Below are 120,823 nucleotides of genomic sequence, written 5' to 3' on the forward strand. Positions count from 1 at the left end.
GACAATCGCGTCAGTTCGGGACAGAGGCCGTGCCGTGGATGGGGGCCTTGGGTCATCATCAGCTGTGACTGCTGGAGAACTGCCGGAGAATTGTGCCTCCTTTACTGAGATGGTCTTTGTAAAAAATAATAATGAACTGTGAACTGTGCTGTCAGCAGTAGATGGACTTGTAAAGGGAGATACTAATCAGAACGGTGGTGAATGAATGACATTTCTGATGACAACAGGGTTTTTGACTTCTCAAGCAGAGGAGCACCTTTCTGCAGAGTTATATTTCCTTTTGATTTCCCTTTTCGTTTATGGTTTTCTTTTCTTACATGCTTTAGGCACCATTTTCAAAGAAACTGCACAATCCAGTCCCCTTACTCCTCCACCGTGCCCTCTATTCTCCTGCGTCTCGCCAACCCAGTTATTTGATGGTTTGAAAAGTTGTTCTCAGACAACTATACGGGGAAAAAATGTTTATAAAGATATTAAAATCTATATCTTCTTATGTTACCCATGTTTGAAGGCATTTCTTTCTTTTGCAGCGACTTGGCATAGATGATGGAGTGAGGGGTGAAGGAAGAGGAAAAAAGCTAAGGCTTCAGCCTCTCTCTCTGTCTTATTAATTTAGAATAAGAATCCACACCGTCAGCAAGTTTCCCTTTTTTCCTCTCTCTGTTATTTTCCCTCAGTCTATGCTCTACTTTACAATCTGTCTCTCCAGATCAGTCACTGCCGGCTATAGTAGAGCCTACCCACAAATCACCCTGGTATCTGTGTAGCACAAGGATTCACTTTTTTACACACACACACACACACATAGAGAAAACTCTTAAATACACAGAGCTCTATCCCACTACCACCCACGAAAAACTGGCAAATGCTATTAATTCAGCAGATTACTGCAATTTCACTTCTCAGGAGACACTCAGCCGTTCTGATGTATGTGTGTGTAGGCATGTGTGCTCATTCTCCAACATACATAAAGCCTCACATACACACAGCTACCATAAATCATCTCTGCAGCACCAGGGCTATTTATGAGCATGTCATTGTAAACCTGTAGATATTCAAGGTTATCATTACGATTATTAATGGAGCTTTACAGTACAAATTCAATTTCCTCTTCTCCTCTCCTTCCCTGACGGGATGGGAATTGATCCCTGCGTTAATATGTAATTTTGTCCTGCAAATCTATGGGAAAGGTTCATTTTCTGCATGGAGGAGGATGGACTCAGAATTGTCTACGAATTGATGCTGAGGCCCAAATATGAGAGGCATCTGTGGATGCCTCACTACACATTTTTGCCAAGATGCAGAGAATTATTTTTTTTTTTAATCTTGATTTGCTGCCTTTATTAATGATTATAGATTCACTCATTAGAACTCACTCATTCACTAATGTTTAGGAGGCTAAAGATTAATTTAATTGCTTTCCAAGTAAAAACACGTATCTCCGTTTTTGTTTGATTTTTAATTTTCACACTGTGTGAAAATTCCATGGAACAATAGAAATTCTCCTAAATTATTGGATTAAGATTTTTTTTCTGTAAAGTTACTACTTTCCGGTAAAAGTTACTATTTTGGAAGATGCCTGTTTTTATTTGGACAGTGGCGACTTGCTGCTTTGTAAGAGTGGCAAATTTTATCATTGACAGTGAATTTGACTTTTTTCACAAGTGGTAACATTTTCACAAGTGGTGTTACACCCCTAATAACGGGCTCCTGGTGTAGGGTGGATGTAAGTGAACCGTAACAAATGTGCAGTAGGAAAAGAGAAGCCAGCGAAGCAGTGACCAATTTTTAACAATTTATTACAAATATATTTACCTTTAATACAAAAGATCATACAACAATAACACATTACTTAATTATAGGTAGATAAACTTTAGCAGGGAGGAATGTGGACAGTACCAAAAAAAACAAGTCTAACACCTAAGCTTCTCATTATAGCCGTATAGACTATAAACTATATTCTATAAAAACAATGATAATAATAAAAAAATAAAATAAAATAAAATACAGGGGGTGGTACATGCCCTCTACCCTGGTGTGTCTAGTGTCTATACAAGAAAGAAACTACCTGTGTACCATGTAAGTGCACACACATCTAGCTTGTTCTCACCCTCCTAGGGAGACAGACACAAACTGACAGGATTTGGACAAGGTTTCTGACAAACATAGCAACATCAAAAACCCCAAAACCAAACCAATTAAAAAAAAAAAAAAAAAATATATATATATATATATATATATATATATATATATATATATATATATATATATATATATATATTTATTTATTTTTAATTGGTTATAACAAAACACCAAAACAAAACATACAATTAGATTAAGTCGAAACACAGTGTCCAAACAATTGAGAGTGAGCCGAAAAAATGTCTGCCTTGCTAACTTCCTGGTGCAGCTTGGCTTGTTGGGACTGGCTGGAGCTGGAAATGTTATCAGGTCAATGAAGAGTTACAGTCAACACTACCCGCGTGAGTGTGTGAGAGAGAGACATATAGAACCAGGAAAGAAAACAAGACACCAAACACATGCACAAAATTGTTACATGTAACAAGTGGTTATTTGAAAGTGAATGTAGCCTACACTGTAGGCTGTAGAAAAATAAGCATATGTCATACTTTTCTTTTACTATTTAAACATTTATATATATATAGGCCCTGGGAGATTTCACAGCACACAGTTTACAACAGCATACTGACTTGTCTGTGTTTGGGTGAGTAAGATGGCCTTCCCTCTCTCAGCACAGAGCTAGTAGAAACACTGTGGTGTTTTAAATTGATACAGATAATTACAAGGCTGCTTTTATAATTAGAGGTAACTTAACTTTACACAATATGTTGACACAACAAGAATGTGTTTTTCACTCTATCAGCTTATCATTAGCAGCTCATTTAACTCAACGTTTAATTTAGTCCAGAATCATTCTTTCAAGCCATGGTCACAGTGTGTTTAGAACCTACCTGAAAACAAAGGGCACAAGGCAGGAACACGTGGACAGGGAGGCTGCACAGCAGAGACGCTACTTACAGAGAAATACATTTAGCTGTTGACATTATTCAGTTACAAAAAAAAAAAAAGAAAGAAAGAAAGACTGTGCAGTGTGTTCCAGAAAAGGACTGCAATGCAATTAAAAATTCAATTCATTTTCCAGCCTCTAGAGGGGACCTGTAGGAGGTTTTTGGAAAGGGAAAGAGTGGATCAAACTTTCCTCTTTGCACTAGATTTCCTCTTTGGAATGTGTTTAAACGCAAGGGAAGACAAACTGGCTTTGACGGCAGGAAGTCAACTCGATTTAAGTGTTCTACATCATTTCAGGGGAAATTACTCATGGTGTCTTGATGAGATGTGTGTGTGTGGGGGGGGTGTTCTAATAATACATTGGAAGCATCTTGCTGAACAGAAGGAGGAGAGTGGGAACAATGCGATTTGTTGATGTGAATGAAAACATTCGGAGCGCTTTCCACTGAGATGTGAGTGGCACGCACTGCTAATGCTGCTGAAAGCTGTGGGCTAAACTGCTATTGTGTCAGCGTCGTCTGCTCCAGACAATACAAAACAAACCAAACAAACAAAATAACCCCAGATCTCCTGAAGGAGCTGTGCCTCTATTTCCATGTATTAGTGGTATTTCTTCTTAAGGAAGCGGTTGCATCATTGACCGCTAAAAATAAACCTGGGCACAGGCCCCTGTTCCACTTAACACATGTAAATGAAGAATTAGGAGGTGTGTGAGAACGAGAGGCCACAGAGAGAATGAGAGCAGTGGGCAAGAGAGGTAGAGATGGAGCTGGGAGAAAACGAGAGTAAAAGGGCAGACAAAGAACAGATGGTGGGCCGAGAGGAGGTGCAAAGTGGCTACAAGGTGCTTCCTGGAGCCAAGACAGAACCAGGAATTAAAAACACTATGAAATATTATATAATGGGTTTTCGAGTTGGTGTATGTTTGCAACATAGAGTTTTATTGTACAGATCCCTATTAATGCAGGTGTAATAAAGTGAAGGTGAGACACAGGGTAGTGTAAGATAGTTATCATATTTTTGGGCACTAAACGCAGATATAACAAGAAGACAAACAACTACAGCAGCATAAGAATAAGAATGAAACAAATAGGGATGGGGAAAGAAAGGGATGGGGAGGAAGACGAGAGAGAGAGAGAGAGAGAGAGAGAGAGAATACACGTGAATACATGCCTTGCCCACTGTGTCATTCTAGGTAAAAGCAACAGCAGCATGAAGCACTAAATGCAAATGTGTGAGTTTGGGAGCGAATGCCGGTGACTGTAAGGCAGCGGAATGCCCTTCAAACATTCAACGCACATGGAGATTTCGGAGAAGGCAGAGGCTGCTGGGCATAATTTACATCCTCTCACTGTTCTGTGAGTTTGATGTTTAATTAAATGCAAGCATTTAGGAAATTAAAAGAGAGAGAGAGAGAGAGAGAGAGAGAGAGAGAGAGAGAGAGAGAGAGGAGGACAGACAGAGATAAGTGTGTGGGCGTGAAAAGGAGAGAGTGACAGCATGAGAGAAAGAGAGATGGTAACAGAGGGAGAACAAAGAAAGAAGTATGTGTGGATGTAAGTGAGTGAGTGAGATGTGTGTGAGAGACAAATGTAGGGAGGATGGGGAGTAAACAAGGGAGAAATCACAAGAGGAATGTGTGTGTGTGTGTGTGAGAGAGAGAGAGAGAGAGAGAGAGAGAGAGAGAAAGATTAGGCAGTAGTATGAAAATGAAAGGTGTGGGGGGAGCAGACAAGGCAAACTTGATAATTAACAGCATAAAGAATAAATGACAAATGCCATAGCACCTGGCTGTTATGCAAGCTCTTTCCCTCCCTCTGTCTCTCGCTCTCATGCTACTTCCCTGAGTCCCTCGCTCCCCAATCAATCACAAACTAATATCACCTCCCTATATAGAAGTCCTTCCCTCTGCCTCTCTGCAGTGCTTTTTATTCTGTTTATTTATTTAGGCTTGAAAATCCCATCAGACCTCTCTGAAGACCCTGCTCCCCTCAGCTAAAACGGCTGCATATAAAACAGTGGGGGCTAGGTTCTATCTCCCGCACCCAGTGCACCGCTTGACCAGGGGAGCCTGTAAAACTTCAACTGCCCTAGTAAAACAGTGAATTATGGCACTGCCATGAGGAGAGGAAAAAATAGAATCCTTCCTCCAAACTCCTTGATTTTATCTGACGTAGTTTATAAGCAGCTGGGCCGTATCTTCCTCTGAGTTACGGCCCAGGCCTCCACTGCCCTAGTTGTGGCATTGTGGACTGTGATGTTTCCATTGAAAAATATGATTTCCCATAACAGATTTAAATGTACCATTACTGTATAGATAAATGACTTTCCAGTTGGTTGTTAAGTTTGCTACATATGCTGTACTTTTATTATTATAGCTTTTTTGATTTATTAACCTACTGTCGTCATGTTTGTTCAGCCTCATTTTGCTATTTTCAATGTTTAATTCCTCTTTAGTTTGAAGTAAAAGCTTCTGAGGCTGCAGTTAGTCCAAACTAGCTTCTACGTCTTCTGCTTTAGTCAACATTTATGTGCTGGCATTTTCAATTTTCTTTGAAATGGCTCAAAGGCAAGTTACAGATTTGTTTACCTAGTAAGATTTAATCATAGCAGGGTTAGCTCATGACTTTTAATCGCACTAAGGCATCTCACGGACCACCCACGCTGTGCTTGGACACCAAATCCATGAAAGCATTGACAGTCCCTCAGGAAAGACAGTAGCAATGTGGAAGCACTAAGGCAAATGGGGTGGGGAAGATATTCCTGATTAGTTTGATTGTATTTGAATCATATTTTAACACTATATTTGCCATGCTTGTGGTCATTACCCACGTTAAATTGGACTAGCATTGTAAACTGCAATGTGTTTCATTTTGAGTTAGTAATCCTAAAATGTAAGTTTAATTACTTTAACAGCCAGCCACATCCACAAAGCTCTACAGCATTCTAAAATATTTTCATGTGGCATATGTGTATTCAGGTAGGCTCTGGACCCACCGCAACCCTGAACTGGATAAGCGGTTACAGACAATGAATGAATGAATGAATGAATATGTGTATTGACTGGGTATAGTCATTTCTAAATGAGTATGATTAATTAAAATCTGATTTAGTCTTTAATTTTTATAATACATAGAATAAAAAGAATAAATGACAAAAAACAGGAGCATGGAAAACTGATCCCTTTATTGAAGGAAGGTCTGAATAGCACTAATATTTAATTCATGAACAAATGACTCGGTGGAATCGATTAAAAAAATGTTTGAATCAAAATTTTCAGTGGCTTTTTTTGTCTTTTGAGTAGACTTCTGTCCTATGCTAATTAATTCTTATAAAATATGAATAACAGAATTATTCATAAACACAATTTAACAAGAAAAAATGAAACATGACATATTTTGAATTACCTCTTCAAATTATCATATATTTTCTCCCTGTGAATTTAAATCTATGGTCTACATTTTAGGCTCTGAGGGAAAAACATAATATTATTTATTATGCAAAGCCTGATATTTTGCATGAAACATATTAGATGTCACATTGTATACTATTTTTGAAACTCAGAACATTATGTACAAGTCTAAATAACTCTTAAGGACTTGTAATGAGGAGGATATATAATATGGACATGTATTAAACTACATCTCCATTCCTTTCTAGTCAGTGACAAGATTTTATAAGATAAAATTAATAATAAGAATAATTTAAAAAGCTAATAAATACATAAACATACAAAGTGAGAGAGAGAGAGAGAGAGAGAGAGAGAGAGAGAGAGAAAGAGAGATAGACTGAACTACACCAGCACAATGAGAAAGTAACAATAGAATCCTTCCCCCAAACTCCTTGACTTTTATTTGACATAGTTTATTACCGGCAGGGTTGTGTCTTCCTCAGAGTTATGGCCCAGGCCTCCTCTGCTTCAGTGAAAGCGTCAGCTGTGGTAAAGTGCGGGGTGATGTTTCCATCGTGCTGTGATTTCCTGCTGAAGTTTATTATGGTTTTACGGTAAGGTAGCTGCCTCTCGAAAGGCAACAGGCTTCTGTCAAGTTCCTCAGCTGATCAATGGCAGCAATTAACAGAGCAGATCAATTGTGGTGGAGAGCAAGCCTCGAGCAGCTCGGCCTGTAGTCCCCATCAGTCCTCCACAAATCCCACGCTGAGACAAGCCCCCGAGCACAGCCCCTAATGGCACCTACATACTCACACACAAACACATACTCTCTTTTCCGATTAATCATAGGCACCCTGTTTCTGACACAATACGCACTCCAAAAAATGCACAGCACTTCCTGCCTTTATTTCTGCTCAGTACAAAACCTGTGGCCATCTGCAGCCTCAGACACTTTCTCTGTTTCACACATTCACACTCATCTTTCCCCCACTTTTTCCTGTCTCACACATACTTCACACACGAATGCAGATACAGTGGGTTGTTTTTTACCAGGATGTTGATTCATGGGGTAGTCTCGTTGTTTTCTGTAATAGTTATGTGTTTTATTGTGTAAATTATAGCATCATTTCTCTTAACTTTGCAGTTATAGTCCATCATAGCGCCCTTTCCACAAACTCTGTGTGCACTTCAGCATTCACCCTGCCCTCCCGAAATGAGTTCTGATGACTGTAGGTCAAACTGTCCCAGCATTTCACATCAGTTTAGCCTGTCACACACAGACACCCGACAGTCCCCTCCTGGAAGGCGGGAATGTCAGTGTTGTGTTGCTCCTCAGACATGAAGCACAAAGTTAGTGGAAGACTAGACTATAGTAGACAGGAAGGATCTTGGGAGAGTGCTGTAACTCTTACCTGACAGGACGGGCGATAAACATCAAGGTACTTAGATACTTAATGAAGTATTACAGATGAATCCAGCTACCCACCTGTCAAAACAAATTTCACATACATTTATAGTCACAGTCAACATCCGATTCTCTTCAGATAAGGAACTATGCAGGACAAGGAACAAACTCCAGCAGCACTGCTGTATCTGATCCAAGTGTTCCAGCACAACACACACTAACCCAGCATAAACACGTCAGTGTGACTACAGCACTGACAATTATCAACCTCCAAATACAAACCGGATTCCAAAAAAGTTGGGACACTAAACAAATTGTGAATAAAAACTGAATGCAATGATGTGGAGATGGCAAATGTCAATATTTTATTCGTAATAGAACATAGATGACAGATCAAAAGTTTAATCTGAGTAAATGTAACATTTTAAAGGAAAAATATGTTGATTCAAAATCTCAGTGTCAACAAATCCCAAAAATGTTGGGATAAATAGCAATAAATGGCTGGACAAAGGAAATTGAGCATATAATGTACAGCTGGAAGACCAATTAACACTAATTAGGTCAATTGACAACATGATTGGGTATAAAAAGAGCTTCTCAGAGTGTCAGTGTCTCTCTGAAGCCAAGATGGTAAGAGGATCACCAATTCCACCATTGTTGCGCAGAAAGATAGTGCAGCAATACCAGAATCGTGTTACCCAGCGTAAAATAGCGAAGACTTTTAAGTTATCATCATCAGCCTTGCATAACATCATCAAAAGATTCAGAGAATCTGGAACAATTGCTGTGTGTGAGGGTCAAGGCCATAAAACTCTGGATAATACTGGATGCTCGTGATCTCCGGGCCCTTAAACATCACTGCACCTCAAACAGGAATGCCACTGTCAAGGAAATAACAGAATGGGCTCAGGAATACTTCCAGAAAGCATTGTCAGTGAACACAATCCACCGTGCCATCCGTCGTTGCCAGCTGAAACTCTACAGTGCAAAGAGGAAGCCATTTCTAAGCAAGCTCCACAAGCTCAGACGTTTGCACTGGGCCAGGGGTCTTTTAAAATGGAGTGTGGCAAAAAGGAAGACTGTTCTGTGGTCAGATGAGTCACGATTTGAAGTTCTATATGGAACACTGGGACGCCATGTCATCCGGACCAGAGAGGACAAGGATAACCCAAGTTGTTATCAACGCTCCGTTCAGAAGCCTGCATCACTGATGGTATGGGCTTGCATGAGTGCTTGTGGCATGGGCAGCTTGCGTGTCTGGAAAGGCACCATTAATGCAGAGAACTATCTTCAGGTTCTAGAACAACATATGCTCCCATCTAGACGTCATCTCTTTCAGGGAAGACCCTGCATTTTTCAACAAGATAATGCCAGACCACATTCTGCAGCAATCACAACATCATGGCTATGTAGGAGAAGGATCCGGGTACTGAAATGGCCAGCCTGCAGTCCAGATCTTTTCCCTATAGAGAACATTTAGCGCATCATAAAGAGGAAGGTGCGACAAAGAAGGCCCAAGACGATTGAACAGTTAGAGGCCTGTATTAGACATGAATGGGAGAGCATTCCTATTTCTAAACTTGAGAAACTGGTCTCCTCTGTCCCCAGACGTCTGTTGAGTGTTGTAAGAAGAAGGGGGGATGCCACACAGTGGTAAAAAATGGCCTTGTCCCAACTTTTTTGGGATTTGTTGACGCCATGAAATTTTGAATCAACATATTTTTCCCTTAAAATGATACATTCTCTCAGTTTAAACATTTGATCTGTGATTTGTGTTCTATTCTGAATAAAATATTAGATGTTGGCACCTCCACATCATTGCATTCAGTTTTTATTCACAATTTGCTTAGTGTCCCAACTTTTTTGGAATCCGGTTTGTATTATCTGCCATGTACAAGCTCTTAATCACTGATGATCAGGGTGAAAAGGGCTAACAAAGTGCACAGATCAACAGATGAACTACTGTCTGTTATTTTAGAGCTATGAAATGCAGCTATGTGGTTATAGGCAGAGTTTGAAGGCACAATACCAAGACCCTGTATGTCTGTGACAGTGTCACTACCAGTTATTCCACCTATGTGGCCAGTGGAGGCTATTTTAAAGTTATATCTGATTGGTGAATGTATTTACATAGATGAATCAACTGAAATGCAATTTGAATTTGACATGTACAACTAAACATATTCTCATATTATGAATTTTCAAAATTTACCACTTAAAACCATGAAGAAATTAAGCCCTTTAAACAATTAAAACCAGTACTGTAGCTCTTGACAAACTAGAGTAAACCTTTTTCTCTCTCCACCTACTGAACATTTGTAAAAGTGACAGGTTCACAGATGGTAGAGGTTACACACCTGAAGAAAACACAGAAGTCTTATCTTTAGTGCACTTAACAACAGATTGCCGAGTTCACATCCCATTCTACTGGCACATCGTAATTAAGTCAATTCCAGAGTTACACTACATTAGCTCCTAATCTGTGCCATTATGACAATAATAGTGTTAGAGAAAAGGACATTACAGTATCATAAACCCATAATAGAACCTGTCCAGTCAATTCAGAACCGCTAAGTCTGATACAGACTCCTCAGTCTTCCATGTCTCCAGGGCCAAGTAACCAAACTCTACAATGAAGAGCCAATTAAACTGGAGCTGGAGGACATGCTGGGGATCACAGCGAGGCTAAGGCATGCAGGTGCTGAATGAGGACCCTCTATTTCTGCTGATTGCTGAAGACTACAGCAGACAGAGAGGCAGGTGTAGTTGGGTAATCAGAGATGTGTCCTCTTACTTTACAAAATACAACCTACTGTGACCTGATCAAGATAATGGGGCAGACAATGTGGTTTGTCAACCCTAGTGGAGGCTAATTTAAAACCAAGAGCATGACGTTTACTGAAGGTAGCACCAAAAACCATGGTACAGTCTTGAATATCAGAAGATGGATTCCTATTTTGGATCCTCAAATTACAGCAGGGGGCTACATCCCAAGAAAAAAGAATGAATCTGTTGATTATCTATGGATCAACTGGACCATTCTGTAAGTGTGTTAGTTCAGATGCCACATCTGATCTGGAGCCAAAAAGGGGAAAGGTGACATGCTGTAGAAATTCCTGTAACATTACCATGGGTCTTTTACATAAGGGGTTTGCAAGTACAAGTGGATGGTGCAGTGCAGGGTTTGTAATAGTTTTTGAGATGTAACCACAACAGCACCAGTTGTATGCCTCTGGAGCTTGTTGCATCACTTATCACTCCATGCTTCCGACTCCAAAACGCCACAGGAAGCGCACAGGGAGCACAGTAGCGTTTTTATTAGCATACAGCCCGGGCCGTCTCCCTGTGGAGAGGGATGCTACCTCTACTCCCCTACAGCTCTTCCTCGATTGCAGCGCTGCATAAAGTTTTATCTTCTACAACAAAAGAAGTGCACGCATGGAGAGCCCCCCCATCTTTTTCTCTCACTCTGTCTTTCGCTCTCTCTCTCTCCGCCTCTTCACTCTCCCTCACTGTGGGTAACTGCGGCACTTCTGAGGCCAAGTTCAACCCCTCCTTTTCCATTTCACTCTCTCTCCTTCACTCTCGCTCTCCCTCCACCTCCATTTCTGCCTGCAGCAGCAGCCTCTCCATAAATAAACAGACTGAACGTCTCTCTCTCTCTCTCTCTCTCTCTCTCTCTCTCTCTCTCTCTCTCTCTCTCTCTCTCTCCATAAACACACTCATACACACTGTCTGCCAGGCATTCTTTATGATGTGCCTCATTGTGCTACACAATAAGAATTCACATTATAAATTAGGAGGTGAAATATGTTTTTTGGCCTCACAAACAGAATGCTATAGTCTGCTTCTGTTGTGCTGTTAGAGTCACTCTCTCAATAGGGGAAGAGAAAGGAATATAACTGAATGCCCTAGCACACACATGCACCTATACAATGAAACAATTTTGGGGAGGGGACACAAACAGACCTCTATTTCCTTAGTTAATTAAACACAAACATAAACCCAATGCAAGGATATCAGGTCATATTTAAATTAATATTAATAATAATTTGAGCCAAGTCCCATTTCTATGACTCTCTAACACATTACCTTATTGTTTCTACACTTATCGCACCCTGTGGACATCTTCTAGTGTCCACTGATGAAGGACACAGAGGACAACCAACACAAACTGGGCATCAACAAATGAGCCACAGGCTTTGATCTTTTAAAAAGTTGGCCAATAAGATAGGTGTCTGACAGTGAGTGGACATGGCGTCTAAAAACTCCAGCAGTGCTGCTGTGTTTGATCCACTCATCCCAGCACAACACACACACAAACACACTAACTCTGTGGGTGTCCTGTGAGGGTCCTGACCACTAAAGAGGAGGGAGAAAGGGGTTTAATGCTCCTTCGCGTTATGCAGCAGTTTCCACCCTTGCCTTTTACACACCAAGGACTCCCTTGACTCCCTGATTCTTCTGATGATATGATGAACTGTAGACTGAAACAGAACTAAGTGCTTTGCAGTCATGAATTGAAACATGTTCTTTTTGAACTGGCTGACAATCAAAGTGATGTTTGCAAAGCCTGAGTGAAGTGAGTTTGGTGAGTGCTTCTTTTAAATCTTTTAGATTCAACTGTTTATTGTGTAATGCTTCAGGAAAGTGACATGGATTTTTTTTTCTTTCCTTTGAAGTGTGTTGAACTGTGTTTCAGGCGTCAGATTCTAAATCTATAATTATAAAACACAAGTTGTTTTTGGTATTCTTTTCCTGTTCAAGAGTTTGAGCAGTTTACAATATATTTTACAAACTTTTCTCAAATGGGGACTGTATGTGGTCAGTAGAGCTGATCAAAACCTGATCCAATGGACAACGAGTGAAGAAACAAGGAGGTCATTGTAATGTTATGGTTGATCAGCGCATAGAGAAGACTTTTTAATCCCTAACCCTACAATGTACCTCAATCTCATAGACCGAATACGGTTAAACCCCTTAAGTGTTACTTTGTCTTTAAATATGTGTCTTACAACATGCAGTTTTTGTCCACCTAAGGTAGGTCTACCAAAAGAAAATGTCTGAAGACAAGCACACACACACAGCACCGAGGCCTGATATATCCAAACAGAACCTCTTGTACCAACAGCCTGAGTACAATCCAGCAGTGTTTACAGACAGCAAACCCAGGCGAATAACCTACAATGAGCATGTCTCTCTGGCCCTAATTCCTTCCCCCAGCCTCCCAGCCCCTCACACAGCAGCTGACAGCCCAGCTCCAACACAAAGCAAATGTCAATCGGAAAAAAATTAGGGCTCTTCAAATAATAGGTGCTGGATAAATCACCCCTAATAGCCGAATTCATCAGCACAGAGAATAAAGCAGATGCCTATATTGTTGATGGCAATGTCCTTTTTATTTTCACAGCAGACCGACCACTCACATGAAATAAATGTCCTGAGTGTGCTCAAAATTGCACATTGTCAAAACAGCAGCAGAACAAGCAGGAGTTATAGGAGGCCGTGGTCTTGGAACATGGAGGCTTGTTCTCTCCCCACAACCTTTTTTTTTTTACCTCCGCACCCCTGCTGTCTATTACATACCAGGATAAAAAATCAATCTGGAAAATAAACACGGTAAAGATGACACAGCGTGCCATTTAAACAATTTCCTTCCACTTGGATCAGCCCACCACAAGCAAACGGCAAAACAAACATCGCAGCGTTAACTCCAGCAATCAGGGTGTCAACCATATATCTCAAACAAAGAATTCAAAGCAAAAAATCCCGACTGTCACACGCTACAACACGCCTCTGCCAGCTCAGGCGTAAGATATTAATAGTAGTTGTCATGATATGAGTGTAATATAATGATACTACAGCGTAATGATATTCCACTGCAGATTTCCATTAAAGGGGAGTTTAGACAAAACAGAATGTGCTATGCAGCCTGTGTTTACTTTAATTAACAAGATGTCACTGAAAATGGATAATGCCGCTTAAAGAGTCGATGAGGGCAAATTGGAAAAAACAAAGTGCTTAGTAAACATCTTATGACAGGCTGAAATGTAAAAATAGCCAAAGTACAGATGAAGAGTTTGGAAAGCGCTGCGAGTTAACACCTCCATTTATCATTCAGTCTTTTGGACAAGCGTATCAAGCACATGGCACAGCGTAGGCTCAGGTGAGTTGCTCAGGCCCCATTACAGGACTGATGGAGGAGAAAGTGCTGTTTCTCCACTCTCTCACTGCTCCATCTCTGGGGGGCTGTTCCAGGGTTTGGCTGCAGCTGCTGCTGCTGCATTAACACTCACATCTGCATCGATTATATGCCAGCGTCTAGAATGTGTTGCAAGTGGCATACGGTATGTAGGGACAGAGTAACCAAATCTGGCCATAAACTGTACGTAATACAGGCCCACTCTTGCCTACTTAATACTAGAGTTCTTAAAACACTGCCAAACGTTGACTGCCACTCTTCCAAAATTTCTTCTGAAATCAATGTTGATGCTAGAGAGGCTGTCTTCTTGTTGCTGTCACTCCTCTTCAGAAGGCTCTAAAATAATTTATGGACTAGCGTTAAAGAAGGTTTTTGTGGCTTATGAAGAAAGTTGAGCAAAGCCCCTCCAAATGAGCTAATGCTGTATAAACATTAGCATGGACCATAACAACGTTAGATGGTAAAGACAATTTATATCAAATCGTTCAGCAAAGTTTAGCTAAACAAAATTAATGATACATGTAATGTACAGACTGGGATAATCTGCTAAATTGAGCAAGCTAACAGCAGCTGAGATAAGTAAAGCTAACTTTGTTAACTGATCTTAAATGTATTCTAACTTTTTATCATTAGACATAAAATTAAAATGTGCTTTAGTAAATGTAGTAAACCAAATAAAGTTTATGTTAGCTTACTGCCAGCATAATAATATGCTAGTTAATTGTTTTAGCACTGATTTGTGAATGTGGTTGTCCAAATCCAAAGCTTGGTTGTGTGTGGTTATTTAATCCATTTCACATATTTTGTCCAACTAGTTCTGATTTTTATAATGAAGGTTTATTTGAAATGAGTAGTTTTTAAAGCAGGCTGTGATTGGCTAAGTTACGTGTAATTTGTCATTTGAATACCACTCTGTGCTAAAAATATACATATATATATATATATATATATATATATATATATATATATATATGTATTTTAAAAATCTCAACTTCTCACCAACTTCCCGTGGTGGCAAATAAAGTGAATGTCCCACATAACGATATAATGAATGAAAACATGGCACAGAAGCATTTAAGCCTTCCTTTGTTGAAGCTGTAATAGTTCTATATATAATCACTGTTTTTCCTAAAGGACAATTCTCTTTTATATTGTAGCTTTTCTAGACGTGACCCAATCTATAGCTAAATGATGGGCCTTTGCCTAGCAGTTATTATCTTTGCTTTTCTGTCTCAGTATTTCAGCAGCTGCAGTCAAAAGTGTTAGAGGGGAAGTCTGATCAGTTTGTCAGAATGATCAAAACATGGCAAACTCAATACATATTTAAGCAGTGGCGGTTTGTTTACCGAGAGCAAAAATAAATACTGCATAATTCTTGTCCCCCACTCATGTATCTGGTTTCAATTAGTGAAATATCGTTACTGCGCCTCCTAGCCTTTAATTTCTTCCAGTCAGCAAGCTTTAATGAATTAAAACTCGCAGTATTGCCTTGGTCTCTCACACACACACACACGCTTGACTCTGTACCACCAATAAAAAAAAACCCTGCCTCTTTAATAAATGACTTGACCCAAACTCTTTATGAAAATGATTACTCTAGTCCTATAATCTATTAAGTTGTGCTACCTAATTACCTGCTTATATATGCTAATTATATTATTGGACAGCTAAGCATTGGGCTATGGAACAGTGGAACTGTGTTCTCAGTCATGATTGCCATCCAATTCTATTGAGATGAATCAGCACAGGATTTACAACCCTACCTAAATCTAGGGCTGGACGATGTGGTCAAAACTGATATCACAATATATTTCTAAATTTAAGTCGATACAATATAATTCCGATATCGATATAAAAAACATAAAAGCCAAAATGAACAAGAAAACACATGACATCACAGATAAACCTAAACCACTCAGCTTTGTCAATATTAATATTTTTAACTTGAAAATGTAGGACAGTTAACTGAACCCGCAATGAACGTCAGTCAGTGTCAAGCGCTGTAAATAATCTGTTGAACTATTGAAAATGGGTTCAAAAATCATATTGGTGTTGAACATTTTTATATTGTGATATATTTATTGATATTGAATTATTGTCCAGCCGTATCTACATTCCTATGATCCTGAGCTAATCATCCAACACTAGTACCTGAATCATCAGCATTACTGATGATTTTGAAGCATGCAATCATATCTTCACAACCATGTTCCAACATCTAGTGTAAAACCTTCCCAGAAGAACAGAGGCGGGTACTGCAGGTTAAATGAGGTTTCTTCAAATGTCCTCATCCATCCTCCCCTGGCTGTGAGCAGTAGGGCAATGGAGCTCTAGAGTGCTCCCCACTGTCCATTACACTGCATGTTAGAGCCTGAGAACAATATGAGGGAGAGAGAGGGAGAAAGAGAGAGAGAGAGTTGTATATGTTGTATACATATCGGAAGCTGCACTACAAGATAACACCTGTTTTCACTGAGTAAGCAACGCCAAGACATAACACACAACCCCAGAAACAACACTGTGGTCATTTCAGCACCTCACAACTGCACCAATGCCTTTTCTTTCTGTGGTTTCCTGATGAAGTCGTAGCTAAAGAAATATAATTCTATTATATTTATTCTTTCATCTTCTGTAACTGCTTCATCCTGATCACCATCACAGTGATTCTGGAGCCTACCCAGGATGTCCAAGACAGGAATACACCCTGGACAGAGCATCACACACTCACACCTGTGGGCAAGTTCACACAGCCAACACACTTCCCAGCAAACCACAGCACCTGGAGGAAACCCATGCAGACACAGGGAGGACACACAAAGTCCTGGGCGAGGCCCTGCAGCTGTGTGGCTGTGACAATACCTACAGCGCCACCATGCTGCCCTAACCCAAATTACTCGGAATAAAATCGCTTTCCATAAATGCCTCACCATTTTGAAGGCATGAGGCTTTGTTATGACAGCAGCGATATGTTGCTTGTTGCAGTGTGTGACAGTACAAATGTAAATACTGTCATGTCAAATCAAATGCTGAATTGAACCGACAGAGCGAGACAGAGATTAGACTCTAATGCATTAACTTCCGTATGAACAGCATGCCCCGGGGAGCGTACCACAGGTTTTGAAGGTTTAACTACACTATACAGTCACCTGATCATCACCTGAGGATTAGATGGCACTCAGCCACATGAGCATTAGTGAGGGCATGTGCTGATGTTGGAGGATTAGTTCTGGATCACAAACACCACTCCAACTCACCCTAAAGCTATCGATGGTCTCTCCAATTCCAATAATCCACAGCCCAGTGCTGGGACTTTTATATTCTCCTTGAACGTGGTAAACTTAGGCTTATATGCAGCTGCTCTAGAGCCTGCCATTTCATTCCAGGCACAATTATACAGCTGTACTATAGAATATGCTGTAAGGGCTTTCTGGAAATGATCCCCAGCTCTGGTCCTAAAGAAAATAAACTAACCCCTTCCCAGAAAGTATCTTTCAATTTATCAGCTTAATTAAAAAACAATTCGAGCTAAATCTGGTTGTTTATTGGTGATATTAAAAAAAACATTGCAATGTTGGACAGCGGGATCTCCACAAACAGGATGGGAACATATGAACTAGAGCACACATCTTCCAGAAAGAAAAAAAAAAGAAAATGCTCAGAGTCACAGTACTGGAGCAAGAGGGGTGAAGAGACATGAGTGATGAAAAAGAAAGAGGTTAAAAAAAAGAGCCCATGCAGAAAATTGTGTGGAAGAAAGGTGCTAAGCAATAGGCTACTAGACAATGAAGTATGACAGAGATATGAGGGATGGGGAGATTAAACTGAGAGATCGGAGTGGAGAAGGAGAGAGAGGAATCCGAGAGATGTCTTGGAGGGCTTATTTTTAATCTGGGAATAAAACGGCTTCAGCGCAGCTCCCATCTGCTGTAATGACTCAGAGGAAAGGTTGGGAAAGGAAATATAAAAATAAGTCTAAAGTCATGTCACTCGCTTTTTCTTTGCCACTCCCCAGCAGCACACGAGGCTCTATGTCATAACCCCACAGCAATGGCAGCCTCCAGGAACATACAGCAGAGAGTGCCACTCTCTCACAGGAGAGTACATCGCTTTGTTACACACACACATACTGTACTGGACAGCTAAAAATACAGCAGCAAAGAGTGTCAGAATCTATGCTTTCTCCAGCTCCCACAGATTTGGGGCTCTGGGGGGATGAACCCCATTCAGTCCGACTCTTTTTTCTCTCATACAATGTCTGAAGAACAAAGAGTGAACACAAGACATTTCAGAGAGGAATACACAAGCCTGTCTTCCTGAAATCCACATTACATGCACTACTGTCAGACACCACACCTCATTCATTTAATTCCCAGTTAATTATGCGGTATTCATTTTTTAAGTAGATACATAAAGAGTGAAAATCTACCGTATAAAAAAACACTATCAAAAGCCTAAAGGACTGGATTCCTAACAGCTCTGTCAAATATAATTTATGCTTTGGTCCTGACACAATGATTTCATGGGGGGTCTCTCTGGTCAGTTTGTTTAAACATTAAAATCAATATCTTATAACCATAAATAATTGAAGACTAAAACAATAACCCGATTTCCCCGTGAGGCCATTATCTATTACTTCGTTAGTTATTTAAACTAAATGTATTTTATTCATTAAACCAAACAGGTGTGATTTAAATCATTTAAAGACCTTAAAATGCAGGCTGTATGTAGTGAATTGTTATGCACATTCCTCATTTTTTTTTGTTTTAATGCAAAAACAAGACCTGAAATTTGATAGGAGTCCAGGGATGTTGGGAAAATAACTGAAACAAAACAAAAACCACACACACACATCTGATATTAATGTACTACATAAGCCTGTAAATACAACGCTATCAATTATTCACCAATCACATAAAAACCCGTAGGATCTGAGGCCTTAATCTGCTATAAATCAAGGAGAAACTGATGGAAGTAAGTGATCCAAGACTTTTCTCTGCTCCATTAGCACCTAAATAAGTGCTTTGTGGCTGAGAGGGAGGGGACATGCAGCTCTCCATCGTCCAGCTGGCCACAGAAAGGACAAATGGAGTGAGGAGAAGCTGACACGGAGCCTTAGGACTCCAGCGTTTCGCCCGTGTCCTTCTGCCTCCGCCTGCGTCTGCCCTCCGTAGCCCCGGCCCAGTCAATTAAATTCAGGCTTGTCAGATCAAACAGACTTCCATTTACTTTTGCACACATAACAACCCCCAGAAGAATGCGGCAGACTGTTGACTTTTCTCGGATCAGGAGAAGAAAGCTGACATTTGAGGACAAGGCCCACAGATCCAGTGACGCATGCGCTGCCCAGTCCAGCCCTCGCCGCCGCTCCTGTTCAATTAGAAGAGTGCTCACTGAAGGTGTTTGATGTGCTTTTAGAGGCTGAGAATAAGGCCAACAATTCCATCTCCACTTAACAGAAGCACAGGCATGTAGTTATACTGCCCCCCCCACACACACACACACATAGAGGAGAGAGAGAGAGAGAGAGAGAGAGAGAGAGAAAGTGAGAGAGAGAGTGAGAGAGAGACAGACAGAGAGAGAGACAGAGAGAGAGAGAGAGAGAGAGAGAGACAGACAGAGAGAGAGAGAGAGAGAGAGAGAAAGTGAGAGAGAGAGTGAGAGAGAGACAGACAGAGAGAGAGAGAGAGAGAGAGAGAGAAAGAGACTAAAGGCTTGTCCTGCTTGAATACTTGATTTATGTTTTTCCTCAGTCTTCTACTTTTCCTCACTCTCTTGTCTCTTACCATATCCTGGGCTATCCTTGGTGCTGCCACCTTATTATTTCAAATTCAGAGAAGATAATTAGAAAATCTCTCATACCAGGCATTTACCAGGCATTAGCTGTCACAATTGAACATCCTAATACCAGCCTTTTGTTGTTATTTATCTTTTTACACCCCAGCTCATTCATGACAATACGCCAGTGATAATGGTCTAAAATTCCTTTCAATTAAGTCTCGCGTAAGGTAATGTCATAAGACACTGCTTGTTTTTGTACTGCAGATGAGTTAATGTCACTGGACAGCTCAACACATTTGGAGGACAATATTAACAGCCCAATATTTTTTATATAAGAAAACATTAGAAAAGAAATACATCTCTCAGTCACCCCTCTTAAAAAGTCATTCAGTAACATTGCTGCTAAGATATAAATTTGAAAGTTTAAAAAAAAACTTGTAGTTTCCATTTCTGAGAAATGAGGCTACATTGGCACAGTGAGAATACATGGCAGAAAACTGGTTTGAGATCTTGATTGTGGGGAGTTATGGTTGTCTTTTTTATATTAATCCCCAGAGCTCACTTCAGTTTTGTATGGAATATTGAATTTCTGTATTAAAAAAAAACAATGAAGTGGAAATTGAATTTCCATGGTAAAAGCCTCTGTGAACGTTGCTTTATATCCTAGAATACTTAAACTAAGAGGCTCTGGTATAAAGTAACAATGTCTTAGAAAGTTAGCTTTAGCTCAGGCTGAGAGGCAAGGAGAATCCAAGCCCAACAACACTTTAGTGAATTACTGCATAATGGTTAGGACAAGCAGAAAATGAAAAAGCATGCTGGAGGAGATTGTGTGAAAATCAACAATTCCCACTTGATATGAACAATTCAAACACTCTTTGCATTCTTATAACCAACTGAGAATAGGACAGAGTAGGAGGGGGGGCAATCATCTTCAACAGAGGTTGTCCTTAAAGCTAGATTAAGACTCAGAAAGAGGCCATGATTTGTTTGCTTCCTGATACTTAAATGAAATTCATCATCTCTGCACTTTCCTTGGCATCAGGATTAGAAATTCTTCACGTGGCTCTACGGCTGGAGCTGCAGGCTTCTCTCCCCATCCCCCCATCCCCCAGTTAATCAAGTTAAGTCTGCACAATCCAATAATATTAAAGCTCTGGCAAATTCCAACAGAATGAAAACAATGGCCAGATTCTGTAGGAATTCACCATGACAAAGCGCTGACAAAGCCCTGCTTTCAAATCATAGTCTGTACTGCTTAAGTCAGTGTGTCTTTGACTGTTCTGTTTGGCATTTCCTAGGACCCGGAGTTGCCCATCACTAAAAGAGTCTGATTTTAATATGGCGACAAAAGTGAGCATTTCTATTATCTGTCACTATTCAAGGTTCTCCCCGGAAAGTAGACATTTAAAGCCATGATTGGTAAAAAGCGGCGAAATTGATGGCAGCTCTCCCAGCGCCAGACGATCACACAAAAGAGTTCTTCCATTACGGAGGCTTTTGTCAAACGGCACGCCATATCAAAATCTAATTAGGAACTTCATAACTTTGTGATCTGAAATTATACTAATACTGTGGCAGCATTTATTACACAATATCCTAATTAGCATCAAAAGTGATAAAGGCACACATAATGACTCCCATTACACAGATGAGAAGAGGGAATTTAGGTTCCTTTCAGTTGCCCATTTTAATGAGAGGAGTCGCAGCCTTGATGATGACTGAGGATGAGCTTGGCCCAATTAACTCAGGATCGTATGCAGAAATGCACCAAAACAGACGCTGGTCATTTCTGCCTCAGAGGAAAACAATGGGAAGAATGTACACCGCATCCTGGTGTCGAATAAAAGGCAGCACGGGCAGTGCCACAGACACCTATCTCCTTCCTAGAAGAAGGCCTTGAATAAATAAGAGGCATCTCCATGCGTGGGGTATGTGAGGGTCTTCTTTGACCCTGTCAGACGAGACGATGACGAGCGCACCAGACACCAGGAGATGTCTCATTTCAGGGAAACGATAATCAAATTGTTGACAGGGATCAGGTCAAGCGTCTCTCTTGCTTTCCCGCTCCCTACTCAGTGTAGCATTCTGTCAACATGTCAAAGCAAGACGCGCTAAACGTGTCAGAGGGGCCGACGTTTACATGGGACCTCCCGACCACAAAGGTGAAAGGTTGCTGAGATGTCAACGACCATCTCCCTTTATCCTCAGAGACGGCTCATCAGCGCAGACACAGGCAGGTCACCCAGGGGTCTGTGATGTGACCAAAATGGGACACAATCAGATGAAATGCCATGGCCAATGACTCTCGCCCATCTCTTCAGGGTGAGGGGCAGCAGGTTTTAACAGGGGGTGTCAGAGAGCAACACCTCTGACGTTGAAAAGCACTAGGAACATTATCAACAACACCCTGACACAGAAGGACCTTCTAAAATGAGAGTGGATTAAATGTGACTCAGAAAGAGTGCAGAACACTCACCTGTCAGACTTCACCGAGGATCTGGAAGCCTGTGACCTTGCGAGTTGCTCCAGTAGGATTCCACCAACCATGAGAAGAAGATACTAACATCATGTGGACCTTGAAAGCCAGACAGCATCCCCATAGGCAGAAGTGCCAGTTGCAGTATCTCATGTTTCCTTGTTTTTAAAGAGCTAGCATTTCCTGGACCTTGTGAGCTCCTCCAGGAGGGTGATGTCAGCATAGAGAGAGGTGTCTGTTTATCCCTAGGTCCCTAAGGAAGATCCTACCCCCTATTATAATGAGGAGGTATAAGTTCAAGTTCTAGTATACCCTGGACCCTTTCATCCCCTCTAGGAGGATGATGATAGGAGTCTAAGATGAAGCCTGGTTCACAGCTTCTTCTCATTGATTATACAGGTGCTGGTCATAAAATTAGATTAATTTATTTATAAAAAATGTTGATTTATTTTTGTAATTCCATTCAAAAAACTGAAATGTATATTAAACTCCATTACACACAGACTGATATATTTCAAGTGTTTTTTTTCTTTTAATTTGATGATTATAACTGACAACTAATGAAAACCCCAAATTAATTAATTAATTCATTCATTCATGTCTGTAACCCTTATCCAGTTCAGGGTCGCGGTGGGTCCAGAGCCTACCTGGAATCATTGGGCACAAGGCAGGAATACACCCTGGAGGGGGCATCAGTCCTTCACAGGGCAAAACACACACGCACATTCACAACTACAAACACTTTTTTTTGAGCCACCAATCCACCTACCAACGTGTGTTTTTGGACTGTGTGAGGAAACCCACACAGACACAGGGAGAACACACCACACTCCTCACAGACAGTCACCCGGAGGAAACCCACACAGACACAGGGAGAACACACCACACTCCTCACAGACAGTCACCCGGAGGAAACCCACACAGATACAGAGAGAACACACCACACTCCTCACAGACAGTCACCCGGAGAAAACCCACACAGACACGGAGAGAACACACCACACTCCTCACAGACAGTCACCCGGAGGAAACCCACACAGACACGCGGAGAACACACCACACTCCTCACAGACAGTCACCCGGAGGAAACCCACGCGGACACAGGGAGAACACACCACACTCCTCACAGACATTCACCCGGAGGAAACCCACACAGACACAGGGAGAACACACCACACTCCTCACAGACAGTCACCCGGAGTGGGACTCGAACCCACAATTTTGATTTTGACCTTCTAAGCTGGATGACATCAGAATGTAAAGATATCTTTGCATCATATTGTTTTAAAGATGCCAACTTCTCCTGAACCCTGTAGGTCCTCCAGGAGTATAACATCACACTGGAAAAGTGATGCTCACTGCTTCTCCTTGTTTTAAAAGTTCTAGGATCTTTTTGTGCTTCTTCAGAAGAAGGTCAAAGTGGGAAGAAGTATATCCCTTCATTTTTAAATGTTCTAGGATGTATTGGCTTTCCTGAGCACCTCCAGGAGAATGTCAGAGTGGGAAGAAATTTATCTCCTTGTTTTAAACGTTTCAGGATCTCTTGGTTTTTCTGAGCTGCCCCAGGAGAATGTCAGACTGGGTAAAACTATGTCTCCATGTTTTAAATGTTCTAGGATCTTTTGGCCTTTTTTGTGCTCTTCTGGGAAAATGTCAGGGTGGGAAGAAATATATCTTCTCATTTTAAAGGTTCTGGGACCTCTTGGCCTTATTTGTGCTCTTCCAGGAGTGTGTCAGAGTGGGAAAAACTATATCTCCTTGTTTTGAAGGGTTTTTTTTTTTTTTTGAGCTCTTCCAGGAAAATGTTGGGGTGGGAAGAAATATATCTTCTCGTCTTAAAGGTTCTGGGACCTCTTGGCCTTTTTTGAGCCCTTCCAGGAGAGTATCAGAGGGGGAGGAACTGTATATCCTCGTTTCAAAGGTGCTAGCATCTCCAAGAACTTGTGAGCTCTGAGCTCCTCCAGCAGTGATAACAGCATGAAAAGAATTGCAGTTCACAGTTTTGCTTCTTTTCACAGGAGTGAGTTACTCTTGGATCTTCTGCTCCTCTGAGCTGGCATCAGCCCTCTTTTTTTTTGTTGAGATAAATTTTGTTCAACTCACTCACAGGAGTCACTTGATTCTTTTGTATGTCTGATCGCTTTCTGATCACATCCCACTTCGTTCAGCTCAAGTCGTGAACTTGTGATGCACTCCGACGTCTTAAGCAGAAACAACAAAGGCATCTGGGATTGAGGCTCCTCTGTGCTCAATGGCTCTTCTCCATTCTCTACTCTTATTTCATGCGCTCCTGACTTCATGAGCACAGGGATTAAGCTTGGCGTGCCAAGGGGCTGAGGGATTAATGAGAATAAATAAACACACACGACCATTGACTTTCTGTTCTAATATAACACCAACAATGAGGAGATGATAACGGAGTGTCAGAAAGTCCACACTGCTGCAGCAATCGTGGATTTAACACTCAATGACTCGAAGAAAGATGCAAAGACATGAATTATAAACATATCTTGGTATGCCTGCAAGAGGTCCTTTGGCTTCAGGCTGCTGGTCCCTTGATAGCATTGTATAATCAGCGGTCTCAGTCTCTTTCTTTCTCTCTCTCTCTCTCCACTACATCTGCTGCTTGATTGAGTCCATAGCCAGGCAAAAATGGCAGGAATACATGCACACTCATACCCTCAATTGCACTGCCGCTTATAAGAAAATCAGCCAGTCAATACTGGCAGTAAACAGGCACATAGAGCCCTGACAGGCCATTTCTAATTCAGGCCATAAATGTCTGCGGTTAATGAGAGGGCATTTACAACTATGGTCCAAGCGCAGAACAGCGCTAGTGACAAGCTGCTGCCAATAGACACAACCCGAGCTACATCAACACATTGATCAGACCAAGTGGCTGAGGCGCTGCACTCGCTCCCTAACGACTCCTGCACTGGGTTAAATATACATCAACCCAGCGGAATGCGGGCCACAGTGGAAGCGGAGTTGAACGAGGATGATAGCTATCTGGTAGCACGACCGAGAAGCTAACAGGTAGAGTGAAGAAAATAGACTATTGTAGCAGACAGTTATGGGCCATTTAAGAAACGGATTCGCTGGAAACAAGAGGTTGCGGTGTTAGGAGATTAATTTGATGTCTTGTCAGATTGTGCGCCCGGATTCTCTGACCTAGAAGCAGAACCTCAGAGCAAACAGTGCTATGTGATTATCTGCAAACAGCCCATTACTCTCACTATCTGACCCCATCCTTGCTCTGCTTCACAATTCTTTTATCTATCCCGCACCATCTCCAGCTCCTAGTTCTGGCCAGCCGAGCTTTCAGTCTCCATCGCAGCCCAATCATACTGTCTTTACTTAGGCCACAGTCCATTGAAAAGCCATCTAAAGCCATAATCAATTACAGCTGAATCAATAACACTCAGCTGGGGAGAGCAAAGGGCGAGAGAGTGTTCATTGAGTTGTCAATCACATACTTACTCTTATCACCCACTTTATTCTGTCCTGCTGTTAGAGCCTCAGCATTACTTCCGTTTTATTTTTATTTTTTTGATTGGGGATGGGGGACACTTGAATGATCCTCATATCTACAGAAATAAAGTATACAAGACTACACTGAACGATCACTGTATCAGAAACACCCAGCTTGTATCTACACTTCATTTTATCAGCTCCACTGACCATATCACAACACTTTTTATTTCTACAATTACAGACTGTATTGCATCTGTTTCTCTGCATACTTTCCTATCCATATTTCACCTTACTCTTCAATGATCAAGACCCTTACAGAACCACCACAGTGCAGGTATGATTTGGGTGGTGGATCAATCTCAGCGCTGCAGTGACTGATGTGGTGGTGTGTTGCTGTGTGTTGTGCTGGTATGAGTGGATCAGACACAGCAGTGCTGCTAGAGTTTGTAAACCCCTCAGTGTCATTGCTGGACTAAGAATAGTCCACCATCCAAAAATAACTAACCAACAGCTAGTGTCCACTGATAAAGAACTAGAGGACGACCAACACACACTGTGCAGCAACAGATGAGCTACTGTCTCTGACTTTACATCTACAAGGTGCATCAATAAGGTAGGTGTGGATAACAGAGTGGACAGTGTTTAGAAACCCTAGCACCACTGCTGTGTCTGATCTACTCATACCAGCACAACACATCCTAACACAACATGTCATACTCATGTGAAATGAGTATTAGAAAGTATGCAGGTGAATGAAACAGGTTGACTACGCTTTGTAATTGAAGAATTTCAAAGTGCCACTGTATGGTCAGAGGAGCTGAAAAATAAAAAATGAATGTAGATTGAAGGTAGATAGATTCAGAAAAGTTAAAAGCAGTTGATTTATTAGCAAGGAATATAGGTCGTTCAGTTTACGCATGCATATAGTGAATCCTCAGGTTAATTATTAATGTATAACATAACGAGCAGAAGCTAATACAGTATCTGTACAAACAGGTGAAATCAGGAGAAATGTTATAGCCATAAACAGGACATATTTTTATCTCGAGTCATATACACCAGCCTGATAACAAAGATGTCAAGCTTATCCATCAGCACACTCCATCACACAAACTGTAATTGAAGACTGTTCCATTGGAATGTAGGATTTATTGCCGTGTGTATGTTTACGAACCTGAGCTTCAAAGAAATGACAAATGATGAGAGGGTGAAAAGTGATTTATGGCCCAAAGCACAAGCTCAGAAAGAGATTTCAGCACACAATAAGATAATTGCCTACTGTCTTTCAGGTTACTGGGTGGCAGACTGCACTTGGTGTGTTAATACAGTCAGCAAGAAGCAACTAAAAAAATGTGTTTTCTTTGTTGCTTGAGCTCTTCATTCAAGCACCAACTGTCAGCTTTTATTTATGGACTTTTATTACCCATAAAATAAGAACCACCTACAAAATGTAGCACCTACGATGACACTGGTGCGACTGTCATAAAGTCGATGCTTTCTGATATGCATGAGGACTCCAGTGATCGTTTATTGCAAGTATTTCAGAAACATTACCTCAGTTGGCCACAACTTTAAGCCCAAATCCAAGTCTGGTGAGCTGGAAGAGATGTGTGTGGTGTATGTTCCTACTGGACTCAGTGTGGACTTAAAGCTATCCTACATATAGAGATATGTGTTAAATAAATAAATAAATAAATAAGTAAAAATGATATATATCTAAATCTTTTGCTCCAAAGAACCCTGTTTGGGACCATTCCTGAATATTTGTGTTGTACAGAACAGAACAGAACAGATCAGGGGAGTGCAAGATGTCTAAGCATTGCCCTATGCCTAATAAGCTGTCGTCCATATCTGAGGGACTCAGAATGGCCCCGCCAGACCTGCGGCCCACAGCTGCGTGAAGATCTGAGGAGCTGGAAAAGAAGCCAGTGCTGGGAGGCTTGAAAGGCGCAAGGTTTAGAATGCCACTCACCCGCCGTTCTGAGCATCTTTGAAGCCGCGAGTTGGGCCTGCCATCTCACTGCCCACAGCGCAGCTCACTGCCTACGCTCAAACCCAACGCTCACCGTATCAAACGGGACACATGTCCTGCACATTCAAAAAGGCCTGACACATATCAGAGCGGGCGACACAGCCTGATAACTGGACAAGCTGAGCAGACGCCCCTAAAAACCCTGCATTAATGATGTCAGAATCCAAGCAGAGGACGCTACAGGTCACCCACCATCCAATTTAGGAAAGATCTGAGGCGTTAACTGGCTAACGCCACCAATATATCGCAGGGGGGGTTTTTAGCTGGAGAGGATAGGACTTGCCTACTCATTGTCTTATCTGCTTCTTTGCAGACCGCTATGCGTGGCTCAAAACTCCCCCGAAGCATACTTAAGGCATCAGTTTCCTTTCTGGTAATTATATCTTTTTTTTTTTTTTAGATGTGCCACAGCACCACCTTCATTTTTCTTTCCTCGATGCTTGCCGCAAAAGACCTCCCTCCTGTTTCTCCTACAAGGCAGCAGTCTGCCGGCTCATTTCACAAACATTGCCCATGCTGTTCTGTAAATAATGCTCCACATTAAGCGAAATATCAATGCCAAAATGAACAGCATTTGGTTGAACACATTTACAATAGTAATTAAAAAGGACGTATAGGACTGCCTCTTGGCTCACTGCAACAATAAACACCATTGTTTGGAACGTTTAATGGACCACGGACAAGCTGAAAGCAAGAAAGAACATCCATGGTGAGATAAAAGCAATGCTTGAGACCTTGCAGGAGATTGTATTGAACCCAAGAACATTTGTTATCACCTGTGTACCATGAGTGGCTACAGAGATTCTATAGGATGTGACTGGGTTTCGATGGCACACTCTAGAGTGTCAGCATCTCTACAGTTATTCTGTTGTACAGCATAATGTGTTCTTCAAGTAGTTTACCTTGTCTATAACAGGGGACATATCTTTGCCTCTATTTCAGGTGAACCACAGCAAACTAAATGAGTCAGCTGCTCTTGAAGTAAGTGTGGGGGTGGACACAGTGTCTGTGTGGGACGCAGACTGTGGAAAGTGGAAACAATTACTCTGGGAAAGCTATATAGCAGTTATAGCACTGGGAGAATCAATGTGGGACACCTGTCCAAAGAGCCATGGAAAAAATATCACTCCAGGTCTGATAGTCTGGTCTGGAACAGACTTCCATAAGCCAGGCACCACCAGCTGGTGGTTTTCATATATTAATGGAGCCAAGAAGTCCCTACTTTGATATGGAGGAGCCATTCCAATGACATGGAAAAGGACATCTACAAACCACATTTCTGGAATGGAATTCTGAAATGATTCAGACCAGGGGTAATTAACTAAATTTCATTAAGGTCCAGTTAGAGAAAGTTTTCCCAAACCAAGGTCTGGAACATAATGTATGACTCGCATAATGATTAGTGCCATATCAGGTACGTTAAAAATGCCTTATAATAATAGCATAATTTTATGTAGTTTACAGCTGAATGTCAAATCTAATTATACTTTCAATAATTTTCAATATATTTCAACAAAATTTATTAATAATTTTAAATAGCAAATACTCTAAATAAAATGTGCTTTTCTTGTTTTAAGTAAAATTTACAAATAAAACAAAGATTTTGGAAAAATTTTTGCTTTTCCATAGCCAGCAACATGATTGGAAATTATTGCTGAAGGGCGGTGCGTTATTCATTAACAACAAGCTGATTGGCTTTTACGCTGAAGGACAGGACCTTATCCATCAACAGCATCCATGTTCAGGACTATGACCTTGACCACAGTCTGTAGACCCACCAAGATCTTGAGCAGGATGAAGCCTTTAGTGAAGATAATTGAATAAACAAAATGTAGAATCCAATGCCTTTAACCCTCACCACAATTTGGGTGAAAGAAGGCCAACAAAGCATGCAGAAAAACTCAGATTACAGTCTTCAATTGTAGATCTACCAAGTGCAAGTTACATGGTAAGAAAAAATGGACAATGCGTGTAGGAAGTGGTAATTGTAATGCCTTGGCTGATTAGTGTACATATTATGGATAAAGAAGTATCAATGTGGGCAGTGTGTCTGAGGATAATGCAAATTTAGAACCATAGTCAGACTGATCATTAGAGACTTTCTGCAATTTTATCAGCAGCTGTCGAAGTCTGCTTCTCTTCAAGGGCAGGACGGGCCAAATCCCACCTACCAGAGATAATGTGTCAGAACATATTTGCACAGAACAACAGAGCCATGGGGAGAGACTGAGCACAGAACACAGACATCACTGTGTCAGACTTGTGCAAGTCAAAACACAGGACAGAAACTCAGACCAAAATTCCAAATGTGCACTCTGCAAACTCTACGCTCATTCTTTACACTCCCTGGCTCTAAAGCAGACACTGAACACAGAGTCTCTGATCCGTTTCTATATCCCAGGACCCTTCTGAGCCTCTTGCCAAGAAATACATTGGAAAAAGCCTCCAAAAATATACAGGCCTGCATGCTTAAAAGAAAAAAAAAGTGCAGCGTGAGAGGGGTGTTAGCTGCAGAACTGGCCCTGGACTGACGTGAAGGGAGGCTTTCCCTGCTCAGCAGTTGCTGGCAGTTCATCGCCCCAAAGGTCTCAAGGCCCAGACCCAGGCCTGCTTCACCAGACAATTAAACTGCAGCACGCTGCGGACAGAGGCAGCGAGAGGAGGGCAGCAGCATCAGCACAAGAGCAGTGCACTGTTACGTAACCAAACAGCCTGTGGAGGGAGCTGGCCGGAGGGACCTGTTAAAAAGCACTGTTTATAGAAGGCAAGAAGACAAAGATGGTGCAATCGATGCAGCAGAGCAGGAGGGAGCCAGGAAAGACGAGCATGGATGCTGAAAATAGACTCCACCCATGAAACTGCACCTCCAAGGGGTTTCAACTTCAGTTGAAAAAAGGAGGGGTCACCATCTCTTCAGTGTTCTTCTGATGCTTATCAGATCTTCCTCAAAAATTCATCAACGTAAGATAAAGACTAAGCTGGTGGACTGAAGCTGTGCTTTCTGTAACTTTGTCAATGATTTTAACACTGTGTTTCTGTCAGTTGCTCAGCCAACTTCACTAGCGATTTACCGGTGGAAAGAATCCTTCCATTCAACAAATCAAGCCATCCAATTAAAGTAACGCACAGACAAGGTCAACTACTGCTCCAGCAAAATACAAAGAAACACCTCAAATCCTCCACGGACATCTAGGGGAGATCCTCAAAAGAGGAGCATGCAACTTCAAAGTATTGTTTTAAAGAGAATGTTATCAGAGGTAGTATTGTCAGGGATGTGACAGACCTTTGATGTTCTTTCTTTGTATTATGTTCCTTTTATGATGTACGCTGCATCCAGAAAATCCCAAACCCTTCGCTCTATCCCTTTTGCCATTTCCCTTTCCTTGTCTCTTTCACACAAAACAAACCTGAAAGAGAATTAAATTTAGTACATTGAGTTGCATTGTTGCCAAGAAAACTGCAGAATTAAATACATGTTTTTTCCTCATCAATAGGCCTCTCAACTGTGCAACATTTATCAAGCATGTTTCTGCCCAGAACATTTTTGGTGCTCAGACACAGTTGATTAATCTTAAGTGGGCCTCTCCTGCCAACAGCTTCACAGAATTGAATAACTTTGTTTTTCCTGGCGGAGAGAATCTAATTCTAGAGTATTTAACACCGGCATGGGTGAAAGTTGGTCTACATTTACCTGATAGTCACTGGTGTGATGTCAGCACGAAGGGAAACACCCCTGATGAATGAAGGTATTATTTATTTAAATCGGTTGCAAGAAACAGAGGACATTGTTCACTGGGATATGAATTATTTGGCCTGATGGATATAGAAGAAGCACAAGAAATAATACAAACCCAGTGCTGCAGAAATGTATTATTTATTGGCATGAAGGGAAACATCTCCATTATCCATTCCTTAACAATAGCAAACAAACACTCCACCTACAAACTAATCCAATTACAGAGTCAAATAGAAGTGAACTCACAAAGGCATTTGTACCTCCAAATTCAATTTTGAGCACTTTTCTGCAAATACACAGCTCCGTTTCCTTTTTACCACTACAATTATGAATACCTGCGCATTCTGCACCTGCCAACTACATGATTGTCACGGCAATTTTCTGGGTCTAATTTGAGGGGCCGGGCCACAGGGGCTGAGCTACTGACATTCTTTCAGACTCGACACAAGGAGAATAGCGAGGTAGAAGGCAGTCGGTGTTGTAGATGGAGCTGAGTCCCTGCTCAGGCGGTGTGCTGCTCTGATTAGAGCTTATTGATGCCCTGCAGAGAGATCCAGTGTGAGAGGCTCATAATCTCTCTCTCTCTCACTCTCTCTCTCTCTATCTCAGGTGTCCATGTCTACTAGCAAGCCCAAGAATTTTTAAAAGAGATACATGTGCCGTGCTCCCTTCCATCCATTACAATTACAGCCACACTCCTGAGGTCTTCTTGGCCCATCTGTCTCCATAGCACTGACAATGCCAGGGCACCACATAAGTCATCATCAGGTGTGCATGAGAACTCTGTGAAAGCAACAACAGCACCACAAACACAAGCGACCCAACCGCTACACGTGACAAGAGACCAGCTAAGGTCGTTCGGCCCAGTGACACGTCCATGAATATTGGTGATGCTCCAGGGTTTCGAGATTCAGTAGCAATAATTACTGCAACAACTGAAGAGACTGCGGATTTAAATAATTCAGGAGGGCTTTAGAAGAGCAAACACACTGAAGCACATGGCCTGATCTTGCAGGCAATTGCCCATTTTTCATAACAAATCCAACAGAAACACTGCAGTATCTTCCAGATGTGAGTAAATCTGTTATCCAAACAATTTGTGTTGTACAGTGCTGCTCCGTCCATGCACACTGCCTGAAGGTCTAGGGGCGCATTACATACCATCCTGTTCTCCTCAACCATGTCACAGTGAGCTAAAGCACACATGCCTGCAAGAGAATCTGAGCCTCTCCCCAGAGCCAAATCACCGTCTGAGGACTTAATCAGGTTAGAAGGCCAAGCTTCAGGGAAGCAAGCAGGAAAACCAGCAGCATCATTACTGCACACAGTCGCCTTTATTGGCAGCTCTGAAAGCTGCCAAGAGGCTCTCTGTCGAGCGGCTAATAGAAGAGAGAGCAACTCTCTCTGAGGCAAGCATCTGAAATAATCCTTCCTCTTCTCTGCAATCCCTTCCCACTCCTGTTTATTCCTGAGTTCTTATCACGGCAGGGATTCGTTACACACATTTCAGAGGGTTTAGATATCGTTAACTCCATTTGACAACTCTTTATCAGGGAGTGTCCATCAGGGAAGAAAAAAGCCCTAGATAAAGGGCCCGGAAATGGCATGTCACAGCCAGTTTCCAAATAAAAAATGCAAGATATTGAAGCCTAAACCCTATCTCCATACTCTGTGGATGATAATCTTGTTCACCAAGCAGTGGTGCAGTGGGTAATTTCCATTTAAGAATGTGTTGTGACAAGAATTAAAACCAAGTCTCACTTCTCCACTCACCCAACAAGGAAATCCTCACATTATTGACAAGTCATCAAGCCAAACTTTTAATTATTCCCAGAGATACCCAGAGGCAGAAAACTGCGGGCCTAGTCCAGAGACAAGCGCGCCATCCTCCATTCCATAAACAGACTTGCCCTAAGGCTTAAACAAATACAGTTCGCATCACTCATTTGTGTCTCTGCCTCAAAGAGAACAAGAACAAGCGGCGCATCAGAGTGAAGGAACAACACGGCAAAACTGCAGCCTCTCAAGACTAAGCTCTTCGCCAGGCTCCTCAAAATGTCTAACGGAACTTAAAGGCCATTCCCATAGCAACGTGACTGGCAGTAGGAGCTTAAAGTTCCTGAAAAAGCATCACAGGACACAACAAGACGATCAACACACAATATCTATTTAAAAACAACAATCATTCCACACTAGAAATAAAATTCAGCTGATATATTGAAGGGTTTAAGTCTCACATATATGTAGAGACAGAGGAAGATTAAAAAGGCGTTCGTCTATGAGTGAGGGAATTAAAGGACATCTGTTCAGAAGAGCTGTGCACTTCAGAGAAGCCTGTTTGTATTTTTTATTTTTTTAAGGAGTGCGTGTGTTTGTGTGTTTAATGCAGGGTGGGAGTCTTAACATGGTTTTAGGGAAAATCTCAAACATAACAAGGAACCACAAATACCAGTTTGACATATCGGAAGAGGGCCTCCAGAGAAAGCTACACGCATAAGGTTTGGGACGGCACAAGGACACTGGCATCATAGCAGTATAGACACATCTGTTCATTATGAAATGCAAAGTGGTATCAGGAAGGTGTTTTAAGAAGATTTGGAGATTTCTAACTTTGCTGCAACCCAGAAGAGAACTCTGAAATTGCGTTGGGTTGTTATGCTAATAATAATAATGCATAGTATTTCATTTCCAGAAGTTGCCAATAGAAACAAATTTTATTTATGATAATCAAGGAGGATCTAGACTTTATATATATATATACACACATGTATAATATTGGTATATCAACATGGGCTGACAAATCAGCATCAGTCAATCTCTCGGCCAAAAGAAATCAAGGACATAAACAGAAAGCAGTAAGTTATGACATACTGAGAGAGTTCATTAAAACACACAATACCAGGTCCAACAAAAAAAATTTATTAGTTCAGGAAAGATAACACAAAAATAATATCTACATAAATAGAGTGCTGTCTCTGAGAGGTCCAACTGGCTTTAAATTTGTGTGCAGGACGGTGTGGGTGTGAGCGTATACGCGCACGAGCGCGCGTGTGTGTGTGTGTGAGGGGGGAGCTTATCAGTGCTGCACAGGTCCATGCAAGGCATGCTCAGAGACAGAAGCCTACTGACTAGGCTGCTGAACCAAAATGCTAGCAAAGGCCAGCCAATTCCCTGCTGCCACCGCCAACTTCAAGACAGACAAGGCTGTGTAGACTGACCTGTATATGCCTTGCAGCTTCCTCAAACTCTTTCATTTCCTCAAAAGTCCCTGCACAACCCATTATCCATCAACAAAATGTCCACACCTCCTAATAAACCACCACTGTTTCTTCTAATCATATACAGATTAATGACTGAGACTGCACATTCTAAACCACACTGCACTCCTCAGTCCAACATAAGCATCTGTGAGTGATTAAATGAAAAGAACACTTTAGTAAAGCTGACTTTCCAAGGATTTTTTTTTTGAAGACCAAGTGCCCCAAAAAAAAAAAAAAAAAAAAAAATCTAAATAAAACAAAAAGACACAAACATCTCTGAACACCACACTTGTAAGCTTCAGGTCAAAAGATGAAGTGCTGTTCTAGGAGTGAGACAGCATTATGCGAAGTGGCAGTACTCTACTGCGCTGCAATCTTTCTGATGTTCATGATCAGCCTCTTGCTGTACTCTTTATGGTCCACAGGTTTAGCCTCCATCACGGTCACCTTAATGCGAGACTCATCCTAAACAAAGAAAACAAAAGTTTATCACTGGATGTTTCAGGACCTGGAACAATGCTCACAAATTATTATTATTATTTAAATGGTGGTATTCTCATGGTCTAAACCTGGCTGTAGACAACACTGACTCTCAACCTAACCCTAAACACAGATTACATTCACCAACCAGCCAAAAAATTTAAACGGCCTCTACAATGTTTCTACATTCATTACCTCAACCTACCCTGTGTGTTTACAGACCATAGCCTGAGTGTTCCTTTGTATATTTGGGTCCTTTTACATTGTCCTTCAATGTTCAGGACACCAGAAGGACCAGCACAAATAAGACATTATCTGGGTGGTGGATCATTCTTGTACTGCAGTGATGTGGTGGTGGTGGATGTCACTGCATTGCAAGGTACAAGGGGATCAACAGCTACCGTCTATGAGCTACTCTGTTGCTGCACAGTTCATGTTAATCATGCTCCTTCTGCATGGATATTTTTGGCTGCTGGATATCTGTGGAGACCAAGTGGTGATGCTGACCATTGAAGAACAGGTAAAGGAGGACTAAAATTATGCAGAGCAACAGATGGGCTACAGCGTATAATTGTAGAAAAACGAAGGGCGCCAATATGGAGTGTGGAGCTGTTAAAATGGACAGTGAGAGTGTACATACAGGAGGCAAACAACCTTCCCAAAGCTATTTACTCTAAAACCTATTTACTCTCTTGCCTGCAAACATTGAAGTTACTGCATGCATCAAGCACTCTTTTACCCAGTCACCTCCTTTTTCAATCTCGTTTAAAATCAGGCTTCATCCTTAGTCACTTCATTCTGTAAATGTAGCCCAAATCAAGAACTGTCACTGCGTATTCCTGAACACATCTTTTAAAACCTATTTGAAAAACATAAGCTACGGGCGTTTGAACGAAAACACTGCCAATTTTATAAAATGCTATTTTCAGTGTTGAATAACAAGTCACCTTCAAGACGTGTTGTGAAAGGTTTGTGGCCTGATTCCATTATTGTGTAATTTAACAATCTCTTCCTAACTACACTATGAATGGGAACGTGAATACTGATGTGCCACTAAAGATGAGTGCAAATTTCCCTCAAGGATAATATAAACCTTATTAAACAGAGCCTGCTTACTGCCTTGCCATACAGCTGAACTGGAAAAAAACAGCATTATTCCACACTGAGGAACTATACATTTTTGACTTGATATTATGCTCTACATAAGTAGATACACATTGAAACAAGAGTGCCCTGGGTTGCAAATGTCTTCATCTATGCCAGGAATAGTAGGCCATGCTCAAAAATCTTTGATGTCCTGGGGCAGATTAGTTTGAATTGCTGTATCAAGGCGGCTCTGGAGACTCAAACTAATGCCCCAGTAATTCCACTGTGAATAGAGAACACATCACTGCCATAGCACAATCAGTGCACACCCAGAGATGGATGCAAAAACAGTGACAAAACTGATTTTTTTCCCCCCAAAGCACAAGTAAATATATATTTTTTTGTTCAATTCTAAGTCGAAAGTTATGCTTTGTTCAAATTTTGCAATTTCTTTCAGTTGTTTGGGACTTGAAAGAAGTGACAAATAAGCTGCAACGCAATCTCACAAGACAAGTGCAGGAAAATAAAAAATACAAATTTTAAAAAGTGGAGAGACTTTGCAGAATAATGAAGAACTCTACAACTTCAGTCCTCTGCTTAAGTGATATGACCCAGAAAAAAAAAGAGAGAAGACCCAATTAAGGATATACTCACATTGTAGGTCTCCAACTTCACTCGATTGCGGAAGACAAAAGTATTGAAGTTGGCTAGCTGAAAGACCTCGTCAAAGGCAGCCTCATTCTATGAAAGAATATGAAAGACAAGAAATCCAATTTGGTTTTAGCCTGGTCTGAAACAACTAATATGGTTAATGTCTCCAAACAAGGCCCAGAACAAAAACATCTGGTTTGTCTCTCCACACCACAGACAGAATACAAATTTAGCCACAATGTACAAGTACATGAGGGTTCTGTTGCAGTGTCCAATCCCTAAGGCCACACTTTCATGTACCAAAGAGAGAGAATTAGTAACAGAGTGAAGGGGGGGTTGGAGGGGCAACAGCACTCACAGAGTCCTTGAGTTGTCCAATGTAATCAGATTTCTGGCCCAGGATGGTCTCAGCACTGTCTTGAAAGCATGTCACCCACTGGTTGTCACCAAAATCTGCAACGTTTGCCTAGAAAGTGAGAGGGCATGACAAATGAATCAAAACACAGCAACAAAAAAGGTCCAGTTCAATTTTCAATGATCTGATGGACTGTTCCAAGTCACCACCTCTGAATATAGGTATTGTTTAAGTAATAATAAAAAAAAAGCAGATTTGGCAGAAAGGCTCATGCAAAGCACACAGTGCCAAGACACATTTGTGTTGTGCTTGGTGCAAACATATGTTATGGAGAACCTCGATGTGCTGAATGGTGAGGAACAAAAAACAAAAGGGAAAATCGGCTTATTTCACACGTCTGGCTGCAAAAGCGGTGCCTGCTGACTAAATGAGTTTTAATATTTTAATGCTCCTATATTTAAAATGATTTCACAGACTAGTGGTATGGAACAGGGGAAAACGATGCCCTCATGTGTGGGTATTTTTTGTGCATTTCTGCAAAATAAGCAGTGGCATGGAGGAAAACTCCAATTAACCAAAAACTATTTAAACTGAATAAGAATTTAAAAAAAGCAAAAATTAAATGGCTCCAAAATAGCCACTAAATATTTTGAGCATGTGGCAAGCATGCAAAAGGAATAATAATTTATTTCCGAAATGACTACGTCAGGGCCAAATGGATAACAGAAGCAATACCAGAAGGAACAGAAGGATCGAGTTCATAGGAGAGAGAGAACTGAGCAGAGAGGGATGAAGGATAAAAGTACACAGCAGAGCATAACCAAGAAGAGTTGCAACTCATTCTAAGGACGCTTTAGGAGAAGAGGGAGACAAGAACAACTAAAATATATTGTTTAAAAATGTCAACAAAAACAGATGAGTGATGGAATGCAAGGGAGCACAAATGAGGGGGTAAAAGAAAGGGACAAAAAAGGAAACTGAGGTAGACTCACAGAGAGCATAAGACGGTATTTGAAGTCTGGAAATTCTTTGTCACACTTCTCACAGCGGTACATTCCGTTATGCTGGTCCACCACCTTCTTGTTGCAGTCTTTGCTAGGACAGGCCTGGTACAGACAATTCTCTTTCCTCATGTACACAATGGTCGCAATGCAAGAGAAGTAGTCAGCCTAGAAAGAAAGAGAGAGCAACGTATGTATGTAGGTATATCACAGTAATGCACAACTCCAAGAGTGAAATCAAGTCAAACAAAGCACAAGACATCCTTATTACTATGCAGCATCAAAAGACTGCGCTCTTATTTACATAAAATTGAGCTGACTATTAAACATCTAATCAAATATGAAAAACAGGTAACATACACACTTTAAAAAAAAAAAAAAAAAAAAAAACTTTGTAATTAGTTAGTGGTTTTGGAAAAAATAAAGCCACATGTTTAAAGTGGGACTCACAAGAGAATAACTCAACACAAGAGGAACAAAGGCCATGAAGGAGTACAGCCAGCTCAGGCTATCATGCTGTTTTAAACAGCACTTATAACAATGTGCCCACTCAGCAAGCATCAGAAGAGGAAAAGTCTATTCTATAGTGAGAGAGGTGGGCAACTAGATCAGCACTGACCACTGTTCAGAAAAACAAGTAGCTCAGTCCTCCAAAGAGAAGCAAAAAAAACAAGATCTATACACTTCAAATGAATTTTTATTCAGCCAGGGAACACGTTATACTTTATTCACTCCTCAAACGGATTACAGCGCTCTACTTCATAATCAGGAGGTCAACTCACACAGTGTAAAATCACTTCTCTGAGAGAAAAGATAGGGACAAAATAAATAAATAAATAAAAATGTACATTTCACCTTTCAGAATGCTGCATTCTGCAATAAACCGGACTTTCATCCCTGTTTAGACAACAATCTACACAGAGGCCTCTAGCAATGTCTTAACCCTGAGTTTTCTGAGGAAATGAGCAAAGAAAACGAAAACAAAAGCATCTATAATTGATTTCTCTCATAACAGGTTTACTGCTGACCATTCTGTTGCTATGCTTTGGGAATTTGACCCCAATTAACTTCTAGAAGGGTTGGAATTGATATTCTGTGTCACTTCAAATAAATGTAAAGCCTCCAATGAGTGGTGAGTGACAATGGCAAAAGGCAAAAGGGGAGAATGCTTGCTACTCAATAAACAGAACCTCCCTGTAAATTACTGTCATTTCATTTGGAAAAATCTCCCTGAACATTTCAGACTTTCCAAAAAGCAGTAATTAATCAAGTGAATGCCTGTATAATTATCTTTTCATTCACATTACAGCAAAATGAGGAAAGAGGAAGGAAAGCAGGAGAAATACATTACTGGTTGTTATGATGTCTGCTTATAAAAGCCAACTCGGTACCATTTCTGATACTCATGTTACCTTATGACAGAAGTATAGGAGGGGAGTACTACATTACCATTAAAGGGGCAAACTCAGTGCTGGCTAAGTGCATTGTGACAGTGGGAGACTAACAGAAGAACTCTGTGATAAGCACAATTAATTACAGTACACAAGCTGAGCATTTTTAAAGGCTTGATATTTATCCCAACTGAGAAACCCAAGGAAATCTGTTTTTGAATGTGTGATGGAATGAGTTACTGTGAGTTAGAAATGAACATAAAAGGTAGGTAAGTGGTGGGGGCCAGTTCAGCTTTGTGTTCTCTGTCACAGCCTGACCCTAGCTAAACAGGGGTGAACAATATTGACTGCTAATATATTATTTGCTGGTAGATTAAAATAAATGACATTTTCTTCTAAATTAATGGTATTTAATCAGGTGTCAGCCTCAATAAGGTGTTCAATACTGATTCTCTCGTAGTAACATATGTCCCATATTAGTGCACTCTTAAATTCAAAGGGGTTAATTTGAATATCAAATGCCATGCCAGCACTCGGGCCTATATGAAATGAAGATCTAGTAAAAACCCCTGTAGGAAACATTCACAGCAGAGAGAGGACACAAACAAAGCTGTGTGCACATTCAGCTTTGTGATGCAGAAATACTACACAGAATTATTTGCCCAGTAAACACATTCAAGTGCTTTTTTCCTCCATTAAATGCACAAGTCCACAGTCAGAAGGGCTCCTAATCTGTTTGTAAATTATTCGCAGAAAAGGTCTTAAAGAGTGGTTGTGTTTACATGTAGAAAGTTTCCACCATCCAACTGAATTTGATCAGACTGGAATTAAAACTGAGCTGTTTACACTACCCCTGGCAAAAATGGTGTAATCTGTAAATTTGGAAGATGTTTATGCACATTATCCATTTTGCAGCAAATAAACAAATTGCAGATATGACAAAATTAATACGTTCATTAAAAGAATTAAAATATAAAAAAGCTGAAATTTCTGTCTTTATGAAAATTAATACACATTAACTTAAGCCAAGTCCCAACTTTCTCAAATAGTGTTTTGATATTCATTTTGCAAGATGGAGTCCTATAGCACGTCAATGGTAAAAAATAAGAAAAATATCAAATATGAAAACAGTTTTACAAAAGAACCCCTGTAACAAAAGCGCTGCTGTTTCCAAACCTCTGCTCTAAGAGAATCAATCATTTTGCAAGAAGAGTATGCTCACTCTAATGAAAACATGTTTACATGAACATGAGTAATCAGACTTAAAATTACTCTCATGAGTAGAGCACCACTTGGGTAACATACTACTGCTCATCCACGTTCTGACTGGACTCAAATGACACTGTCATTGTAACGTCTGCATTGTCCTGAAACATTCATCACTATGTCATTTGGATGCCAGTGCTACTATTGAAGACATTAAGCCTCTTAATGAAAGCACACGGTACAGGGGGGAGAGAGTAGTACTTTGTGAATTCACAGATACTGAGCAAAGGCAAAATATTCATTTGACAAGGCAGCCATTTATAGTTTAACTGATTTAAACATTCTGGTCCCCATTCATTAATGCAATCAGATTCAGGTGTTTACATGGCTTTAATTCTACTATATAAATGGTGTATTTACAGGATTACCCACCTCACTCAAACAAACAAATTGTATCAATTGAAGCAGCCTATTCTGAGTGAGGCACATATATAGATGTATTCCATCCAAACTGATCTATTATTCAGATTATTTACTGATTATCTAGCTGCAGGTAAATAGAGGACATCTGACAATTGTCTCTGAAAGCATATGCCATACTTCCTTTGAGACACCTTACTTTGCATTTTCTGATGGTCAGGAGGCCTGAAGGTTTGTGTGTGGGAGATGTGTAAATCTGTCACAGACCAGATTCTTAAGAATGATCTAACAAGAATTTCACCTTCAGCTTGTCAATGTAACTTTAAATGTGTTCAGAAAGCCCTGAAAGATGCACAAGAATAAACAGCACCCAGTTTAGTTGTAACTTTTAAAGCAGAATTTCATTACTTTCCCTCTGCCTGTGTCTCACTGTAATATTAAAAAGCTTTATTCTGTTGTTTATTCTGTATGTACCCCAGTGCAGATACTCTAAAATATCTGTTCTGTACCTGATGATTCTGTATTCTTTAACATCTCCGAGCATTCTTTATTCTGCCTACATATTCACATCTTTTGTTCATAAATATTAACGTCTTATGTTCAAGCAATGGCACAAGCCACAATAAAGCATCAAAACACATCTCTCATCAACTGAAAAAAACAGGGAAATGATGCAATGATGCATAAGATCAGATCATAACATCAGAACCTGTCACAAAAGTGGGAGCTTGTGCAACCCTCCTAGAGCAACCTGCATTTACCAGAACTTTTCCCCAAAATGTGGTAGTTCAGGTGGGGATTGGAGTCCAAACTAATCCAGAACTGCCACTACTGGAGGGTCAATATTCTAGACCCCTATTGGAGTACTGCTGTTGAAACCGAACTTACAAACTGACTGTGGAATTTGTACTGTGAAATGGAAATTAAGGAATGATTTTACTTGTACTGTTTAGAGGTTGAAACCTCCAGTACGCTACCCACAACATGTGACAAAATACTTGAAAAGCAAATACTGTACTGCAAAACCACAAAGGCTAGTAGATCACATAAAAGCATACTTGAAGTAGAAAAATGTCTGGCTGATCTGGAAGCAAATTAATGAAATAAAATAAATAAATAAACACCAATAAGAACAGCAGTGTGGGAGTACACATGCAACCACACAAGGACAATAAACAGTGTCCTTCTGATGTAATGAAAACTAAGCCCATGTCTGAAGTTAAATGTGACATTTAAGCTTTAAGCTGCTCTTGTCTATTTCATCATGTCTGGGTTAGATCACTGGTCAGTTCAAATAAATGTCTGCAACAAATGCAAGTCTTCAACCGCAGCATGTTTACCGCTACAGTGTGAAAGCTCTGTTTGTAGACAAGTATTAAAAATAAAAAAATGAATATTATGAGGATAATTTGTGATGTGCAATAGCAAAGCTCAATACAGAGATGCGAAATGTCTAGGGGTGGAAATTACCAGGTTTTATGAATTTTTCCTTAAAAATAAAAAAATAAAAAAGACCACACCTGGTGCTTATAAAAAATCCTTTAAAAACTCATTATTTAATGGAAATTTTAAACCATGAAAATAAAGACTGTCAAAATATTATATACAGAACCATATCATGAACATTATTTACCATGAGATTTCTGCTGTGTTCATGTGTTCAAAGAACCAAAGTCAAATCATCCTGCCCCCTGTATCTCAATTTTAATTTACTACATCATTTGAACACAGCTGCAGCCCCTGACATTGTGCAAAATGTCATGATAAATGGTCCAATAGAAATGCTCCAATATTAATTGGAATAAAATCTTTTTACATTGACTTCCACTGAAATTTAAGAATTGTTTTCCTTCTCCTATAAAGTTGCTATTTTGAAGATACGTGTTTTTGATGGGACAGCGACGATTGTTGCTGGGAGAATAAGTAAAACCAAAAATATTTTAGTTACAAATTTAGTAAAGATGTGTTGCCATGATTTTATGCTGTGCTCTCATTGCCATGGCTACAAATCCAGTAGACAAGAGCAGATTTATTACGCAGCTTATCTGAAGCATAATCTCTTAATTATCAAGCTCAATAAATTGAGACCCACTAATCTGTCCTCTCCATCTCAGCGATAAATGTGAGTAATTCTTAAGTGTATACCTTGGGAAGGCCAGGTGGCAAGGGCATTACTGTCTCTGATTAATGAGCAGAAATAGATCCGACTGCAGCTCAGTGTCACCTCATTTTGAATACAATTCCAAAAATTCCTGGCATAGTGAAGCTGTTTTCTCCCAGTATATGCAGGTGACCTTCCAGCATTACTAGCAACAGTGGACAAATATAAAAGTGTGTGGATATGTTACCTTTCACTTTACAATTCCCAAATAACCATATTTTTAAGCAGGCAACAAAAACGTATTACTAATCAAAGTGAAGCCCAACTGCTTTGTGTACCCTACAGTGTAACAGAATCAGCACTTTGAACTTCTGCATTGAATAATCAACTAGATACTAAAAATGTAATCTGAATTCATGAAACTTAAACAGATATTTAAATATGTTTACTTATCTTTGTGAAGAGGCTGATAATTCAAATGGGCCATTGTCACAAAGTGTGCTTTACAGAACGATGCAACAATATTTATTGGAAAGTTTAAACGACCAATGTCTTTCAAATAAAGATTGTTTTAATCTTTTCTTAAACTTTTTAATGGCAATCTGGATAGCATTGCTGACAATCAGTGCAGCAGACAAATGCTATATTCAGCTTATGAATGCCTACTTTAATTTTGTGTTCAATATGTGCACTTTAAATCGAGGCAGACTGAAGCTTTCAATCCTTGTTAGAAATGAAATTTAACTGATAAAGTTTACCTTGTCTCCATGGCCCAAGTGCTCATTTTTGACATCTGCAAGTGTCTTCCAGTTGGTGGTAGAGTTGCCTCCACCTCCCCTCATCTCAGTCATGGATTGACCGTCAAGAGCATGGCCCTCTTTATCATACCTGTAAACAAAGAAATACATTCCAGTTTGTGGTCAAAAAGGCCAATTTCCATTGGCTTATCTATTTACGGATGAACATATGGCATCTTAACTGTGCAACTAGGGAGACAAAAAAAGTCTGGTGAACAGCTCTAGCTGGGAAGAAAGCTAAAAACAGCAGCAGTGATGCTACTTGTGAAATGAATCAACAGCACAGGGACAGTTGAGTGAGATGGGGTCAGGGTTGTGATGGTGAAATCAGAAACCCATTTTCACTGAGCGCTTAGAGTGCTCCACAGTGGCTATGAGGAAGAAGGGAGAGAGGGAGGGAAATTGTGAGGGAGAGGGAGAAACAAAGCCCATTCAGTCTGGAACGGAGTGTGAGAGATCGATACAGAATTCTAATCTATAAGCTGGAGGGCTGGGGTGCTATGGGTGAGATGAGGTGGTAAATACAGGGGTTCAAGGCTTGTTCTGGGAGGCATGACTAATTGAAAATATCCCCATTAACGAGGAAGCGTGTGGCCCTGGCATCCGGGGTCCTGCCAATTTTAGCTCTCTGAAAAATGGGTTTAATTCTCCAGTATGGCACATGGTCCCTCGGCTCTACTCTTTCTTCTGCTGTGTTATACAAGCTTGCTGGTGTATGAGTAATGGACTAAATATAGTGTATATAATGAAATGAAAATTAATCAGAAGTAGGTTGATTAAAAGAGCACTATTTGTCACTTGTAATAAGGGAAAAACGAAATTCAGGAAGTGATGTTTATAAATGCTTTCAAGGAAGGATTTTAGAGTACAATTACCCATTATGAATAAGCCATAAATACAAATTATTATACTGTATATACTTTAAAAAAATCTATTCTTAACACCCCAAAGAGAGGGGAAAAATACAAAAGATGTCTCTTTGATTAGTTAAAATTACAGTAAACAATGAAACTGCTAAACTCCACATATGAAAGAGATGACTGAGCTGTATACAAAGAAGAATAAGCAGAGCCATGGCACAAAAAGGATGGTAGGAGGACAGTGCAGGGACAAATTGAAGCTGGCATGTGCTTTCGAGGGTTGAACTGACAGGCAAGGGCTCAGTGCAGCATGTCTGAAGTGAGCTGAACAGACTGGAGAAGACAACAAGTGGGAAAGAGAGATTGGGCATTGAACAGACTGTCACATGTCAAAGGAAAACATACAACAAAGGACAGAAATAGTGCAATGACAGAGCACATTACAGAACCAAAGGCAGGAGGGGAGAAAACCCACAGCACAACCATGATGAGAAAGCATTAGAAAAGTAGGCCAAATGACACACCCACCATGAGAGGCATCATTTCACTGAGTATCCAAATTCTAGATATAAGTACGGGCGCAAAGCAGAGCAACGTTGAGTTGTTACTCTTAGAAATAAGAGGTGTTTCACTATTTAAATATATAATTAAAAAATTTTTAATTAAGACAGTGGGAGACACTCGAAAGCATTCTTCATTCAGCAATGATTTTAGTGCCTGCATGCACCTGGGAGAAGGGTAGATATTAGTGTATAAAGGTTTACTCATTTTATTAAGAGCTTGTTCTTGAAAATGCCAAGCTGTCAAAGCATGTCTATGATCATTTTATGGGTATGAGGTGATAAAAGGCTTTGAATAAATACATTGTGAATCCTAGGTGAAAATACCAGAATAAATATATAAACCAACGTCCCTGCTAGAGTGTTGTGACTCTAAATCTAAGCTCAGGTTTGATTAGGCATTGTGAGATATACAGAATTGGAGAGATTGATAACGTACATATGCATAGAAACACAGCAGAGAAACAGACAGAACAACTGATGAAAGAACATGTAGTACAGAATGCGTGACTGGCACAACTAGAAGGTTGAAAAGCAAGTCCACCGAACCTCTGATGCCATCTAATGGACAATTAGGGTCGCACATTAATAACATGTTATTCAACATTTTCAGGTTAATGCCCGAAAATGTCAGACCAATTCCAAACATTTGCAACCATTACAGACATTGTTCAATACCTTTCAGTGCTTCAGTATACAAGGAGAGAGCTAGAGTTTAAGCAGCAAACCGTGTAACATGCGTAACATAAGGCAAGCCATTTTCTACCTTGACTAAGAGAGCTGAAGTAAACAAAATAAAAGGAAAATTGTAATCAATTTGACGAAATGAATCCATTCTGTTGAATTATTGAATACTTTAAAGCACAGACATTAGTGACACCATGCAATGTTCGGAGCAAGCCAAGTTATGTGTGAACCCTATTTCTTTTAAAGAGATGGCCTGAAACCATATTTTGAGTGTTCTCATAGCATTACATCAGATTAACTGAGGATATTTTACAGTACAAAAAGCTAAAAAGCCACAAACCTGTACAAACACCTATAAATATGATTAATGACTGATAAAAAGGTAATAAAAATAAAGCTCAGACTTTTATATTAGCACTGAGCAAAACTTGACTGCTACAGCTCATCCTCACAGCATGGACCAACAAGGCCCCCAGAGTTTTTCCTCATCAGGTAATTTCCCCAAGTCTCCTAATTAACTGATCAATGCACACTTTTATTAAGGAGATATACTTTTAAACAAAAACGGAATAAACCGTTAAAACTGGTATTGCTGAATACCTATAACTGGCAATCAGCAAATTGTGAAGAGCTATAGTGGAAGTTCCAGCAGTGCAGAACAGGTCAAAGCACAGAATAAAGAGAGGGAGGGCGGGGGAGATGAGTGGGGGGGTGGGGGAATAAATAAATAAATAAAATAAAAAAGGGAGCCAGCGATCCAGTAAGAAGCCAGTAAGAGTCGCCCATGCTGAGGTTAAGACACCATCAGTTACTCCAGCACTACTAATTGATGGGGGTCTAAAGTAGACCTCAGAGTATTTGGGAGAAAGGCCACCCAGCCATGCACTCAGCAACTGGCCAACATTTAATAGCTCATTATCCCTGCCACCTCATGTGAATAGAGGACAGCTGAAAGGAGGGGTGCTCTTCTCTACCAAAGTGGAACGTAAACCAGGCCCAGCCCTTAAGCTCCAACATGATCTAATTAATAACTCTGACCACTCATAGTTCCTAATATAGATTTACACTAAAGGGATTTTGGCCAGATTTTAATCCTGAGGTAGTCCTCTGGTTGACAAATCAAAAATCAAAATCAGTTGAATTTAGTTTTATCACTGAGTATAGAAACAATGAGACCACTTTAAATTGACGTTGATTAGCTGTAACGTTTAGAGAAACTGAGCGCATGTCATTACCAACATATGTCCTAAATGTGTCACACATCAGTGGTGGCTATTCAGTAGTTTAGTAATCAATAAAACTGGAACATTTGTGACAACTCCCCCCCAACCCCCACCCATCTCAATTCCCAGTTATTTATTGCACATTGTTTTGATTCACACATGATTAAATAGCCCCTGGAAAAACAAATACAGTGAAAGAAATAGTGATGCAGTAAAGAAAACAAAATAACAGGATCGGATTTCTATTGAGGTGTTCCAAATGCACTAATTAAAATTGATTTCTCATCAAATAAGTTGATTCCAGTTTATTTCCTTAATGAACCAGGAAAATAATTTACATTACAATGAACAATAACCAGGAAATCCACTTGTTATAATAAAGATGTGTGGCAGGCTGCAGATTCTCCACAAAGGCAAACTATCACTTAAATGTTATGTTTATCACTAAAAGAGGAAACATACATCTACACACAAAAAAAAAAAAAAAAAAAAAAAAAAGAGAAGAGAATGTATGCAATTTTAGATACAAACTGCATACACAGACTAAATGTAATGTTTGCTGTCAGAAATCGCATGCATATGAATTTAAAGATTTTGTGCAACTAAGCTGAACAGTTCAGGAAATAATGTTCTGTTATTACTATATAATAGGCCATTTGTATGTCTTTTAAATGTTTCAAAAATTGGAGAGTTGGTTGATAGTATGAAACAAACTCCACATTTGGTTTTGATTACACTCATTTGATTTCACTTGATTAATCATGAAAATAACTGCAACATTTGGCATCATTTTCACCAAGGCAGGACAATATACAAAACAGCAGACAGGTTTCTACTGCAATAACATACTCTGCAATATATTAAAAAAATAAAAAGGCAATATGTTAAAGGGTTCATTTTCATATTTCACCATACCAAAAACAAAGCTGTTGTCAAGAAAAAAAAAAAAAAAAAAAAGAAAAAAAAAAAGCTTATACCTTTTTTTTTTCCCAGAGGGGTGGATATTAAGAACCAGTGATTCAGCTTTAATTATTAGAAGTTATATAAACGGTTATATCCCTACTTTCAACTGCTTACATCATACAGCTACATAGCCAAGTGAAGCATCCTCGCAGCTTTGTGAGCAGACTCGACATCCCTGTAAGATGAAATACCAAGCATTCGCAGCCTACATAAACAAGCTGTTTGTTTATTTCTGGGTATGGTAAACACTATGTACCATAATTTGGGTAATAAATAACTGAATTGGCAGGAGAAAGCATGGGAAAAGGGATGAAAGCATGAGTCATAACTGCTTTTCAATTCCCTTGCAGAAACAGCCAATAAAGATGTCTTTAAGGAATAAGTAGGCCCCTGCGCTCATATGATAGAGGCAGTCAAACATGTGGCAGCAAACTAAAAGAGTCAGCTAGTGAATGTGTAATGGGAAAACGTCAAAATGTATAAGTGTACACTGCTGTTCTTGAGAGGCAAATGCTATTGACATGCAAGTCACAAGGGAAACGGCAAGTCTTAGTGTGGGATTAACAATGATTTGCTTTCTTATATCGGCAGTGATTGAGAAGCCCAGTGCATCCTCAGAGATGAAGCTAATCTTGATTTTAAAGTCATACGCATGCTCTCGCTTGCCATTTTCTGGCGCATGTTTTTTTGTGTGTGTCTTTTGTTTACATGTCCCAAGTGGCACAATTAAAAATAAATAAAGGTCCCTAGCATCTGAGGAACGTTTAGATCTCACATGTGCATCATATATGAGATCCACCAATAATTTAGACAATACAAAATCTAGCTTCAGTATAGAAACGAAACAAATAAACACAATCATTACAATTCTTAACTGTCATTTTAGTACAACAAGACAAAATATTAATTCTCAAACATCAAACAGATTGCTGTAAACTATAATATTAGAAAGTCATGTTTCTTTCAATTTACAAATACTCTTAGTCTGGATGAAGGAGGGGGGTGAAAATATAAATAAATAAAATTCAGGAACAATTACAAAATAAAACACCTTTACTCACCAGCCACGCAGCTTGTATGCCTCTGGTATGTCAGGATTAATCATCAGCGTACTGCTGTAGAGTGAAGAGAGTGAGCGTCCTCCAAAGTCAGAAAGCCTGGCACCCTTTAAGGCCAAAACTGGCTGGCCACTTCCATCAAACTTCTCTGCCTAAATAAACAGAGAAGAAGAGAGACCAGATCTTGCAACATTCACATTCTACTTTTGGATCAGAATCGAATTTTACATACAGTAAAATGAAGTCAGAAGGTGAATGAAGTCAGAGCCAACTCATTATTTATACTCCTTCAAAAAATGCCCATTAATATCAAGCTGTTTATTATTCAGCATAAAAAAAATAAAGACACTAACAGGAAACTACACAAACGCATCAAACGTATTTAGTGTATTCACCCATTGCTTTTACTGCAGTCTCCATATAAATGGGAGTTGAATATTTTCAAATATATCTGCATGGATTTTTTCTACATCCCTATCATTATCCACAAAATCCTAGCAATGGTTGTTGAGTGCCCTGTTAAAACACACCCACTAAACTTGGCAATCAACAGATGAATCATTAGATGAGCCAAGTATGTCTGGGCATAAAAATCACCACATCTTTCTGGATAGTGGCCCCCCCAGGCCTGGAGTTGTGCACCCCTAAGCTAAGTGCATATTCAGTAAAAATGTTTTGGTCTGATTTTTCTATGAAATGTATTCATATTTTAATTGTATTTTAATTAGCCAACTAGTTTTCTCTATTACATCCCCTAAAGGCAAAATTCCCCTACAAAAAAAAAAAAAACATTAATGCTGAGGGGCATGTCAAAATCAGAGGCTCAAGTAACCACTGTGCACTAAAGCAGAAAAAAAAAAAAAACAACACCATGAGGGGAAAAATAAAAAAAATGAAAAGCCCTGCCTGCCTCACCCATCTTTCCAAGTTTCAAAAGAAACACTGCTTGCCTATTATCAGCAGAGGTAACATTAGCAAATGTATTTTAAAAAGACAATGCCATTAGGGGAACTAAAGATATTGCGCTGAATATAATAATGTCATAAAGAGTAAATCTCTTATAAGAGCAACAGTGCAGCTCATCTCCAATTATAATATAAAACAGTTTTCCCTAGTTATTAAAACCAAATTAAAGTGTGAACTGAACAAAGCCTAATAATAGTAGTTTTTACCTCTGCTCCCCAAAGGGTGACCTGGATAACTTTGCCCGACATGTCCATTAGCTGGATGTTCCTCTTGGACACTTCACGACTGGTCTTAGTAGTGATACGTGTCACATCTTCCACACTCTTACATACTCCAATCACATCTGAATATGTAAAAAAATAATAATAATAATAATAAAATACTGATTGCAAAGATATATGCGTCACATTAGTTTGCTATTCTTCATGCAGGCTTGAAGTACATATGATTTACCATTTGACTACTTGCCACTTTAGTAATCCTTTAGATGACTTTATGGCACATCTACCTGTCTGCATCAGCATAGCATTGGACATTGTCACTCAATCTGAGTGTAATCCAATAACACGTCACAGCTTCATTGCAGCAAGCTCCCACACTCCTCTGCTGCCATCATAATCCGCTTATCTAATACCGTTATGACTCACTGGAGCACCATTAAGAATATTTCACAAATCACTGCCAACACCTGACTCAAAGCCTGCAAGAGAAACATTCTTCTGCACCCTACCACACCTGCTTCCATTACCGTAATTATACAACATCGTAATGTACTTATTACATCTTTATTCCAGCAGTAATGGCATCCTCCCCCTTTGCTCTCCAAAACAGATACAAAATCAATTTGCAGCACAGGTTATTACTGTCATCAATGTTATTAATATTCCATTTATCAACATTATTATAACTACCGCAACCTCCTGGGCCACCGACACATCCATCTTGAGGATACACAGACTTGCCCCAGCCGTTACGCTGATGCTAATTATAAAAATGTTTGTTATTAATGATGGCTACTGAATGGCCTGAGGACTCACCCACGATAGCATCTTTCTCCCGAGCCTCCAGGTCAGCAATAGAGACAAAGTCACACTGCACCATGGGAACATCCTGGCTGTCTTCACAGGGGATGATGGTAGACTCACCATTCAGGGTCATCTCATAGTCATTCTTCAAAGAGGTATACTGTTTGTTGGCAATCTTCAGGCCGCCCTTAGAGATGTAATAGACCTGCCATGTAGCAAAGAGCAAAAATTTAAATCTTAGAGGTGATTGTAAGAGACTCGTTTCAGTTACACATTGCAGTTGCACAAATAAATAAATATATATATATATATATATCATGCATTGTATAGAGATTAACTGATCATGAAATCAATTTCTTCTGTTTGTTATGAGAGTGGTGGCTCAGAAAACTTTTAGTTTAATGTGGATTCATGTATAATTTAGACCTAGCAAAATTTCGATATATACTCCAAGGAAAATAAATATGCTTGGATATTATGTGCACCTCATTAGCAATTTATTGTCATCTACAAACATCTCTGACAAAAACCCCACATGACCACTGTAAAATGAAGTATAACTTACCTTCCCCTGTTCAATTAGGGAGTAAAATTTGTCCACCTCTTGATTAAATCCAGTAACTCTAATCTCTCCCTGCAAATATCGAACAACCAAAGAGCAGAAAAGCATTAATATTCTTTAAACTTTCAATTGATTCATAGTCATATTCCAAAGTTTCCAAGTTTTTCCTTACACTCTCGTCGACAATCTCCATGGAAAACAGCTTTCCCTCTCCTCGTGAGTTGCTCCAAGTACGAATGGTGCTCTTGTTGGTGACACGTGCTCGAATAGTCCATCTAAGATTAATCAATTAATAAACCGCAGTACACATATTTGTAAGGAAACAGAAAGTAAAAGGAACGGTTTATCAAAGATACACAAACTTACTTTGACTGGTATGGGTTAAGGCTGGCAATAGGTACAACTTTCGATGTGCCTGATGGTGTGCTGGGTGCATTCATGGGCTTTTTTCCAAAGTCACGACTGGGGCCTCTGTTCATAGGGCCTAATGAGAACAGAGCCAAAAGAAAAATCACTGAAGTGTGCAAAGAGCTAAACCTGGATGAGACAGCCAGAGTTAATTATCTATCTACTACACTGGTACAGAGATCAAAAGTGTAAAAACAATGCCAACATGACAGGCTGAAAACACAAAAAACCCTAATCTTATTTGCACAAATTATTAAGATAACAATGGAAGCTCTCAATTTGATGAGATATTGTCAGAAAAAATGGGCATCACTTACACTTAGTACTTTATCATTACGGTCTTTTCTTATCTACAAGCAAGAGGGTGCCAGGCTTAATTGTGAGATGTTAAATATCTGTTCAGTCAGCTAACATACCAGAAAGAAAATTATACTGCATCCCATATACCTGAGGTTAATGAGCTCTCAAAACCCAGAAAACAATGTCATACTGTCAAAAAATAAATAAATTTTAAAAATCCACAACAGCCCTTTAAAGCTATGTCCAATTAAAATGTTCTGAGCATAGGGAACATATGCATTATAGCATTACATTTTGTATGTGGAACTCTGCGCACAATTCTACCTCCTGCTGGAAAATTATGGGATGCAAAGTGTTCTACATTATTCAACCATACTTTATACATATTGCACTTACATAAACTAAAATACTAATATGATTTTATAAATAATGTGTAATGTTAAAATCAGAGTTAATTATGAATTTTACTTCAGGAACTTAATATTTTAGTACAACACTATTTTAATGTAAATCTTCTAAACAGCCGTCTATGAAGTAATACCTTTGGCCAGCTCTTTACCATCACTTCCATTCTGAGGCTGCAGTGGACGTGAAGCAGGAACAGGAGCTGCAGGCGGTGGAGCCTTAGACTGACCTGTAAGACCAATAGAGGGCAAAATAACATTAATAACAAAGCTAACCTTGGAGTAATACTCATTAAAAGTTTTACATTAGAAGTAAAGCTGGGCAAAATAGCTGAGAATATCACAATTATTCATTATTTTCAATTGAATAATTTGTAATAAAGAACAGGAGAAAAGCTGAATTTAAACTATATTGTTTAAATGGCAAATAGCTCATTTTAACACAAAAAATATAGTAGGTAACAAAAAGCAAAAGCTAATTTAGTAAATAAAATGTAAAAAAAGTGGTGTGCAATGTAAATGTTCTTTAACATAACATAACATAAAACGGCAAAGTAAATTTTTGGTCAATCACCCTAGCATCTGTAAGATGCAACAAGCATTGTAAACACTTCAAAAGCTCAGAAAAAAATAAATAAAGTAATACCAACTTTGATGTACTGTGTTAGCTATAACATGCAACCAATAAAAATAAACCTGTTAAATGACTGACTGTTTGGGTCACTTGTAGCACAAACCATTATCGAGGGATCTAATAAGCTGTTAAAGAGCCAGGGCTGGAAAGCATTTGGGCTTTCTTCACAAAACCAAACCTTGTGCTTTTATTATGAGTTTTCCTAGCAGTTAGCATTGAAATGAAACTATTCCAAGTTTTATCTAAGATTTTTCTTAGCATTGGTGATGACGTGTCTATCGTGATACATATTGCTACTCTATTATTGCCCAGGCCTAACAAGAACGTGTGTTTTATCTCTAAACTTATAATGATTTTGTGGTTAAATAATTTAAGCACGGCCGGGCACATACCTTCCACATAAGGAGTAGGGTCTCCTATTTTTCCTCCCACCTCATCAGCAGGCTTCACCACCTCCATATCCAGTATGATAACCACAGGCCTGTGTTATACAAGTATTTATTTACATATAAAAAAAAAAAAAAAAAAAAAAAAAAAAAGTTAACAACAGCATGCAACTGGAACCGCAAAGCCTTCAATTTTTAAACAGGGCCTCAGACAATTTCTGAATGACGCCCTCCTCATTTCAAATGTTAATTTTTACAATGATACTACATCGCCTCACAGAATGGTAGCTTTGAAAGAAGAAGCAAGAACTTACCGTCCATCCTTGAGGACATTGGTTACACTGCGCTTCACCATACACACACAGTTTGGGGCTACCTGATTTTTTTCAGCCAGGTAGTTCAGCTGTGTGGAGAGCATGAAGGCTGCAAACAAAAGAGGGAATTCAATTCAGCAGTTGAAACATACTATGTAAGGATAAACACACTCAGAACCATTTCCGAAAGTATAGGTACTATTCTTAGCTAATATCTAAAGCCTGGTTATGCCTTAGAGAAGTAATTAAGATGCACAACAGCGCCTCTTAATGTGCAAAAAACACCCTGTAACTTATTCATGAGTTGCATACCAAACATTTACATCCCACTAAATTACAGGCAGGAAAGGGGTGTATTCAGGGTTATATCCCCCTCCCCTCCTCCTTGCTCTTTGATCGCTTTAAACCCAAACTTAATCTACCTCCTATTGCGTTGCCCTTAGCACCATAGTGCACAAAAAAAAAGTTGCTGTGTACAAGTATTACTACTGCTCTGCCTCTTATTTATTCCAGTCTTTTTTATATGTACAGAGAGATGTCTTAATAGTTTTAAGGTCTTACTGTCAAAGATACTAAAAAAGGGGGATATGAGAAGGGCCTAGGAAAAACATAAATACCAATACAGAATATATAGAATATGTCTATGTTGCATAACTTACAAGACATGGTATGAAGGCCGTCACTCATCATGAGTCGAAAACGAACTGGTCCACTGCCTCCATCAATCTTTCGAATATTCTGAAGATGACAGGCAAATTTAGCATCAGGCACTTGAAATAATTCTCCAAAATTAGAACCTCTCATCTCTGAACATTCAGTGCAATTATGCCTAGATAAATAAAATTATTTGTGTGTGTGTGTGTGTGTGTGTGTATATATATATATATTGTTTTTTTTTTTTTTTAAATAAACATTTGAGAACACTCAGTCAAAGTGGTATAGAATAAGACAGAGACCACACAAGAGTTTTCATTATTACACATCTTTACAATAAACAACTCTTGTTTAATATGCTATTTTCATGCTTAAAAGGTGTTATACTGGATGCAATTTTATTTATTTTTAATAGTTTTATAATATGCGCCATAATGGGGTTTTGTGTTTAGAGTCCCCATTTCAGCATGTGCCATTGTCATATAGTTAAAGTGCCTCAGTGATCAAATGTATCAGTTGATGTATCAACTGTATTAAAATGTATCAATTCCCTGTCCTTGTAAACCTAACTTCAATCAACATGGTCGCTTGGCTTTTTGTTTTCAGCAGCTGGTCACCACAGCAAAATGAATGCAGCAGAAACACTAACATCATTGAGCTTGAGATCCAAAAAGTGATGAGAGTCAGAGAAAAAAACATTCTCATTTTTGCCATATTTCATCAGTGCACTAATTATCAGTGCTCATTGTGTTAGTTCTGCTCTGTTTAACCTAGATTTTATTAAACTCCTGTAAAGCATTGTGATAGAAGAGATTCAGACAAGGACACGGCAGTTTCTGCACATGAAGTCAGAAACAGGACAAAATTATAACTACTAATTTATCCCAATTTTTTGACTCAGATAGATCACAAAATCTCCCTCTTGGATTATTTTCCAGTTTGTGGTATAACAACCACACCAGATATCGAAATTAATGCATAGATGTATTAATGTTGTGTTTTTTATAAATCAAATCAATTGTACACAAAAGCTGCAAAAAAACTGAAAATATATAAATGGGTTTCATAAATGACATGCTTGAAATTCCTTAAACAAACAAACAAACCCCTCAGGAAGACAAGTAGGACGAGATACTTACAACCAATTGTAGAACTGGGTTTGAAACTTCACTACCTTTGGTCAGGGCCTGAAATAAAAGAGCATAATATGAAAAATTTTCAATGTGATTTTTACCTTTTATAACTACACTCAAGACAGTAAATATATAGCACATCAAAGCCAACACAAATAACAATGCAATCAAAACAATCTTCTGAAAAGGGTCTGATTGTGGTAAATAACAACAAGAAAAAAAACTTCTGATACTCAAATACATGGCTTAAAAAAATAGGCTGTATTATTTTCAACAATCGGTTTGCTCATTTCCGAGTAAACATAGTCAATGGAATGAATCCTTCAGAAGCCCTCAGTAGCCACTGTCACCACTCACAGTGAAACCTCGTGACAAAGGTTGAGTGCAAAATGCTTGAACAGACTACCAAGCACCTAACACTACAAATTCAGAAGTGGGTCTTTTTTTTTTTAATGATACCTGAAACAATATTTGAACAATACATTTTATATTTTGTAATTATGATAAGCAAATGTCGGTGTTCAAACAATGAATCAAAAGAACTCCACTGCCCAAAATAGCATCTCTATAATATGCACATCACAATGCACATTCACACAAACACATTCACATATCTGCTATAACAAAAGGCACTCAGGAGACTACTGTGGGTGAACATGTACTCCCTTATATTCTTAAATCCTACACCATGAAATTTGTAGTTTTCCCTACTCTACACACCTGTTGGCATCCACAAGCAAAATATTGTTGTGCGTCCAAACCCACAAGATGTGCAGTACTTCTCAACCAATAAACTTAAGGTCCAAGTAATGCCTGTTCAATAGGAAAAGTGCTGCGATATTCATACTCAATTACCCTTGACTCTGGGCTTGGACCATCTGGTTAACTGCTTTGTAATGTACCTACATCCCTGGTGCTCACAGCACTGCTTCACCAGATATGGACAACGCTGCTCTCCCGTTTCGTAACCATAGAAAACAACCTGCAATTTCTGTGCTCTCTGGACCAAAATTTTTCAATCTCTCCCATGATATGACTCAAGTCATCAGCGACATGCACTCACACTTTAAAGCTGTAACACTGATACCGAGCAAGTCACTAACCTCGCAACTGGCAAGTTCAAGACATGCTAAGAGAAGTCAATAACAATTCTGTTCTGCATTCATTTTAATCGTTTCTGCAATGGGAATTGCAATTTGCTATGGATATAAATGTTCCTTCGTATTATGCCGCTTCTTATTTAACTCGAATTACCCATTCCACCTTAAAATGTGGTGTAGATGCATTCTGGCGCCCTGTGGCTCAGGTTTCTATTTAAGGTGGAATGGGAAAATGCAAAAAGAAGCAGTTCATTGAAATGTTCATTTTGTGTTTATGCTGTAGTTTACCGAGGGAATGTTAAAATTTAACTACCGTCATCGAACTAATGTTAACTTAACGTTATTCCCTGGCCTCCCTCTCGGCCTCGAGACAAACACCTCTGAAACTCCACATATAACGATTTAATAAACACAGCTACACACCTCTATGGCACCCTCTGACAGCTTGACGGTCATGTCTGTGTGAAGTGTCAGTGTCGAGAGATTAACTTTAGGTAGAAAGTGTTTTCTCTGCTTTCAGCTGCGCTCCGAAGCTCTTGTGTTTGTGTCGAGGTGAGAGTCGTGGCGCCAACTTTCAGCAGAGGCAGAAGCGCGCGCTGATTTCACTGACATCACTTCCGTCACTGCCTGGTGATATCAAGGGTCTGTCTCAAATCACTCACTGCTCCCTATGTAGGGTAGTGTAGTGCATCATGAAAATACAGCTGCTACACTACGTGTAACTAAATGTCAGATCGCTGAATGCCAGTTATAGATTTTCTTAACGTAAAGGAGCCAGTTGGCAGTCAATGAGCTCTTCAATCTGCATAGTGTCCTACTCCTACAAATTATGAATACTTTAGTAGAAGCGTTAATACATTGCAGTCTTCATTAATTTGTATTTTGTAATGATCAGTCGAATACGGGAGTCAAGCCAGCCTCCACTTGGAAAAGCTTGGTCAGAATAGCCCCCTCATTGTTTTGGTAGAACTGCGTATTTTGAACGTTATGTTAAGAGAGTGTAGGGGAACGGATTTCAAAAGAAAAGTCAAAAGTCCCTGACGGGAAATGAATGTAATGATGATGAATAAGTAAATATATAAATAAATAAATAATACATTAGTGGATGTAATGAAGATATCAGCTCATGTCAGTTCAACATAAAATATCTTTAAGTGATCACATTTCTGTCATTTTTATTCTAAATATTATTAAAATAAATCTTCTAGTTTGCACACACAATTTTCACGTCATAATGATGTACACCACCAGATTATGTCACTCAGTATCATGTCATTCTGATGTGTCATTTCAAAATAAAGGCACTTTGTGTTGTCCCATCCCTTTAACTTTAATTCCATATTTAATAGTACACTACCTGATTATGTCACTCACTTAATATCATTTATATTTACCACATTTAGCAGATGCTCTTATCCAGAGCGACTCACAAAAGTGCTTAGTGTTCTAACAGAATGTTTAACCTAGTTAGTAAAAATAGGTTTGAGTGCTGTATAAATGCAATGAGATTTGGAATTCCCAGAGGCTCCACTTTTGGACATTTATTATTCATATTATACATGCTGCCACTGGGCAGAGTTATTAGCAGGCATGGCATTACCTTCCACAGTTACGCAGATGACACACAATTATACATATCAGCCAAACCAGATGACAAACCAACACTAAAGAAAATGGAGGACTGTGTTAAAGAAGTGAAGCATTGGATGTCATACAATTTCCTTCTGCTAAACAGCGACAAAACCGAGGTTCTCCTTCTAGGTCCAAAACTGTAAATAAGGTATCAGACTTAATACATAATTTTGACTTCTCTGTTCTCCCTAGCTCATCAGCTAAAAATCTGGGTGTTATAATTGATTCAGATCTATTATTTGATCAGCATATAGGTAACATCACAAAAACAACTTTCCTACATCTTCTTAACCTCACTAAGTTAATTCCTTATCCCTCCCAGATGCCGAAAAATTAGTTCACGCTTTTATTACATCAAGAATAGATTATTGCAATGCACTTTTATCAGGATGCTCCAGCAGAAACTTGAGTAAACTCCAGCTAATTAAAAATGCTGCAGCCAGAGTCCTCACTAAAACTAGAAAATTTGATCATATCAGCCCAGCCTTATCAGCCCTTCACTGGCTTCCAGTTAAATTCTGTATTGATTACAAAATTCTTTTACTCACGTATAAATCCCTACACGGTCTCGCACCTGAATACCTGCGAGACCTCATCACGCACTATGAACCACCAAGATTACTCAGATCTCAGGGCGCCGGCCTCTTACTAGTACCCAGAATTCATAAGCCCCTCAGTTCTGGAACAATCTTCTAGCTAGTGTTCGGGACACAGACACAGTCACTATGTATAGGTATAGGCTCAAAACACACTTGTTCAGTTTAGCCTTTGGCAACTAACCTCTGTCTAGTTTAAGGTTGTTGTTTCAGGAACTCATGGACATGGGGAATCAGGGTAAACGCGAATGATGTGCTCACAATTTCTCTTGTTTGGAGCGGAAGGATGTCTTTGCCTGAGCTCCTTCTGGCTTCCCTCCTCCCAGTCTGTTACAGTCAGATCCATCACTACACTAATGAAAATATTCACATGTTCTTTTTCTCTATTGCACTCAACCAAACTAACTGCTTCCCTTTACTGTTTTCTGAGAAAATGGTGGCCCACTGATGGAAGATTGTTTGCTGGATTCTCCTGTGGCCCACACCAGTCCAGACCAGACCAGCTGCTCACCTCCATCTACTGCTGCCAGCCTCTGACCACTCACCATGATCCACTACACTGAAGTAGAAATGGACTCAGATTAGCAACACTGACTGATTCTTCTAATCTGGTGCACATTATGCCCCAAGATTGATGTCACTATTATGATTATTATTATTATTATTATTGTACTGCAGCATAATGACACTTAATTGATCATTTAAAATTCAACCTATAGTTTGATCAGAGGAGGATGGATCCCCTTGGTTAGTCTTTCTTCCTCCAGCCTCAAGGGAGTTTTTCCTTGCCACTGTTGCCTTCGGCTTGCTCGTATTGGGCTTTGATTTAAATGTTCTCTTCTGATACTAACTATATGAAGCTGCTTTGTGGCAATGTCAGTTGTAAAAGGTGCTATATAAATAAATTTGATTTGATTTGATTTGATTTGATTTGAAGAGTCTTGATGTTATTTATTCCATGTGTCTTGGCGGATGGCGGGTCAAGTCGAGCTGTACTTGAAGCTCGAAGGGCTTGAGGGGCAACCCAACTCTTGACCAAAGCCATAAGGTAGAGAGGAGCTGGCCAGGGTTGTTCCGACATGCATCCTCGGCAGTAAGTCAAGCTTGTTCAATGTGGCCATTGGACTCGGTCAGGGCTGTGCCTTGTCTCCACTCCTGCTCCTAATATTCATAGAAAGGGTGGCGAAGTGTAGCTTGGGCCAGGAAGGCTTCCGTCGAGAGGCTCAGGAGGTGGCATCTCTGCTGTTTTTGGATGATGTTGTTCTTCCGGGTTTTACTTGAGCAGTTTGCAGCCGAGTGTGAAGCGGTCAGTATGCGGATCAGCACCTCCAAGTCTGAGGCCATGGTTATCTCCGGGAAACAGATGGCATGCTCCCTTCAGGTAGAGGGTGAGAACATACCCCAAGTGGAGGAGTTCAAGTATCTCAGGTTCTTGTTCACGGTTGATGGGAAGAAGGATCATGAGTTTGACTGTAGGTTAGGTGCAGCGTCTGTAATGCAGTAATGCAGTCACTGTACCGGACCGTCATGGTGAAGAGAGAGCTGAGACATAAAGCAAAGCTCTCAATTTACTGGTCAGTCTACGTACCCACTCTAACCTATGGTCATGAGCTCTGGGTACTGACCGAAAGAAGGAGAATGTGGATATAAGCAGTGGGTGAGAATCCCATTGATTAGAGAGGAGCTCAGAGTAGAGTCGCTGCTACTTCACGTTGAGAGGAGTCAGTTGAGGTGGTTCGGGCATCTGGTAAGGATGCCTCCTTGATGCCTACCACTGGACGTATACCAGGAATGTCCAACTTGAAGGAGGCCCCGGGGTACACCCAGGACACGCTGGAGGGATTATATCTCCCAGCTGGCCTGAGAATGCCTGGGGATCCCTCAGGAGGAGCTGGTGGAAGTTGTGGGCTTCTTTGCTCACCCTGTTGCCACCACGACCCTGAAAGGGACAAGTGGAAAAGATGATGATGATTATGATGATATTTAATACTGCAAAACAAATCTGCACTTTATTTACAAACATCATTTGATCTTACAGTAATACATTTTACATATGCGCACATGCACACACAATGTACTGAATCATATCCATAACCATTTCATTTAATACATTTCTGAGACTGTGCAGAACTTGAAAAATCACTGGAATTTTCGTTGAAGATGAAGGCCAGTTTTTCTTCAGCTTACTACTACAGATACAGCAACTTAACTTTCTGCAGCAAAAAGAGGAGGATATTAGCCTGTATACACAGTTATAGATGAAACATTGTGTTATTTTAAATACAGAAAACAATGACACACAAATATTGAAAACATTTAACACAATTGTCTTATTTAAAGCAATATTATGTAGCGTTTTACCTAAACAATAACAGCTTCAAAATTGTGATGTTACACCGATGGGTAATAAAGAGAAGTGCTTATTGAAAAATATCAAGTGTAAAGAGGAGTGATGAATGTGGGAGAGTATATTTTGAGGAAAGAATGTATCTACACATTCATGCTTAAAACAATGACAGAATATGTTGATTGTCGGAGTCTGCAGGTATTTCATCGTTTTAAAACAGTAAAGTACAGAGAGAATTTGTGTTTGTGTAAAGTTACTCACTCTTTAATGATGAAATCTATACTGTCTCTCCGCTGCTGAGCTGCAACGAGGTGTACGCATGCGCAGTCCAAAATGCCTTGGGCAATGAGTTGTCACTCAAAAACTAATTAGCCAATGGGAAGGCACCCCTGAGAAGACCCGCCCACGCGAGAGCTTTGTGCCAAAGCTGCTCTCAAAACTCAGGGATCAAGTACAAAACTCACAGAGAGCTTCCCCACAGAACTCGTGCAGGTGGCGCACAAAACTCAGGGAGCACGTGCAGAACTCAGAGCTCACGCACTAAAGCCACGGAGCACAAATGTCAGACCTGGATATTTTGTTTGCAAATTATAAGATTTCTGTTTGAGATCATTTTTTGTGCGATTCTTTTTGGCACAAATCTGATTCCATAATCCTAAAGGTTCTAAAAACCTGCGCGAGCCTATGCTATACTTCACGAGCCTACTTTTTTTTTTAAGCGCATCCAGGACTTTCCGCAAGACTATTCTTAATTCTCCTAGCAACCGCAGTGTTCCAAATGGTGACGCGAGCATGCTGTTTATTTCTTTTAGCGCGTGCTGATGGTTCCACAAAGCTGCGTGAGTCAATTCTTAATTCTCGTAGCATCCGCCGCGTTCCAAATCTTTAACCAGCTCTCTGACTGGTCCTGACACTTTGGCCTTTACACATTTGTTTGAATAATGTGAACTAATTGTCACATTATCTTCCATTTCCGTGAACATTTTGCTTTTAATAAAACAAGCTATAAAATTAAGCTGACACTGACATGCACTGCGCTTGATTCATATGAAATATGGAAATAATAATAGGAAATTAAATAGTACTCATATGAAACTGGTAATGTAAGCCTGTTAGAACAGTGTTTCTCAACCCTGATCCTGGAGACACCCTGACCTGCACACTTTAGTGGTTTCCCTGTTGTAAAACATGAAGTGTGAATATTTCAGAATAATAACACTGTTTATTCAAATTCATTTAAGTTTTAATAAATATATTAAATTAAATGAGAAGCTGGTGGAAGCTGTGGGGCAGGGTCACCAATCCTATCCACAAAAGGCTGGTGTGGCTGCATTCCAATAAAGGAGAAGCAAACCTGATTCTACTTGTTTAAAAGGAACACAATGTAAGATTTAGGCTTTTTGCTTCTGGGGCTCCCCCTAGTGTAATTCAAATTTATAGTACAATACTAAAATTACATAGCACAGTGTATGCATTGCTGAGTTACAGGGATGGGAAAAACACAAAGGGCTTTTATTATGAAATGACATGATCTTAAATGAGTGACATAATCAGGTGGTGTACTTTCGTTATGAAGTGAAATTGTTGAGTACAAACTGCCGGTTTCCTTTAAATAATTATCTAAATTTGGAATAAAAATATAGAGATAGGAAAACAAAAATGGCCTTTATTTGGAAAAGGCACACAAGAATGATGGGATTTTAAGTGAGTGACATAATCAGGTGGTGTTCTATTATTATGAAGTGAAAATTGTGTGTGCAAAATGGAGTATTTCTCTTAACATTTAGAATGTGAGTGAATAGGTTTTGATTCCCATGGAGTGGTATAATCCTTATACACATGATATTTTGTGTTGCCTAAGCATGTGCAGAACAATGGGAGGAACCCTGAGCACCAAGAGGAAACTGGCACAAACACAGGGAGAACAAATTAAACCCCATATAGGCAGGCAGGGTGTGTACAGTACAGAGATATGTGGCCATGATGCTATGAAGATATTATTTTAAAACCCAATATTCTTTTTTCCTCTATAGAAAGACATTGGATTTCCAGGACTTTCTCTATTTGAAAGAACTTTATTTTATTATTTTTTTGGACACTTTTACATCATGTTTGAATTAGGATATGGGGCTGTTCATCTTCCAAATAATATCACTGTAGACTTCTGCTTCTTTGAAAGAAATGTAGGAAGGCATACATTTTTTAAAGACATTTCTTTAATAATCATGCTTTTGAAATAGCACTGAAATGTATTCAAAGTTGATTGCTGATAATATGAGCTTGATCTTCAGCTAAAAGTTCATTTGTAATTGGTATGGACTGTGAAAAGAATAATTTTGATACAAATTCTGGTATTTTATATTTGACCAATGTCCATTATTTTACACAATATAATGTGGCTGGATTCGTTGCAGGCCTTCATTTGCATTTGTCTGCCCTGTACAGCTGAAGATCAACTGTAGTTTCATATGGAAGAACCCTTATTTATTTTGGTGGAAGGCCAGAAGATGGTGCATCATCTTTGTCAGAAATCATCCCTGTCTTATCTGAATCATCTGGGCTTGAAATAACAGCAGATCCACTGGGGTTAGGGTTGGAAATGACCCCCAAGAAAAGTGGCGTCTGAGAAGAATCATCCATGAGAGCCAAGAAAAAAGGCTGGTTGACTGTAAATGAAGGGTTGGAGCGGGAGATTATGACACTAGTCGCAGCAGCGGCTTCTGCCCCTTCCTCATTTATCTCCATACTGGATTTGTGCTGCACACTGGAGACAACTAAGGGACCCTCAGAGATACCAGCCAGATTGGGATTAATGAACAGTTCACCTAGACCTGCATAGAGTGAAAACCAAGGTGCAGTTAAAAAGAATAATTTACTGACAATTTAAAGTTACACAGTTTTCTACTTCCCTTAAATGTAGTCAGCTGAGCAAGACATACCTGAAGAATATTTTTTTGGTTTTGTACCAGAGGGATACAGCTACAGGTGGGCAATGTGATATGCTGTTGTTAATCATACACTGTCAGAAATTTTGTCACTGTGGTGGTACCCTCAAGGGTACATATTTGTATCTTTAATTAGGGAACATAATTGTACCATATTTTATTATAATTGTAGATTTTTAAAATTGTGTTGATTTCCTAAGCTCAGTTTCATCTTCAGGACTTTTATTATGTTTTTTTTCATTTGACATAGTTCTAAAATGATAGAATACAAACATGTATCTCTCCTTCTGGAGAAGAGAATGTAATGTATCTTTAAGGAACAAAACTGGACTTTTAAACCTTTAAAAGGTACATTTACACCGTTTGTACCTTTAGTGACCAATATTGTACCTCTACTGTACCTTTTTTTTCTGAGATTGTAATATGTAGAAAAATGCACATTAAGAGCATGCTGTGAATATACTGAGTGCTAAATATTGACCAACTGCATATTTTATTACTAGCAAATTTATGGAATCATCACACTTGAAGGTTGCCCAGCTAGATTTAACAAGTCAAATTAAATTATTAAAATGACTGGCAATTTGCTTTTAAAGGAACACTATGTAGTATTTTTACCTTAGAATTTTTCTTAGAAATTTTTATGATCCTCCACTGACCTGTAATAGGGAGAAGAGGGCCCCTGTTGGTACTATTCTGGGCTTGGCACTGCAGAAACTGCACTATGTACATTTTGGAGGATGGTAGGAAAGCACCACCACCTCTCTCTGATTTCAGGACAGTGCTGTAAAAGTGAATTACACTCTGCAACTGTTGGAGGAGCCCAGCAGGAAAAATCTTACGTAGTGTTCCTTTAAGTGGATTGAAAAATTATGGAATGTATGACTCTTTTATTTAGCTGATTTCTTACAATTCTGTCAAAGAGTGACTTCTGTTGCCATCCATTTGCTTTTCTGTTTTTTATGCATTTTCTATATTCAAAGCCTATTGTTTATTTTTTTGGCAAACAATAGGCTTTGCACCACATTTTCTGGAAACAACAAAGATCTTTTGCCACAATTTGTGTTAGATTTCCATTCATTTTCATTGTTTGAACTGGCGGCTCTCTTTTTGAGGACATATTTTCACTTTCAATTAGAGACATCCTACAGATGTTCCTTTTAACTGCAGACTTGTTTGCATTTTCAGACTTATGGAGGTAGTTCTTTTAAAAAATTAAAATTACAGGATAATTGCCTGATATATTCTTCTGCATAATCTGGAAAAAATATGGCACTAATTTGGTAAAATAATAATGAACTATAATAATTTGAGGAAGCATATGCCTATACCCGCAAATTAATTCATCCTAATTTTCTGTTGTATTCTGTAGAAATTGATTTAAAAATTAAATAAAATCCAAGGAGCTTTCTTACCCATGCTTGTCAGGGCCTCGTCAAGTTCTTGACTAAAATCTATTTTGAACTTGGGGAGTTTGACCTGCATACTTCTCTCCCGTGGGAAGCGACTATAAAGGTCTGAGATGTTAAGTTTGGCTGAGATGGCTGTAACATTGACGTATCCAGACATGGGCATTACTATTACCAGACTCATATTCCCTCGGAATGGAAAACGTGCAACCTGCAAAACAGTGTGAGCAAAGGACAAAGCACAAAATTAACCAAGTTCTGTATTTAGATTCAATTAGAAAAAATATATATATTTTAATAAGTAAGGAAAAAGTCTGTTAATAATGCCAATATAAATACTGTATTTCTACACTGCAAAAATTGAAATAGTTTAATATCTAGTGAGCAAATCCAATATTTATGTTTCTGAGACTGCTGTAAGATCATTACTTCAACTTATTTCTAGTAACAGGAATATTAAAAATAATATTTTTAAACAATATATGAATGAATGAGTCTGTTCGTTTTTACATATTCTAGCAACAATCTTGGAATGAGAATTAGAAGATATTTAGATTAGACTTAAAATAATTTTTACTTGCAATGTTGGTGTGACCATCACAGTGTTTGTAGATGAGTCTCTAGCACATATTCTAAACTAAAAAATGAGCATGAATGGCACCTGGGCATCAAGTTCATTATGAGAGAAAATGCTGAGTGGGTATTTTGGGCCGAGCATCATGTCAACATTGACCACTAGACTGTCCTCAATATAGAAGGGTTCACTGGAGGTAAAGCGAGAGTCAAAGCGTGTGAGCCACTCCCCTGAAGAAAAGGAAAATGGGAAATAAACAGTTCTTAAGACATTTACTGATACAATCTACTAAATGATATGTACGTATTATAGGACTGTGACGTCAATAAGACATTTTTACAAGTTGCTTGTAATGGTATACATCTGTTTCATATGTTTCTACGCTTGTAGGAACTTAATTGATCAATTTCTCTGAAATCAAGGGTACTAATTGTGTGGTTGTCCTCACATTGATGCAGTAACAGTTTCTACACCTTGCACATATAGGAAATTATCTGTTGTGGATGATTTGATGTGTACTATAAAAGCCACTCTGACTCACCTCAAAGGTACTGGATAGAGCTTTTGGACAACTGCGTCAACAAACAGGGTCCCGTTATAGTAGCTGAAATAACTGTTTAGAAATGGTGTCTGCAAACTTTTGGACATAGAATGTCTACCCAGTCTTGTTCAGATTTACATGTTAATTTTTACTGTTTAATAGGAGTCACTCCATTTCCCTTTGTAGTGTTCCTATCTGCAGGAACAGAACATAAGTCATCCATTTATGCCAGCTTTTCACAAGACTGCTCCCCAGTGGAGACTTATGTCCTTATTTCATGTCATGCCCTCTAACTGGGATTTTTGAAAGTGGAGGATTAGCTCTGATTAATACTTCCAAAGAAGCACACATCTCTGCCAGGCATATTGGCACCCTTAGAACAGATCATCAAACTATGTGAAAAATTGCTGATTACCAGCTTAAACATACTTAAAATATGGCAGAAATGTTACAGAAAATAAATATACATCAAATGTTTTTACTGTGATTGTCAAAGGAGTATTAACTGGATGGAGCATAAACCAAAGGGTACATACAAGACTAACTGGCAAGCAAAAAAGACAAGGCAGTTTGGACAGCCTACCCAGAATTACTGGGTGCAAGGCAGGGACACACCCTGGAGGGGGCGCCAGTCTCTCACAGGGCTATAATGTAAATTGTAAACACATGATAATCTTTTGTTGTAATAAAAAATTAAAAACCTACTCAAAGTCTGTGATGAAAATATAACTACAACTTCTTTAAGACTTACAGCAGTGTAATGTTTCAAAGCACATGTCCAGGGCAAAGCAAAGATAGCTCTTGTCACAAAATCGAGGCAAAAAAAAATATTCTGGGTTCCAAGCACACGGGTAGTTTTCACACAGAGCCTGTAACTAAAAGCTGCAATCATTTTATGGTAAAAGTATTGATCTTAGGAATAGAGTCACAAATGTTCCAGTACCACTGTGATGAGTTGGAGTGGGGTTTTTGATCAACAATTAATCATCGGATTACGAAAATAGTACAAGCTGTTACTGCAGCAAAGAGGGTCAAAATCCCAATTAATACCCTTCATTGTTGTAGAAAATTTCAATGAGCAGGTGTCAACAAACATTACCCATAGAGATTAGAAAGCTTATTATAATACGATCTAATTCTAGGCTTTGTTATTTTACAGACATGCAGTGTCTACCTGCAGCTTTACTGAGTTGTAGTTGGCTAAAACAAATGTCTTGTAATAGCTTTAAGCGCTATCTAACATAGTATGGAGTTGCTTTCTACAAAGAGCTGCTGAAGTGGATTACCTTTATAGTGCACAGCATTGATTAGCATCATGAGGATGTTGGAGGGGAGACTGGAGAGGAAATCTGTGACTTGACCATTTGTGGACTTCTCAACCCACTCATTGATCTCTTCCAGCTCTGACAGAATCGCAGGCTCCGAATCATAGATTTTCATGGACTCTTGCATAAACTCCTGCTTTGGCTGAAATCCTAGGGAAGAACATGTTCACATATTTTTCAGATTTTCCCATCAACGGCTCATATCAGAAATAAAGAGGAGGAAAGCTATTTGAAATGAATACAACACATTATTATGATGTCACTATTGAACTTCAAACATTATGCTCTGTACAGTACACAGTACATACACTGCCAGTGTGTTGGCAGATACAAACGGCTTAGATTTGAGTCTCCAATCCACCTATCAATGTGTGTTTTTAAACCGTGAGACAAAGCAGAGCACCCAATATGGGACAACACACAAAACTCCTCTCAGATTAATATTTATCACTGGTAAATCACTATAATCATATTACAAAATAATTTAACTATTACTAGATCTACAGTGATGTCCATTCATCTGAAGCTTGGAGTCCAAGAAAGCACAGCTGGCCTCCCTCTGTTTTCATCACTCAACATGATGCCAACAAGGGAGTCTGTTAATTAACATAACAGAACTGGCATTGTGTGTTCTCCTCCAAGTTTCTTGAGCTGTCTAATATCATCGTGTTAGCAGTGGTTCTCTGGCTTCACATCTCAGGGAAAGCCTGTACTAGCTTTCATCTTCCCAGCTTGGCAAAATGTGAAATAGTGGGAGATAGCTAGGATCTGGCAATGACTAGATTGGAGAGAAAACTGTCAATAAATGTGTACAAATATAAAAAATATTTTTATATAATTAGGGTAAACCCTATTCTAACTCTATTGTGATATATATTAAATATACCTGTGAGTCCTTTTTTTTTCCACATGCCAATGTGTAGTATTTCTGCAGCTGTTATCTCACATGTGGGTGACTTTCTGTACTCACCAGAGCCAAGGTATATGCGGCTGGCAATCCTCAGGGCATTTTTGCGGACGTGATGCAGGAGGTCTTTCAGGGCTTTGTGGTAACAAGGTACTGTATCAGCATGTAGCCGCTGGAGGAGGAGCTCCTCTGTCTCATTCTTTGCTCCTGATATTCACACACACAGTAATCTCTATCATCTTCATTGTCATCATTTACTGATGCTGTTATGCTTGTACTTATCTCTCTTTAGTCAGTGGAAGTTTTTGTATTTCTGATATGGATATATGGGTTTTAAAATGTGTTACTCAATACAGTCTCAAAAAATCGCTGAACTCCAGTATTTCACCAGTAAATCATTATAAACAAACAGGGGGGTTTCAAAGACAAGAGTTAAGCTTAGTCCTATACTACATTTTTCTTCAATGGACATTCTTCTTTCAAAATGCTGTGAAGACCAGAACTACGCTTAACTCCTGGATGTTCTGTGCTAAACCCCTTTTTTAAACATGTCTGCTCCCACATGTGAGGCACACTCAGTGGAGTATAAAGTGATTCATCCAAAGCCTTAAAACAATTTGATTCTTCCTTTTATGCAATTTGACATGACCAAAAAATGAGTACATAGTAAGTAAATAAATAAATAAATAAATAAAAGGTTTATAAACACGTTTTGTTGGCACAAATTATTTACTGCCCCTTTAAATAAGTATCATTCTGTAATGTATCATTTACCAAGAACATACCCAGAGCCAGCTGAGAGAGAGCTAAGGACACACTGAGAGGTGAGATAATGACATTGGGTTGCTCCGAGTTTGCTTTCAGGTTCTCTAGCAGCTGCAGACCAAACTTCATAATCCCAGTGCCTACTGCCTGCCTGATCTCTGGAGTACGTGAATGCTTTCCGCAGAGCCCATCCAAGTCTTCTTCTGAGGAGTTCTCGCCAATCTCAGTGGTAGGGGTAGAGGTCGCTGTGTGAGAAATGGCTGGCTGACAACCATGTAAGGAACATAGTGAGTGAAGTGTCATAAATCAGATTATACGCCTTTGAAGATTATATCAGGAAAGAATGTGAGTTCTTACCGATATCGGTTTGCTGGGCATCAAGGGTATGAGGGGGATAATTTCATCCTCTTTAACTGCTACATCTTCCTGCTGAAAAAGTATAATCACAGATATTCAGTTTCAACAAGGAAAAGGAATTACAAATTCCAGTAAGTCACACCAATGTGTGAAGTGCAAATATAGGAAGCATATTTTACAGTTTTAAAAAAGTACTTTACTAACCCAACACATTTTTGTAATTATGAAATCTTTGCCTGTAAAAACATTCCCCACCACGTTGCGATGCAGTTGTAAGGCTAGAATTGTTTTAATGTTCAAATTAATTAATTAATTTAAAAACAAAAAAAAACACACCTAGCCCTTTATGGGCAAAGACGAATCAACATTTGCCATTTTGACACAAAAAAAAGTGTAAACAAATAATGCAATGACATTTCTCAACATCAAAGTTGCCAGTACAAACTTGTTGTCATGGCCTGGACAAATTGCATCTTTCAAATTGTTTTCAAATTGTTAACACTCCCAACATAAATAAAAAAAATTATAGCAACATGTTCTAAATGAAACAGTACAGTCCAGAGCTGTCTAATATTGAAAAGGTGTGGCATAAGCACACATTCTTACAATGAGGACATGATGTTTGGGCAGCAGGAGACTTGCAATATTAGCAAAAAACATGGTTTTCAATCCTCAATCCTCCAATGATTAATATACATACTATTAAAAGGGCAGGCAACATTACAAAGAGAAACCTAAACATGTTCCTGTCCAAATGTTTTTGGTATGTGAAACAGACATCAGATATAGATTATCAGTTTAAATCAGGGCAAAAATTAATTACTAAGTGCTTACTTTTTTATTAAAGTAATTTCACCCAATACCAAATGCTTTTTAGCATAGTAGTAAACAAGGTGCCTTACCATCCAGCCTTGTTTGCAGTAACAGAGCAAGAGGAGTGCGAATAATCTTAAATCCATCTTCTTACAGCCAATCTAAAAGACAACCTTTGCAGTTATTCACCATTTCCATAATTCTGGCAATTGCTATATGCACTTTGTACTACAGCTGAATAAAGCATTCAAAAATAGCAGTTGCCAAAGGGCTTTAAACCTATTTCCTTAGACATGTAATTATAACATTACATGTCAGAATCCCCAGCTTTGTCATTTCCCACAGATTGAAGAAGCTTTAAAAGATAACATGAAATAACAGAGGCATGGTGCAGAACACACAGCCACATGAGATGAAAAGAAGCATAAGAAGGACCTTTTTACCTTAGGGCAGTTAGTTTAAGAAATTCAGGTGATGTCAGGTCAAAGGATTTGAGAATAATTGTTGCTGTAGTCTCTCTCTTATCTTGCAATCCCTTGATCTAGCTGGCAGTGTGTGAAGAGTAGGTAAAAGTTAAAATAATCTAAAATAAGAACTCAGTTCTTACTGCGATGCATAACTTGGGAAATCTGTCTTCCAATGTCTATATGGGACATTACACCCAGTAGCTTGGTTGTAGAGAAACTGTTGATTCCTTTTAGGGCGATACAATCAATATAGGGTCAAAAGCCTTAATCTATTAAACAGCTTCTGTGGTAGAAGAAAACACACAGGCCAAATGACACAACAAAAAAGAATTTATCAAATCGGGTATAGAAATATTAGTAATAGAGCTTGTTTCACACCACTCCACAGAACACCTCATGAGCTACGGCACATTCAGTAAACCGAGCTTTTGACCACCTTTAAAACACATCAACTCAGTACTTACTAAACCCACTTATTTATAAATGTTCATGACCAAGTTGCACACAAACATTTTAACAAACTCTGTGGGGTCAACATATTTTATTAAGACCTGTATATAACACATAATCTATCTAAACTATCAAAAGTTGTCAACTAAAGATGTTCAGAAAGAAGTACAATAAGTACAAATGGAGAAAAAATAGAGGAACCTACCTTGAAAAATTTAGTGGTGGCCCTGCTATTGTGTCTTAAATTGAGAGAAAAGACACAGCAAATGGGCAATGAGAAAACCGTCCCCTGTTAAAATTTGGCAGACACTGAGCTTGGCGGTTACAGTTCAACTTTCATTGATCTGTGCTTCATATAACTCTCTACCTGTAATAAATGTAAATATTGGGTCAGATCTTAAGGACACAAACATGAAGGGGTATGAAGGAGAGAGCTGAGACATGCAAAAGTGTGATTTTGTCAAAAGGAAGGAATCATGATTTGGTTTAATGTGATGTTGTGAGTAAAGCAAACAGAGTAACTGAAAGCGATCTTTGCAGTTACTGGACAAAAGAGGAAGGCATTTACGAGAAGTACTTCAGTCAGTTGAAGCAGAGATGGTGAAACCACATAGCTAGTGTGTCTATTTGCAGATTTTATATGAATGCAGCTGGAGATGAATAAGCACTGGCCTGCAGAAATAGGCTCTAAATTCAGAACAGCTGAGAAGCGATAAGAGGCAAACACTCAGTGAGGACTTTGCCCGATTGGACCAGTAATTCAAGTGGCTGGCATGGCTCTACCTCTAAATGAACAAAGCAGATAAACTGATTATCTCACTCCTATTCACATGGGTTTCCTAATGCTTCCTTCACAGTGCAGTCAATCTCATACTCTTTCCCAACAACAACACAACTGACTCAACACAAAAAGATAGCAACAAGTAACATTTTTGATCAGTTTTACTTCAAATCACTGAAAATGTCCACGTTTGACAGTAAGAATAGAACATGAAATAAGAAATCACATCCCGGAAAGAAAAATGGCTATAATTGACATAAAATTTCAGTGTTGGAGTGGCTATAACAGAGAGATTTAGAAACAACTTGGTTAATTATTTAGAGATGTGTACATAGTCAACTAAATTAGATTCAAAACTCATGGAATTAGCTCATATTTATTTGCGACTAAAGAAGTTTATTTGCAGATTGGACTCATGGCTAGGCCAACTTGCAGCTACATTTGCAAAAGATGTGAAGAAATATTTTGTGATTAAATGCAATTTCTGTCAATGGATGCAGTGAATCCGAAATCAGAAACTAATTTTAGTTTCATTTCCAAACCATAATCTTGACACAAATGTTAACCAAAAACAACATCAGGAGAGCTTCTTTCACCTCTACCTCTGTCTTGTTACAGCTATTGTTGGTTGTACTGTACTGTTTTGTACTTGGTCATATTAAATCAGTCTTGGTGACGTTGTAAATAAGATGGCATTCTTGGAGTCTGTTACATTGGTTAGTTTCTTTGTTATAGAAGTATATATCATGAATATAAAAGTATGACTACAGATATACATAAGAGGTTAAAGTATCATTATTACAGGGAGATTATTTCTGAAAAACAATGTATCATATATTAACTCACTGTTACAATAAAATGTAAATCCCATTTGACCTGGGACCCTTGACCTATTATTTAAACCCTGCTCATAGGACCAAATGGCTGGGAACTTCCTCATTTTACATGGTGCTCTTACGTAGAAACACATTTCTCATATTCAAAGAGGTCCAACACAAAAGAAAACATCCAAAAGCACCTTGTAGTCCACTGCATATTCAGTAATTCTATATTGAATCAATATGCAGTGACCCAGGAGCCAAACATACTCACATTTCTTATCATTAAGGTCCACTTGCTTGCTCATGAGTTATTTGTGATTTAGAAAAATATGAAAATGTATATTAAAATAAAAAACAATGAGGGCATATGGCAAACAAATAACACTTAAAACAAACATCCATGAATACTGCATAGTTTTTGAGTGCATCTGGTGTATGGTGACAGCATTGATAAGGTCTCATCTGTGATCATCACAGTTTTTTTGTTTTTTTTTTGGTATTTTTATGTTTTGTTTTTTTTTTTTGTTTTGTTTTTTTTTTTTGTGAAATCGTACATCTATTTGGAAAGTGTAAACACTACACCAGAACCACGCTTGGCTCAACATTCCTGAGCAGTTCTTCTTATCCACTTGTCTAAAGAAAGCATTCCTTTGTTCGGGATAAGAATTTACATCCTTGATTTTCTTTACAGAAACAACTAGTGCAGTCATGAGTTCTATAGGTAACTTGTAAAAACTGTAAAAGTTATAAACTGTTCTATGAAGCTGATTCTTCAGTTCTGATGTCTATTTATCTGCAATACTATGCTAAATGTTACTAAAGTGTGAGGCACTAAGTCCTCCTTAAATTACTTGGAGTAACCTAAGCTTCCACTAAATTGCTGGAAGGAACATATTGACTTATTCTCGTCTTGTTTTTCCTAAGTAAGAGACAGCGTTTGTTTCATTCTGAGGAGAAGGAGGAGTCAGAGGTGGCACATATATTTCTAAGAGACACTCAATATCAGAACTGCTTGTGCTGGTCTTGGTCACTGGCTTAAGCCAGGAGCCTGATGGCACCATTCTCCGAGCCCAACAGAAGGAGTCGCTTGGTGGGCAACACAGCCAGGCTGGTAAGGGTCCCGCGGAAGTTCTCCGAGCTGAGCTTGGTGCTGCTCACTGGGCTGGCAGAGATGTCCAACATGGAGTACACCCCTATCTTGTTGGCTACAGTGCCTGCAACAATCTCTGCACCATAGAGGTCGAAGGCATGAATTGGATCAGAAGGAGTTCTGTACTGGTGAAGAGGCTTGTGCTCCAGGTCTTTCCAAACAGTCAGCGTGTGATCAGTAGATGAACTAATCAGCAGATTCCCTTCTGCTGCCTAGATACACACACAAACACAAGAAGTCAATTTTCTAGACAAATTGGCCATTAAGTACTATTGCTTAAATTATATAAACATTCACACAATACATGTAACATCATATATTTCTATTGCTCACTTTTTATTATTGTGCACCCTACTGCAGTTCTAACACTTCTATCATTCCAGTCTTAAAACCAACAAATCCTCCCAACAAATGCTGTACCCACATATGTGAGTGACATTATGGACCTCAAAAGAGACTCTACTGCTTACACAAGTAACTACTTAAACATATTTTGTACATTTTTGGTGTGTACCAAAATTGCTCACATAACCTACAAAAGGATAAGTGAATTTGTGAGAAAACACAGCATTCAAAATCGATTAAAGATAAAACAGACCACCGCATTTTCTCACTTTTGCATAAACAGTACATAGTGTTTTCCTCTTTGAGAGAAAGGAGAAAATCAAGGTCCACTCTTGCATCAAATCTGAAAAATTCCAGAGGGGTTTAAATCTATCTTTCCACTGACTGAAAGTATATGTAGTTGTCTGATGATTTTTAAAAAAATGGATATCAATTCTCCTGAAAAGTGTGGAAAATGTAATAAATGCTAAAAATATCAATATTAAATGCATATATTCATATTATAATTTTGTTGTTGATGCTTCCCTGTACATTTTGAACATGTCCTCCTATTGTTCAAATGCTTACATTTGAATAAGTGTCGCTGGAAATAATATTGTTTGCATTACTATATTAATTTTATACAGGTTACAAGAACAGTATGAAGTATTAAAAAGAACAACAGCTTTTGAATACTATCAATAACTTAAAGTGTAGTAAGCCTGACTTGATCAGCATTGCTCATAAAAGCTTTCCTAATGAGTAACTCATGTTCATATTTGCCCAAACGTGGGGCTGCAACAGAATCCAAAGACAGAATCCTTGACCCTGATAATCGAGGTTAAATAAAGTTTGTTTTGCTGTAGTCTCTTGTTGACTGCTTCAGAACAAATTGACAGGGTACAGCTACTCATGCATTAGAAAGCTCAGCACTACACAACAAACTCAATCTGAAAAGGTGGGTCTAATTTATTAAGTTTCAACTCACCAAGTTCCTCCCACTGAACAAAGGTGAGGAGAGAATCAACATACAATGACAAAGAATCATTCAAAGCTTAAATGCTTTGTTTACATTATATTACAAATGGCTTGTTTACGTTACATGTTTGTAAACAATGACATTCAAATCTCATATACAAAGAATTCTCTAAAGCAGAATCCATTCATAAAAAAATATTTTATAAAATGTAATCTTAAAGAGCCTATGGAACTTGTAAACAGTGTGGTCTTTACAAAACCAGTGTTTCAAAATACATTACAAAATATGCAGTTAATGCTGTGCAATATATGTGCTTTTGACTTCCTGTTACTCACTCTTTAAAGGCATCCAACTTCTGTTAAGCACTCCAGTCTAAAATGTAATTTTGCTAACGGGAAGTCACAAGCGATGTGCACGAGTATACTTGACTCACTTTGAGTATACATGACCTGATGTTCTGAACTGACTCATGATATGTGTTGCCCTCATTAGGAAACGTTCAAAGGCTTACAGCAGCAGTTTCCATGCCTTGTCACAAAACACCTTGTTCTCCTTGTTTTAATACACCTAAAACAACTCAATTGTGGGTTTTTTTTAGCTGATTAGTTGTATTAGGTGTATTTAATTACTCTCACATGCATTTTTAACATTTGTGGTCATATGACAAATGGATAAAGAAGCAAATCATACTATGAAAACAAAGATATCAAGAAATTAAAGAAGCAAAAATGACAACAAATTTGCTTTTACAGTTGTAAGACAAAAAATAAGGTACTTATTTAAGGTACTCCTGCTCATGTATCCTGCATTTTGCTGATTGTCATAACTGTCCCACATTTAAGAATTAATCCTAGAGTCAGTAGGGATCAATACTAATTCAATAACCACATATAACAATATAAAATCTTTAAACAATTATATGATTTTTAAAACATTTTCAATATTTCAATATTTTTTTTTACATATCTGTCAGTGACAGACAACCATTACATGATGCTGCCTTCAGTTCATTACACTCAACTTTAAAGTTAGTTTAAGAATAATAATACTGAGGTTTATGTTTGCTGGAGATGTCATGTTTCTTGTTGGTTCTTGCCAGTTTTTCTGGGGTTTTTATATTGCCCCATCGAGGAAATAATTCTGATCAACCGAAATTAAGAATTATATTTGGATAAAGGTTTTGGCCATATCATCCAGCCCTCAGCTTATAATGAATACAATCTGCTTGCAGTAGTCCAGCCAAAGGTCCTCTTGAACATACATTGTGAGACCAGCCCCAGGACTAGGGTTGGGGAAAACAAACTTATAACATAGACAAACCTTCCCTGATCCACACAAGTGCACAAACACTTTTTATCTTTCCAGATAGTCATCTCGTTTGACAGTAATTTTTTTTCCTGTGAAGTCAGGTTTTCACATCTATAATGTGTGAAGTATATTCATACCCACCTTCATCTGCAATATGTCTCCTTCATGAGCAGGCCAGCCTCGCAGAACCAGTCCAGTTCGAGCATCCAACAGCACTATGAAGCCAGAGGAGAATCCAGCTGCCACCGTACGTCCACCAGGACTCACAGCCAAACAACGGATCAGTCCCGCACTCATAGTGTTATAGGCAAGGCGGAATTCATGCTAAAAGCAGAGGAACCACGTAGTGAGCCTCTATAATAACCATCAGCATTAAAGTGCAGAGAAGTACACACTGTGTGCTACATTACTAAACCAAGCTCAGTAAAAATCATTTCTGTTGGGTGACCTCAGGATAAGGAGACGAGGTGGTCAAGTATACCTGTAAACCAGGCTTGCGTGGGTCAATGAAGCGTAGAACAGAGTCAGCACTGGCAAACACTACACTGCAGTGAGGGGCTGGCATAGTGGTGACAGCAGTGATAGGGTTCTTTCCATCCAGTGCTTCATAAGAACGAATCTGCTTGCCTTCATACAAAGAAAGACAATTTAGTAAATGATAAATCTGCCAGAGTAAAGGTATAAAACACATATAAATTTAAAAGTGAGATATATTCTGCTAAACAATGCACAATATTATCATTTTGTGATTTTCCAGTTATCGTCTTAAGACCAAGGGTGTATTGGTGAACTGGGTTTAAATGTTTTACGATGCATTTCAGCTGTTACAGCCTTATAGTGCACTATTAATTTTTTTTTTTTTTTTGGTAGACACTCTGGCAACATTATGAAATATATATTCCAGCAGATAACAGCATTAAGAGCCTGCACTGAGATTCTCTCACCAGTAAATTGGTCCCAGAGGTGCACAGTGCCATCACAGCTCACCACTTCCTGTAAAGCTTCCAGCTGTGCAACAGAAAATACAGATTTGCGATGGTCTGTGTACATCAGTCGGGGCTCCACCTCACGAGTGCCATCACCATAATTATACAGCGGCCACAGTTTTACCGTTTTGTCTTTACTCCCAGACAGAAAGTAATCTTCGCCTGCTAGAGGTGCCAGACACTTAACCGTGCCTGAGTGGCCAATGAAGCTCTGCAGGCGGATCTGGTGGAAATGGAAGTGCGAGTCCTGCTGGTTGAGGCCAATCTCATACTGCCAGTATGCAAGCCAGTTCCCCTGCAGAGAGCGGCTAGTCCGTGGAAGCTCCTGCTTCAGTGCACTGTCCTCTGGGGTGTGGCCCAGCACCCATGAGGATGAGGAAAGGGAAAGTATTGGGCCTGCTGTTGTGGTGATGGCGGCTTGCGTAGCATAGCTGATGTGAGGCCGTACCCAGGTATCCAGAGAAGACAGATTTGGACTCCCCCCTGTTTCAGTGTCTCGTGGTACTTGGATCCGGTTTCCCACCAAGTGGCTGCCAAAGGTTCCTGACTCAGGCACAGAGTCTCCTCCAAGAGGAGTGGAGGTAGAGGAGGGGGCAGGGAAAGGGCTGCGAACCATTTGGTTGCTCAAACTTGGGGAAAGCCCCATGGAAGAGGCAGTAAATTCTGCTCTTTGAGCACTACCTAGGTTGGACTCTGGGCTTCCTGGACTTGCTCTAACATGGTAAGACTGAGCCAGACCCCAGACTAATTCATGGTTTGGTACCAGTTTGCGAATACCTGTATCACCTGAGCAAAAAGCAGAAAACAAGGATTAGTATTTGTGCAAATAATGTAGTTAAATAAGCAATCCACATTATTGTTGTTTTACATAATTAATTTATAATAAACTGTTATTTCTATTACAGTAGGTAGGTTTATCATTCAAGTTAAGAAATGTAAGAATGACGGTGCAATATGCACTAGGTTCTAATACACTAGCCAAAAAAAATAAAAAGAAAGAAAAAGTAAGCTTGTAAAATAACCATGCCTTTGTCTACCTACCAATAATACAACTGAAAGGGATATAGGAAGCATATGCCATCTCAGGGTTGAACACAGCCTGAAGTTCTTCCAGAACTCCAAGCTCACATGAGACATCTAATCCTTCTGGCGTGCAGACATCAATGTATGTGTATTCCCCAACCTCTCTTCTGGGAGCGCTATCCATCTACACAGCAAAATAAATGAATAATAATTAATGTAGCAAAACTAAATATACTACTAAATATACAAAATATACAGTCATTAATCAAACATAACAAAGTGGATAAATATAACTGTGTTAGAGTGCCAGCTGTTAATGATCAATATCATTGTTAATACAAGTCCATGAATCTACCTGGTTCTGCAGACTGTGTAGTAAGGAGTAGACCTGGAAGAACTGGCAGAGGGTTTCTGCCATGTGCTGCTGCACCATCTCCCTGCCAATGCGCAGACAGATCAGTGCCATGAGGCTCAGTGTCTTCAGACACAGTGCAGAACGGGTCTGCACACCACTGGGAAAGCTGTATGCAAAAAATAGTAGAGCTAATATTATAATATTTAAAGCTTATTTCAAAAATTCTCTAATTCAAAAAACTCTGTTTGGATAAAGGTCATGAGGAAATAGGAAGAGGCTTATCAAAGGGGTTCTAATGTACTAGACTTAACCCCATTTTTGGAGAGGTGAGCAGTTCAAGCAGTGGCAGAAGCACATCTTGATTGATTTTCATAAGCATGTCCATTAAAGTAGTGTCTGACAGGAAGACTATAATCTTCTGAGTCAGCACCACTGCTCCCAGAAGGCCTGCCTCCTTACGAGTGTTCAGTCGGCAAGAGGATGGGGGAGATACCTGGAGAGAAGTGAAAAAAATCTTTATTAACAGTGGCAAACTGTATTGAATTGGCTATTGTATTGGCTAGTAACAATATAAGTAATGGACAACAGCAGTGTGGTAAATGCAAAAGGTATTCATGTTTATGAAATTTTTACTAATGCAATGTACTGTAATTTCGCTACATTTGATCAGAAAAAAATCTGTATTATTTGCACAATAAAGCCTCATGCTTATAATTGTCTACAAAGGATTATCTTCTGGTCTCATAACAGATTTACTTATTTATTTAATTTTCTGGCACTGCCTCATGGGAAACACTTTGGTCCAGGTTTTGTCAATAGATAATTATCAAGACCCATGCAACACAAACTCACAATGTTTACTACATTATAAACACATATAATTTATACTGTCCTATTCTCTACATCACTATTAACAATATTTAGAATTAGGGTGAATCCCATTTCACTCCTTGCCGGTACCACTTAATCATACCAGTGTTGCCTAGTCTCAGTTCTTGTTGGGAATTGAACCCACAAATGTCAGTATATTCTCCTTTAAAACTACAACAATTGTATTAGTTACATGCAGTTAATGCAGTTTTAATGTACTGTGACTCTTTTCTTCATAACAAGCATAAAACTTCATTAGTAGTACGCATGTCTCAGTAGGCAGCTAGTTCATTTCCAGCTCCACCTTAATGGTGAATTAATTACATTCAGCACATGAGGCTACTGCAACATTTTAGGTGAAACAGGAAGGTTAGAAAAAAGCTGTGGAATAGGAAGCTGAATTTAGCTTCATCTCACAAAAGTGCTAGGAGTGCATGATAATATTTGATTGTGGAAAATACACCCCTTCTGGTGGCATATGCTTTAAATATACCTAAAGTTCACCAGCACCAGAGCTTGGCTAGTAACCTGCGAATGACACACTGCTCTTTATAGGGTTGTCCTATTTCATCTTCTCAGGAGATGATTTTAACTGCTACACCGTGTAACTCTGTTACAAGGATGACACTCAAAAACAAGAAGTACCAGTAAAAATAAGAGCTGTGATTCACTTTTAAATTTAGAACAGCAGCAGCTGGGCTAACTAGACAGTCTGGGTTGTAACATAATGTAAAGCTATGAGGCTTTCATCATTTTGTGTTTTTGTGCCTTTTCATTTATTTAATTTCTTATTTTCCCTATCCAAGTGTCATGACCCAGGGTTTAAATAACCCTGCTTAGGCAATGAGAGAACAGAAAAATATGCAGCTATCTGCAACAAAGATAAAAAAAAAAAAGCCACATGAGGTATTTTAAAATCGAGCATTCATGTTTCTGCTGACAGAAAACAATCAAGCATTAAACCAATAGTTAACTACCTGATCCCATCACTTCAGATGGAGTTTATGCACTAGATAGCTTTTAGCCATATGTATACACTGACTTCACTGTTTGGCTTACAATGTTATAAGCCAACAAAGTGTTTAAACATCTGTAAATATATGATATGTACAGATTATAAAATGTGTTTCCAGCATCTGTGTACTAGTTACCTTTTATAACTTTACCATTTTCTTATTATTAATATATGAGTAGAATTCATGGCTGTGCTATAGAGTATTTAAACAGAATAGAAATCCTACCAGGTAGCCAATGTAAGGCAGGTACTGATAGGTCAAAACAGGCTCTCCATACAGATGAGCTATGTAAATGAGACAATCAAGGACAGGCTTTGCAGTCTGGTCACCAAGAATGGGTTTCCTCTCATACACACTTCCAACACTGTCAAGGCTACTCTCCTCATTTGCAGATGACACAAACTGGTGTGTTTCAGTGCCTTTAAGAAGAAAGAAAAAATGTAAGGCATAACAGAAATGAGGTAGATTAACAAAATATTTCATTATCACTGATGAAAAATCAGAAGTTCCATAAGTCATAAATGGCAGCTGTAGCAAACTGTTGTGTAGTATATACATCAATAGTACATGAAATGTTGTTCTTACCTATATAACAAGATGTAAGCAGACGCAACAGATTCCGGGCCACATATCGAGAGGTAACTGTGGGCCCCAATTTAGCAACCAGCCATCGTACAGTCTTACAGACAGTATCTGCAGCAACATACATTAAAATTATTTGTACCATAGTAATGATGACTGTGCAATAACAATATTTAAAAAACATTTATTGCAAAACTTTCCCTTACCCAAAAGTATCTTGTGTTCTTTCTCCTCAGAATCCTCTGAAGGGTCAAGGGCATCATCTTCTACAATACTCTTCTCTGCTTCCCCCTGTACAATTCCATTCATAAAATCCCCGTCTTGAGTACCCACGGTGACGTCAGACTCATCCGTGCAGCCCGACAGTGTCAGTTCAAGACCAGGTACCTTCTGTACTGTGCCTTCTTTGTCCTCCACCGTCTCATCTTCATCCTCCAATTCTCCTCCATCCTCTCCATCACTGGCTTGCTTTAGGTCCTGACTGCTGTCAGCCGACTTTAAACTTGCTCGATCCTTGGTAGAGTCTCCATCTCCAATAGATACCTCACTGGCACTACTCTTGTCGCTTAGTTTTCCAACACTGAGTGATTCTTGGTCTTGGTCTTTGTTTGTGGAGTTCTGATTTTGCTGTTTAATAGAACCCCCAGCTCCAGGCACAGATGAGCCATTATTGACATAAAAACCATTCTGGAAATCCTCTCCCTCAGCAAGAAAGACTTGGTCATTAAGACTGATGCCTGATGAGAAATCACCAACTCCACCCACACTTGCACCACCTCCACTGCCTCCACCCACTTTTCCGGCTGAGGCAGCTGATGGTGGCCTGCCATCTTCACACTCCTCTTCTTCTTCTCCTCCCAAGCCCCCCACAGCACCCCTTAAAACTTTGAGTCCATCCCATTCGCTGCCTGCACCAGTATTGCAACTTTCAAATCCAGTGATAACCTGCAGGACATGAGGTAGGAGGCTGGAGAGGAAAACTTGTAAGCCCATTCGCACAATGAGCTGTAGTACAAAACAGTCAGTGTAGAGGTAGAAACGGCCACGAAGGCATCGGGGGTTCTCATATACACCTATCAGTGGCTTAATTAAGTACTTTGAGGCATTGCGGGGCCCAAGAACTCTAGAGACCGGCTCAAATAAATACCAGGCAGCATATACAGCAGTAGATTCCTCTGTCATTAAAGCCAGCACAAAGGGTAAGAGAATCTCCAGTCCCTCTGCAGTGACATCACCTTGAAGGAGAGTTTGCAGTTGCTGCCACAAGTTGAAAACAATATCCCGGCCTTGAATGCTATTAATGGAGTCCATCTTGGAAAGGTAAGAGAAGATAAATTGATGCAATGTTGGAAAATATTCTGGAAATGGTAATGGTGAGAGCACTGGACTAAGCAACTGCCAAGGGCTTGGTGGAGGAAGACCCTCATATAGTGGGTCAAATTTGAAAAGAAATGGTCTACCAGTAGAATGTAAGTTCAGCAAAGACTCAGACGTGTGTTGGCGAATATGCAAAAGTCTCTCAAGTGCATGATGAAGTGGTAGAGGGACATCCCGGAGATTAGCAGAGCAAAGCTTCATTACTGCTTGATAACGAGCCCTCAGCGGCATCCCTGGCTTTACACCACGTAGTTTTGAAGAACAAAATATTTCTGCAATAAAGACACCCAAGGCTTGCATGTCTCTGTGAAAAAGGTCTGTAAAGGACAGGGGAGCTTTTGATACACTGCTTGACCCTTTCCTATCCACATTAATTTTATTTTGAATTTGAGAATGCAACCCTTTAACCAAGAAGTTATTGAGCTTCTCCAACTCTTCCAAAGGCTGTAATGGTTTGAATCCTTCAGGCAAAGTAACTTTGTAATCATCTACATTAGAAGCAGTGACACCTTCCTGTTTCTTAATTGTGGAGGGCCCTCTTTGTAAAAGTGTACCCCTGATGCCTGGTCCCAAAGCATTTGTGGCATTGACTGGTGTTTCTCCTGGAAAAGAAGTATGAGAAGGAGATGCTGCCAAAGCTGTGTGCTCTCCAGTTATTCTTCCTCCAGCAGGCACTGGGATAGCAGGGGTGGAAGAGGCTGAAGCACTTAAAGAATCAAGTGCCTCTGTTCCTTGCTCAAGATCTTCATCCCTATCAACCACTGTCCAACCACTAGATTCACATCCTGTTGCTTCTGGGACCATTCCATCTACGCCATCCATTGTTGCTTCAAGTGGTGGGATTTGCCAAGCTGATACACTTACTGGACCAAGGTGGGGAGGTTCTGCTGGTGAATACTGATAAGGAGCCAGACGTGGTGGGTGAGGCTGATCAAATAACTGAACAACTCCATAGCTAGTTAGATGGGTGTGGTTATCCACTAAGTGTAAGCATACATTCTTAGCTTTTACAGCTTCTTTACCTGACAGCTTGTAGCCAAATGTCAAGTCAATCCAGTGGTGTAGTTGCTGAGATACTTCACGGCTCTCTAATAGGCGCCTGTGCATTGCAATAAATTCCTCATAAGAGTTGCACCATGGAGGTACATCCAGATCTGGCATATCTGGATGAATAGAACGAAATATGGAAGGATCTGTGTAGAATTCTGGTATACATTCATCGGGAGTCCAACTCTGTATACGTTCCATGCTAGCAGGGTATTCATTGGGCTCCCATTGGGAACGAACGTGGCTACAAAGTGTAGATTTGGGTGTTCGTCTAGCTTTGTAGACATAGTAGGTTATGTCTGACAGAACATCTGAGATATGATGGGGTACATGGAGATGATCTGAGTGTCCTGAACCACTTGTCCCTACTGATGCAAAATCAGTAGAAAAAACACCTCCACCACTGTTGGCTACTGCTGCTGCAAGGGCTTCTTTGGTCATTTCATAGGTAAAATCCAGTTGTTTGTCACCCTTATTCAGACGAAATTTTGACCTCCTGAGGTCACGAAATCTTCCATATGGCACAGTGAAATCTACTACCCAAGGTAGAACTGGGTGATAGTTGGGGTCACCCTCACGCCTTCCAGCTAGCCGGTTCAATTCCATCAAATAAAAATAGTTGCTGACTCTACCATGAACCCAGTCTAAGACCAAAGAACTGAGCTCATTCAGGCAATCTTGGCAGTGTTGTTCATTGGTGTCACTTCTCATGCTTGCAGTGCTTTTCGCTTTAATACTTTTTGGAACTTGTCTTCCTGTTGGACATTCCAGTGTGCTACTGTCCTCTCCTAGTTCTTCATAATGTGCTAAAGAAATCTTGAGTCTACTGCAGAGTTGTTCATCAACAGCTATGTCCTGCAAAGAGAGCTCTCCACATGAGAGTCCTGATGCATGGCATTCACGCATTGCTATGAGCACTTGGTACAAAATAAACAGCACTTTAGCATTGCTGTTGGAAAGCTTGGCTGGACTGTAGGTCACAATGTCATGAAGGGAGTATTGTGTATATGGGAAAATGATGTATAACGCCTCCCCAGACTCAAGCAAGCATTCAGCTTGGAGCACATTTGGACACAAACTGTCTGTGTTTTGCTTAAGAACTGAGGCGCTGGAGGGTAATGGACAATCTCTCTCTTTGTCTCTTGAAGGAGAGAGGGATGGTGACACTCTGTCAGTGGGGAGAAATGAACAGCCAAATAGTTTTTGCAAAGCTTGCCGAACTGCATCAATGGCCAGAACCTGTGTTAGCTCTGTAGATCCCGCATACGGCTGTACATGGTTTATATATGCCTCCCGCCACAGATTTCTAAGATAAAGAAATTAATAATAAATAAAAATAATGTTTATACATTGTACATTGTAAATACATTGTAAATTTTACATTTGTTGCCATCAATCAAAAGGTTTTCACTGCTAGCAATATTTGACATAAAAATGCCCCATTATTCACAGTACTTTGGAACAATAAAGAAAGACAATATGAGCCAATACACATCACCTTACTAGGAAGTAAAGCTTATAAAATGTCTTGGAGTTAACAAAATAAAAAAATAAATAATAAAATAATTTAAATATAATAAATACATTTAAAAAATAATAATAAATGGCCAAAAACTGATGTGACATTATTTTTACATTGATGTTTTTATACAATCTACAGGACTCTTAAAAATCTGTGATGGCTGTCACGGAAATCAACTTTTGACAGGTAATTTGACATGGCCAAATGACACATATTCACTTAAATAGAAGAGGACAGCTCAATAATTAATTTAATCAACATACCTGATATTGCACTGTGACACCTCTTGCATCTGTCTCATAAAAGACTCTTGAGAGTACCCCTCCAAATGGCAGCCTGGCTCTTTAGCAAGCTTGTATCCCAGCTTACTTTTCCTTAGTCCTTGTATGCATACACGAGTCCAGCCAGGTGGGATTTTTACCTGCGAGCGCTGGAGAAAAGTGCGAACATCTCCATCACCCACACTCTCATAACGAGCAAAGGGTGTGACTCTCCTTTCTCTCAGCCCCATCACCCAGCGTGTTGGAACCAGGGCCACTAGTTCATGAGGTTGTGGCCCAGGACCAATGTGCCGCTGGTCAACCCCAAGGTCCCTCTCAAAAGCTGAGGCCAGCCACTCCATTATAACCTAATAAGGTTTAACCAGTGCAATTTACAATCTTCGTGTGTAACCTTTATTCTGGTCCTCTAGAAGAGGGCCATTCAGGCCTTCCTATTCCCCACATGTGAAGCCCAGAATAGGATGGATTAGTTGTTTCTGTGAGTGATTAATTTCTCTGGAAAGAAACAAAGTAAATGAGATCAACCTTCAAGAATTACTTGAGTAACCAAAAAAAAAAAAAAAAAAAATCACAGATATTATACAACTAACCTGGGCTAGCCAAATGGAAAAACAAAATACAATGATAAATATTTGTGAGTAAGTCTCAGCAGGGCCACATAAATAACATATACAAGCAAAAACTGTAAATAAAACTTTTATTAAAAGTTTTAAAAACATGTACATGCAATGCACTAAAATAAAACTTAATATATTCTTTTCCTAAATAACTACAGCTACTCTCTGATATTTAAGTACTGACTTTATCTAAGATATGCTTAGAAATAACATTTTTGACATAAAATCAAACTATGTTATATTGCCATAATTAGACTTTGGACAAGATAAAAGCAAAAGATATAACATTCCCCTGCAACACAGGATGTCAACCATCTTAAACAACTTTAAAAGTAGAGCTGGATAATATGTCATATGTATATAATGATTCTCAGACATGACATTACAAATAATATTCAGAACTGTACAGCAAGTACAGCCAAAACTATGGGTACAAAGATCTTTCTTCAAAGCATGCACTGAATTAAATTAATTTTAATAGGACATGCTCTACTAAACATGGAATAAACAGCAGGCCAGTGCTCGTGATATAAACCATAGCTTCAGAAAAGCACAGTGAGGTAATTTATCACGATAACAATATCATCATTTTGCCCACCTCTACTTCAAAGATAGATTAGACTTCACCACTTTAAAAACTAATATCATGTCATGTAACACTAGCGAAACTGCAAGATAAACTGCGACAAACGTGGCTAGTTATTTACGTAAAATATGAAGTTCAGTAAGTGGCTGCAGATGAACCAAAGCACTAGAATAAAAGCTTGTGTTGTTTCTTGAGCTAACTGGCTAGCTGCCCTTACCTCAGCACTGTGCTCAGCTGCTCACACACTGTTGTTGTGTGTAACATCTGCTGTCATAGTGTCGGGTTCCATGTTTTTTTGGGCAGAAAATGTGCCTTAATCACTTGAGACGGGTCTGTAAAGAACCTCTGTGAAATTCACAAGGAAATCTCTACCAGAGCACTTTAGTTCCTGGCCACTCGACAGTATTCTGCTGCCTCTGAAATGATAGAAGCCATGATGTTGATGTCGGAGAAACACGTGACTCTTCTCGCTAGCGCCGCGGCTGTAGATATCATGGCTATACGTATTGACTTCCCTTAGCTGCTCCTTACCCGCTCAGTCCGTCCGTGTGTTCTACAGATCAGCGCCTGACTAAAACTGACTCTCAAAACCCACTCATGTGACTCTGCTGAAAATTTCCTCTTGCTGTTTTTACCATAGACACTTTTAACTCGAGCCAAACCACAAACTCTGTGAAGTGGTGAATCACATAAACCAAAGATATTCACTATTATCCTGATAATGTAAAAGAATTCATTTGACCGACCCTGTGCAGCAGTAACCGCCACAACAGAGGCCGTTGGAACAGTAACTGCCACTGACAGGCTACTGACTGTTTAGTGGCTGCCTCTCTGAGCACTGGCTGCTGTAGCTGTGCCCTAGGTCTAACTAGAATATAAACTTCTTGACATTTTGTTTTCACAAACAGTTCAGAAGCTGGTTCCTTCCTGCAAGCCAATTAAATCAAAGTCCTGTTTATCTTACACTGCATAGTCAATACACAATGGCGTTTTGACAAGAAACTGACATTTAGTTTTTAATATACTACATTTGATTAAATATAAACAATCATAAATCCATAGCACAACTCCATAAACATTAAACTATACTGAAAATCTATTTGGACATTAAATTTATAATGATTTTATGTTAAGCTTTCCAATGTTTCTATTGCTCATGCAGCTAAAACACTCTGTTACAGTATATCAAGACATTCCGATTAAAATATTTACTTTCTTCCCTAATGTCCCAATTGTGATGGTCATGACCTCACAGTCACTGCAAAGCAAAGAAAACCTATGGCAGGGCAACGGTGCTGTTTCCCGCAAGGGGGCGCTCTAATATAACTGATATTCCCAGTTCCAACGAGTGGCCAGACATTAGTCAACCTGTTGCTGCGAGCAGATGGGTAAATTAGAGAGTGAACAGCAAAAACATTTATTTAAAAACAATAGTGATTAAATTAAAAAACGCACCCCCCTGTAAACACACATAAGCAGAAATTAAACAAACTGCATTTCGTCACGTGAGCGTAAATTCATCCGAGATAATTCTCTCATTCTCTCTCTCTCTCTCTCACACACACACACACACACACGCGCGCGCACACCTCTATATATATTTCTCTCACACACACCTCTCTCTCTCTCTCTCTCTCTCTCTCTCTCTCTCTCTCTCTCTCTCTCTCTCTCTCTCTCTCCCAATTTAAAAAGAGAGGGTCCGTGTACAACTTCATTTGTAGGATCCCTCCTCACTGCTGGAGATGTCACCCTTACTTAAATCCATCTGGACCTTCAAGAATGGCTTGATACTTTTCTTCACTCCTTTGGTCCTTCTTCCTTTGCCACTTGTTATTGGTACAAGGGTATGTTATGGCTTCGTTTGCTGTTGTTTATTAACTTTACACTGTTTTTTTCTTCATTACGTCAGTGACCGCATCACGTAGGTACCATCAAGTGCAGCACTGTAACTTCAGATAACTTGCGTTTGTTTGGATTTTCCTGGTTAAATGGTTACTACTACTACTTCTACTACTATTACTACTTCTACTACTACTACTACTATTATTACTACTAATAATAATAATAATAATAATAACAATAATAATAATAATAATTAGAAGAAAAAGTGACATTTATACAGCGAATTTCACATAGCATTGCCACTTGGAAAAAGTAAAAATAGGACAGAAATAGTTCTACCAAGCCAGCTGTGTCCTGAGGTAAACATAATAACACAAATTAATTTCACATGTCTTATTTAATTGAGGCAGGTAAATGTGTCCTCAAACATGTAGATTTTTTATTATGTTTTTAATGGCATTGGTGGGGAAATTCAAATGCTTAGCTATTTACTTTATATTAAGTGTTAAAACAACAGTTTTTGGAATATTTTCAATAGAAGTTAAAAGTAATTACATGAAAATATGATACTTTTCTGAATCTTGAATAAAAGAGCGCTGTTATTGCCTGTTATCCCTATGTCAAATGTCTGTTCCTGTAGTGCATATGAGAGATGCTCTGAGATGTGGTGCTGAACCTGAGTGTGTGTGTTGGTTCCAGGAGGCCAGCTGTGCATATGTGATCATGTTGATGGCAGTGTATTGGTGTACAGAGGCTCTGCCGCTGGCTGTTACTGCTCTACTGCCTGCTCTTCTCTTCCCACTCTTCGGAATCATGAAGTCCAAACAGGTGCTCAACACTGTAAACAGAGTATTACAAATGGGAGAAATGTTTGTCAGCACTTTGAAATGATGGCTTATATCTATTTCTGCACAGAAGGCTCCTGAAGTGTTTTCTGATATACTCAGTCATTGAAATAAATAAACACATCATTATAGCGCCTTATCATTATCTTACTGAATAAAGAGCACGTACATCACTGTGACAGGGACATGTCTTTATCAGGAGTCTAAATTTACTACAGACACTACATCCTAATAGAGGTCTTCATGTTTATTCTTATCATACATTAACAATGGTACCAAATAGAGGAGGACCAGACACAGCTTTGGAGGGACATCAGAGGAAGAAATATTTGTGAATGACCTACTCTTGGAAATGTCCTTCAGGCAGCCATAAATGACTGGTCTGTAGTATAACACTAAAGGAGCCTCTTTGGTTCTTCTATTTAAGACAGTGCTCCCATAAACAGTGCAAATGATCAAGGTGTCCATTCAGTCTGGAAGTGATACATGGGGGAAAAGGTGTTATAATTTATTAATATATTATAATCACCAGTGAATTTCTGTTTGTCTCAGAAAAACCTTGTCAACAAGTTTTTATTTCTTTGTATGTTTTCTGGAAAAACATAAGGGATAAGGGAAAGTGCACACTACACAAATGTGGTCAGAGTAATTGCAATGTTTGTTCTGCTTCCATTCTCCAGGTGTGCATGCAGTACCTAAAGGACACTAATATGTTATTTTTGGGTGGCCTGATGGTGGCAGTGGCTGTGGAGCACTGGAACCTTCACAAACGCATTGCTCTTCGAGTCCTGCTGCTCGTAGGAGTGCGTCCAGCACTGTGAGTGACTTCGCACATTCTACAGCCTTACACATATGGATCAAAATATAATAATGTAGTTACTTTGCCACATGTTGCAGTCACAGTCTGTCTTGAGTTGTGTTACAGTTAGACACATGAATTAATGTTGGGAACAAAAATTGGCACTAAAGGAATACCTTAGTGTTTTAATCTTTTAATCTTATATTTAATCTCATCTGTTGTCGTATTGTTGATTGCTAAAGAAAAATTCTGTGCATTTCCTGCATTCAGAAAGCTATATGTGACTATATTAAAACATTACTGTCATTACACCTACAAACAGAATTCTAAAATACTGATTTTAGAATGTGTTTAAAAAATAACCTCTATTATACGAGTCTGAATTAACTGTTTTTCCTGCTGTTTTCTAAATATTAGGAAACACTTTCGAATAAATGCATCTAGTAATTGAACATTCAGAGTTGTGGCAGATAGAAACCAGACTGAAAATCAAGCTCTTGCCAGATTTAAAGTATTTATGTGTTATATGAATCCATCCATCCATTATCTGTAAGCGCTTATCCAGTTCAGGGTCACAGAGGGTCCAGAGCATACCTAGAATCATTGGGCACAAGGCGGGAACACACCCTTGAGGGGGCGCCAATCCTTCACAGGGCAACACACACATATTCACTCACACACTCACGGACACTTTTGAGTCGCCAATCCACCTACCAATGTGTGTTTTTAGACTGTGGGAGGAAACCGGAGCACCCGGAGGAAACCCACGCAGACACAGGGAGAACACACCACACTCCTCACAGACAGTCACTTGGAGCAGGAATTGAACCCACAACCTCCAGGTCCCTGGAGCTGTGTGACTGCGACACTACCTGCTGCACCACTGTGCCGCCCGTGTTATATGAACATTCATTTTAATATTTTATGTTACCAGGCTTCTTCTTTTGTTCAGCCCAAAAACACTGTAGCCTACACTGCAGTAAATTACTTCTGCAGACTTTAAATGTATCATGGTCAATATATGGATCATATAAAAAAATAAATTACAGCTTTAATGTTTCATAAATTCAGGCCCATGTCATTTGTTCTCTGAGCACGGCAAACTGCAAACTGAAGATAATGTAGCAAAATGCATTAGAAGGTACCTGTGTGAAACCACTTTAAATTTAAGGACGAATGGAAAAACACTCATATGTGATGAAGCAGGTATAATAATTAAATAGTCATTATTAAATGATTATTGTACCTTGCTTTAAACCACTGATTTAAATTTCCACAAATTACAGAGATATAAAGCCACCTGCCTGGTATATTTGGAGCTGTATTATCAGACGTGTTCACATTTTAAATACAATTTGTCTGGTATCCGTATAGAAATACATTTTTCGGTAATGCAAATCCTGGCTTATAAAATGTCAGTGTTTACTGCCAGTGTTTGTTTTTGAAAATTATTATTATTCCTTTAGCTATGGTCCAAGCTGAGAATCCTTGGAGCAAGACACCTAATTCCCAACTTCTCCTTGGGCACTTGGATGGCTGACCACTCCTTTGGGCGTGTGTGTGTGTTTGTGTGTGTGTGTGTGTGTGTGTGTACTGCCAATGGGCTGGTTAAATAGTAAAATATGGAGGCACAAATTAATTTAACAACTGTGCAATGACAATTAAAAAGCAAGACTTGTTTAATTCATTTCATACTGGCATCAGCAGATATACACAGGACAAATACTAGAGATAGACATCAGTGCAAAATGCCCATATTGGTGCATCGCTAGTTTTTAGATGATTTTGAGAAATATTTATTATTTACATTTATTCTCGGCTAATTACTGTTTGACCCATCTGTTGATTGGGACACTTTTAAAAATGTTTATGCTTTTTTAACTTTCATGTAGGTTGATGCTGGGCTTCATGGGTGTGACTTCCTTCCTCTCCATGTGGATCAGTAACACAGCAACCACAGCTATGATGGTGCCCATAGTGCAGGCTGTTTTGGAGCAGCTGAACAGTCAGGAAAATGAGCCAGCTGAGATCAGCTGCAGCGAGGAGGAAAGTCTTGCTCCTGATGCTCAGTTCAGCCAGCCGGCCAAATACAAAAGTGCACAAGGTGAGCCATATACACCTGAGAAATTTCAGTCCAACTTCCAACCCTGTGGACTAAGAGAGAAACGCAATAGTCTGCAGCATGTTTCTTATTAGTAAACTCACAATATCTAGTATTCACGCTTTGTGTCACACTATATTATTACATTTTTGTTTAGTGATTGCTAACGATCATCACTGTCCAAATAAACTGAGGTGTTACAAGGCTACGTGACACGTACCTTAAGTCATAAAACTACATAAACGACATCTAAAAAGGCTTATTCCAATTAGTGTAAACTGTCACTACATTCACATTTTAAAATCAGACTGAAATTTGATGGTTCACATTCATAACTTATGTCTGTGTGTAATGTGCATGAATCTGTCTCTGAATGGGCATTCATGCACTGCATTGCTCTTTTTCTAACATTCAGTGGATTATTTTGGTGCAGAAGCTGTAGCTTCATCACCTGCTTAGTGCATAATGTAGGAAGCGCAGCGCTATTTGAGACATAGCCTGGCCCATTTAGCCTGGTTGAAGTACTGTATATTCACTAGGCCAGTGGTTCCCAAACATTTTCTGTCGTGCCCCCTTTTTGTAGATGAGAATATTTTATCCCCACATCTCTTCACTGACTGGTATGAGCTTGCTTTGAGATATGCCTCATCATATTTTCTTGTTTTCTCTTTGAAAGTTGTGGCTTGAGAAAACTCATCATCTGCTGCATGTTTAGCTCTCACAAACTTGTCCATCTTTTGCTAGCAGTGCTCAAACATGTGTAGCTCATTTGCCTTGCCATGCCCCCCCCCCCCCCCCCAACTTTGGGAACAATTGCTGTAGTGTGTGCTAAAGAATGACAGTATAGAACATGATTTAAACTCATAAGAAATGCAGTGTTAGAAACATGTGGCATTCATGCTTTTCAACCATAAGAGACATGGACTCCTGGTGAGAGACTCAAGACTTGATTTGGACTTGCAGAAAATGACTTGTGAACTTCTCTGCTTTAATGTAGCAGAGTGAGGCTGAAGGCCTGTTTAAAGAGCACCCTTGGGCGCATTGGACATTAGTGTGTTCTAATGTCATTCTTCAGTCACTGATGAAATCATTCAATGCCATTGTTTGTGTGAGGGTGGTAGAAAGCTGTGCATGGCATGGAGGCTTGCCAGGTAGCACTAGAAAGGGTTTGGGTTGAGGGAGGGCTATACCAACCATCCTTTCTTGCCAGTTCTTGTGTTTGTAATAACTGCAGTTGAACCCAGACATCATGTGACTTGATCAGATTTTTTTCAGGGCTGTGAGAACATGTGAAATTTATTTTTTTTCTTTTTCAAATCAGACTCGAGTCATTTTCACGTTGTCCTACATGTCAGACTTGTTGGCATGCAACATTAATGTGAACAGTCAGATCAAATTTCATGCATTTTATCACGTGCTTTATTATGTCTATCTGCTAGCACTTGCAGAACAGCAAATCAAAAACAGAGGCTTGAGCTGTGTCCCAATTCACTATACTCACTACATAGTGTTCTTCAAAGATTATAAAATGACTACATAAAAATGACTACAGCCAAGACAGGGCACAAGTTTGACTGTGAAGTTCATAGCCAAATATAAATGGTTTTATAATTCGATGCATATAAAGCAGTATATGAGAGCCGAAACCATTATTTTATGACCTGCACTGTGCAGTATATAGGGTGGAATGAGACGTTAGAAATTAAGCTGAACTCTTGGTGCAGCAGGACAAACAATATTACTGGCATTTTATTCCCCATTCTCTCATTCTAGTTATGTACAGTAAATGAGGAAGTGTAAGGGTGCATTTTTTTCAGTTTAATACAAAGGATTGTCTCACAAATATGATGATTTTGTTGTTGGCAACAGAGGCAGTGAACATAAACATATTAATGTGAGCATGCCTTCCACCCTAAACTCTGCCAAGTGACACTTGAAGGATTAGAACATTATACATGTCTTTGTAGGTGTCAGTTCAAATTGTTGTCAAAGGCTTATGTAGGTATCATGTAGTCTTATGAATGAACACCTAGAGTAAATTGTTGCCAAAAAATATGCATTTAAAAAATGGCCACTTTGCAGAAGAAGGTAAAAGCTTTCTAAATTGAATACAGAAAAAACAGTGTATTAGTCCAAAAATTAGGAATTTTATTATGTAAATAAATAAATAAATAAACTGGAGACAGGTTTTGACCCATTCTGCTGTCTGAATGTCATTGCTGCTTCTACTATACTATACCTACAATGTTTATTTTCCCGTAGTGGTGGTGAGTGGTCTGGAAGTGTCAGCCGAGGCAGCCAGGCGCCAGGAGGCTACAGAGAGGAGGCGGATTTGTAAAGGCATGACACTGTGTGTGTGCTATGCTGCTAGCATCGGGGGAACAGCCACCATCACAGGCACAGGCCCTAACCTGGTACTCATGGGTCAAATGAACCAGTAGGCATTACACCTAATTACCAGTCATTACAGCACACGTCTTTGAACCTCTCTGAATATCTACCTTCTTCAAACCCTCATTTACTCCCATTTCTATCTATCACCCATTATTTCACTTTGCCATAGCTTCTTTTCTTTCTCTCACTGCGACAAATGGAGTGACTTGCCCTTTTTTCTTTGCCTAAGATTGTTCCCACAGAATGGTGATATTATTAATTTTGCCTCCTGGTTTGGCTTTGCGTTTCCAAACATGATCATCATGCTGACCTTAGCCTGGCTGTGGCTGCAGTTCCTTTTCATGGGGTTCAAGTAAGTATTATTTCATCCATTAAAAGTGAAGTTCAGGGAAAAATCTACCCTAAAGTAAAAAAAAAATTCACCCTAAAAGAATGAAATCAGCTCAATCTGCTACTATACGAATAGTTTCATAAAAAGACTTCTCAGAATGTTTCTTTTTCCTGTGAAAATGTACAGTTTGAAAGGTAGAGTGTATACACTGGTAAAGTTAAAACAGGTGGTTCTGCGGAAAGGGGAAAAAAAAAGTTTAAAAGTAGTTTTAACACACCCGCCATTAAAGGAGCAAATAGGCATATTCCCTAGTGATTTGTCTTGTGAATCAGCCATTATATTTACACCTAGTGGCCCCCAGGAGGTCTGGCTCCTGTGGCATAATTTTTCTCTTATCTCATGTGAGTTGCACTTTTTAGAACAAGTGCAGAAAAATTTATAATAATCACTTTCATAATTTCATAACAGTTAATGGTACACTGCTCCTTTAATTAATGCAGTTATTTCCACATTTCACTTTCTCAAGCTTCAAAAAGACATGGGGCTGTGGAAGTGTGAAAACAGAGAAGGAGATTGCAGCCTATAACGTGATCCGAGAGGAGCACCGGCAGCTGGGACCCATGTCGTATGGAGAGTGCAGCATCCTGGCTCTGTTCTGCCTACTCGTGGTTCTGTGGTTCACCAGGGATCCTGGCTTTGTTGCTGGCTGGGCCACACACATCTTCAACTCAGACGCAGAGTAAGGGTTACACCATGCAACTTCAAGTAGCAAAGTGCTCATTCACCTTGTCATAATTTCACTTAATCATAACTGTGGTATATGGAGATGATAGATGTTAAACACACTATTGAGTAAAGAACACACAAGGCTTTTTCCCTGTTAAAAGGAACTTGGAAATTGGATCAGTTGCTAATGTCACTGTGTAAATCTACAGGTACGTGACAGATGCCACGGTGGCAGTGCTCATCGCTGTGCTTCTATTCATTCTGCCCTCAAAGCCCCCACAGCTCTGCTGCAGCTCACCCGCTGGATCCAGCCCAAGTGAGAGAACTTAACCTCTTCAGTGAAGGCTTCAGTTTATTTATTGGAACAATATTATATTTAAGAGCTGTACAGGTTGAAACTAATTATCCTTAAATATGTTTGATGTGTATACACAAACTAGGTGTTACTTAAACCACATGAAAACTACTTAAATAGATTTACATTCGCACTATTCAAATAAGTCAAGCAGTTCATAAAAACAGACATGACGTATATATCATGTATACACTGTGTATATTTCATGTATTTTATTCATGTACAACCAGCTGACAAAATGAACAGTGCTCTATAGTATTACAGTGGACTGCTTTTAAATCAGTTCCGTTCAGTTTGAATTTATTTGGGTCGTAAATTTGATGTGCTAACTTCAATGTGTTTTTTGTGGTTTCATTTAGTTATTTTTCTCCCACAGCTCCATCCACTGCCATCCCCACACCTCCTCTGCTTACATGGAAGGTGGCCCAGAAAAAAATGCCCTGGAACATAGTGCTGCTTCTGGGTGGTGGATTTGCCTTGGCCAAAGGGAGTGAGGTAACGTCCAGTGATTTACATTCCACATCCCCCACCTAAGCATTTAACTTTACATGCTGCTTAATAATAAAGCCATCTGTCTCCATTATCAAACAGTACTAATGCATATTGTTAATTTCTGTCTGTTTATGATGAAATCTCTTCAAATATTATATAAATCATGTAATTATGCAATTTAAATATGATCTCATGCAGCATGTTCTGAGTAAAATAATAAAGAGTTCCACTAAATCTGTCTTATTTACTGCAGGAGTCTGGCCTGTCCAAGTGGATGGGTAACCAATTGACCCCTCTGCACAGTATCCCTCCCTGGGCCATTGTCATTGTCCTGTGTCTCCTGATCGCCACTTTCACTGAGTGTACCAGCAATGTGGCCACAGCCACACTCTTCCTGCCTGTACTTGCCTCAATGGTAAGCATGAGAGCCTTAGCACTTAAAGGCAACCTTAAAAGATTGTAATCTAAAGACACTTTTTATAAAGTTCAGAAGATGTTTTCTCTCCATTTGCTAGCTCTTCAGTCTGTTTGTGAGCTGAAAACCAGTCTAATATATTTACGAAACCCCAATGTCTAGTGTCTGTAAATTACTAAAAAAACAAACTGTCTTGGTCCAGTATGCTAGGATTTCTCTCTATTTCTCACTCTCTCTCACTCATTCTCTCTGCTCATGGAAGAGAAATGGCATCTGTAGATTTTGTGCACAATGAAAAGCACCCCACATATTTAAAAAGCATAAACTGAAATGAGGATATTCTATTCCTGCTTCATAGGTGTGCAAGAAAGGATTGCGTTTCCCCACAATTTTAGACATCCCCTTTAAGTCACTTTGTGTCTACAAACCTAAATAGTACTTTCCAAAGACGCAATAAAAATTAAAAGTTGTAATGTGTTAAATCACTTGCAAAATCATACTAATTATCAGTCTGAGCTTTTAATCAATACAATATTTATTTTGTAAATAGGAGGGGAGATATTTGAATATGATTCACCTGCAGATTTTGGCCCCATCCGCACCGATCTGTTTATTTTAAAAAACTAAGGTTTATGCCTGTGATTTGGCCTCCCGTCCACAAATGTCACTGGAAACTGATGTTTTCTAAAGCGCTTTTTGTTGTCACTGTTCTCGTGTGGATGAAGGTAGAGGAATATTTTCTTAAATGCTGACATGACAGAGCACACCTGTTTCTGGCTGAAATTCAAATACCTCCTCACTCCCTCTGTGCTGAAGTACATATGTCATTAAACTACAATGTACATGCAACCAGCACTAGATTCTAAATTCCTAAATATAAATGAATATACATTATGCCGTATTAGAAATAATGCACTAATAAAATCTAGACGCAGTAATTTCATTACTTGCATTATACTTAGAGTGATTTGGGATGTACACCTCTGTGTTTCTCTCATGGGTCGTGTTGTTTTAAAGCTCTCTTTAAGACTGTAGATCTCAAACTTTTCTATCATTCCCCACCTCAGACGAAGGGGAATTTCCGTGCCCCACCTGTACCATATCACCCCCAAAAAATGGTAATAATATACATATGCAAGTTTACAATTTTCGAATTTCTCGAAGTGACATCAATGTCAATCTCTAAATCACTAGCTTATCGTTATAACACTAGATACAACATTAACATCAATGTGCTTCCATTTCTCACTTTTGAGTGAGTTTGCTGAGTCAAAGCCCATCCCATTCCCAAAATATTCTTACGTAGATAAGGCAGTAAAATGCTGCATTTATTATGATGTAGAACAGCATTTGATTAACATTAACTTTAGAGTTACAACACACTATGGAACTTTACATACTACACTACAGACCTCAAGCCCAGACTCTGACAGTGAAGCAGATGATTGGAGCAGCTTTATATTTGAACAGGCGCCTTAATGAAGGCTGTAAGAAGACTCACGGTGTCTGTCTCGCAGCCAAAACACGTTAATCTCGGTGGTGCATTTTCAAAATAGAAGTTCGCGAATAAAAGCATATTTAGGTTCCAGGCAAGCTGCATATTTCTGGTCTCCTATCTAATGTTCTTTTAGTATGTTTAAGGGCTATAAATGAATCCATTGTTATTGGGTGCTTTATTACTCAGTAAGCTTTATATGGAAAAAAAAGAAACGCATTAATAAATACAGGCTCATTAATAAAGAAATGCTTGAACTCATCAAATGCCATCTTGACTACAGCCCTAATAAGAACAACACCTTATTTAGAAGCTGAAGAATACCAAAAAGTACAAATAAGAAGCCTAGTGTAAATCCAAATGCCAAAGAATATACCCCACATTAGTAAGTGAGCAAGTGCCAGCAACACTGAAGCAGCATTCTAGCCCAGATTCTCACACTCCATTGTCCATTCAGCTCCAGTGAACTACTCCAAGCCCTTTCAGAGGCCCCTATAACAGCTAGCCAAGTTCTCAAACAGCTTCAATTCAGCTATGGCTCGTGAGTACGTCCCCTACCCTCTGAACACTGTGTACACAGCACTACGCTGTTTCCTTTTAGTTAACTCACAAAGCTCCACTATAACACTTGGCTCAGTATGAGCGAAGAGAGAGAGAGAGAGAGAGACAGAGAGAGAGAGAGAGAGAGAGAGAGAGAGAGAGAGAGAGAGAGAGCAGTGAATATGGTCATAAAATTTAGTACCAATCTTGGCTCAGTGTGAGTGGGGAACCCGTAGTACCCGGAGGAAACTCACACGGACACAGGGAAAACACACTGAATTCCTCATAGAGATTTACCCAGAGCTGGAACCCACGACCCCAATACCCTGGAGCGTTGTGACAGCAACACTTCCTGCTGCACAACCTGCTCCCCAATATCATTCCATATTCAGATTTCAGCGTTGGATAACATCAATTTTAACAGAAAATTACATAGAATCTTCTAAATTGTTTCCAGATTTTTCAGTAGAAATCTGCCAATATATTTTCCACTCTTCAAAAATTTTGATTTGAAGCTGGCTGCATATTTAACTTATTCCAGCTTCAGATTTACACTCACCATTCCATAGAAACTAACTCCAAACCTGTGGTATTCATATTTCTGTTGTTGAATGAACAGTTTGATTTAATGCCAGTCTTACCTGGAATGGCTGAAATGGTCTCTGTCATTTGCACAGTACTGTAATGATTATATTTTGGTGCATTAAATTAAATGTGCAGTTTTGCCTCATTGTAAGAAAGCATTCAGCACTATAAAAGCAATAACATAATTACAGTTCATGAAACACAGTAGTAAAATTTGACCACTGACACCAGTCAGTACTTTTCTGCATTCATATCTGTTTATAACATTTGTTCCTATGTATATTCTTTGTGGCGAGTTGAAGGAAAGACTTTTTCTCCTTGCTTTTAATTAAGGCCGTGCTCGTTTAAGCAACTTCATGCACATGTTCATGCCTGTTTAAAAAAATGCAGTCTCTCTCTCTCTCTCTCTCTCTCTCTCTCTCTCTCTCTCTCTCTCTCTCTCTCTCTCACTCACTCACACCCACACATACACACATTTGCTTTCATGCATTGTGGGGCCATTACTTTCATTCCCATTTTTTAATTCATCCTTACCTTATCCATAACTGCTACTAACTTTATGCTAAACCTAACCTTACCCTAACTTTAAAACATCTTCTTATAATTTAATAATTTACACAGTGGGGACCAGATTGTGGTCTCCACAAGCAAGGAGAAACCCCCCAATTTGAGTGTGGAAACAGGTTTTGGTCCCCACAGCATGATATATTACTGGTACACACACACACACACACACATTCCCCAAACCAGGATCAGCTGTATTCTTTTGCACCCAAAAAAAATCTAATCCATGTCTCAAAAGCCTAAATTACTATGTGTCAGCCTTTGTGTTATGGTTTCTGCTCTTCAGCTGTGTAATGCTTCTGATGAGCGGCTACTCTCTTTGAGACATGAGTCAGCCTGGATATATCATTCTGAAGAATCACAGCTTAATTACACACTAAATGAAGATGCACGGCAAAAGAAAACAACCACTTAAAGTTGAGATCTGAGTCAGAGACACAATAGAATTACAGCAGAGCACTTGTCATTTACATTTAAGCCGAATGTTGACCACACTTTTTATTTTTATTGATTTATTCTAGTCCCAGTCCATCGGAATGAACCCCCTGTATGTGATGGTACCCTGCACTCTCAGTGCCTCTTTTGCCTTCATGTTGCCCGTGGCAACTCCACCCAACGCTATCGTCTTCTCCTATGGTTACCTCAAGGTTTCAGACATGGTAAGAATTCCAATGTGGCTTCGAGGCCTTACTTAGCTGGGAAACTTGATTTGAACAGCTATGAACAAATCTGTCTGGAAAGTTACTTTCTAATCTGGGCTTAGATTTAAGTTTGTAGTAGCTCAAAATGTTGTAAATTGTTAGCCCAGGAAGACAATTTTATATCTCCAAAACAGCAACTTCACAGCTGAAGGAAATACATTCTTATACATCAGTATATGTTATTTTATTTTATTTTGGGAATGTTTCTAGTGATACATTTATTGTGAATTTTTTTACATTCTATAAATATCAGAAAATTTCTAATTATATACATTAAAAAACACACCTAAAAGCACATAAATGTTTCTGTCACAACAGCTACATTTGTGTCCTGTATTAACATTTCCAACAGGTAGATCATATACAGCCCCTTTTAAGACCCTTTATAGAGATAGAATTTGCTGTCACAAAAACATTCTTCTTGTCACTTTAACATACATTAAATTCATTTCTATATCTTAAAATTTGTCATTTCCTTAGGCCAATATGCCAGTCTGATCAGGATGTTTGAATCACTGTATATTGATAAAGTTTTAGTTATGTGGGACAGCTTAGTTTTTTAACAAAAGAAAAAACAAAATCAAAACGTAATTGTCAAAGTTACATGTCATAAAAAATACATTCAAATGCATATAGTCATCCAAGTTACTTAGAATTATCTGAAGTTTTCCTATCATCCAGATCATTTGCAGAAGCATGTGTCCTTATTTCATTATTATTGTGAATTTAACAGATGGGCATAAATGGGTTAAAGTTCAATTTGTCCCTTTTGTTTAGTAGGTGTTATTGATGAAGAGACAATATGACCCCACATCCGTGTGTCTATAGTCTAAAATTAAGCTTTTGTTTTTCTTTGTTGTGATGCCAATTACATGTTTGTTTCCATCTCTTCCAGGCAAAGGCAGGAATAATGATGAACATAATTGGGATCTTTTGCATCACACTGGCCATAAACACTTGGGGCAAGGCCATGTTCCATGTGGACTCTTTCCCAGCATGGGCAAACATCACAGGCTTGTAAAGGCCAGTGTCAAGCCTGAATGAAAATGCACGGTGAACAGCTTATCCTCTTAAAAAATACATACAAATCTCTCAGGGGCTGACCTCTAGACTCTAGCAGTCAGAATTGATCTGCTGTGATTTCAGAGCTGCTATCACTGACACAAAAGGCCCATTTCACTAAGGTAGCATTTATACCTGCTTTCATTCCTGTGGGAGAGTATATATATCACATCAATGCCTAATGAAAGTCCAAGTCCTTTAATTCAGGGTATTATTTGTGTTTCTATAAATCTGATGCATATTTAAGGTAGATATTATACATAAAAAGAACAGGTGGATAGAAAAAAACCATGTGTCTTCAGAGAATTGTAATTCTGAATGGGTGATCTCATATTTACTGTGTGAGTGAAGATACTGTTTACAGACAAACTTCATGGGCCATCCCACTTCAGCCACCTTATGTTTAATCAACATTCCAAACAACCTTCCCTTTTTTTATGAGTAATTTACAAAATGCAATACAGTAATTCCCAAACATGCAACTTCCACTATGTACAATAACAAGAATGTCAGTGTTTTGTCAATAATTTTGTTAAGGTCCAGATAAGAGATACTTCTATACAGAACTATAGAGGTCCAGAGAGTCAAACCACAACAGCATTTGAAATTCAACACAAAAACATCAAGGAGAACACAATTCACTGGAGATCACTACGAGATGAATGGAAAATTATGCAAATGTAATATTTAGTGTTCTGCTTTAATGTTGTTGGGTTATCCTTAATACATCTGTGCTAATGTAGTGGTGTCCTCATCTATGATATACATGCTGTGTCTTTTTATCTATTGACTCTCAGGGCCACCATACAGATCAATGAAATGGATCCACAGGTTTATGAGGACATTTTATAACCTATTGAACATATTCTTTCAAGTAGCCTAACTCTGACTCTGTGTTTAACTGCAAACATTTGAACAGTGGCTGTGTGTGTTTTTGAATGCACTGTGTATTGTTTTCTACTGTATGCAATTGCATACTGTTTGTTACATGTACAAGTAATATCTGTGGTGTGTTTATTTTTTGCCTAATAGGCAAAACACAGAAAATTCTCCGAGTTTTGGAATAATGTGTCCTAAGGAGACACGGTCAGCCTGCATGATCAACATGCTTACCTGAAGCTTGCTTTTATAGATTTTGTATTTATTATTATTATTATTATTATTATTATTATTATTTTTATTAATTCATTGTTTGTTAATTCAAGCCCTAACAAGGAATATTCACATAACCTTCTGGGATTTAGCTTTCATTCAAATTTACTAACAGACGTTATGTTAGAACATTGTTCATTTTAGTAGGAGCGTTGCTACCATAAATTCGATCTTTTTTAAGTAGAACTCTATTGTTAATTTCACTGACTGTTGACTGGCACTTTATGTGGTGTGTTTGTAAAAGCAATGTAGTTAATTTCAGTTGGGAAAAAAAGCTGCAAAAGGATTTTAATAAAAATATTTAAATCAAGCAGTCTCTTGTTTTATTTTATTTACCCTCAAATTGTCATTTTATTCAAATATTGTTTGAGGTCATGGTCCCAGAAGGCTGTAGCTTCGCTGTGGTCTGTACATTTGTGAACTTTTGCCCCACTCAGGTAGATTTATATGGAATTATCCACAAAAATAAAATTAGAATTGTATTTTAGACTCCTCAAATAGGTATTTTTACTTCAGCTTGAGTCATTATTTCACTAAAGTGACCTTTAAGGCCAAGCATTTGTTGGGTGTGTAAAACCCACATTTAATATTTAAAATGCTATAGAACAGGGGTTCTTAACTTTATGACACTTTGGAAAGATGTGACAGGCTTATACAGACATGTGAAAACCTGATAAGTAAATGCTTTGTTTGTCCAGCTGGTATTCATCTGGCTCAGAAATTTCACAATATGATGACAGTTCCCTTGAAATACAGCAATAGAAATGATAGTTCAAACAATAATAAAGGGCCAGCTTTGGTTTTTGGAAGCTAACTCTGATTTTATCCATCCATGATTTAACTTCCCTCTCATTTCTGACTCATTTTTGTTAGGCAGAGAATGTTTCTCATCAGAGAAGGCTTCAGAATAGACAATGACACATTTCATGGCATTCAGCCATAAGAACTTTGATGAAGTCAGGTACTGATATTAAACAATTAGTTGTGGATCAAAAACACTGCTCCAACTAATTGCATACGTATAGGATTGGACCTCCTCACTCAAAAAAATGGAGGTCCATGGATTCACAGCCTAATGTCTAGACACTTTATGCCTCTCTAGAAAACACTGAATTGAGTATGTTGAATTAAGGATCATGCAGCTGCTCTAGAGAATATTGAGTGTAGGGATAGAGATATCGGTGTCCACGGCAGGTCCATAAATATCCAAAATGTTTGAACACAATTTATTTATTTTTACTGTAGTTTTTGTACATTACACTGTCTCTTATTTGTAAGATTACTTTAACTGAGTTTTTGTAATAGCACAGAATTATTTATTATTCATTTTCTGTAGCTGCTTCTCCAGGTCAGGATCGCAGTGGGTCCAGAGCCCACCCAGAACCACGGTAGCAAGGTAGGAATGCTGTCAAATTGTGGGTGTAGGGGTGGTCAAGGACAAGGTACTAGGAGCAGGGATGGAGGTAAGTGCAGGAGACCTTATTTACAATCAGAGACAAGGACTCTAAACACAGAGCAAGGACACTAAACACAGAAGCTAAATGCTAAACACAAGGCATGGACACTAAACACAAAGGCTAAACACTAAACAATAACTAAACTGAGCAGAGAGATTAGACAAAGCAAAGGGTCTAAGCATGGACAATAGACAATAAAAAGAACAAAACACAGAAAACTAGATACAGCACCACGAAGCAAAGACAACTGACTGCAAACAACAAACAGAGAAATATGGAGACTGAAATGCACAGCACAAGGGAAGGGCAGACAACAGACCAGCAGTAAACAATGGCCCACAACCAAGGAAAACAGACACAGGCTGTAGAAGGACACCATAGACAAGAAACACCTGGGAAGGATAACAAGAGGGTAGGACCAAAGGAAGCATAGGTGGAAACACTAATGACAGGGCATGGATGCTAAACACAAAGGCTAAACACTAAACAATAACTAAATGGAGCCAAGAGACTAGACACAAAGCAAAGGGCCTATGCCTGGACAATAAAAAGAACCAAACACAGAAAACTAGATACAGCACCATGAAGCATAGACAACTGACTGCAAACAGAAAACACAGAGAAACATGGAGACTGAAATGCACAGCACAAGGGAAGGGCAGACAACAGCAAACAATGACCCACAACCCAGGAACACATAAACGGGCTATGAAAGCCAGAAACGGGTGACAAGACATGAACAATCCTAGGTGACTGGACAGGGGACAGGAATGGACCCAGATGACTGGAGAGTAGACAGGAGCAGCCCTAGACGACTGGAGAGTGGACAGGAGCGGGCCTAGACGACTGGACAGTAGACAGAGCAGGAGCAGAGACAAGTGACAAGACTGGAACTGAGTACTGTGGCTGGACTGGATTGGACTATGCAAAGGAACAGGGACCAAGACATTAACAGGGACAGACACGAACACTGTGACAGGGACTGAGATAAAAGCAGACACAGGGACCAAAACAAGGACAGACTGAGGTACAAATACGGACACAAGGGAGTGCCCAGGACTGGTAAGTGTCTGAGGAACAGTCCGAGAAACCAGCCTGGGCACAGTTCTGTGAGTCAGCTTCGATGTCCCAGGGGCTGACTCACGGACACAATTAGATGCGGCAGGAGCTACAGTCACAGTAACAGGAGCAGCTTTGGTTCCTCTGGAGCAGGAGCAGCAGCAGACATCCTCACAGGCTGAGGGCCCTGCAGTGCTCTGGTCAGAGCTGCTCATCTCTGCAATGTCTGCTTTGAACAGACCAACCAGGACCCAGAGCTTGAAAATGAACTGGCTCAATTCTTTACCTTCTAGAGGGACCATGAGAGGACGGGCCAATCTCAAAGAAGTGACCAAAGCCTCTATGCAGTTCCTGTACAGAGCAGTGAGCTGGACAATTTCATCAGTGTTCCTTGGTGGTTGTCCAGAGGCGACACCACAGCAAGCTCCAAAACTCAGTGCAGGACTCAGCAAACACAGAGATACATGGAGACTGAAATATACAGCACAAGGGAAGGGCAGACAACAGACCAACAGCAAACAATGACCCACAACCAAGGAACACAGACACGGGCTGTAGAAGGACACCACAGACAAGAAACACCTGGGAAGGCATAGGTGGGAACACAAATGATAGGGCAGGGCTAATGCGGGGCGAGCAGACCCGAACCAAAACAAAAACAGAGCCATATGCTAAAGGAGTATGTGGTAAGCAAAGGAAAACAAAAACTGAACGGGAAAGCACAACACAAAGCAAACGTGTGATAAACGCACACTGTAGAGGCCGCCATTCCCACATTCACTCACATCTGTGGACACTTACGAGTCACCAATTCACGATTTTGGACTGTGGGAGGAAACCAGAGCACCGAGAGGAAACCCGCGCGAACACAGGGATAACACACAAAACTCACCCGGAGCGGAGCTTGAAGCCACAACCTCCAGGACCATGGATCTGTGTGACAGTGACGCTACCTGTTGCTCCACCATGTTGCCCCAGAATTATTTATATATTTTACAAACCTTTCTTATATTTTACTGCATTTGCTTATTGCAATTAGTTCCTTGTAGCATTGTATTTATTATATCTTACCTCACATATACAAGTTTTTTGGGAATTCTCATTTCCACCACTACCTATCTATCTATCTATCTAGCTATACATTAGAATATTGGAAGGGTGTTGTCACCAGGGCAATGACATATACAGACCTTTTGACTCTAAATTAATTCTAAAAATTTCACTATGTAATGTAATACTGTTCTTTGGAAGGAAGACTGTTTTAGCTTTTTTTTTATTAAAATCAAAGATCCTGCTATAACTAAAATACAATAATTTAAGGATTATGGCATGGGCATGAAAGTAACCAAGAACATCAACAATGCTGAGAGCACAATGTGGTCTATAAATACTGCCTACAAGGGTACAGAATGTCATGTGGAACATGTACACTTTCATATCCATTATGTCTTCCCTTAACTAGAGCACAGTCTGTAATATAGACACAAAGCAAACATTTCTCAGAGATGCTTTTTAGTGGCGTCACACCACTAACCCAAATGAGTCCACAGAAGCAGAAAGCTTCTGTTTGGCTTGGTTCTAGCTCAATAAGATGTATGAAAGCATGGCAATTTAGATAAATAGAAATTATACTAGCTTTCTTTTCAACCATTAAATATGGGTTTCTAATAGTACATTTAAGAGGTGTGTGGAGAAAGTCGTGATCTTATAAAGGGATGTGATATATGTCTGTGTGCAGAATGAGAAGTAAATAAGAGATATTTATTTAAAGAGAACATTTAAAATCCACTGTCACGGCCCAAAGTGCTTTACAATGGAAGAGGAGAATGAAATAAAGATAGGAATGGCAGAATGAGGAAAAGAAATTAAATAAATAGCATAAAGCTGGTTACACCTTAATAAAGAAAGCAGAAACATTTGCAAAAGAAGTGATTTTAGTAGAAACAGAGTAAAATAAAATGGTAGATCTGAGTGATCTTGCATTGCAATGGAGGGAGAGTAAGTCAGTAATATAAGAGTGGGCCAGATCATTTAGAGCAGAATCCAGGATTGCAGAGGGAGCCAGTGGAGAGAGGCTATTTGCAGCTGATTACTGAATTTCTGAGAGATTCCAAAAACAAACTCTAAAACAAATGTGCTCCATATATTAATTTTTCAAATGTCTCAATTTGGAGTGTATTTGGCTGTAGATGTGGAGGTAATTACTTTAGTATTTACAACAGCCTATGACTAATTAGGATTTTGCTTTAGTATTGTCTATTTTCAAATAGTTCTAATTTTAGTGAAGTACTTTAGAGAGTAAATTAATCCACTTTTTACTCAGTTATGTTTTAGGCAATAAAAATGTTTATGCTGCTCCGTGACTGGTCAAACACTTCATTTTTGAGGATCACTGTTAGCATGTGTACTTCTACAAGTTTTTTTCTTGCTCATACTCATTTTTTAAATTTAGCTTCAAGCGTCTTCACTTTTACTTGAACGGTGATTAAAGCTACAATTCCCATTCCTGGGTTTTCTTGCAAGTACAGAAAAGCACTGTGTCCCCTGCCTAGAAGTGTAAGTGACAGAAAAAGCAACAGAGTAAAGTGCACCCTTTCAGTAAGATTCTTTCAGGGTTCTTAAGCAAAGCCAGTAGTTACATATAGACACATGACACGGCAAAAACTATTTTAATGCTAACATGAACTTTTTTGCCTGCTTTATTTGTGTTCTTCCATGATGGCAAATGCACACTGGTATTTAAAGAACTTTTTAAAGTGAACCTATGGGGTTCCTGAGTGGCCTAGCGGTTTAAGAATTGACCCTGTCATCAGCAGATCATGAGCTTGATCCTCTGGTTAGGCCTCAGCCATCCAAGACCAGCAGTCCCAGTGAGGACATTTACCTTGCTCTCTGAATAGTGTTGGTAAAATATTGGGGAGAGGATTTAGCAAAAAGCTCCGGTTTCCTCCCACAGTCCAAAAAACACACGTTGCAGGTGGATTGGCGACTCAAAAGTGTCCATAGGTGTGAGTGAATGTGTCTGTGTTGCCCTGTGAAGGACTGGCGTCCCCTCCAGGGTGTATTCCCGCCTTGCGCCCAATGATTCCAGGTAGGCTCTGGACCCCCCGCAACCCTAAAATTGGATAAGCGGTTACAGATAATGGATGGATGGATGGATTTAGCAAAAACTTGGCGATTAAAAAAATGTATATACGTGTCAAAATATTTGTAGATGATCCTCATTATTAGTGAACTCTGCTACATTGAGGTGCATATCACCTTAATTAATGCAAAGTATCAGCTACAGGGAGTATACACTGTAGAGCAGTTGAAATGCATTCCCTTAAGTAACAAAGGACCATTCAACACCTCTGGAATGATTTGGGGTGCATGATCCAGAAGTAATAATCTAAAATTAGTACCTGACAGCGCTAATGCTCTCCTCAAATCAAATCCTCACAGAAATGCTCCAGCACATTCTAGGGAGAAATGTAATAAAGCACCTTTTATTACAACCAACATTTTTTGCAATACGTTTTTAAAAGAATTAATGTAAGTGTATGTAAGTTGTCATCAAAGGCTTATGTTGAAACTTCACATACCACTTCAGTTCTATAAGTTGCTCAACATGTAAAAGTAGTTGTTTGAGCTGTTACTTTCTTTACTACTGCTCAAGCTGATTTTGGAAGTGTATGTTTAGTCCTGCATGAGTCATTATTTCACATAAGTAAAGCATCTTTTACGGCTATGCACTCCACCCACTATATTGTACAGAATGCTTTTTCTATATTGAAAATAATTGGGAAACTTTTCTGTGGGATGAGAACTGCTTCAAACTGACATGAACGTATGAGATATGAACCATGTTTAAAACTATAGTAAATTAGTTATTTTTGTGGAAGCAACTGCATCACAAGCCATGTTTCTTCCACCACTTTTCTCCCTTCTCATTTCAGACGTTTCCCTGATCAGGTTAAGATTAAACATATAATCACAATGCACTAGAGAGAATTATCTATTATGTGGACATATATTTCTATTGGAACAAAACTTTATATCTCCAAATGGTAACTTTAAAAGAGAATTAAAATAATACTCTCAGCTTTAAAGTGAAATTAATGGTGGAATTTTGCCCAAATACTGACTTTCCTTAAAGAGACATATAAAAGGTGCATGAAAATATTTTCAGAATCTGGAGCTCCTTCCAATCCACAAATCATGAAATCAAACAAGTATTTTTTGAGTTCTATCTATGTTTGAAAAACATGGGATAAAATGAGTTTTTCTTCGCAGTCACGCAGCTCCAGGGACCTGGAGGTTGTGGGTTCGATTCCCGCTCCAGGTGACTGTCTGTGAGGAGTTTGGTGTGTTATTCCAGTTTACGCGTAGGTTTACTCCGGGTGCTCCGGTTTCCTCCCACAGTCCAAAAAACACACACTGGTAGGTGGATTGGCGACTCAAATGTGTTCAAGATGTTCCACTTGACTGAGAGCATGACTTCTTCTGCTTTGTGTTTATAACAGAGGCTTATTTGCAATCGATGCTGTGCACTGGGCTGTTAAGTCAGTGTAAGGCAAGTGCTGCATTGTTTGATCCTTGTGGTATGTTGACCTAAGCATGTCACAGTTTCTTTAAAACCCCAGGGGACTATGGTAACTTGTGGGAAATGTGGTGTATATCTGCCTTTTATGTGAATGATTTTTGCTTTCAATATTTTGCACATATGTACTTCCACCACCTGTCGTCAAAACAAAACAGGACTTGGAACCTCAGAAGTTTACTGAGGAGCCTGAAGATGAAATATCAGACCTTCATAGAAATAGCATCTTTCTTTCTGTAGAGATAGTTGTTGTTGTTGTTGTTGTTGTTGTCGTCAAAAGCTTAAGTAAACATATCCACCCAGTATGAGGCAAAGCCATGCCTCACTGCAATTACATGTGATGACCTCACGAGGACATAGCAGGCGTAGCAGTAATAACAGCTCAGGGATCCTGCGCAGACAAAGGATGAAAAATTTCACAATCACATGTTTATAATCTCCTGCTGTGTGGCCACAACAACCTGCAACACCTTCAGTCTGAACAGGTTGGAACCAGGCAAGAATTTGTCACAGTTTTACAATAATCCAGAGGCTTGGTCACCTTTCTTCAGGTGGAATTAGTTATTGCTGAGTCAGAAAGCACCTGCATACCTGTGTGCCATGAGCATTACACACACAGCAAAAAATGATATCTCATTAACTGAAAACATCCTTATCCATAAAAAGAATTTGGCAAATAAAAACCACTTAAATCTGGTTAATATAAATGAATAATATATATTTTAAGATCACTGAAATAATATTTTGAAGATTATTCACAATATCCCAGCACAACTGTAATTGTTTTAAGTAAAAACTAAAAGAATTGATTGTTTCAAGCATGTCTTAAAATCAGAAATAATAACTTGCCATATGTAAACGTCAAATATCTTGTTTTAACCAATATTATTGTAGTTTCTCTGAAGAGGCAGGAGTCTCAGCCACATTTCAAGGGTAATCATTATTGCTTTCAAACATGAGAGAGAGCAGAATTGTTCTTGGTGTGTGCTGAAGACTTGGGGTCCCTCGTTCAGCAGCACACTTCACACTAACTGTAGATTCCCTCATACACACACATTGTGACATATTAGCTTAACAGAACACTTCTCTAAAGTAAGCACTGCACATCACCCTACCCCTGCAACAGAGCATGCATTACAGTATTAAACAACCCAAAACAAGTCACACTGGGCGACCGTCTCAGGCCCCCTTAGGCCATACCTCACAGAATCCTGGCTTAAAACTATTTTTATACATTACTCTCAGAAGAAGAAATAATCAATATATCAACTAGTTTCAACATGATTTCACTTGGCAAGACATGTTTTTAGTGAAGCACTTCATGAAACCTCCTTGTAAATCACTCACTGTCATATGCATGTTTAGGATTTGCTACACAAAGGGCACTAAAATTACATTTAGGAACTAATCCACAAGGGGGTGCTATGTGGTGCTTTGCTTCAAACAGCATCCTTGCATTGCAGAGCAAAAATAAACAATAAGATAAATATAATAATATAATACTACTGTGTAATATTCTTAACAGCCTCAATGCGAAATAGTAAATCTCTTGATTAGATAAATTTGATTTCACTGGATCAGACATCATTTTCTTGCAGAAAGTGATTTTGAGAAAGGCCCAGCTCCGGACCTTAGAATCTCATTTTCTTATTGAGGCAATTAAAATGGTCAGACGTTAAAGGAGTGAGTAGTTAAGCAGTGGTTGGGTGTGCAGTGGCACTGTGATCACTATGATCATGAGTCTCTGGGGACAGAGGCCAATATAATTACAGTGCCTTTCTCTCATTTTCTGCCTCTCAAACACCCATTCATTATACGCCTCAAACAAGAACATGTTCGTGTAACCATTTGGGGCTATATATACATGAAAACCATGTGTTCACTTAAGAGTAATTGTGGAATTCACTTTGCTGAGGTGGCATTTAAGGGAATAATTCCAGGATAACCTCTATGCATGACTTTAACCATTCGCTGGCCAATTCAAAACTACTCTTAATTGTCCTGAAAATATATTTACTCAAAACCATTTAATAAAACAAAAGCAAAATAAGTAAAAATAAATAAATTAAATAAGGAAATAAGTTCTTCGTTCATTCATTCATTTTTTTTTGTAATTATCCTGTTCAGGGTTTTGTTGGTTCTGAGGACACCAAGAATCACTAGGTGAAAGAAAAGAGAACACCCTGGACAGGGCACCTGTTCATCACTGGGCATCACTCACTCACCAGTTCATTCACACCCATGGACATTTCTGGACATCCACCTATCACCATTTAGGAAAATGCAAGCTGCTAAGTTGAAGAACTTTATTTAACTCACAGTTTTACTCTGCACTGCAAAATATAAAAATGAAAGAATTTCCTTAGATTAAATCAAATAAAAATCTTAAAATATGCAAATATAATATATAAATAAACCTAATATATATATATATATATATATATATATATATATATATATATATATATATATATATATATATATATATTGTTTTTGGTTTTCGTTCCCAAAATGTCAGAAACACCTGCTATTCCAGTGTACCTTCTGAAAATTAAGCTATTAATACAACATTGCCCATCTGAGTTTCCTCCCAGGCATGATTCCAGCAGATTTTCTGGCTGAGATCTATTTTGCTACGAGGGTAGCAACCCTCTTCTGCCTTTAATTTTCTGAGAAGGCAGTGGATATTGAAACATGATTGCATTCAGCCAGACAACCATTTATGAGGGTAAGGTAATGGATGGTTCCAATGCTCCCCAGTTCAGCTTTCTAAGCTATGCTTGTAATTGAATAAACCCAAGTATCACTGCTCCAAAATATTCCATTCTACACTGTATGCTTAGCTGAAGATAATGAAAGAATTAAGGTATATTGACTACATTTATGATGACTTCTCTTTCCAGCACAGAACTTTCCAGATCACCTTGTCCTAGAAACGTAGCTAAAAATGTCCAGAACTTGCAAAAGTGCTAATTGTAAAAACAGTTAGTTTAATTCCAGCTACCTGGCTGCTCTAACTACCTCAAACCAGTCTCAGTGGAGTTACCTCAGTTGAAATAACCCCCTAGGAAAAGTTTTTACCTCATGGACCTGAATTTGCCACCTTAGGAGGAGTCATTTATGAACATCTGTATGTGGTGACCATGGTTTGGAAAAGCAGTGATATAAATTAAAATCCAAACAACAAATGAACATGTGATAATGAGAAAATGTGGCTGAAATGGAATAAGTATTAATTAATCAGTCCTGATTTATTCAGAGTACACATGCACACAATTCCATGGGAGAAACTGTACAGACTACACAGCCTTTGGCCTGTCACATGGCAAAATGTCTAGACTTTGTTAGAATTTTTCACAGGAGGTAGAAGTTTAGTATTTGTTCTTATAGTCCATCTAGAGCAGTCTTTGTCACGTTCATCAAAGCATTTAAAAAAAAAAAAAAAAAAAGCAAAGAGCCAAAATGTAATCCGGTTTAAATCATGTGTTCTCCAGAATGATTTATTTCCTCAGTAATCTGAACAGAATTCATATATATATATAAATAATTGGTTTAAAGGAATCTAGCCTTTTTATGGGGATAAAATACTAATGTAATGTTAAAAATGTATCAATTATTATCAATTCAGATCAAGAACCCCATATTGTTTTTTTCTTATCTGTTCTCATTTTCCTCAAACTTAATCAGTACACTTGTCTCTCTGCACTTTGTTTTCTTTTAATTCCATTTTGCGTTCTCACCTAAACATGGGTCGGACGCTGTGATTGGAGAGACTAGGACGATGAGGCAGGACAATTCTGAAGTGTTAGATGCAGTCCAAAATCAGAATATGGTAGCATTCTGGAGTCACCACGTCTCCAGAACTACAATGAACCTCACCACATCCAATCCACCACAGCAATTGGAAAGTGTGCCAGAAAAAAAATCTTTCCCATTCATCCACCCACAAATTTAAGGGATTCCACTAAATGTCATATGAAACTTGGATGGAAACAAATGTGTAGCGAACCAAAAAAGTACAGCTTTCTGGCAGCTGTTGGTGAAAGTCATGTCAAAAAAAGTCCAATGTCCTAATAATAAATCAAATATCCTGAGAATCTTGTAGGGTTCAAGTCATTGTGGACTTCAGCAGGAAATTTTAGATCAAAATCAGACTGCCTCCACCAAGAGGTTAAGATTGGGTTTAATCTAGCAGCAGGAGAGTAATCCAAGACATACCTGAAAATACTTAGTGTTGTTACGTTGGGTAAGGGGATGCACAAAGTTATAAATCCAGGGCTCCTGGTATTTGTGACACTTGCTGTTGTCATATATGTGCCTTTTTTCTTTTAATAATTTGGCTTATACATTTAAATACAATACCTATGCATGGCAGCATGGTGGTGCAATGTGGCCCTGTCACACTGCTCTGCTCTAGGTGACTGTCGATGAGGAGCTTGGTGTGTTTTGCCTGTGTCCTCATGGGTCTCCTCCAGGTGCTCTGGTTTACACCTAACAAAACAGTTGTTGATGGGTCGATTGGCTACTCAAAAGTTCCCATAGTTGTATGTGTGAATGACAGTCTGTCCAGATCGTGTCCCTGACTTGCTTCCAGTGATTCCAGGTAGGCTTCAGACCCACCCAATTTACGCACGCAGCTCCAGTGAAATAGAGGTTGTGGGTTCAAGTCCCGCTCCGGGTGAATGTCTGTGAGGAGCTTGGCGTGTTCTCCCTGTGTCTGTGTGGGTTTCCTCCCACAGTCCAAAAACACACATTGCTAGGTGGATTGGCAACTCAGAAGTGTCCATAGGTGTGAGTGTGTCGCCCTGTGTAGGACTGGCGCCAACTCCAGGGTGTGTTCCTGCCTTGCGTCCAGTGGTTCCGGGTAGGCTCTGGACCCACCGTGACCCTGAACTGGATACGCAGTTACAGACTATGAATGAATGATAATGTACATTATTTATGTACATCTTTGAGTTTTAATTTAATATTTATCCTTTGATTCATTTGGTTGAATCTGTGACCAACAACACTCTTAAAATCATGTTAAAGGCTTCAGTGGAATCTTGCACAAAAATGAACACAGTGTGCTTACCCGAACTGGAACTGAACTCTATCATTTTGTGCTGTTGTACAGTTACACGCTGTACTACACAGACCATATTTACAAAAGTAGTGACTGGAAGTAATGCTGCTATGTCAATAAATACAGTCTCTTTTTTAAACTATATAAAATGACCAGTCACCCTACAGATGTCTTACGAGTTATTCGGTTGTCAATAAGGGTTAGTTAGTAAGTTAGTAATCAATGCCATATCTGCCCATTGGACCACTTTCATGGCAGGAAAGGTAGTAAGATGTATCTGATTTTCTAATACTGTTTTATTTCAGATATGCTGAAGCTGCTATCTATTTAAGTTCATCATATGTAACATGAAGCAGCATTCAAGGGCCCCTGTATCACCTGGGGGTCCTGAAATATGGCCTGAAAATGTTTCCTCCTTTTATGTAGAAGTGATTATATATAGGGATAAGGTTTGGCCATCCCATAACCATGATTGTTACCATTGTTCAGGCTTTTGCAGGGCATCCCCATGGGGCATAAAAGGTTGGCTGGCCACCTTCATAAACTCAAGAGGATGACATCACACTCCCAAAAAGAGGACAATATGCCAGAAATGGAAACCTAATAGTATAATAAACAAAGTTAAAACCATAACTTACAACCAAATACAACCTGTATCGACCCAAAATGGACTTGGTCCCAGCTTGCAATATTTACATCTGTTTCTAGCTATGTCCAACAGTTTGCTTTTGACTTCCTTCTGATAGGTTCACACAGACCTGAAGCTCTTCTTTGACACACTACACCTCAAGACATTTTTTCCTTATTTCCTCACATAAAGTTCACTGAAAAATTTGTATTGTGTGAGCACTTCTTTGTGGAATCGATACTATACCGGTACTCACAATTTAGAAATTGTTAAGGTAATCTACAGCCTTGATGAACTACATGAGATATATCACTCCTAACTTATAGTTTTCTTCTGGAGAACTGGCAAATGTCTCAACAATTCCTTCATTTTCACGTAGTCCATTCATATCAATGCCATTGAGATGGCAGGCCAGAACTGCTTCAAAAGGCAAGCAATTGCAAGGCTCAGTTTAGATACTTGGCTGTGAAAACTGTTTACATAGAAGTTATGCCTGTCACACATATTTCTTTAGCTTTTCACAGAAAAGGATGGCTCAGCCTCACATTTTCTGCCTAAATCCAGAGTAAATTGTCTCAGCCTGTTGTCCACAGCAAAGGCAAATTGTTAGCCTCAAGGTTTCATTCATTCAGATTTGACATTTGTTTGTACACTGAGATGATGCAGAATGATCTGGCTTTTATAGCTTTAGAGCAGAGCAACCTTTGAATCTGTCAGATGTTCCTAACTCAGAAATATCCAGCCAATGCATGGGTTGCAGTTACATGTTTTTTTTGTTTGTTTTTTTTTGGCATTGGGTGCCAAATTGGGGGCAGGTTGCCTGGTTTCAGAGCACAGCACTAATGTAAAACAATGGGAAAGACATATCGATCTCATACACAGCTCCTCTCCAGGCACTAAAAAGTTTACAACACCAAGAAACACACCACCTCTTTGTTAGGGGGTTAAAGGATTGTACTGTGTAGCACAAACAAAAACAAAAGAAAAAGCCCATTAAAATTGGTTAGCCACACTGGCAGCATGTCACGTCAGAAACGTCAGACTGTAATGCATTTCTCTGCTCTTCTGTCTGAACTTGACTGAGTCTTCAAAGACCTTAGTCATGAAACAAGTGTCTGTGCGCTCACATAGTGTCTTGCATTTCAGAAACAAATTTTACTGAGCCAAAATGTTCCACTGTCGATTCTAGCATCTAATCACTGTCTGTATTATTAGATTTATTATCTGTGATGTGCACTATGTAGGCATTTTCTGGGTCTTCTCTGGGGGTTCCTCCCCATTGGGGAGTCATCCGGACTAGATGCCCGAACCACCTCAACTTGCACGTCTCGACATGGAAGAGCAGCGGCTCCACACCGAGTCTCTCCCGAATGTCAGAATTCCTAACCCTATCTCTAAGGGTGAGTCCATACAGACACCCTGCAGAGGAAACACGTATTAGTCACTTGTACCCGTGATCTCATACTTGCTTTCGGTCATTACCCAAACCTCATGACCATAGGTGAGGATTGGGGGGTAGATTGAACACTAAGTTTTGAGCTTTGCTTTTCGGCTCGGCTCTTTAGTCACCACAACGGACCAGTACAGAGTCCACATTACTAGAGATTATATGTCTTGACTAGCCTGGGAAGGCCTTGGTGTCCCCCGGAAGAGCTGGAAGAAGTGGCTAAGGAAAGGGAGGTGTGGGTTTCTTTATTCTGACAGCCTCCCCCCGACCCAGACCAGCAGTGGATAATAGATGCATGGATGGACTATGTAGGGAGTATGGCCCTACTTTAGGATACGGCCAAAACTTATATTACTCATATTTCTTTCATTTTATCTTCTAAACGAGGACTTAAAATGTTGACAGAAACAATCAAATTTAAATATCACAATTTTTGAGTTGTGTGTTTGAGTAATGAGTAGGTACCCCTTATGGTGACGACTCTGTACTGTGGGGTCAGCTGCAACCCATGAACAGATGGAATGAGCAATGACCTTCTTAGCAAAACATGAAACAAGACACTGCATTCATCACTTTAAAAACAAATCACTGCATTGCCCGTTTTGCTGAGACGCAGCAATTGGTGTAAAACGTGACAACATTTTCAAAGTCAAAATCCATAAAAATGGGTGCATTGTGGTCAAGCAGCTTGCTGCAACATGCCCTTTCACTGATTGAAACACCCTTGTGTTTTCTGTAGTTCACAGGAGTCTGCTGTGTAAGCACACTTCTGTAAGGAGTGGACATGTAATTCAGTGGAAAATAAGTAGTGTTAAAAAAATAAATAAATAAATCATCCCTGGCTGAAGTGCCCTTGAGCAAGGCACCTAACCCCCAAACTACTACCCGGGCACCACGGTGGTTGGCAGCCCGCTGCTACGGTTGTGTGTGCGTTTGTGTGTTCTCTAACACAGACGGGTTAAATACAGAGAAGAACTTCCCTAAGGGGATCAATAAAGAAGCTTCTTCTTTTGCTTGTTCTTATCTGTATCAGCATACTATTCATTTTCTCTCTTTTCTATGCTTCCAATCACATCAGCATACCCAAATAGCAGACAGATTTGGGCCAAATCTTTCTCTCATCACTTATGGCTCAGTTACAGCCCTGGCAAAGGTTTTGTGGGCAAATGGAGCGTCTTGGATTATGGCATGTGCTGTGTGTGCCAGACCTGGAGCAACTGTCATGAGCTGGGCTTGATATGGTGGTTTGGGCCAGACTTGGGTCAGGTTGATTTGTCCCAGATTTGTTCCACAACACACCTGACATCTGGCCCACATAAGGTGGACTTGGGGCCTGAGTTGAGGCAGCCAAACGCACCCTGAGTCTGTGGTGCTGAGGACAAATGTGGACCGTAAGAGAACTGCAGATATAAAGACAAAATTAATCCTTTCTACTCCACAATTAATGGATGTTGTGCTCATGTTCTAAGAACTTATTCACTGACAAGCATTTAGAAGGCAGAATGCTATTAGGACGTCGGTTACCTTCAAGGTCATACAGCGCTAGTGTTAAACCAATGATATACACAGACAGCCCAAGAAAATGTTGTTTAATGAGCAGCTACATAAGAGTATGTGTTCAATTATTGGACTGCTTCAAAAAATTACAAACTAAAGAGATTGTAGAAATGATTGGAACTGAGCTAAGAACTGCCAAGCACATTATTAAACCTGGAAGAATGGTGGTAAACCAACATGGGGGAAGAAATGTGGACTGAATACCTTTATAATTATCTCCTTTGATGCTGCCACACTTAATACAAAATCTCAGCCAAAAATAAAAGGCAGCTCTGGACCTAAAACAATGCCACAACAAAAGAACACCTCAAACAAAGCTAAAGGAGGTCCAACAATGATATTTATTTTAAGAGAAGAAAAAAAA

The 120,823-nt window shown here is 39.2% G+C and overlaps 5 protein-coding genes across 8 annotated transcripts in view; 2 read left to right on the forward strand and 3 right to left on the reverse strand.

The window, feature by feature from the left end:
- rtn4rl1b (reticulon 4 receptor-like 1b) overlaps positions 1-448 on the forward strand; it is a 216,212-nt gene extending 215,764 nt beyond the window's left edge. Inside the window, exon 3 of the mRNA XM_066678367.1 lies at positions 1-448. This exon is cut by the window's left edge and continues 2,988 nt beyond it. The gene's annotated coding sequence lies outside the window, so the exon portion shown is untranslated.
- Positions 449-31,692: 31,244 nt separating this feature from the next.
- rpa1 (replication protein A1) lies at positions 31,693-58,218 on the reverse strand. The gene is made up of 17 exons (XM_066664289.1): positions 57,936-58,218; positions 56,419-56,466; positions 55,285-55,363; positions 54,626-54,734; positions 54,318-54,406; positions 53,429-53,521; positions 52,546-52,663; positions 52,352-52,454; positions 52,183-52,251; positions 51,630-51,822; positions 50,799-50,935; positions 49,630-49,778; positions 44,237-44,366; positions 38,352-38,528; positions 37,363-37,470; positions 37,008-37,094; positions 31,693-35,252 (listed from the first exon to the last, which is right to left on the reverse strand). Exons 1-17 carry the CDS (start codon positions 57,966-57,968, stop codon positions 35,148-35,150), a joined length of 1,827 nt encoding a protein of 608 aa, XP_066520386.1. The 5' UTR covers positions 57,969-58,218; the 3' UTR covers positions 31,693-35,147.
- A 5,951-nt stretch (positions 58,219-64,169) lies between these two features.
- On the reverse strand, positions 64,170-72,964 carry serpinf2b (serpin peptidase inhibitor, clade F (alpha-2 antiplasmin, pigment epithelium derived factor), member 2b). 3 transcript variants are annotated; one of them, XM_066680008.1, is made up of 10 exons: positions 72,846-72,964; positions 72,167-72,268; positions 71,813-71,884; positions 70,911-70,982; positions 70,574-70,817; positions 69,852-69,995; positions 68,843-69,031; positions 67,103-67,245; positions 66,448-66,652; positions 64,170-64,918 (listed from the first exon to the last, which is right to left on the reverse strand). In XM_066680008.1, exons 3-10 carry the CDS (start codon positions 71,867-71,869, stop codon positions 64,572-64,574), a joined length of 1,401 nt encoding a protein of 466 aa, XP_066536105.1. In that variant the 5' UTR covers positions 71,870-71,884; positions 72,167-72,268; positions 72,846-72,964; the 3' UTR covers positions 64,170-64,571. The 3 variants fall into 3 exon arrangements, with proteins under 3 accessions (XP_066536105.1, XP_066536112.1, XP_066536122.1); XM_066680015.1 differs by lacking the exon at positions 72,167-72,268 and having other exon boundaries at positions 72,846-72,916; XM_066680025.1 differs by lacking the exons at positions 72,167-72,268; positions 72,846-72,964 and adding an exon at positions 72,331-72,350.
- Positions 72,965-73,585: 621 nt separating this feature from the next.
- On the reverse strand, positions 73,586-88,548 carry wdr81 (WD repeat domain 81). Its single transcript, XM_066664304.1, has 12 exons — positions 88,483-88,548; positions 87,045-87,557; positions 83,042-86,565; positions 82,839-82,946; positions 82,479-82,672; positions 80,679-80,860; positions 80,368-80,533; positions 80,031-80,196; positions 78,948-79,775; positions 78,485-78,630; positions 78,145-78,327; positions 73,586-75,604 (listed from the first exon to the last, which is right to left on the reverse strand). Exons 2-12 carry the CDS (start codon positions 87,401-87,403, stop codon positions 75,278-75,280), a joined length of 6,183 nt encoding a protein of 2,060 aa, XP_066520401.1. The 5' UTR covers positions 87,404-87,557; positions 88,483-88,548; the 3' UTR covers positions 73,586-75,277.
- Positions 88,549-89,973: 1,425 nt separating this feature from the next.
- Positions 89,974-104,575, forward strand: slc13a5b (solute carrier family 13 member 5b). Of its 2 annotated transcripts, XM_066678378.1 has the most exons (12): positions 89,974-90,109; positions 90,807-90,935; positions 91,633-91,769; positions 93,644-93,855; positions 96,115-96,289; positions 96,476-96,598; positions 97,104-97,316; positions 97,513-97,613; positions 98,035-98,153; positions 98,404-98,565; positions 102,271-102,408; positions 103,346-104,575. In XM_066678378.1, the coding sequence occupies exons 1-12, from the start codon at positions 90,008-90,010 to the stop codon at positions 103,469-103,471; spliced, it is 1,737 nt and encodes a 578-aa protein (XP_066534475.1). In that variant the 5' UTR covers positions 89,974-90,007; the 3' UTR covers positions 103,472-104,575. The 2 variants fall into 2 exon arrangements, with proteins under 2 accessions (XP_066534475.1, XP_066534484.1); XM_066678387.1 differs by lacking the exon at positions 102,271-102,408.
- Positions 104,576-120,823: the final 16,248 nt, after the last annotated feature.

Source organism: Hoplias malabaricus, chromosome 1 (assembly GCF_029633855.1).
Source record: "Hoplias malabaricus isolate fHopMal1 chromosome 1, fHopMal1.hap1, whole genome shotgun sequence".
Classification (NCBI taxonomy): domain Eukaryota; kingdom Metazoa; phylum Chordata; class Actinopteri; order Characiformes; family Erythrinidae; genus Hoplias; species Hoplias malabaricus.

Excerpts from the sequence above, each read along its gene's own strand:
- slc13a5b (XM_066678378.1), top strand. The coding sequence starts at position 90,008 with ATGTCACCCTTACTTAAATCCATCTGGACCTTCAAGAATGGCTTGATA. Across the intron at positions 93,856-96,114 it reads CAAATACAAAAGTGCACAAG|TGGTGGTGAGTGGTCTGGAA; the intron begins GTGAGCCATATA and ends ATTTTCCCGTAG. Across the intron at positions 97,614-98,034 it reads CAGCTCACCCGCTGGATCCA|CTCCATCCACTGCCATCCCC; the intron begins GCCCAAGTGAGA and ends TTTCTCCCACAG.
- rpa1 (XM_066664289.1), bottom strand. The coding sequence starts at position 57,968 with ATGACCGTCAAGCTGTCAGAGGGTGCCATAGAG. Across the intron at positions 54,735-55,284 it reads CGGCCTTCATACCATGTCTT|CCTTCATGCTCTCCACACAG; the intron begins GTAAGTTATGCA and ends TTTTGTTTGCAG. Across the intron at positions 44,367-49,629 it reads GCATACAAGCTGCGTGGCTG|GTATGATAAAGAGGGCCATG; the intron begins GTGAGTAAAGGT and ends CTTTGTTTACAG.
- serpinf2b (XM_066680008.1), bottom strand. The coding sequence starts at position 71,869 with ATGGATTTAAGATTATTCGCACTCCTCTTGCTCTGTTACTGCAAACAA. Across the intron at positions 67,246-68,842 it reads CAATGCTGTGCACTATAAAG|GGGAGTGGCTCACACGCTTT; the intron begins GTAATCCACTTC and ends CCTTTTCTTCAG. Across the intron at positions 66,653-67,102 it reads ATAATGAACTTGATGCCCAG|GTTGCACGTTTTCCATTCCG; the intron begins GTGCCATTCATG and ends ACTGTTTTGCAG.
- wdr81 (XM_066664304.1), bottom strand. The coding sequence starts at position 87,403 with ATGGAGTGGCTGGCCTCAGCTTTTGAGAGGGACCTTGGGGTTGACCAG. Across the intron at positions 82,947-83,041 it reads AGAACACAAGATACTTTTGG|ATACTGTCTGTAAGACTGTA; the intron begins GTAAGGGAAAGT and ends ATGTTGCTGCAG. Across the intron at positions 80,197-80,367 it reads TACACAGTCTGCAGAACCAG|ATGGATAGCGCTCCCAGAAG; the intron begins GTAGATTCATGG and ends TTTGCTGTGTAG.